Source organism: Fundulus heteroclitus, chromosome 6, assembly GCF_011125445.2.
Source record: "Fundulus heteroclitus isolate FHET01 chromosome 6, MU-UCD_Fhet_4.1, whole genome shotgun sequence".
Lineage (NCBI taxonomy): Eukaryota > Metazoa > Chordata > Actinopteri > Cyprinodontiformes > Fundulidae > Fundulus > Fundulus heteroclitus.
Window position 1 is genome coordinate 21,053,822 of NC_046366.1, and position 144,179 is coordinate 21,198,000.

At 37.8% G+C, this 144,179-nt stretch overlaps 3 protein-coding genes across 4 annotated transcripts in view; 1 reads left to right on the top strand and 2 right to left on the bottom strand.

Annotated features, from left to right (window-relative positions):
- Positions 1-13,017, bottom strand: part of pth1r (parathyroid hormone 1 receptor) — a 76,479-nt gene extending 63,462 nt beyond the window's left edge. For both annotated transcript variants that reach the window (XM_036138319.1, XM_036138318.1), the window contains exon 1: positions 11,775-13,017. In XM_036138319.1, coding sequence (XP_035994212.1) covers positions 11,775-11,843 — 69 coding nt within the window. In that variant the 5' untranslated portion in view covers positions 11,844-13,017. The remainder of the gene's footprint in view (positions 1-11,774) is intronic.
- A 17,063-nt stretch (positions 13,018-30,080) lies between these two features.
- Positions 30,081-34,076, top strand: myl13 (myosin, light chain 13). The gene is made up of 5 exons (XM_012855298.3): positions 30,081-30,252; positions 32,078-32,105; positions 32,493-32,642; positions 33,468-33,641; positions 33,729-34,076. Exons 1-5 carry the CDS (start codon positions 30,145-30,147, stop codon positions 33,833-33,835), a joined length of 567 nt encoding a protein of 188 aa, XP_012710752.2. The 5' UTR covers positions 30,081-30,144; the 3' UTR covers positions 33,836-34,076.
- Positions 34,077-39,716: 5,640 nt separating this feature from the next.
- LOC105919869 (corticotropin-releasing factor receptor 2) lies at positions 39,717-106,239 on the bottom strand. Its single transcript, XM_012855310.3, has 12 exons — positions 106,026-106,239; positions 105,798-105,917; positions 64,419-64,504; positions 62,235-62,341; positions 60,222-60,339; positions 59,923-60,076; positions 55,927-55,987; positions 55,752-55,824; positions 52,579-52,664; positions 50,081-50,216; positions 49,578-49,619; positions 39,717-43,172 (listed from the first exon to the last, which is right to left on the bottom strand). Exons 1-12 carry the CDS (start codon positions 106,237-106,239, stop codon positions 43,032-43,034), a joined length of 1,338 nt encoding a protein of 445 aa, XP_012710764.1. The 3' UTR covers positions 39,717-43,031.
- Between the last annotated feature and the right edge of the window lie 37,940 nt (positions 106,240-144,179).

Consider the following 144,179-nt stretch of genomic DNA (forward strand, 5'->3'; position numbering starts at 1 on the left):
TTTTTGCTGCTAGTGGTATTACACAATCAGCTAAGAACAGACTTCACTTATGTAACTTCAAACTTACTTAAAAAAAAATAAGTAAATGAGGAAATTAAAGTGTCTTATGGTAAAAAGGTTTCGTCTTTACAACATTTTGACAATATATTTTCCAAAACATATATTAAACATTGCATGCTATTCTCTTCATGGAAGCCCAAAGAGTACATTGGCAAAATAAAAATTGCCAAATATTATATCTCAATTTTGTTTAAATTTGAATTACTTGAATTAATTGATTTATCACCCACCCTTATTAAGGGGTTGACATATGTTCCACTGGTCTTCATCCCACTCCTTTCTAAGTTTTTTTTTTTTTTTTTTTTTTTTTTTTTTTGTTATTCTGTAATACATCAGAAGTAGATAATATTGTACCGTATTTGATTGTACTGGCTCGGAATAATCCAATAAACTAAACTAATCTGACCAATATTTAAAAAAAATGCCCTTATCATGACATCAGAAGGTGCTAAAATAATTCATTGCCCCACAGATTATGTAACATGCAATGTTTATTACCCTGGATTTATATGATGCAGAAACTATTTATTGAGATGCATGCCAGATATCAGATCCATAACTAATAAATGATCAGTTAGAAGCAATGATTAGTGTTACTCCTCAGAAGATAATATTTTATCAGAAGACACTCTCATCAGTGAGGAAAGTTGTTTATAATTCCTGTCGCTCTCTGTTGGGTAAAAAAAGGATTAGAAAAATTACAGATTGTACTTTTCTTTTTGGCTGCATAATGAGACGTGACACAAGTCTCCTAAAATCCTATTCTGACTTGTAATAAGGCCTGGTGACACGTGCTTCTCTTTCAGAAGCTGCCAGCTCCCAGTAGGGCTGACTAATGCTGACTGAGTTCAAAGAGACAGGCATGAGGGACACACCGATAAGAAGCTACAGGCCAAATCGACTCGTCCAACCTTGATTACCTTGTGCACGGTTGAGCTGCGAATAATACTTGTGAATAATACACTATAGCTTTTTTTGTTTTTATTTTTAATATATACTTTTAAAGTTCCAACAAAGCATGTTTTCCTTCACTTGTAATGGAAATGAAATCCAGGTTATTCAGTATATTTGCACATTTTGCATCATGGCATCTCCATCTAGCATCACAAATGCTGCCGAACTCTTAATTTTTTAAATGCATCCTTGCACAAATGCCCTTTGCACAATCAAATTCTGTACATACAAATGGTTTTTAAAAATACTCACCTGTACACTGTGACTATCTCCTGCATTGCTTACATTTCAATTGTTTTACTTTTAAATCACTGCTGCACCTTATACTGTAATTTAATTTTACTGCAATTTACAAGCTGTATGCAACGAAATGTTGTTCTTTATGCACTCTGTGCATACAAAATGACAAATAAAGTTGTCTAAGTCTAAGTCAGTAAGTTTATGTTTAGTCTTTTTTTGGTTCTTAATTGAATGAGAGGAATTACCAAGACGTTGTGCCACAGAACCAACATCATTCCTGCCTTAGAGGGACCTGCCAAGGCAGGAAAAATCTGTTAAAGCCAAAGCATTGTGTTCTTTCTTTTTCTCTCCTAAACATTTTTTCTTAGATTTGAGTCAGGAAAAAACAAATCTAAGCTATGAACCCAAATTTTCATTGAATGGTTGGGGAGAGACATTGGAAGATTTTTTTTGATAGAATTAGACTTTTTTTATGTCTTAATGAGTATTTTTAACCAGCTGGCCAGATTAAAAATCAGCCAAACTGACGTAACAGTTCACCTAACATATAGTTCACCTCTCTAAAACAAAATGTCAGCCTGTATTGCTGTTTGCTTAACTCCAGCAGTCATTGGGCGAGACGTGGGGTACACCCTGAACAGGTCAGCAGTCCATCACAGTGAACAGAAATGAATCAATAAAACATATATAACAAAAGAATAAAAACAGACTTATAGCAGGTAAGGTTGTGAGTCATTATCCTCTTCAGAGCCTATGCTCCCATGATACCATCCATCATGGCTCAAGGATTATCAGAGTCAGATTCTGGGTTTATCATAAAACAGCCAAACTCTTCACAGCTGCAACAATGTCTTTGTCGGAGATGAATTTTTCAAGTAAAAAGTCTGTCTGAGTGTATAGAAATACAACAGAAACCCTGTTGGACCTGTTAAAAGTCGCTCCTCCAGCATTGTGTTTGCTACAGTTTTTGGAGTTTAGAAACACATCACAATGTGCACAGAAAGAACCCATGCAAAGCAAAATGTGGTCAACTATTTTAGAAAATTGTGATTATTGGGTGATTTACATTTCTGAGCAAGCTTGATTAACTGGACAACCTGGGGCGAATGCTGCAGTAAATGTCAGTTTTGCAGATGATCCATTTCAGTTTGGACAGTTTGTCAGCTCTAGAGTTTTAAGGTATTAATCATCTGGCCTTTCCAGGATAATAAAACTAATTTAAGTTCACCTTGATAGTACAAAACGCCACATCACTGCCAATATTCATTGAAAAAGATGAAGGGAAGATGAAAAAGTTGGTTAATTAAGTTCAACCCAAAACACTACATACATACCAAATATGTAAAACCCTAAAGTTAAAGGGGTTTCTCTTTCTATTTAATATCTGTGGCCGTACACAGTTCTTGTGTAAGTATAGCAAGCTTATGCGTGGTGTGCATTTTAAGGTTTTAATCAAATTAACAATCAAGTGCTTATTATTTATATATAAAACTTTTTATCATAACAACAGACAGTGTCAGAAATAACTAAGATCTTGTAAGATTTTTGTTAACATATGGAGAGAGAGAGAGATAGATGTAAGTGGCTGATTGCAGTACTTTAGGTTTCATTTGTTGAAGTGTAAGACTACTTTTCACACCGAGCTGAGTAGTTGTGGATTTTATAGCAACCAGGGTCAGTAAATGACTGCTAGTACCTATTTTAGGGATCAAACACATCATTATCTTGGCTTTAATATTTGGCCAGCTTCAACATTTAAGGTTTAATAGGTTTTGGCCATCTTCTGCCTTTTTTAAATGGTCCTGATTCATACAATAATGGACCCTAAGAGACCTCTGAAGGTGACCTTTGATATCAGGCAGACATAAAGAGCACACTCTTCGAGTTATATAAGTGCCAGACTGGTCCTTCCTGAAGCTTGACTGTACTGAGATCTGGTAAATTATAAAATCAACAAATATTGATCTATTTCTGGTTAGTGAAAAAAAAAATTTCAAATCATTCCAGTTTAATGCACAAAGATGGTTAGTCTGAGGCCATATGCCTAATCCTAATTCTAATACTTGCTTATTTTTATTGGTTGGATAGATAAAGCTATATGGTTTTGTCTTAATTTTCTCTCTGCAATTTTCTAAAGATTTATAATAATTAGCAGTCTGTGCCACAGACCCTCAGCTCAAGAAGACTAATGAAAAGCATGAAGCAGGATATAAAATGTGCCTGCCTGAGTGTTTTTCTGTCAAAAGAACTTTGAACGGTAGATTGAAGAGCAATGAGTAAAAGATGTTCCTGAAGTAGCAAAATGTTACACACTTCAGATCATTCTGATGTGCTGTGAATGCAGGTACAGTAATTAATCCTGGTAAGCCTCGAACTTAAAACATAGTACAGCCCTTTGTGAGGGTTTTATCTGAGAGGTGCTTAAAAAATAAACATACTTACATTGTACTTCGCCTGACACACCTCCCACACTTTTAATTGGCTCATCTCCTGCTTGCATTAAAGTAAAGCTCGTTATATAAAGTTTTACCTCGTGTCAACGTGTTTGCATTGCGCTCTTTGTGAGCAGATCAATCTGCACGATGACCTTGCAGTCATCTAAAGGTTTGCTTGGCTGTGTGGGCTAAATGCACTGTAACTTTAATAAACAAACGTGCAGATTTAGAGAAGGAAAATAAAGCTGACAGGACACTTAGATGACACCAAAGGAAATGTTTTCAGTGCTTGAAGAATAGAGCATTAATAGGGCATTCTATTTGATATCAGTGTTTCCCTTATCACTCCACAAGGGTGCCCCAACCCTGCCAACAAAATCACCCACCCAACCCAAGAGGGTCAGAGCATGTAGTTAATTATTAAACGTCTGTAGGTGTTCATGGTTTAATTTTCTTAAAATGAATCGCATAATTCCAATAGTTAACTTAAGATTAATCGCATATTTTATCTTTTTTATTTCTGAAAGTGTAAAAGCCTATTTGGGCATCTTAATATGCAATTTTGCAATAAATGACAATGGTAAAAAACATTCTTGTACAAAAAATATTTTTATTTTTCAAGCACTTTTCAGAATTGGAATAACATCTTAGTGCCATAAAATGTTAAACTCTTGCCAATAATGGCTAAATCACTAATCATAACCGCCTGTTCACACAATGTGTAAACAAATGTGTAAATAAATAAATGTTTAATGCCAAAATATTTTTTTTGCTTCTTAAACAAGGATAGACATGGTATTAGGCATTTACATATAAAGTAATACTATTTTACATTTTAATAAAGTAACAAGTTCCCTCTCCCTCATGCACATCTAATCCTAAGCTTTCACACCAACAATATTTCTTTTGTATATTTTTGCATGCTGTTAATATTCTTGTCCATACAGTTTTTTTTTTTTTATTTCAGAGTCTTACAAAAAAAGTTGCGTTATTGTCTAACAAAGTTAACGCGTTAATAACGCGATAAAACTGACAGCCCTAATAATTAGATTTAAAGTTTACGAGTGCGTATGAGGCATCACACTATAAACTGCTGGTCAGGAAGAAGTCTTCACATCAAACTGTTTTTTTGTGACACCGAGCTGATACACTGAGATGCTGCCAAGGCAGTCGCGACTTGCAAGCACCTGCGCTGTCACACCCTGGACACTTACGTAGCTAATGCATCCAAATCAACATACCAATGGATAAATCTTCTAATAATAATATTTATTTTAAGAAAATAGCAGCAGAAAGATTAGCGTGGCCTTTCAGTTTTAAATAATAGTATTCGTTTTATTCAGTTACCATACCGTGAAAAACCAGCCTGTCTACATTTAGGCATTTCACGATAACAAATTTTTATGGATGATAAATTTTACTAAATTCAATAACTTTATCACAATAAACCATAATATTGTCCTTTGGAGACATTTTTCAACTAATATAATAACGGCATAATAACGCAGGTACACCCTCTTGACATACCGACTCAGATAGATTAAGCTGTCAAAAAACTCCCACAGTGCAGCAGTTTTGTTTGGCTTTGACTCCAATTAAATTTTCTTTACAAGCGTTTCTCTGGCTCTCCCTCACGAGGCTCTCATGCTAAACTTTGACCACTTGCCTACCTGACACAAGATTTTACTCCTCCTACACTGAGGAAACGAGAAAGGATTGGTCAGTAGACACGGATGTAAGCAACTGAAACCTTTTGTTAACAATCTCAGAGAGAGGAGATGGGAAACACAAGGGGAGCCTGCATACGCAAATTATCAAGCTTATTGTAATTAATCGTGAATGAAATTTATTTGTGCGATTAATTGATTTATTGCTTATCGTGACAGGCCTATCTATGCTTATAATGATGTTGCTTGTAAAACTGTGGATCACGAACTACTGTCAGGGAGCCTAAATTGCATAAAACATCCAGAAAAAACCAAGCTTGTTGGAACTTTTTAATAAGAATATGTTGAAAAAAAGAGTTTCGCCACTAGTTGTTTGGACTAGTTATTACTAAGACAATCTATTGTGCATTCAATTATTTTTTTTTCAAAGAGTTTACATTTTCAGAGAAAAGTCAGCTTTGAAACAACCCAGAAAATAATATCATTGTCTGGAGCTGTTAATTAAGGTCTACTAAGTTTCTTAACTGGCAGAGAAGGATCATTACATGAAAGTGCATTAGTTTGACACGTCCTGACATGAATCTTAATTCCCTTATGGGCAGAATTATATCTTGTCAACTTGAATTTATGTTGACTTTATCGCTTTAGGGTTATCAGAAAATGGGCGATGTACAAAAGCTTCTATCTCTGACAAATGGATCTTTCAGTTTTTGGAAATTTTTCAATGACTGCTGTGAGATTTGGTGTTAAATGGAATGGACAGCAAATAAATATTGCATCTTCACAATTGCTGCAGCGCAGTCTGTGAAATAAAACACAATTTTTGCTCAATGTAATATCACGATGGGGGCCTGTTGCATGGTCTTGATCAGTTTGTTTTCTGCCTGGATGTCTGTGCAGGTGTGTTCCATTTATTTATTATTTTGTTTATTTCGGATAGAATACAAAACATTGAAAGACTCGCTTTACGCGCTGTATTGTTAAAATAACTAAAGCATACCTGAGGCTTTTTTTTAAGTGAATTGAGTCTGGATCATGTAGTTTCACATAATATAAATGCAGTCAGTTTAATATGTACCATAAATAAATAATAAATAAAACATAAAAGGTTTTAGTTTAGACCTGCAGGAGAATTACCCCAAATTCATCAATTCTTTATAGGAAGTTAATTTCCAACAATTCAATTCCCTGTTAAGTTCAGTTCATAACACATAATTCACTACATGTCACATTTAGATGCAAAAGAAATACAACTAAAACAGAATAAACAATAAAATGACATCAACAATGAATCCAGTCATATATGGATACATTCCAAATTGAATTACCTGCATTATCACTGATTCCCATCTACACCCTACACACTAACAGCTACTGTAACTACCCTTAGCTGGCATAGTGTTGGTGAAACACTTCTTATGGCCATCAGCTAGTTTCTGACATCAGTCTGAGGAAAGTTGGCCCCACACTTTCAGCTGTGAGATTGTTCAGCAGTTTCTTACATGCACAGACCAATTTAAGTCATTCCAAGTCACCCCAGCCTCTCATTGAGATGAAGCTCCTGGCTTTGACTTGGCTCAGGACTTTCCTTTTTTTAAACCCTGTCAGTCTTTGGAGTATTTAGTCTTATGTTTTTGTCTAATCATCATGTTGCAGTGTCAAGTTCTGCTGCAGCTTTAGTTGTTTTTTGTTTGGTTTTTTACAGATTGTCTCGTGTTTTCCAGAAGCACCCTTTGATATGCGGTAGAAATCTTGAAGGACTATTTCATAGGGAGCTGGCCAGGTCCTGCTGCAGCAAAACATTCCCCTAAACAATAACTCTTCCAGCTCATTGCTTCTTATAGTTCGTTTTTCCTTGCCCACATTAAACTTGTTCAGTCTCTTTTTGATTTTAAAACCATCCACTTTCATATCAACAGTAGCAAGTTCTGCTGGTGGTTCAAAGAAAACATTTAAGGGTTTTTGAGACAATATTCAGCCCCTTGCAGTCTACTCTCAAGGTAAACTTGCTTAGACATTAGGACCTGGACACGTTCACTTTTGTTTTAATTGTCCTCCACTTGTAGACAGTTTTCCAAAAAGTTGACCGGCTGATTTAAAAAAACCTCTCTTACCAACCTCAAGCACTACGACAACTTTCTTTCTGAAGGACTCAGGCAGCTTTTTCAAGCTCAACAGTTTTTGAACCATACCTCATTTTGTTAGCACATGTTGTGATATGTCGCTGGTTGATTTTAGTCATTTAAATGGGAATAAGTTCAAAATGGCTTGTCCTAATTTATTCCTCATCAGAAAAAGCTTTTATTTTACATTTTAAGGAAATTGTTTTGTTCAATGTATAAACATTTCAGTGTTGTTAAAGTTTATAACAAATATCCATATGGCCAAACATGTTACAAAAACAGTTCACATGACTGTATGCGCTATTTAATTCTAATTGTAAAGCTATATCCTCTCTCACACATTTTATACTGGTTAACGAATAATGGGGGGAAAAGATGTGTCTGGAAATTTAATAACTGCATGTTAATCAATGAATTATGATTAGTGTCTGTTGAATTAAGAATAAATGACATGGAACATAATAAGAACCCAGACTCATTGACGCACTGCTTTATTTTCTTCCTGTTGAGTAATTGTACTGGAAGCTAACAACGAGGACCAATCAAAAGAGGCAATCAAACAGACTGTAGTCTCAGCTGTTTCATCTACATCACTGAGTGAAAAGCAGACTTGGGGAATACATTAATGAGGATATTTCATGTCGTACCCCTTAAGACACACTCGCACACTGCACACAAACACACACAAGTGGGGGGGGGGGGGGAAATTTGCATAAGTCATATTGGATATCAGTCAAAAAGGCATGCAAAAAGGAATTTTAATATGAAAGCCTGTTTTTACAAACGCACCAGCAGTTCATTTTAAATTAGTAATAAAATATCTGCTGGCCCTAATTACCAGAGACAGATTGAGAATAGATTATCCTGACGTAATCCGCATTATGAATTTCTATCGGGGAAAAATTGACAGAGAAGAAAAAAAGCTATATCGAAAGGTTAATATGAGGAGCAGAGATGTATACATTTAAAAGGCTTTCTGTGTGTACCGTTTTGCAGGTTCCAGACATGACCCCGTGATATCAAAATGACTGTCTATCGGCACAAACTGTGCTCCTATCTGGGAATGTTTTTTTTTACTAATGCTTTTATCTGTTTTTCTGCATTAATTATTTAACCGCAGAATTAATATGATAAGCAAAGGGAGCGTTTTTTATTATTAGCAAAACAATTCCAATTTAACTCATTTTTGAAACTCTAATCCTTCTGGGGGGAAAAAATTGCAAATAAGATAAAAATATACAATTTTCCCCAATGCAGAGCAAACTTGGCTTTTTTTTTTTTTTTTGCTACTATATTTTGCCCATGCAGCCGTGACACAACACTTGCCGGCAGAGAGCAGACCCAAATCCACTCTGAGTATCCAGACACATGCAAGTCATCACGGAGGAAAACACAGTCATGAGGTAGAAATTAAATCCCCGCTAAGGCTTCCTGAAAGCTCTGCTTCCTCCTAATAAATGTAATAATAGAGCGAGGCAGCCTGTCACAGTGAACAAAGGTGCTGTGAGCAAATGCTTGGTCTGTTGGCTGTCACGGCCGCTTGCCTGCTGAGGTGTAAAACACAATAATGGTTACTCCACGCCTTGTGTCGGTCAATTTAGATAAACATGCTGGATGTGGAGACCCCAGCAATATTAGAATGTTTCCCCATCAGGTTTAGATTTCTGCTTGTAATCTGTGGATTTTTCTCACTTCAACACAGAGCCTCTGGAAGGCATAATCCTGCAATTTGACAAGTAGATGTTTCAACTCAAAAAAAAAAAGCCTTATTTCAGCTTTCAAAAGCCAGACTTTCCACTCTAAGTTTAGATGGCCACAACTTTTTTTTTTTTTTTTTTTTAGGGTGGAGGGAAAGACTGAGCAAACACCTAACATAAAAATGGGTAAACATCATTCACAGACAGAGCCTTTTAGTGACTAAATGTTGAATCAGCTATAAATACAGTTTCATTTTAATTGTTTTCTTCTGCCATCTACGCCACTGAGCCCAGAGGTCCACTGCGGCACAGTGATGGACCACATCACTGGGAAAATGCACTGTACCTCAGAGCCTGGGCGAGCTGCCTGTTGAATGCACAACAGCTTCAGCCAAAACACACAAAACCAACACAGTGCGCTGCTCTGCCTGCACGGTGTGTGCGTGTGCAGCGGGCTTTATGGATACAGCTATGACAATATTTGAAAAGGCATTTATAAGTCACAGTATCCTGTGTTAAAGTAAACTACACAACTGTGAATCTAGACTGCTGGAGAAATAAAGCATTTTGACAATCCCAGGTCAGTCAAGTGACAGCCTCAAAACAATCGGGCGCAAACAGAGCCTCCTTCGCTTATTGTTTGACTAAGAAGACATACTCAGCGAAACAAGAGTGGGATCATAAGGCATAGGCAGGCATAAGACTCTCAAAGTATAATAATCTTGAGTAAATATACCGCTCCGTCACTGTATTCAGACGAGGATTTTTGACCAGAATTGATAGCACGATGTAAAAAAAAAAAAAAAAAGCTAGGTATTCCATCCATTCTCTACACCCGCTTATTCAAGGATAGACAATGGATGGCAATGGCAATTTGAAGGGACCAATTATCCTCACAGTCATGTTTTTGGACCGTGGGAGGAAGCCAGAGTACCGTGAGAGAACCCACGCAGGCACTGGGAGAACATGCAAATTCTTTGCAGAAAGACCACAGCCTGGCATCCAAACCCTTGCCGCAAGGCAACAGTGTTACAAATTGTGCTGCTACTGTATGTGGCACCTAGTTATACCAACAGCTGTTGAAATAAAGCAACATACTGATTATCCACACCAAAGCAAGAAAATATTACCCATAACACTTTTTAATGTTGTTTTGATTCTAATGCAGCAACAACAACAAAAAAAACACCCGATACACATATATGTTGATGTAGTGCCAATTGCACAAAATACAACTATCTTAATGGGTCTAGTTAGTCAGGCTGTTCACTCAGATAGCTAGCCTGCAGCCAGCTGCTTAACAGACATGTCGCCCATCGTAGTTTTAAAGACGCGTTACCTTTATGACCCCTGACAGGTTGGCTGTCTGACACGGATTATCTCTCCATCGGTGTTTCTGGGAAATATCAGCCAGCAAGTGAACAATTTGTCTTCAAAGTTGATGAGCAACAAAAACGTAGCAACATCAGATTTGAGTGTGAAACAAACACTTGTTGCCATAGTTTATGACAGTACAAGGGAAGGTAAAATCATGCCCCATGGTCTGTGCTGGACTTATAGCGAGTCCTTACAGGGGTAGGAGCCCAAGCTCTCAGATATTTATTTGCTTTTTATTATAATTTTTTCACATTGTATTCTGTTTGAAAAGATAACATATAACTGTATATGAGATTAAGTGTTTGATTGTGTGAAAATGATGAGGTCATTGCCTCCGACTGGACGAAACGACAGAATTTCACCACGATAACACGCGGTGAAAATAAAAGATTCTTGATTGAGATTCTCCACACCCCCTTTGTTTATGGTATATTTCAGTGTTACATTGCCACATTTGGGTGTTTTTTTTGTATGGATGATGTTTTTTTTTTTTTTGTAAGTTTTTTTTTTTAAATAATCGCATGCTTAAAAGGGACCTTTATGAAAATGCAAATACAAAGGTTTTCTGGGAAATACAAATTTTTTCAGATGCAGAAGGCCTATAAACCCTTATCGTGATGTGCACTGAACTATTAGTCTATTGTAATTTGCATCTATAAAATAAAGGTGCGTGGTTAAAGTAACCAAAACTGGCTCTGGTCCAGGGGCACGTAGTCTCTGGATGCATTTACAAAATTGCAGTAGGAAAAAAACAAAAAGGCGTAACAGTGAAACGAACGTCCGTTGTCTGGAGGGATTATTTTGTAATTCCTATGTTACAGAATTAACAGCGTTGATTCAACTGTGACATGCAGCACAGACTCAGGTAATGAAGTTGAGGTCAAATGAGCAATTCCTCATTTTAAATTTGTTTTGGAGAAAATGGACTTTAACTAAACACCCAATCATACTGGTGACATTTAATAGAAATCAAGACCAATGACAACATTCACAAGTGTTTATGGCTGCCTAATTAACCCTTCCCTAAAAATAGAAAAAATGTTCCCTTAACATCCCCAATGAAAAACACATGTGGAGAATTGCAAAGCTGATAGTTTGCCTTCTCTATTTGACAAGCTGTCATTGCGCACAGGAAGCACATCTGGACCCCCGTGCTTCACATGTGCAACATCCCGGCAAAACGACGCTAATTAGGCTTAAGGCAATTAATGATAGACTCACCAGGCACAGGGTGCTGAGGAGTGAGATGAGAAGAAAGTCCAGATTATGGAACTGCAGAGAAGATCCCATCCCTGACCTCGATGCAACTCTTCCTCCAGCAGTGAGAGTCCTTCGAACAAGCAGTTGACGAAGCTCGAAAAAAAGGCAGTTATTTAATCTACTTAACTCTCTTCAAAGTGGAGAGTGATGCGTCTTTTCACTCCATCTGGCCCGTCGACGCTCCTGGCGGCTGGTGAAATCATAACTCTGTAATCGCCCGCTCTGCCCTCGATTTAATTTCCTATAATCTACTATTTGGTCCGGTTCAGCCCGCTCGCTTTATTTCTGCGCATCTGTCTTTTTTCTTTCTTTTTTTTCTGAAATTACATCCACATGTCAGAACTATTTATGTCTCTCTCTCTCTCTTGCTCTCTCCCTCTCTCTCTCTCTCTCTCTCTTTGCGGTGGGAAGTTCAAATGATTCTTTGTAGGGAAGAAACCAACGCTGTATTTTAGGTCTTTTTAAATTTCCCCGCAGACTAACTTAAACACTTCAGCATGGAGCTCTGTGCCTTCTGGTTTCTCCCAGTTTTTTTTTTTTCCCCTCCAGGATCAGACACAAATATAAATAAATAAATCGGATACTTTTAAAGAAAATGATAAAATTGTGTCACTCCATCACCAGCGGGCTGCTGAATTTCACAACTTCCCTACATTTGACTCGTGTCACCATCAACGCATTCATTCAGCGCAGTGATCGCAGACAGATTTCAATTTTCGCATTTCAAAGTAAATATTAGCAATGTTATGACAGGAGCGGGGAGTGAAATGTACAACTATTTGCTATAAAGGTTTTAATCTGCGTGTTTAGACTCAATAGATGGAGGTCTGCGCCTCGCTTTCCCCTCGTTTCTCCCCCTCAAAAAGGCTCTAGATCATGGATTATTTGCTAAAAATCCAGCAGAGCTCTAAATAAGTGTGGCAGTCGTAACAGAAAACTGAATGTATGAAACTCCCAAACGGGGCTCTGTTTACCTAAGAGGAGACAGAAACGCAAAGCTTTAGGCTCAAGAATCTCTACTTACTATCGAGTGAGAAAAGAAACCACCCTGAACGGACAAGACAATTCGCAAGAAAAAAAAACAACAACGCCCGAGTGACTGTTGTGTTTTTGCGCAAAGTCAACGCAAAAAAAAAGTTGAAGTTTCTCGTGGTTGGGAAGCGTCTCCAGTCCAGATGTGGCAAAGCGGCAGGTCGTGCTCAGTAGTGAGTATGTGGATGGAAAAGAGGGAGCAGGGTGGGGGCTGGAAGGAGGCAGGTAGGGTGGAGCGTGAAAGCCGCTGATTGGTGCGCTCGCTCTTACGTTGGAATAAACCACGACTCCCCAAATGACATATTTTCTCACTCCTAAAACAAACTCCACATTCAACAGATCGCGGGGCCGTTGCCAAACCGCGTTTTCCCCCTGCAGTCTCTCAAAAGTTGCATCCAGTTGGATTGGGTTACAGTAACATAATGCAGCGGACGGGGCACCATGCGAAGGTGAATTCTAGTGGATGCAAGGACTCTTTGCTTCCTCTGCAGTGTTTTAATTTTTTTAGAAATAAAGAGAATGTGCAAGGCAATGCTTTAAAATCACTCTCTTACAATGTGAACGCTACCATTTAAAGTGATTGGAACTTGTAGTTGGCCAAACCAAGACAAACTTTCAAATCTGAAAGTATGTCATGATGGGTCATATTTAATCGTTTTGATCAGCAAGCTTTTTGTAAATAACAGTCTGAAAAGAATGTATTAAGTGACGTTATACTCATCTACCCTTAAATACATCTAACTATCTTCAGGATAGAAAACAATACTGAATAGAGTCCTTATATGTGATTTGAACTCTTTGTAGTTATAGGTGGAATGAGGATGCTTCACAGCTTTGTTGAAGAGCATTTATGAATCTCATCGGGTGACTTTACTCAATCGAACTTCATCAGTAGGGACGGCATGCCTATTAGATTATCTCTCCTGTACCAAATAGGACCCAAACTACTGGGTCACCGACTAGTACTGGCTTACAGGTTGTTTGACACCAGACTGGAGAATAAAAAAGAACAAGTTTTGTGTTTTTCCATGTCATGGTATTACAATCTCTATCGTTTTGAAAATACGGACTGCACCTCCAAGAAGAAGGATAAAGTAGGTGTTGTGGTCAGACGAGACGAACACTGAACGCTGTGTGCTTGGTAACCAACCAGCACAATACCCTGGTCACACCATCAACACGCTGAAACGTGGTGGTGGTGGACGGATGATGCTGTGGGGATGCTTTCCTGGAAACTGGTCACAGTTAATGGAACGATGACTGGAGGTAAATACAAATAATAATCCAAGATGAAAACCTGCTACAAGGTGCAAAAGATTTGTGGCTGAGGCAGAGGTTCACCTTCCAGGAAAACATTTTGATATTATTTTAGAAAGTAAAATAAATAGTAAAAACAGTAATAACGACATAGCATATTTTACTATACGGTAGATGGTATAAAATATAAAATAGCACTTTCAATTGGATGTGAAAAAATGTGTCATTGCTGATGCTGTTTGTGTTGTCATTGTACCCCAGGTTAAATCCCTAAGCAACATTGTATATATTCACACAACAGTCTGGATCTAACTGTATCTCTTTCACTGTTATCTTGTGGTTCCAAAGCAGTAAAATGTGGAAAGATCAAAGCACATTCATGTGTGAAGATAATTCAAAAAGTCTAAACCTAAATTCAATTGAGAATTTGGGGCAAGCCTCAAATATTGCCTGAAATTCCCTACTATAGGGCAAACACCCTTTATCCTTCTCTAACAGCCTTTTATTCTTTTCCAAACTAACCTCAGAAGTTATCTTTATCTTTATTTTATATTTATTGTGTTGGCCCTATATAGCTGCCCTCTCTCTCTTATCTTCTCCTACCCTGAATATAATAGATCTCGCTCAAAAGAAAAGATAAAACAAGAACTGCAATCTGCAAGTAACAATGCAATGCTTTGCAATCTCAGTTACCATTTTAACTTACTGAAATGGTGTTTTCCTGTGATGGATAAGAAATCACACTGCTTTAGTGCCAGATAGATTTTGGTGTTCCTTATTACAGATCTTTTTTTTTCTGGCTGTGGTTTTCAAAAGAGACGAAAGAACTAAAAATTCCAAAACATCCATTGTGGGGAATAAGCATTTGATAAAGTGTGTGGTGGGCGTAATGTGGCCCATGGCAAGTTATCCAAAGCGCTTTATTAAAGCAAACAGGACAAACTGTGCTGCTACTAAAGCCTGCTGGTGAGAGATGGTAAAGATATTTGTAGCTTTTGCTTGCTCAGCAGCAGAAGATTTCAATGTATGACCAGAAATATTATTAGATCCTGGATCTGTGTATGGGTTTAGTCTATTCAGTGTCCCCATATCATATGTGCACAGCCTCATCCCCTGTTCTCCATTAGGGTTGTAGTTTGGGTCTCTGGAGTGCTATTTAGACCTTGAGTAATTAAGCACTTCATACAATATTGTGCAAATACTTCAAAGTTGTAATGGATTGCTCATTTGCCATGCAAAATGGGACAACACAAAATAGCCTCTTTGGGAAAGTTCAAATAATATCCAGATGATTAACAGAGATAAACTGTGGTCATGACATCTCCACGTAATTTTTAATTTGTGTACCGGGGTCTGTCTTCCTCTTTTTACAGCTTTCTTTTGAAACATTTGTCTAAAAGGTTAAATGCACCTTTAAGCTAATTACTGCAGCTCCTGTCTCCACCATCATGTTCGTCAGAGACACGCGGTGCTTCTGATCCTTGACATCCATCTGGCATGATTAATATCCACCTTCCCAAACTCTCTGTGTTGTAAGGAACCATGCGCTGCACTGACAGCAGTCTATATATCTCTATCTGTCTCATCCCCCATACATTATCATTTATCAGCTTTATCACCTCATCCATCACCGTTCTATTTCAGATGCTTGGCAATTTATTGCTGTTACAGGTGCTCGGTTATCAGAGCTTGTTATCAAAAGACACATTTTAAACAAATTTAGCAGTGTACGAGATGATTATTACCTGACCCATTTGTGTCAGGTGAGGATGATTTTGCTGGAAAGAGTCTGTAAAGCTGTCATCATAACATTAAATTCCATGCAGATTGTTTGTTTCTTGCATTGTTGTTACCTAAATAATAAGAATGAGATGTCTATGTGTTACAGACCATTTCCCCAGATGTGCATAATTGGCAATCTTCCTGTAGGCTTGACCCAGGTTCATGTCAAGACAGCAAAATCACTCGGGAGATGATTTTTTTTTTTTCTGTCTCTGCTTCATCTGCTGCCATTTGTGTTAATATGAGATGACTTTCACTGTCCTGTATTTTGGCAGTATTAACTCATCCCTGCTGGTCTATGTATACTAATATCTGCTTCTCATTGTCCCTTTTCATGGTAAAAACTTTTTTATAATTTTTATGTGCAAACTAGTCTTACTTTGAAACTATTGTAATCAAAAGGATGCTGTTGTTCATTTAAACATTTGATTGTTTATTTTGCATATTTGTATTTTATTTATCAGAACAAGTTTATATTTTCTTTTTAACATGAACCTTCAAGTGGAAATCCCAGAAAAAAGATTTAAGATTAATTTTCCTCCTCCCCTCCTTTTTTTTCTTTTCCATTTACTATTGTCATGATGTATAGTCTGGAAATGTCATGAACAATACTTGTCCTTTGTCTCAAAACAAGTCCCGAAACACCTCATGGGGAGCTATTTTCAGCTGGATTCGGGTCAACTAATCTTTTTCTGAAGAACCTTGTGTTGTTTAGACAGATCACCCACTCAGGTCCCGCCAAGGGACCTAAGAAATAGAATAAAGGAGCAAATATCATACAAAGACTGCAACCTTGACTTTTTAGAACTTATATGCCATGTTGCTATTAATGTCAACAAATTCTTCACAATAGCTTGACAACTAATACATCTTTATTTGTAAAATGCTCTCCTCAAAGTTAATATTTTCTGACTTCTTTTTTTATAACTAACAGGGATGGTCTTATGTATAAGAAAACGTTTTGACTGCCTCGGGCATCTGCTAACCTGTTGGGCCCCAATATAAGCTGAGGTCTCGTCTGGACAGAGATGAATATGGTACATTTTTATAAACAACAGAAAAACAAAATGTGGGTCCACACGAGAGGACACAGTACAACTAAAAAGGCTGTAGTAGGTATGCCAGGCCATTTGGTGGTGCTGTGACACTGCCAAATGAAACATAAAAAAACAGCAGGCATTCACTCGTGAAGTAAGCACTTTTCAGAAAATCCTGAAGGAAAAATATTCGACCATCAGTTTGTGATCTTAAGCTCAAATCCACTTGGGGTATGCAGCCATACACTGAGCCAAAGCTCATCCTTAACTGCCCTAAAGAACAAAATGAAGGTTTTAAAGAGTTATTGTCAAAATATTGCTTAAAATCCAATTGAGATGCTGCGGCCTGACCTTAAACAGGCCATTCATCCTGAATCCGAGAGACACGCGAGTGTCCTACATGGGTAAGCAGATGTCGGCAAGTAAATCCAAACGTCAGGCAAAGCTTGTAGGTCGGGGAACAGAAATAAGAAACAGAATCTTATTTGCCAGGTTATTGTACACATACGAGGAATTTGACTCTGTATTGTACAATGCTCACAATGTGCTTATATATGCAATAATACAACAATGCAATAATGCAGTAATAAAATCCAACAGGCTACAGTATAGAGAACACATGTATACACGCTATAAACAAAACGGACAGATTGAGACAGTTTTGCAATAGTGCAATGAGAAGAGTGCAAAGAATGCAGTTTGTACATCCTGATCTGGCGCAGGAAGTACGTCCTCTGCTGGACCTTGTCGATGATGATCACAGTGTTGGGCTCCCACTTTAGGCTCTGGGCTATAGTGGATCCCAGAAACCCGAAGGTTGAAGGTGATGGTAAAGAGAACCCAAGCTTACTAAAAGTCAGACAAGAGCGAGTCTAGGCAGGGAAATCCAGGAGACAGAATTGAGGTCGTAACCTGATGATCAATCAAGGACATGGAAAAACCCATGGACACCTTCAGGCTAAAGCTTTCGATAATCTGGCAATGAAATACTGACTGTGAAGCGCTTAAGTAGTGCAGAAAAGAGATGCAAGGCAAGTAGCTGATTACAGGAGAGTAGATGGCTGTGGCAGAATGAAAACAGGCACAAATCATGACATATAAAATAATTCTGCAAAGAGGAGTGGACCATCATTTATCCACAGTGATTTAAAAAGTAATTGCCAATTAACGAAAATGCTTGATGACATTTGTTGCAGCCAAGGACTGGCAAACCAGTCGTTAAGGTTCTGGTCTGAATACTTGTTCAGATCGAGCCAAGTTAAAATTTTAAACTGCTTTTTATATCCACACAGGTTATCTTTGTGTGATTATTAAAATTTGTTAGGTGATTTAAGCTAGACAAAAAAAAAAAGAAAAGAAAAAGAAAAACAAGATATTTGTAAGGGTGCACATACTTTTTCAAAACACTTCAAGAGCAAAGAGAAAGTCCTTTAACGTATCATTGTTTATCTTAGATCACACATTAGAATACATATCGCAGCATTCTCCGTTTCACAGTTCCTTCTTTTCACTAAGAAGATCATGTGTGATGCAGAACAAAATCATAAATTATGAACATGTGATAATAAAACATAATGGTTTGTACAGTTATTCTTTTGACATTTAACAAACTCAAATGTATGTAGACATATGGTTATGGTAAAACAGTGCTAGGGTTTGTAAGGAGTGTAAAAAAAAATCACCACACACTAGAAGCTAAAGTGCTACAGGCTGACCTCAAGCAATCTGCAAAGTTGTCTTAGTTATTCACTGTGTGCTGCACACTGAAACAAGAGAGATGTGACTTGAACACAACAGGGAGTACAGTTCACAGAAATGGTTCGTTGGTTTTTGGTGTGAAGCATCTTCCTAGATAGTAACCATCCATTTTGAGATATTGCTCAACAGAGAAAAAATAAGTTAAAAAAGATCAACAGTGCATCAGTTTTTCAAGTCATCGAAAACTTTGTTACTTCCATGCTTCTTGGGCACAGTGTAGGCTTTAGCGTTGAACAAAATGTGAAATATGTGAGGACGTGTCACTGTGAGGTGTTGTGTTTGCACATCCGCCTTGCAGTGAGGGCATTGTAGTCGCTGAAGTGAGGCATCCTGCTGCTTTGTTGAGATAAAGAAAATTCCCCCAGAGAATCAAACATGAAATACATTTCTTTCTTCATTTCTTCACTTATGATACCTAGAGAACTGTAGTGGAAGTTCAAAGGCACAGGGATTTAAGAGAACAAAGTAATTGATATTGATTTAAAATTATTTTACTGATAGTTTTATACACTGCAAAAACGGAACTTGAAATAAGTAAAATGTTCTTAAAATGAGTGTATTTGTCCTTGTTTTGAGCAGGTAAATAAGATGTTTTGCCAATGGAATAAGATTTTTGCACTTAAAATAGGAACAACTCATCTCCATCATCTTATTTCATGTGCAGGATGTCTAATTTTCTTATTTTAGGGGTCAAAATACTCATTCCATTGGCAAATAATCTTATTTACCTGCTCAAATCAAGGACAAATACACTAACTTTAAGAACATTTTACATATTTTTAGATCCGTTTTTGCAGTGTACAAGGCTGTCTTGAAGGCATTGAAAATCAGGGGTGATTTGACAGGGCTCCAATGTTTCCACAGTTAAATACATATTAAAATTTTGACAAACACAACATTCTGAACTTAAATAACATATTTGGCTTGAGAGATATGTTTTGGCCAAAGGAGGGCAGCAAAATCCAGCTGTTCTCTTGGCTGTCTGACAGCCAAGATGCTTCCAGGGTTTAACAGGGATTAGAAGACTGAGATCCTGAGTAAGTATTGATGAAACCCTTTTCTTTCAAATTGTCAGAATGCTATATTTGACTGAGGAGTACTGTTTCGTTTTTAATAACATTGCTGATACTTTTGATGATTTTTATTGTAAATAGCTTGGAACAACTTTGCCCAGAAATATGTAAATTGTGATGCTGGTAACGTGCTCACTTTCAGGGGCAGCTCTTGCATGAATAGCGCCTTGGGCGAAGACTTCCTTATGCCACCCCAAACACAATCAAATGCACACCCAATCCCTGGTTGATGTCGGTACTGCAAGAATACCAAAAAAAAATAATAAAATAAAATAAAAAAATAAATAAAAATTGTATAACTTACCAGAAAAATTAAGAGCTAAAAATATTGATCAGACTACCTGAGACAAACTGACAGCTGGACTGACAGATACTAGGGTCTGAACTTGAAACTCAAACTCCAGTCCTGAACGGGCCAGTGCCCAGGGTTGCCAGATTGGGTGGGCTCCTGTCCATCTGGGCTTCTTTTGAACATGTTGTGGTGGGAATAAAATAGCATTAGGCAGGTTGTTGAAATTTGGGCTGCTTTTCACAACATTTGGCAGGTTTTAGGAGGTATTTCTAGGGAAATGATATCAAAATAGTTGTCATTATTTGGCAGAAAAGTTAAAGAAACTTGTACAATTGAATACACTATTGTACATTTTGTGGGAAGCCTGTATGTGTGACATTTTCTCTTTGCTTTAGTGTAGTTGAGTGACATGCCTCTATACTTTTAACAAGAGTTCAAGAAAGGCAGAGATCTGTGCTGTTTTTTTTTCTTCAGTTGGGTGGGTTTTACGTTGTTTGGGTCTGTCAGATCTGAAAACCCTGCTAGTATTCTGCAACTCTTGGATGTTTTATCTCCACAAACCTGACTTACAGGGTTGCATTTTCTCCCTGCCATGCAATACGGAGTCCTGCTAATCTTCTGTTTGTTTTTTTTTTTGGATCAGCTGTGTTGAAGCAGACTCATTAAAAGGTTGCAAGACACCAGCCCTTGAGGAGTGGACCTTAAGACTCTTTCTCCAAAGACAATCAGAAGCAGTGCTTTGATTTAGGGCAGATTCATAAGCAAAAATTAAATCTAATCATCCACCCGTAATTTGACCAAGAGTAATGTATTCTAATTCTCATATTAACCCATCTCCAACTCCTCACCAACAGAAATCTGTTTAAGGATATTATTTCTATAAAACCATATCCTGCCAGGAAAGACTGCAACAAAGTCTCTGCTGAAGTTAAGCCGTTCAAACTGGCATGGTTTATGCATAAGCTTTGCAGACAGGGTGCTACAATAAGTCTTAGTTGGATAGGTGACAGTATAATTACACGCTCTCTCACTATGGTGCACTCACTAACTTGTGCAGCTGACAACACGCTAACCACATCAAACAGAAATTCATCTGGCATTTCAACTACTGTACAAATGTTATTACTGGCATGGACACCCTGTGTCCCGTGTTCTTGTGAATAATTTCTGTGGACCTGTGTCATCATGTATCCGCAGGGTCTGTTCAAAGAGGAAACCTTGTCTATGAATGCAGTTACGAAGCCTTATATAGAGTTCAATCAAATTTTATTTGCAAAATGCAAAACAGTGGTCCAATTAACAATATCTATTTAATAAAATTTCATTAATTTGCATAAAAATAATGAAACTCTTATTTTGAACTAATAATAATAATAATAATAATAATAATAATAATAATAATAATAATAATAATAATAATAATAATAATAATAATAATAATAATGTTTAAATCAATAAACATGCCCAGCACAAAACATTTCCAACACTGGGCTCAAGTTTTTTTTTATTGTCTCTGCCCATTATTTTTCTTTCACGACTGCCTCATGGCACATTCAGACCTTTATAGACACATTTCCTCAGAACCCATGCAAATACAGACTGAGACTGTCTCTTAAAAACAATATTATTGGATTTTCAAAGACACATCAGAAGAAACCTCTTGCTATTTTGGGGTAGTTATTTCACAGCAATGTATTTATCCAGGCTTTATACAGCTGCACTCAAGGTCATCTAATGTGTCAGAGTAACAATTGGCTTTGTGCGCAGGTTGGAGGCCCTCCAAGCCACATACCAGCTGGACAACAGACCCACTCTAAAATAGCAAACTGCACAGGTCTTAGATGTTTTAGGATCTTGATGTTATGCGGCTGGTCGTGTTGTAAATTGTTGTTGCAGCCTGTCAGTGATGGACAAAGGAGGTGGGGCGACAGTGACCTATGCAAGCTAAACTCTTTTTATACTCAGATTCACATACACTGTTTCCATCTGTGTCTCAGTTTCAGTTATCACAAACCTGTTTAGTCATCTGTTTCTTTCCAAAAAAAAAAAAAATGAGGAACCACATTTGGCAGTGAGTCAATATTTCTTTAAAATGTGTCAATGTAGGACTAATTTTAAGATTTCCTCTTTAGCTTAAGACAGTCTAGATCACCAAAACGAAGAGGAGGTAAAACAGGGGCACTTGTTATTTGGTCAGTGAGTTCATGTGTGAATTTGATTTAAAGAGTAATTTTCTGTATTGACTGGCGATAATGGTTTAGAGTCTACTTTGTCAATATCATCAGGCAGTAATGGATCACAAACTGCCTAACATAATCAAGAAACTATCCGAGGACCTCCTTCAACAAACTGACACATCTTCTCTCAGTAAAGTACTCCTTCAGTTAGTTTGGTCATTACCTCAAATAAAGTTGATTTACACTGTCTGGTTAGTTTAATGTTTTTGTCTGTTTGGTCTTGTGCATTATTTATGCATGACAGTTTGAGTTTTCCTCAAAACTGTCTAATTTACATATTCAAAAAGGGCTCAAACTTTCTACTAGCTGTCTCGTATGTTTACACAGCAACCATCAAAGATAATCCTTGGTGCAGCTTTTTTAGGCTCATAATTTACATTTAAACAATGCTTCTTTGTTGGATTCAATTTTGCTATACTGATCACTGAATCGGTCGGTCGATCCATCCATCCATCCATCCATCTGAACTTGCCAGACACTTATTCAAATGCTTGTTAAAATGGCAAATAAGGCAATCACATGCCAGCAACTAAATTAATTTAGTCATACAAGATGAAGACAACTTGCTAATGTACAACCTGAGCATCACAATGGGGACTTAAGTCAGACCAACAAGCTGTGTATCAGAGTGAGTAAGGACTCTTACGCCAAAGCAGAAGTGCAAAAATTGTCGTCATCACAAGTGCTGTCTGAATAGTGCAATCAGTAAGGAAGGAGGTAGGAAAAGGAGCCTGTATGCTTCTTCTCACTCTCTACTTTAACATAGGAACCTCGCAATGCGAATTACTGGCGCTGAGGAACTATAAGGAATCCCACAATGCTTTGCATTATGGCGTAAAAGCACAGCCTACCTCACAGACATTAACGATGATGTCCAGAGAGACGAGTGTGCACTTTGTAGTTCATATTTGGAAGGCTGTCAGCCCAGATTTAAACTGAATCATCCATGTCTGTCATGTAATGACATATGAGTTAAAGGCTGTCCAAAATCGGCCTTTCCTAGCTCTATAGAGTTCTTACTGTTGATCTCATGAAAAGGCAGGGAACAGGAGCTAGGAGTGTAATGAATTTGGAGGAATCCTATATGAGCCAGACATGGAGCGGATGCAAAAGATCTATTTAAGGAGAAGGTGGGTAATCCAGGCAAAAAACAAAAAGGTACGGAGCTGGCATCCAAGTAGACACAAAAAGCTTGGGCAGACTCAAAAACAGAAACAGATCAGGACGGGTAACGGACAGGTAAACAGACGGATAAACAGGCGCTGGAGGGCTTACCACAGGCGGAGTAAGTAGAGGCAAGCAAGGCATCCTGGCAACAAACAGAAAACTAAGGCGGGCTTAAATAGGCGAACGGAACAGGAGAGCAGGGCGGGACTAATTAACCAAAACAGGTTGAGGTGATAAAAGGAGAATACAGACTAATAGACAATAAACCTAAGGTAGAAAACAAGACAAAGACTGAACAGACAAGAGCTGAAATAAAAACTAATAATAAAGACCAGATAACTAAAACAGGCTAAGCATAAATCCAATACAAAACAAGAAACAGAAGTAAACCCTAAGACAGAAAAGTGGCTAAACTGAAAAAAATAACCTGAACCACAACAGAACGTTACAAGGAGCTATAATTAGACGTATTTGGATGGAGCCTCAGTCTGTCCAGACGAAAACTTACTGGACCAATCACACCGCTGGAGGCGGGAGTTTACGACGCATCACTCATTTACCCATAATGCAGCAGTGCTTTTCTGTACCCACAACAGCCAGAGCATTTCTGTTGATGATGGATGTAATGGAACGATGTTTTAATGATGCCCTTTATTATATCCTGAGCTGGATATATCTTTAAAAATTCAGCAACTGGCTGCTCAAAGAGCTAAAACGGAGCGTGTGGACTGGACTTTGTGCCACATCCGTAGTCGTTTGATTGATTCTAACCTGTTTCTGCTGACAGAAAACAATTATGAGCTATTGTGTGAATAGAAATATCTTGTTGATGTCAGAAGAGACGGAATAAACTGGCTCAATATGATAGAACGACAAAAGTAGATCAAATAAACATTTGTTACAACCAAGCTAAACAGAACACTATCTCTGAGCTCACAGTATGTCTAACCTAGAAGCAGAAGGGCTACAGAAGCAGTAGACCACACTCAGTGTCCTTCCTGTAAGCAACAAAGGGGAACCACAGGTTACCTTTGACACAGACTTCCCAAATTTGGCAATAACAGGTTGGGAAAAACGTTGACTGGTCTGTGTTTAATGTTCAGCGGCAGCATTTGAAGAACGCGTCAGAACTTGACATAAATAAAATGAATGCATTGGTCCACCCTGGCATATATCAACAATTAAGGATGCTGATGGTGGCATAATGTGGCGAATTTTGTGCTCGTTAGTACCAATGGAGTATCATTTAAATGCTCCTCCCTACTGGAATATTGCCGTTGACCATCCCTTCATGTCCCTGTTAATGTCCTCTGTCACAGCCTGTTTGTCATAATGCGAAGACACTTTCTGACCAACGTGAAGACTCATACACAGAACTCAGATCTTCTCAAGAAAGAGCTTATTTACAGAAAGGAGAATACTGGCGCTACTGGGAGGCTTGGGTTTTAATGGCTTCTGTGGCGTCTGGAGGAAGAGAGGGGCAGTTAGATGACGCTGACAGCGGGACAAATTTGGTGTCACAAATTCAGAGGGTGAATGGCTTACTGTATTGTCGAAGAATGCTTTTCGGAGGTGAGTGGGGTCCTTGTGGAGGTCTGGGAATGAGGTTGGCTTTGTGTGAGTTTAATGTTCTTGAGCAGGTACCAGTGTGAAGCGAGCAGCCGGATCTCTGAGATCTGAATAGTGTCGGCGTGATGTTGTTGGAGTGCGGGTAAGCATGTGACATCTGAGATTGCTGGAGCTGCTGCAGACAACCGTGGAAGGTTTCCAGAGTGGTATGTGATGGTGAGGCGTGGAGGACTGGAACCGACATGGAAGGTTCAACCTGAAAGTGCAGCAGGCATAAGGAATCAGCTCGAAGAAGGTAAGCAGTAACACACAAGTTCCTTTCTGGGAATCTCTCAAGAAGTGCTACATCGGCTTGACTCTACCAAGAAGGCCCAGTATCAGTGGTCGTCCCGAAGCACCTTAAATCACCGGCAGTCAGGTGATGTCTGCACAAAATATTTGTTTTGCATTTTATAATGCCACCGATGGCCTGCAGCTGGTGGCCATGGCCTCCAACAGAGATCCTCTGTAGGAAAGATCTCCCACACTCGCACTCATACTCACATCCACACACCAGGATCATGGCACTGTAATCTTTCTGTTGATGGTAACTATGCAAACATATTTTAGCAATAAACTTTTCACATTCTGATTCTAAAATTGCCTGCTTAAAAGGATGAATATTATCTCGGACTTTGGTCTTACCTGATGTTACAGTTTTTATAGATTGCTTTGACCTGTTTGAAGAAACTGGCAACCTCTCAGTTTTCAGCATCACCATCTCTGCAGAGCAAAAGACACCTCTTGCAAATGAGTTAACCCATTTTCATTGGTTTAACACATTTTCCCCGCCCTTTTGCAAAACAGTTAACGCAGATCTCATTCATGCAGTCCAAACTCCATTGCTTTAGCTGTGGTAGCAAAACAGAAACCATATGTTCCAAGCTCTTAGAAACTTCTTGCTCAGAATGAAATCACTGAGGCACCTGATTGACACCTCTTTACACAATTTTTCAATTAGCAGTCAGTTTGCAGGCTTTACGTAAAAGGTGCCATGTTGTGTGTTGTTCTTTGCAAGCATGGATGGTCAACGTAAGGCAGATGAGAGTCAGAGTAAAAGGTAGATGGGTCAGGGGAAGAAGATTATGAGGAAGAGGAGTCCGTGTACGAGGTGGCAGTGTAGCTGGAAGGACTCAAGTTACAGATGAAATTTGGGCAACTATGATTGATCATGTTGTAAATCATGGCCTTTCACTTAGAGGGGCGGGACAAAGAGTCCAAACTTCTTTCAATAGAAACAAGGTTGCATCCATGGTAAGAGTTTTTCGACGGGAGAACAGGTATTGCTGCTATACAGTATATACATCTCTATCTATTCCTATAGAGGAATTCTTCAGTGCATGGAGATGGAAGGTATATGATCACCGCCCCTATAAGCAGATGCCCTTGCTCAATGCAATGTCTGCTGCTGCACAAGATGTAGATGCAGAGGCATGTCAAGGAAGGATCAGGCATGCAAGAAGATTTTTCCCTAGGTGCACTGCAAGGGAAAATATTGAATGGGACGTAGATGAGGCCATGTGGCCTATTCGTCAGGACAGAATGGACTAGAAGGAACAAACAGCCCTAGTATTTTCTGTTGGAATCTGTCATTTTTTGGAATATTTCATTTGTTTATCTGGAAATAAAGAATGAAGAATCAATAAAATTTGCATCACAACATATTTGCTTCTGGATAAATTTTTTTTGCAAAAAGGAAAATTTGATTACAAATGACACTGCCATGTAAGCTGCGTACAGTCTTTGGATACAATGAACCAGCAATGCTGCACTGATTCACATTGAGTGTGGTGTTTTGTATTTTGTTGCCCCTTGTGTTACGAATGATTGGAAGGGCTCAAACATTTGTGTGCAAGTTGTGTTGTTTGAGGGCAAAGTGTGCTTTTGGATCATATGTTAAATGTTTTGGCAGAGTTGGAGCCTTTTGCAAACAAAATGTTTAATTTTGACCATTGGTGCGACTGTTTAGACCTCTGCGTTAACTGTTTTGAAAAATTTGGGTTTTTAGTTGACTGCTGTGTCAAAGCAACCAATAAAAACTGTAAGAGTATCAGTTGAGATGTCTGGCTGTGAATCAAATCGATTAACCCCAATGGATGATGTGTTTGATATAACTTATTAAAACCTCTGCAAAGGCAGGATATAATTTATTGCTAAAACATGTACTTGAGTTACTAATTTCAAAATGAAACTTTGAATAATGCTTGAAGATGAGTAGTTGTAAATACTTCAGTAAGTATGTAAGTCAGTAAGTGAGGCAATAATTAAAGGTTATTTATAAAGAGCCCTTCAAAGACACAAAATCAAAAGGTGCTGTACAGAATAAGTCACATGTAAGTTATACATAATAGAAAGACAAATGATGACTGTTGTAAGGTTTTATTAGCAGAAAACCATGCTTTGGAAAACTATTGACCCTGCTTAGATTTGAGATTTTGTCACTCTACTACCAAAACTCCACAGTGTTTTATTGGGACTTTATGAGAGAAATAATAGGGAGAAGGGCACAGCTGTCCGGTTTGAGGAAAATTATACATTGATTTCAAATGTTTTTAAATGCAGAACTGTAAAGTGTGTCATGCATTTGTATTTAGTCCACTGAGACAAACTTTTGCAGAACCTCCATTGTTGAAATTGTATCCCTCCTTTTGGGATGTCTCTACCAGCTTTGTACATTGGGACAAAAAAGTCTAGTCTGCTGTTCCGTGCAAAACAGATCAATCTAAACCAGCTTCAATGAAGAGCGTCTGTGATTAGCAGGTTGTTGCTGAACCACAGTTGTTATTACTGGTGGAGTCTAACAGTTGCAATGCAAGACCACATGAATATGGTCTAAAGCATTCAATTGTGTCCTTGTATTGTGGGTTGATTTCCTGATGGTAGGTGAAATCTGCCCAAATCTCAAGCCTTTTGAAGCCTCTGGCAAGTTTTCTCCCAAGACTGTCCTGATTTCAGCTCTATCCATCCTCCTACAAAAGCTCACCTGATTTAGTCTCCTTGCTGAAGAGAATAAATGATGTTTATTTATATACTACCAGTTTACAAAATATGTCATCACAAGGCACTTTACAGAGTCAGCTGAATCAGATTATCCAAACCTGTTGGTTTGGAAAGCATCCTCCAGCATGATATTGCCACCATCATGTTTTCTGGTCTGATGTGCATCTGACCAGATCACTTTCTGAATGTTTGCTGAATCCTCTACATGGATTGTGGTCAATTTCAAGCTGGATTTCTTCTGGCTTTCATTCAACAGTGGCGTTCTTCCCCTGACTCTTGCAGGGAAGACTTTTGGAGTGCATGGCTAATAGATGATACATCTGAGCGATGCATCGCTGCAACTTCTGGGTATCTTTGCTGCACTTTGACTGAAGCTCTCTGTTACTGGTCCATCTATTTAGGTGGAAATCCATCCCATACTCTCTTTTTTGGATGCTTAATCGAACAATGTTTTGTGAAATGTTCAAAACTTGGGAAATTGATTTATGACTTAACTCTGCTTTAAACCGCTCTAAACTTTTATCTCTGACCCGTCTGCTGTGTTCCTCTGCCTTCATGATGTTGTTTGATCTCCACCAGTATTGAGGCCTTCTCAGAACAGCTGTATTATATCTGAAAAAAATATAAACTGAAAAGAAAAACTCACACATGTTTACTATATTTACTATGTGGGTGACTTCTGCTGGCGATTACTTTAGCTGAATTTTACGTAGGTGTCTCAGAGTAACGTAGACATGGGCATGTTTGTGTAAAGCACACAAATGTGCTTTAGTTTTTAGAAAAAAAATGTTTAATTTAGCCTTTTAATTCCTTCTTACAATTCTCTGCTACTTAGTGCTGATCTATTACACCAAATCTCAATAAAGTATGTTGGAGTTTAAGGATTATTATGTGAAGAACTTTGGAAAAACTCACAAGGCATGACTACATTTGTGAGGCCCTGTAACATGAAATGGGAGTGCAAAGACTATGTTAATAAAATAAAGTTTAGGTGCCGACATAACTGGACATATGTTCTGCAAATTATAGGCAAAATTACAAAAGACAGATGGAAAGGAGATGTGTCAGATTTAGATTTTTCTTTTCCCAAAACATGCTGACATATAGCTGGATCTCCATGTGACTATAAGAACACATTGTGTCAAACACTGTTGGAAGCACTCTAAAGTTAAATCTTAACTATAATTTAATATGAAAATTTGTAAAGGCTATGAAGTCAAAATGGAGGGGAAGCTTGACCCCTGTAATTCAACTCTCCTGTAAATTAGCATTTTAATTAAATCTTTGCTTGAATCATTATTATTTATATCATCCTTAATCTGTTACAGTGTGAACAACAAAACATTCAGAGACTTTCTCTTCAATGGGGTGATAATAATGACACCACAAAGATAACATTATAAACATTTATTATATCGATATGAAGCCTTTGAGTGGCTGGTGTGACAGTCTAAAGGCCAAGATCATTCTCTGGCCCCTATTTTGAGGTGGATTTAAAGCTGACCCCAGTAAATCCGATGAGATAAACGGCCACCGTCGTAAAGACTTGTGAATAACCTTCTCTCACTTGAAAGTTTTAATGGTAATCAAGAATAATTGCCGTTCATCATGCTTCATTGTGGGCGAAAGAACTTAAGAAACCTTCCTCTTGTGTTTGACAATCATCGTTTTCCTCATCCCCTCCTTGCTAATAACTGCCACACTTCATCGAACAAGGTCAGCGGTTGAAGATTGGTGAATATGCATGAGGTCTCACTGCTGCTGATTAAAATAGCCTGTTTAATAGAAGGTTGTTGTCCTGGGATTTCAGCTAATGTGGTTTTCCATTCACACACGACTATACACACACACACACACACACCACACACACACAATGAGACAGACGCGTTCAGAGAACAACAAACGTTTGTCTTAAATAGAAGCACAAAGCCATATCCTTTTATAGTCCTCTCCCTGTTGTTCCCTGCTGGCTGGGGGGGGTGGAGGTGGCACCTGTGGCAAGAGGATAAAGAGGGGGGCCCTAATCGGCCACCTCTGTCTGCAGTGTCCAGCATTTTGCTGCAAAGTCAGTCCTGCCTGCTTCTGGAAATGGCTCCTAAGAAGAAGGAAGAGCCGAAGCCTGCTGCACCAGCGGCCCCAAAGCCCCCAGAACCGGAGCGCCCTAAGACTCCCGAGTTTGACCCAACATCAGTGACGGTAAAATATCTTAATTTAGAACTGCAAAGATGATTTGTTTGGTTTAGCTTCTAATTACATTGTCAAAAAAAAAAATAAACTTGATTGGAAACATTAGTTTGCCTTAATAGAACAAACATCAGAGACCCCAAGTGATCTAAACTTGGCAGTGCAAGCCTAACACTTTACTACAGCTAATTATCCTCAGCTCTCCTATTTCTCAGCTTTGCAGAATATCTCGTAAATTACAAGCACACATAACCGAAAATGATATATTATTAAAGGAAGCTGTGAGCCTGTGTCAGTATTAGGTACAGAGGCAAACTAAGTGGTGCATTAAACATCATGGAAAGTTTACTTTCTGCTGACTAGGCCCCTTTCTGATAGGATGAATATTGTTTTTTTTTTTTTTTTTCAGGTTGACCAAGCCGTTGTGTTACAATAGACTGTGGTTAAAGCCACAAAATATGACCTTTTTTATTATTATTTCTTCAAATAGCAGACCACCCACACTATTCGTTAGAGGGGAAACAAGGGTGGAAAGCTGGGAAGAAGGAAAAATATAGATAATTATAGCCATCTCCGTCTATCTTAAAACATGCTTAGATAAGGTTTGGATAAGGGAGTTTCTCAAAGATTCCTGCAGAGTTTGTGGTTTGCGTTTTTGCAAAAATCCAGACAATAAAGAGAGACTTGATGAACCTAACAGAGGGTCATATTGTACATGACATTTAGAAAGTGAGAAGCGATTGAGAAACAAGAATTTATCTTGGAGATAAGTGTCTGATTCCAAAACTGCCCAGCGGGAATTATTATTTTGATATATGGCTTTACAACCTTACCTTTGGATAATTCTGACTTGTTAATATTAGTCCTTTTACAAGTTGAAAAAATACTTTTAAATAAACAAACATAAAATAAACAAAAGAAAAATGTATATGTGTTTAAATCTAAGTATGTATTCAATAGACACCATTTATTCGCAGAGCATTCAAAAATTAAGTGTTATTTTCATTAGGGCATTTTAAACATTTATTTGAAAAAACTGCACCTAAGTAAACTTGAATGGAGTCCACAGTGGCATACAGAGACCATGTGGTAAGGATGGGCTGAAAAATCCAAGGTCACCTATAAACTGTGCACTGCAGGCAGAATAGATGCCTCCTGCTTTTCAGGCTATTAGAATAACATTAACAGGGGTCAGGATCGTGATGTTCAAGTTTGTCTTTTTCTGTATTTTTATTTGTATGTCTATTTATTTTTTGCCTCTGAGAAATAAGATGTGTGTTCATACTTTAAGAGTTTAATGACAAAGCAGATTAAAATAATATGAAACACTACAGCCTTTTACTACAGAAATAATGTATATTATTTCTATTCAGTTTATTTGATTGTTTTATATCAGTAATGCATTTTTTGTAAATTATATTCACTTGCAAACCTTATGATTGATAAATTGGCAAAATACACCTTTTCAAAAGTCAGAAATAAAAAAAAAATCATGTTACAAAAAAATTGTAAAGCATCTTTTGATTTAATTATTTTGGACTAAAGGTGTTACTACATTTCGCAAGAGATTATGCTCTTTATTATCATATAATTTTTATTTCTTTACATTTTGGAGATTAAAATAAACATTCTCAGTTACCAAATGTATCTAAAAGTTAGATGAAATGAAGCAGCAGTAGTTTTCGGAGCTGAATTAGAGAATTTCATCCAAAGTCACTTGAAACATGGAAACTATGTGTTGATAAGTTTATTATGGTTAAGTTTCTTTTTCTTTTTTTTTTTTCATTGCGTTTTTTGGTGTCTTCTGATTTCTCTTCTTGGTTTTGTCTGTTGCCAGCTGGAGTTTACCCCGGAACAACTCGAGGGTGAGGCTTTAGACGGCTGCTGCATTTATCCATTGTGCTGCATGGGCTGCAAGTTATTTATAGAGAATAAAAGGTTGCACACACACCACACTCCTTAGTGTGTGAAAAACATTTTGCGACAGCTGGCGTTTCACCACATCAAACTCGTGCTATCGCTATTTTAAAAAAACTAATAACTTTCAATTCAAGTCAGTGTCCTCCAAAACATGTGAAGTGCACGTCAGTCGAAGCAGAGCGGAGCCCTTCAGGGAAGCTGCAGTGCTTCCTTTTATCGGAGACGCCCATTATAGATAATTGCTTCATAAGATCTGAACATGTTCTCAGATGACACAGAAATGAGTGGGGAAAAAATGAGAGGGAATGTTAAACTATTCTTTTTGTTCACAGACTTCAAAGATGCGTTCCAGCTGTTTGACCGAACGCCAACCAGTGAGATGAAAATAACGTACGCTCAATGCGGTGACCTGATCAGGGCTTTGGGCCAGAATCCCACCAATGTAGAGATCATGTATGTCCTTGGGAAGCCCAAACCTGAAGGTTAGTTGTTTGACAGTATAAGCCATTCCTCTCTTGTCCACATCACATTCAAGAGATAGACATCTGTTTTTTTTTTTTTCCTCAACTACCAGCTACATTAAAAGTCTCTAATGTCAAGAAATTAACATCAGTCTCAGGGATCTTTCAAGTCAACTAGTCAGTGACTTATTGGTATGAAAATTTTCCCCTGAAGCATGCATTGCACTTTCCTATTAAATAGAAAATTGCATTCATAAAGCAGCAGAGTGAATTTCTTATTTAATGCAGGGAGGATGGCTATTTTGAGGCCTAATTTTGAGCTTGGCTATATGACAGCAAGTTTTAAGGGAAACGAGTCTGGGGAATCGGGGGGACTCCAAGCTTTGGGACCTCCAATAAACTAGGTCAGAAATTCAGGAATAAACATTATAAGCTATTGCCTACTCTAGTTCAGATGATTTTTTTTTACTGCCTGAGAACGCCTCGGTCACCCCCACTGCAGAGTTGTTACCTCTATCAGCGTCTCCCCGGGCTGCAAAGAGTGTCACTCCTGCTCCAGCAGTTGTTCTGTCTGCCTGGAGGTCACTCCTAAAAAAAGGAAGAGGGCCTGACCTATCTTGGTTCTAGCTTTTGGGACATTCGCCAACTTTCACTTTGGATTCAGAACCGGGTGACCTGTTGAAAAAGATACCGGGGGTTCTCGCAACCATGACTCCTTCACAGTTCACACAGTCAGCGAAAGGGAGCAGGGAATATCTCTTTAAATGAAAGATCCAAATTCAAGGTTAGTTCACGGTACAACAGTCTCCAAATTCAACATAAATGGACATTTAACACTTTCCACAGATATGCAGACCAAGATGCTTGACTTTGACCAGTTCCTCCCAATTTACCAACACATCTGCAAGGCCAAGGACCGTGGAACATTTGAGGATTTTGTTGAGGGTTTGAGGGTGTTTGACAAGGAGGGGAACGGCACGGTGATGGGTGCTGAGCTCAGACACGTGCTGGCAACCCTGGGTGAGTCGAACTGTCATAGCGTGAGCTCATTTCAAAAGACAGAGGTAATGATGATGCACACTGAGCTGACAGTGTCACTGCTTTCAGGTGAGAAGATGAGGGAGGATGAAGTGGAGCAGCTGATGCAAAACCAAGAAGACGCCAATGGCTGTATAAATTATGAAGCTTTTGTAAAGTACATCATGGCTTCATAAAATAACCGTTTGAGCCTTACTGTGATTTTTGTGCCACACGTCACAGGACACACGAAAAGCCAATGAGTGTTTTTCAATGAGACCTTTTAAGCAGAACATATCTACATTTGTGTGAGTCTCATCTTGTACAATTTTCATTTACACATGTCATTAAATGTACTCACAAATGCATTGTCTAATTTTTTAAGGCTCACCTCTGTACAATCTTTAGATCTTGGTACATAAATACACTTGGTTCGTATTGTGTCATGTTTTTCTGAGAAATGCACTGCTGCTTTTATGACTGATTCACTGCTTTGACAGAGGAGAACCTGCTGTTTTTAAAAACATGTTCAGCTACAAAAACCAATGATGCTAAATAGTAAGAAATAATAAAAAAATATGCAGAAATAACTTTTAGTTTAGTATTAATATATAAGTGTCAAAGGGAAATCAATCAACTGTCCTAAAATGAATGAATGAATGGATAAAAAATACATACTATATTGCATAAAGTCAGGAATACAAATTTTCTCAGCAAGTCTGTTTCTAAACTGTTTTGGATTAAATACAAAAATCACAAACACAAACTATTAACTACTATAACCAGCATATAATATAACAAATCCCACAGTTTCAAATGAAAATACATTTTTATTTCAGGATTAAATTCCAATATAATTTTCTTTAAAGCATATGGTTTTGTGTCAAAAGCAGCTTCTGAAAATAATAATAACAATAAAAGTAATAATAATGATGATGATGATGATAACAATAATAATTATTATTATTATTGTTATTATTATTATTATTATTATTATTATTATTATTATTATTATTATTATTATTATTATTATTATTATTATTGTTATTATTATTACTAATAATTTACGTTTCCTTATCCAAAGAGGATTAAGTGAAGGGTAGTGATCCACCTTTTGAGCCAGCAGAGGGGGATATTGGTCAACATTTAATTTTTTCCTTACAAGGTATTTGTCAACGTTGAAGGATTTAAAATAAGAATTATGATTTAAAAATGACACATCCATACATTGTGAGATTCTAGAATTACTTACATCTTATTTGCTATGGATAATTTACTCTGGAATTATTTACAAACTGCTGACATAACATTTTTCTCCCTTTTCACAAAAAGTATGTGTTTCAGCTGACATGTAGGCTGCAACCTACAAAATGCCTCCTATGCACTAGTTCAAATGATTAAATCACAGCCTAAACTCAGCAGGATCAACTTATAATGAGGCTGTCATTCCTCAACGCTTCTGGCTTAGGTCTGATTCTTGGCCTGCATTATTTATTGCTTTTCTGCACCTTCCCGCTCTCTCTCTCTGTCCTCCTTTTTGTCAAGAAGATGTTAAATAAGGGGCACCAATGCCATTCAATCACTAAAAGATAAAAAGAGGCATAAACAAGATTTGCTGTATTTATCATCAAACTCCACCTTAACCAGTGTGACTTTATCACATGCCACCTCCTTTGATCTGCTGTGTCTAATCCCGTCATATGCATTTCCTTACGGATCTGCCGTCTTCTCAGTGAAACAAGGCAATCTTTCTGTAACAAAATGCAGAACAGAAATCAGGTAGATGACGTTAGCAAGCAGGTCAGAGGGCAGACCAAGTAAAGCTGATGAGTATTGCATATGATCTGCGCGGCTCTGTGGGGTCAGTCTGCCAAGAATCCAGAGCTCCACCCAGAGACCCCCACAAAGAAAGGAAGCAGAAACCAACAGACACTGACGTAGGCAAAAAGGAAAAAATGAATCAAGACAGGAAAGGCAACTTGCTGCCAGAGGCAAAAAATACACATTTCTTCAGCTATGACAATGAAAACAAAAAACAGTTTATTTTTTTCCATTTCAAGAGTTTTTAGACTCCTTTGAGACTAGATTTATATAATGACAACATGATTATATGATTCCTATCAGAGAATACACACTGAGGCCAGTGGGTTGGTGTGCATCTGCGGCCCATCTGCATAAATGAGCGTGCAGAAGATGCTCAGTTTCAACTTTCTGAATGTACATAGGGACGCATACTTCCAATGGAGGTCCCAGGCCTCACAGTCATGAAGAGGACCCAAAAGCAGCTTCACTCCCCGAGGATCCTCGTGAGGATCAACGTGGCGAGGGAGCTGCTGAACGTATTCTACTGCTGCTTAATTGAAACTGTGCTGATGTCCTGCGTCTGTGTGTGGTTTTCTACTTCTATTTGCATTTAACGGAACCATAGCCCCATTAAACGCAAACTATTTTGTGTCATTTAAGTTTTGCACCAGGTGCAATAAACACACTTTATGTGCTAAACCTTTTTCACATTATGCTCACTTTCCCAATATGCCATATATGGCTCTGTTTGCATTCCTGTTTGTCATTCCTTAATTTGGATATAGTGTGTTTTATTTTTTGTCTATTTTATTACATTTTTTTTTTTATTTATTCAACATGTTTGTGCCAAGGGGAGAACTGTGCTCCAATTTTGTTGTGCTTGTGTGCACTGTGCAATGACAACACAATTCTTAATCTTAATCCTTATCTTAAAATCCTGAGGGCTGGGTTTCTGCAACTTTTAGACATGTCTGTGTTTCAACACACCTGACTTGAATATTTAGTTCAGTAGTGGAGTTTTGTACGCCTTAACTGCATGCTAAAGAAATATGTAGGCATCTGATTCAGTTGTGTCGGACTAGAGACGTAAGTAAAATTTCCGGGACCCTGGCCTTGAAGGACTTGAGTTTGAGAACTCTGATCTAGTTTCATGTGAGAAAAAGTCACACCAGAGCACATTCTTGTTATCACCATATTACTCTCCTTTTGGTGATACTCAGTGTTGCTTTGGTGTTAGACCTACATATTGCAGGTTTGGTTCTGTCAGCCCATGAACACATTCATCTAAGAGGTTTTGGGAGATTGCAACCAGGCTTAGATTTTTTTTTTCTTCAGAAAAAAAGGCTTCTGTCTTTCTGCTATTCATGCCCTGCACTTGACATTTTACATTGCTTGCACCTAACAAATTAATCCGAAATTTTTAATATTTTACTTGCTTATCAAATTTTGGGGCTGTTTTCCGATGGGCCAAGGACATACTGTTTAGAAATCTCAAATAGCAAATAAAGGAAGTTATGTTAGGCCATAAAAGACATGAAAGTTGTGATCTCACGTTTTCTGCAGCAGTATCTGATCTCAGTGTTTTTAGATACCTCCAGGCAAACAACCTCATTCTCCTTAATCCAAATACTGTGCAATTGGTTTCTGGGGCAAGTCTCTTGTTTATCATTTCAGAATCTGCATATGGAACAGCTGCGCATGGAGCCTTTTCTGCAGTTTGTTGGAAGTTAAATGAGCCCTGCGCCTAGAGTCTGACAATTTATGTCATATTCCCTGTATTTACTTCAATTATATTCTATAACTGAGATACTACAAAGCGACAGTTTAGGAAAAATCATTAAACAAATGGTTGTGGGAAGGGGGTTCAGTTCGAGAGAGCAACACAAAATTGAAAGGGTTTTTTGACAGGAGTCAATTGCTCAATGGCTATATTAATGCCGTTAACATCATATGTACAATTACACTCTCCACTTATGAGCCATTTTAAATCCCACATAAAGTAAAATTTTATATCAACCTTTGAAGCAAAACTAAATGTAGACATGTTTTTAAAAAAACATTCAGCATACTACTAAATGAAGTTTGTTCCCTGATCCGTGTGAATCTTGAAGGGCTCTTGGGCTCCCCCTGCTGGCCAAATGTTCTAAGCAGCACCTTAGTTTCCTCTTCCTTGGGCCAGCTTGGATCATATAGAGGTATAACTTTTAATTCAAGGGTGAGATGTTAATTTAAAAGCATTTAATATGTTAAAAAAAACATTCCATCTTGAAATGATAGTCATTGTGTTAAATATGCTGTTGAAGGTGTTTGTGTTTCATGGTATTCTTGCCTGTTTGCCTCATCACCAATGCTTGTTTACTTATTTATAGTGCTGTGTTAACGTTCTTTGGTTTCTAATTGTCTGTCTTTTGTTTTATGTGCTGTGCAGCACTTTGGCCAACAATGTGTTATTTTAAGTGATATACTAATAGAGATGGTATGGTATAATTGGCAGTCAGTCACATTTATTTTGTCAAAAGCTGTAAAGGTTGGAAACTACTAATCAAACACAAGAAGGCACTTTTGTGGCTCCAGTAGAAGTTCCCTTTCAATGTTGAGATAAGGTCATAACTGTTAAAATGCAATTTAACATTGAAACCGGGGAATCTAGGTTAGTTAACGGTAAAGGAAGGCATGACATCTACTGTTCACCTTTCATAATGCTGATAACTATCAAGAGAATTAGTTGACTCAACGAGCCTTCATTATATTCATTATTTTAGAATCCCAGTTCTTTGTCTGAGGGTGTATAGCTAGATGTGACCTGAGGGTTGCTGGCAAAGGCTGTAGTTTCTGCTCCATTTAACTCAAGCCCCTGCCTGAAATTTATAAAACTCCATCTAGCTAGCGCTTTCTCTCATGACCTCTCTCTTTTCATCACTAACTTACAATGACTGCATTTCTATGTATCGTTACTTACTGATCTTGCATACCAAAAAACATGTAAAAGAAGGAACCTTCCTCTGTTAGAAAAGAGGAATAATTTGTAAGAGAGCAACAAAATTAACAGCTGAATTAACTCCTGGGGAAAAGCAAAATGAGAAATACCAGTGCAATCTGTGGAAAAGGTCATATTACTTAGCAATATTAGGACATGGGCCTGTACAAGATTCTCTGGTATGATACCCCCAACCCTGTAAAAATACCACTATTTGACAGTAGTAGCACAGAAATCTGAAACAAATGTGTATCATGAGCTAATTGCTTTTACATACAAGAGAAAAAGCAACAATAACTCCTACTGCTGATAAAATTTCAAAATCCTGTTGTCAAAAATATAAATTTGCTGGCATTTTAATGTTGACCAATTTTAAAGGTGCATAGTTCAAGTTTTAAAGTTAAATATTACATATGTTTGTTCCCATACATTACACTTGCCTGATGTGTAAAATGAATAAGCTTCTATTTACCACAGTTGCCTCTATAGGACTGGATTAGTCAGTTTATGGGGGAGTGATTCGGACTGAATTATCTGGCCATGGGCGTGAGTGTGGCACGCTGCACGCTCTCAATCTCCGCCATAATTGATGCATTACCGAGATAACACGGGCTAACTTAAATATTTATAGCTTTCTTACCTCAGAAGACATCACAAAAGACCCTTGCAGTCACATCGGCTTTTCCTCATCTCCCAAGCATGGGCACAACACTGGTGTCATTTCAACTTGTCACCAGAGGGGGCAGACATCTGCAAAACTCCTGGGACTTACACTATGCTCCTTTAATACTCCCAACAGAAATTGAATAAGCAACATACATTGAATAAGATACAGTTACGTCCAAATTAGCTCAGACAGAGTCATTCTGTCTGGGAATAAAACAATCTAAAGACAAAAAAGTTTTCACATCTAAAGACAGAAGAAACACCTATTTTATTTATTTGTTTATTTTTTGCAAGTCAACCATTTGACTTGTATTGTGCAGCAACTGGTGAGGCAAGGGCAGCAGTACACTCCTTGCCTCATATAGCTGGATAGAAGTCTGCTCACTCTGGGACTTTTTCTCTGGCATTTGATTAACAGTATTTTAAACAGGGAGAACAATATGATGGAAAATTTGAATAGCTTTGAACCTTTTAAAACCTTGTTATACCCTGGTAACATTAACTGCCTTATGCCTAATCTTTGCTAGGAGTTACATGTCTCTCTTAAACTGGCCTTTCAATAAATAAGCAAAAGAAGAAGTAAAAAACAATTTCAATTTTAGCAAAGATTCTCAGGAACAAGTAAAACTCAATGACAAAAAAACACAGAATATTTTATTTTTACAGACCCATACAGACAACAGCTTAATTTTCACAAAAATGCATTTCTTGTTGTTGTATTAAGGCAATATGGGTGGCTTCCGTAAAATCTGCAGATCTGACATCAGACTTTGTTAATTACACATCATGTACAGAAATATATGTAAAAAAATAACATTAAAAACTGATTTTATTGACTTAGTCCACTGACGATGATAGAAATGTGTAGACAATAAAAGCGGTTAGTAAACATGGGTTGTCACTTTGGTGAGTTTGAATGAATTATTTTAAAAAATACACATTTTTACAACATCAGCATCATGTAGTCATTTTAAGTTTACATAACATGTTGAGATTCTGGAAAGAGGTGCTATGGTACAGCTTAACATGTTGTAACTCTGCAGTGAAGCAGACGTAATATTTACAACAAAATCAGTCTGTGGGGGATCGTTTATACACCAGCTGACATCAGTGCAGCAGAGCAGAACACCGATAGCACATTTGCTGTAATTTAACACAAGTTTACAAAAGACAGCTATGAAAAGTACATCTCACAATGTTTAAACAGATGGTTAAATATTCTGTGTTTTATACAAGTAATTTAAACACAGTTTTTAAAAAGGAGTTTGGTCAACTTCTTAACCAACCTTTACAATATATACTTCAGAATTTACCTACAGGTGCCTCTCAATAAAGTAGATTAAATTCAAAAAGTGATTTATTTCAAAAGTTTAAGTTTACTTTGACGATCTTGGCTTACGGGTACTGAAAACCCAGTTTCTCAGAAAATCTGATTATTAGATAACACTAATTAACTAAAATGCTTTTTCATAAACATGAAATATTGTCAAAAACTGTGATACACAATCATGGTGAAGATTGTTGAACTGATAATTGTCCAGCAGAAGGTCCCTGACGTCCTCTACAAGGAGGGTGGCCACAAAAGGTCATTACTAAACAAGCTGGCTCTTCAGAAAGTGCTATATCCAGGTATATTAAGGGAGAGTTCATTAAAAGAAAAAGGTGTGGTGGCTATTCCTGCTGCAAGTAAACTCTGCATTTAATTTGGAAATCAAGGTGTCAGAGTCTTCAGGACAAGCAGAGAGACAGAATAAAAGTTGTTTGAGGTCCAGTGTAAAGTTTCCCTCAGGCGTCAATGATTTAATGAGCCCTGTCATTTGTAGCTGGTGGCCCGTTGTCTTTTTGTCTACGTCTAAAGTCAGCAGAGCTTCCTATGTACTGTAGAAATTTCAGAGCACTCCATGTTTTCTTCTGTTTAAAAGCTTTATGCAGATGTTGAGTTGATTTCCCAGTAGGAAGCCTTGACACCTATGTTCATCACTAAAAGTATCACAACTTGTTTAATGACCATTATATGTGATATATGCTTGATAGGGCAGCAAGGTGGCCTGACCCAAATTCCATAAAGAACCTGCAGAGTTTAGTGTAGAATAAGATGAGATGAACACTGCTATGAAGGCAAGCTGGGCTTCTTTAAAGCCTCATTGATTGCCTCCGCGTGACGTTGCACTGGTGCACTAATTTGTGTAAAAAGGAGTCTCAAGTAAGTATTGAGTTCATGTACTGGCAGAACCATTTTCGTTAGCAGGCATCTCTGTATTAAAAACCTTTTTTTTTGTTTTTGGACTTCCAGTATTCCAGTTTTCTGGGAAACTGAATTTTGGATATTTTGCTCTCTTCATAAGCCATCATAGTTAAAATAGACAGAAATCAATGCTTGGAATTGATTAGTCTCTAGATAATATATAAATTAACTTAATTAAAATTCACTTCAGCAAATATTCTAACTCAATGAGACACACCTGCATAAATTTGGTCATTTATAGACACATTGTACGGCATTAAATAACACACTCATAAAAACAGATAACTGGGAAGAGTTCACTTGGCATGTCAACAGAAATGCAAAGATTAGTACACATATTTTCTAGAATAAAATAAAAGTATCTACATATTTTCTAAAATAAAATACAATCTGGTATCTACAATACTAGAAATTATGAAGATGATCAGATGAATCACATTTAAACATCAGCAGCATTTCAGGTCATCAACAAAATACATCCTTCTATCTTTTTGTAATCCATTCCAAAAAAACAAACAAAGACAACAAGAAAAAAGATTTTCATCCTCTTAATAGTTCAGGAAGAAACCAAGTTTTCTAGCAGATACCAAAGCAGACACATGGCGGTTTCCATTACTTTGTGGGATAAGCCTTATGAGACGTGAATGCTGGCATTACATTGAGAGAATATGCTGACCTGACCGGAGCGAGTCTTTAGGGAAGTGACTGGTCCCCACTCCATCAGGCTTCCCTTCTTCAGCAGCAGAAGCTTAGTTGTGACACTGATTATGAGAAAGCCACAAGGATTTTGTAAAGCCAAAAAGAATTTAATCTGCTTTTACTGTGCATGCATGATAAATCCGAGCACATCACTTTGTGCACTATATATGCAAATATTGCATAAATGGCTAAGAATCACTTTCACCTCTCAAAATAATAAATCTAATCTTAGATTTGCTTGTCTGGACTAAAGGTTTAACTTGGGACTCGGGTCCCAGTGTCATCAAACATGTCCTGAATTAGACTTCTCTTTCTGCCGGCACTCTCTCATTTGTTCATGTGCAGAGGAGAAAGTAAAACCTAGTAAAAAAAAATACCTTTACAATATGTAAAACAGCACAAAACAAGACAAAAAGTCTTCCTGTTGTATAAAATCCCCTCTCTATCCCAAAACAACTGTTTTCCCTCTCTTTTAAAAAAAGTGTCTTTTCCTTGCTTTTGATCATACTTTCCATTAATGACTGTTTTGGCAGACAAATAGATGCATTGTGGTCAATTAAAATTCAAGTATTATCGATTGCCCTCTTTCCCCCAGCCAGAGGGAGTGGCCTGTCTAGGCGGATATTAGCTGCAGGTCTTGTTGCGTTCTTGTCTTCCCCTAAATAACCACTAAGCAGCAAGTTGACAGCAATAACAACTTGAGAAAGACCTCCTGTATTGGGAATTGGCGACTTGTTTCTGTTGCAAAATACTCTTGAAAGGATTTCAAAACCCATTCCGTGAACACTGTACATTTCCATACAACAATGCATCTCCTAACAACCTGATTTATGTGCATTTTGAAACCTCAACAGCGGTAAATAATAGTGTCCTGTTGACTTAGACACACTACACTGACTCGTTTACAGTGAAGTACTCTGTCTAATTTGTAATACTGGACTAAAAGGGATGAAGGCTGTTCTGTGGATGAGCACGTCAGAAGGGATAAAGTTTGTTCCCACGCTCACACAGCTGTGGTCTGTTTGATGCTGTGGAAGCTAATCCTGGTCGGCGATGTGGGGATGGACATGGCGCGTGCCACTCGCACCCGAAGAGCATGGTTATCCTGCCAGCGGTGCCACCGTTTCCTCACAGCAGAACGGACCTGGAATGTTAAGCAAACACGGTCGATCACTTGAGCAGGTCTGCATCCGATGCATGGTAAAGAAAAGTTTTAGTGTAACAAACCTCCTTATTTTTTTTTGAAAGGATATTCAATTTTGAGAGGGGAATTTTTTTTTTTGATTTAAAAAGAAATGATGTACTTCTCTAGCTTTTTATTAGAGATAGATAAAGCTCCAGCCAAGAGACCTGAAGTACATATAAGGCTAAAATGAACTTGACTGAACAGTATAATAAACAGGATCTAATTGAAATATACGGACACCAAGTTGAATCTGCAAATGAATTTGAATTTGTTTGTAGAATTGGATTGACTGAATTATATATATTTTATATAAATTGCATTTGTTTGTCTTGTAAGTATTGCCTTTGGTTTCAAAGTGGAGTAAACAACCCAGAAAAATTGAAGACGGTGAGATTGAGGGTTTTAAAAAAGCAGATAGTCGAAACCAAGATATTAGATGGTACTCTGTTTTGTGACATTCTTACTGACGTTGAAAGATACAGAGAGAAAAACACCTCTAAATAAATTATTATTATCAATAAAACATTGACGTATATGAAACCTGAACTCAAGATACTTTTTGCACTTTTCGTATTTACCTAATTATCTGCAGCACAGTATTTGTTTATGACACTCAAGAGTCTCTGACAAAACTCAAGTACTGAAACCTTCTCTTGGCCTACTGTCTTGGATTATTTTTGCCTCATCCTGAGTCAGATGTGGCTGAATTCTGCATGACTAATCGCAGCCAATTTTCATGTGTGCAGCTTGCAAAACCGTGCTATACTTAGAAACAATATGCTGTTGATCAAATCTGTGCTTTCCGCTTATAGTTTAAGCCTTTTCTCCTATTTACAATTCGGTTGAAAGTTGGAGATTGACTGCACTGGCTGCTGAAATTTGATATCCACAGACAGCTCTCGATGTGTACAAAATGCACCTGAAACATTTTTCCTTAAGTTTTCTAACTTTTTAAAAATGACTTTCTGAAGTTTTGTAAGTGATACCCTTAATAAGTTTCATATTTAAGGAACTTTAATGAAGTATCAGACTAAACTTCTGAGGCTTAATTTCAAATGACTTGGATTGTTTTTAGGACAAAATAAAAACATTTCGGGTCATTTTTCACTTTAAGCAACTGCTGATGTCACAAACTTTAGCTTTGGGACAAGTAAGGATAATAGATCCAGGTAATCCTTTTTTCAGGATGGAGTTGTTTTAATTGTATGTCCCTTCCTCATCCAAAAAATATTTCTCCAAAAAAGCAATTTTCATTCTCGAGATAAAACAAAACTAACCAATGAAGTTTGATATAAAATGGTAAATGGCTTGTATAGTGCTTTATCAAGTCCAACGACCCCAAAGCGCTTTACACTACAGTCAGTCAGTCACAGCCACAGCTGCCCTGGGGAAGACTGACAGACGCGGGGCTGCCACATACCGGCACCACCGGACCATCTGACCACCACCAGCAGGCAGTGCGGATGAAGTGTCTTGCCCAAGGACGCAGTGAGTGACACGGTCAGAGCAGCGGACGGCCTCCCCAACTCTTGCGCCACTGTCACTCCGATATGAAAGAGAAGCTACAATAAGGTATATGCAGTGGGCAAAATATGTATTTAATTCCTGAGCTGAAGCAGGTTAATTTTAATGTGTAAAAACCAGCATATCACTAAAGAAAAGAATAATCAATTAATCCGCTTTTCCTCCCATTGTCTATATCTGGTTATCTTTGTAGAGTTGTGGGGTAAATGGTACATATCTTGAGTACTCATTGGGTGAGAGGAGGGGTAAAGTTAGAGTACAACGGGAAAGGAACCAAAGCACGCACAGGAGCAAACCCAAACTCCATAGAGAAAGATGAACCCCGGACATTCTTGTTGCGTGGCATCAGTGCTAACAGATGTTTTTGAGGTGGTCTAGGCCTGCTTCCAAAAGGACTCCGGCGCGGTTTGCTTTGTGTTTGAATACTAAACGGCCCTCATCCAAAACAACTGCAAAAACATACGTCTTTTAGTAGTACACAGTAACATAGTACTCAAATCATACCTGTCAGCACAAAAGGTTGATCCTAAGAGATTGATTTTGGTCTTATGACAACAGCAGTATCTGCCGTGGTTGTTTTAAATTGTTTTGATGTAAACAGGGGAACCAAAGTCCGTTGTGTACATTTTCCTTCTATAGCAAAAGGATGCAAGATTTTGACGCAATAAATAGCATATTTTCCCATCTGCATTCTTGGTGACTGTTGTCCCATCTGCCTTCCGATCATTGAAAATCTCCCCCCGTGTATCAGTAGAGACCCTTCAATTTTCTCATGAGCCAACCCCAGGAACCAAGTTTTTGCATGAAACTCCAGACTGAGCGAGGATGATGGTTATTTTATAGTTCTCCTATTTCCAGATATTTTCAGCAAAAGTTATTTACTCCTCACCAGGTTTAAAGTTTCTTCATCTTATTGGAGTTCATTTCTGACTTTTGCAGATTTACCAGCCTCTCTCTGACATTCTTTGACAGCACTGTGGTCTGTCCATACTGGTGGAGATGTTGGAAATTTAGAAACAAATTCCATGGATAGGTGCGGAGGTCAGGAACTTCTCATTTTGCTTGGCACATACCCGTTCTTTGGGGGCCAGCATTCAACTTATGTTGTAGGAATTAAATATTACACAATAAAATATAAACCTTTTTTAACTTCATACAATGCACTCTAGTTGATATTTTATCTCTTCAAATTGAAATGAAACCACCATATTATTTAGAATCAGTGTTTTTGTTAGTAAGCAAAGGATCAGCAGGAAATCAAATACTTTATTCACAAAGTGCTATTGATAATATGACAAAGAAATGACCAATTTGTCTTAAAAGCAAGGAAGTAAATTATTTCAGTCTTCACAATTTGATGGATATGTATAAAAGAAGATGCTGACTTTGAACATTTGTGTCACACATAATTTGATTGTAATACTTCTTAAAAGTATCTTTTCATTGTGCATATATGTAAATATAATCAGCTTCTAGTTCCATCTTAGATTAATAAAAGCTTAAGAACCACATGAGGCTGCAGACCCTCAGTGTAGCTCATGAAAAAGACAAAATTGCACCACAAACACAATCAACCAATTACAAAAGCTCCGTTCAAGACTTTTGAGGATAGCATTTGTTTTTGTTTTTAAGGGGAACTTAATACCAGCAAATGCAAGACAAGAAACTTTCTGCCTGCCTAATTTAAATAAAAAAACTGACTGCTGGTTGTAAATCCTATTAATTACCATGATCTGTACAAGATTGGATCAGGAACTTAGCGAAACAAGACACGCTCTGCTTTGACTGGCAGTTTGGGTCTCAAGGCGGCCCAGTAATATAGAGAGACTGTCACAAAACTGATAAAATCTAGCAACAATCAATACACAAGCCTGCATTACCGCTATTAAAATGAGACAGCAGAGATAACAGCACAGAGTGAGCTTCTTAGCCGTTTTCCTGTTTCTAATCATTCAGTTCTCGATGTCCTTGAGGAACTTGTTTTTAATAAACAAAAGTGATGTCGATCGTGCTATGTAATGTTTGTCCAGAGGGAAATCATACTTTGTAGAAACAACCAAAATGATGGTTGAACCAAATTCATATAAATATAAATATGAACCAGTCCTCAGTGGCTATAGACCTGATATTACACATCATCCTAGAGTAGGGTTGCCATCTTTTGATTTTCCAAAGAGGGCACTTTAATGAAACTGTTAACTTAAAGAAGACTTTACCATATTTAAAGTGTGCCTCCTCTATGTGGTGTCATTGGAGAATACTTTTATTAAGGCCTTTAGGTCCTAAAAAGGCCTATCAACGCTGACCCAGCAACTCGTAAACAGCTCTCTGAGCAGTTTCAGAAGGGGGAAGGGGTCAAATAAGGTGCTCTGCTGCCTCTTACACTCCTCCCTTATCTTTCAAGGTCAATGCTTGAGTATTCTGTGGGTGAGAATCAATGTCTGGGTTTTCTGACGTTAAGCTGGAGCATGATTTAGGGATGTATAAGATTGTGCGGGGAGCAGATGAGAGCAGAACAGAGCATGTAGCCTCACGCTTCTGGGTGTGTATTTACTTTTACTTTGCTTCTTAATAAAGTGCTGTGCTGGAACTTTGATCAACACACCGTTTCCTTTTATTTATTAAGTAACTCAGGAATCAGTTTTCATTATTTCCCACAACAGTGGTTATAAAGAGTATGTGAATAAACTTCCCAAGTCAACTAACACAAAAATAACTTCATAATCTTTAGAATTCAAATAATGATAAAACCTAATGTCTCTTCTGCATTAGAAGAGAAGAACAAAATAATAGCTCTCCTTTCAAGTTTTACTGGACAAATAAATGAACAAAAATCTGAAATAAAAACAAATCAGTAGGTCCTCTTTTATTTTTTATTTTATTTTGGTACCTGGATTATTGAGATGTATCAGGACACAAAATGGAAATGTTTTTAGGTAAATAGGTAAATAATGCTTTTAGGTAAATAGGTATTGTCTTTATCCTCCTTGTCTGGGCTTTCACGTATAGAGCTAATCTTTCTCATTAGTTTTAAGTCGCTCAACAACTAAGTTTAAAAGTCTGTTCAAGAAGTGTCTTGGAAATTATGTTGCACAAGGAGAATCCCCTGCAGTGACTCAACAGACATCTGGTTCCTATTCTTGCCCCTCTGACTCTGCATAAGTGAGAAAAAGCCTCCAGGATTTGCAATGTGTGAGGGAAGTGCAATGAGAAACGGTGCAATCTTTAGTAATTCTAATTAACATGATGTTTTTGGCCTTCTGAAAATATTTGGTCCCTTCTGGTGCACCAGTACTCCCCACTGAATTTTCCATCAGTGTTGCACCTCTCTGTGAATTTCTTTAGACGGGTGACCTGGTTTTAACACTTGACATTGTCATCTGCTACCCGTCCTCTTTTAGATTCTTGATGCAGGCTTAAACAGCGTTCCCATCCACTCAGATGCAACCACATAATGTTTAAAACCCCTTCATGGGAGCCATCCATTTCTCATGATGCTCCAGACATGAGCTTGCACATCAGCACAGAAATGGTCTCAGTCCTTATTAAGTCCATTTCTACACTTTTTGTGCTGGTAGAAACTCAGCTGTAAGAGATGTAAAGTTATCACTCTTGCATTCAAGAACAAAAGGTGTGGACACTGTTCAAAATGTTCTTCACCTCCATAACGGATATGTTTTCCTTTTCAATTCCTTAAATGTCGGTGTGGAACACAGACACAAGTGAGTGCGTGTGCCAGAGGTTGTAGCCATTGAGGTAATTTAAAAAAAAAAAAACCTTCCTAATCACTATTGGTAGCGTTTGCTGCGACAGAGAGAACGCCTTTCAAGCTGGAGATATCTGTATCATCCTCTCAATGCCTGGAACAATGACATCATCCATCTTCTTCTGTATTCAATATGAACTAATTCACAGAACTCCTTTAAGTTCTCAGTGCACACAGTGTGAATGTGGAAATACCAGAAATTTCTTAAACACGATGGTCAACATCTATTGTGTCATCCCCATGGTGAGCATAATTATTCAGAAAGTATGCTGAACGAGTTAAGCCAGTTCTTTCAGCCACTCTGGACGGCAACCTGTGTGTAGTCAGCCACAGCAGGAGCCAAAGAACCGGAGGTAGCACTCCGCCAGAGGACTTATTTCTTGCCGCGGAGCACTCACGGCCAATCAGGAGAAGGATTATTTGAACATGTATTGCGGGTCATATGATGGTGATTATTGACATAAGTTACACAAACAACACCAATTAAAGCCTTGTTCTGTTGCGTTTTGAGTGGTCAGTATGACTAGAAAACTCTATATAAGTTCAGTCCATGTACCATTCCTACCCCAGAAGGCATAAGCATCTAAAAGATCTCTTTGAAAAAAACTGCAAACTGTGAGTTACAACAACATTTATTTCCCCTTTGGTTTAACAAAGTATTTTTCAAACTAATTTAAAACAATTTCTTCAACTTTTTCCTGATGAAGCAGAGCAGCCAAATTATCTATAATTTTTGGGGTGCAATTGACCTCAGATTAGCTATTTTAAAACGGGCTTCGAGGACTTCCAGACAGCTGCTGGCATTTTGCGGATTTGCTTTTATTTTAATCAGGATTTTAATTGGAGCACTTATTGAAGGTTTTCGGTCCTGCTGAAAGAGCAATATTAAAGTATGGCAATTTCACTGAGTGACTAGGGCAGTTTCTTAGCATTCATTTTGGTTAAAGTTGCTTTTGTCAGATTGGATTTGAAAAACGATTGAGGTATATGCATACAGGACTTATTAAGGCTATAAATCAAAATCCATGATGATTAAAGTTTTTTTTTTTTTTTGTCAAACATCAGGTACTCACCTCTCCGTTTAGAAAGCAGTAAAACACTGACACAAAGAATCCCTGCAGAATAAGACACATTATCAGTCAAAGCAAAAATGTAAAACCACATTTTTTTAACACTACTAAAATGAGATAAAATGTAATTTACATATAAAAGGCATTAACATTATATTCCAGAAGCCCATTTTTTCCAATTTTGAAAGGTCCACAATTTATGTTTCTCAGACCCTCCTTCCATTTGTGCATAGATAATAAAAAGATAAACCAAAAAATGAAGCTACAGAGCAGTAATCCAGCCCACATGGGCCTGCTAATCCTGACAGCCGAGAGCAAAGAACATAAGGCAGGAGGGATGTAGACTTTGTAAGCACAGCCTGGATGCTAGCTCAAATTATCCTCCCACTGGAAAGCTCAAAAGCAGCTCGAAGATATGATACAGCTCTGCGATGAAAACCGATTCACATAAGTGGGTTTTTAACTGTTGCCCACTGATATACACAGTGAAACAAAATCATTCTCACCTGAAAAGACTGTAAAAAGGAGTTAAAATAGATAAAAACTATTTGCGAGATGTCGTCCTCCCCCGGATTTACGAAGAACAGCATGTAGGTGATACCCAGCAGAGGTAACAAGACGAGTGTGGCTTTCACAGCTTTTCTGTAAAGACAAGGATACAACATGAACAGCATTTTTTTTTTTTTATCCTTGCAAAAGTAGAGGGTTGAATGTATCTTATTCTGGAAATCATATGATATTGTGGAGAAAAAAAAGCAACACTTCCAAGTCACTGCAACTCACGAGATTGTCAGATTTGTTTGCAAGATTTGAACCTTTTTATAATAAGTGACTTTTGAACAGTGCCTTTTAAAACTATTCAGGATTCTTGACACATTACACATTTTTATATGTTTTGGACAAACTTTATTGCATTCGATTGAGATTTTTTGAGATAGACAAACATAAAGTTTTTGCATATTTATACAGAAGGAAATGGATTTTATTTTATTTTCATCTAAAAATCTGATAGGTAGGATTGTCATTTGGTTTCAGTTCCCCTGAGTTAATACTGAAATACTGAAATAGTGAAAATTACCTTTCACTAGAAATACAGCAGCAAGTCTTCTGGTGGATGTCTATAATATCAGTGTCATTTTAGGGATGAAGGTTTTTACACATTCTTTATTGAAAATAGCTCAGACTCAGACAGGCTGGACAGAGAATTATCTTTAAGCACTTAATCGTAAGTCTTACACCATATTCTCAATTTCAGTCCCTGTGTATAAACCCTGGTTATACTCAAAATAAATTACGCAAAGGTGGACTCTATTTACTTATTCAGTGACCTATTTTATTTTTACATGTCCTATCTGGCTGTGTAAGACTTGAAATTGCTTTATTAGTGCCAAAGAGAGCCTAATAGATTTACTTTCATAAGGTGAGCATTACTGTATCTGCTATAGTGTATAAACTCTGGTTATACTGAAAATAAATTCAGTTCAGGATAACCAGTACTTATTCAGTGACTTCTGAAAGCAATTGATCAGCGTGTGAATGACTGAACATAGTGTGCAGCGCTTTGGAGTACTCTGGACTAAATAAAGCGCCATACAAGTACACGCTATTCATTTTATGACTTTATTCACACAATTAACCAAAAAAAAAAAAAAAGAAAAAAGACATCCCACTCACCAAAAGGGGGTCACCAGTCTGTGGCACTGTTATTTTTGGGGTCGCAGGCTGAAATGTTTGGGAACCCCTGATGTAGATGCATATATGCTTTACATGTTGCTGTACCACCTGCTTATCTCTTCCAGTATCGCAATAATGAACTTCTGTCTCAACCTGCCGGTAAACCTTGCATTTAAATATAAATAGTCTGAGCTCTGACACCAAAACCACTTTGTTTTCTTCAACCTATTCCCAAGTTGAAAGAAAAAAAAAAGAACGTACACTGATAGCAGGTGTTGAAAACAAGCTTTCCTGTTTCAATCAGGCACATACGAGGTTTTCCACTTCTTTCCAGTGGTTAATGGTGGGACTAAATAAAAGAGGCTTTTTGCAAAAAGCACTGTAATTACCCCGACCTCACTCTGATACGGGACTTAAGCATGACAGACACATCTAATCCAAAACCTTTCTGCTGTGTTCACAGCATTAACTCCAGACCTGATGTCTGCCATTGGTTCTTTGTAAGATGACTGAACCATGAAAACACAGCTGCAAACGCAGAAGGCAAGACGATGAAGTGGGAGCAATTATTATGGCAGATTAATTTGATCTTGGCTGTAAAATGACAGCATTTCTTTTATTATTGCAGCGCCCTCTAAATGATTAGGTGACAATATCTTTTTTCAAAGGCGAGTATATAGTAGGGCTGCACAGATGTGCAGTTGGTAGCGCTGTTGCCTTACAGCAGGAAGGTGGTGTAGGTTTGAATCCTGGCCTGAGGTCTTTCTGCATGAAGATTGTGTGTTACTCTCTGTGCATGCATGGGTTCTCTCCAGGTACAATGGTGCCTCCCACAGTTCAAAAGCTTGACTGTTAGGTTAATTGGTCTCTCCAAATTCCCCTCATGTGTGAGTGTCTGTGTGTAAGGTTGTGTCTCACTGTGTCACCCTGTGTCCAAAGTGTTCCCCACCTCTTGCCCGTTAACCACTAGGGATAGGCACTAAGCTTTGACTGTATTATTAATTTACAGAAACATCATCAGAGCTGAATTCAGGTTTCCTGCACAGCTGCCACTGTGTGATGTAGTTTTGTGGTAATTTGCAAATGGAGGTGGTAACTGTGGTCTGATTATTTGGAATAAGGCATTTAATGCCAGGTGTGAACACCTGCACTCAAAACTATGTACTTCTAACTAAATAATCCAAAATGCATTCTACTGCAAGGTCTGAACGTAGCCACATTTTACATGTAAGTGCCAAAATGCATTTCTCCCAACCAATGTTTTCCTCCGATAAATCATAACAAGTAGAAAGTGTGACTGTCGACACAAGCATTCCCAAAATCTTCTTACCTGTACTGAATTGTTTCTGAAGTGGTCGAGGCTCTCAGTTTGGTCATGAGAATCCGTACTATGTTGAAGAGGAAAACAAAGTTTATCTAGAAAGAGGGAACAAAACACACTGTAGCTGAGCTCTGTGGTAATGATTCGCAGTGAAGAACATAGAGGACAATTATCTGGTGAGAACAGACAGCTCAGTGAGCTGTTGGTAAGCTTACTGAGCTGTCTGTAAGCTGTGGGAGCACAACTCAAAGCACAACGGGGAGGAACACAATGCATCACAGGATCCAAGGTAGTTACAAAAATAATACATGATCATAAGGAGTTGTACAGAACTGCAGGTTCCATAAATAATACGTCTATATTTCCTGGAGACAGGAATATTCATTGCATAAATCCAAAATCTGGATTTCACACAGGAACAGCATTCTTTAACCATTTAGTTAATGGGTCATTCCTTAAAACGCCTCACCCTTGCATTTAAGGCACCCAAAAATCTCTATACTATAAACTATAAAACAGAAGTCAAAAGTGGTAGTTCAGTTGTTTTTCAATGCAGACAAGTTATTATGAAATTAGCTAATCAGATAAACAAAGACCCCTTTGAGTTATGTCTTCTAATACAGAAAAGCACTGCCATCCATAGATCATCATTTAGTCTTGAACTGCATGGTCTTGAAGCCTGTCACACTATAATGACTGTAGACGGCAAAGGCTTTGTTTTCTGACCAAAATATCGCTTTCTGACAGGATAACTAGGATGACTGTACGCCTGCTTATCGAAAAATTTAATGGTGAGCATTGCTGTTATAAAGCAAGTCTGTCGGTCTGTCGGTGGGGGAAAAAAGTTTCATAGGATTTCAACTGGATTCTCCAGGAAGTAACAGCCTGGAGCTGAGGGAGCACAACATGCAGTTTATATCTTGGCTAGGATAGATACAGTATATGAAGGAGGGAGTCGACAGCCAGACCATTTTTCATTAGCATAACGGTTCTCTGGTAACAAACTTTCTTTTACCATGTTTTTACTTTTAATGTGTCGTCTGTCAGTATTGTGTTTATAAAATAAATCTAAAAGACATTTTGGTGTAGCACAATGTCTTTTCTCCATGTGTGAGCCAAATAAGCCCAATGATGAAGAAAGATTTTACTGCAGATACTGTCTGAGGATTTTAACCTCCCTTCCAATGTCAGCATGAGTATTGCAATCTCCATGGCACTTTTTAGGGTCAAATAACACATCATGAAACCTCATTGTACATGGACTTGTAAAGTTTAATTGCCGAGACAGAGCTTCCTCAACACGTCATTTTGTCAGCTAGTATAATTGGTGCAGTTAAACTGACATGAGTAAAACATTGACTGATTTGGGAAGAAAGGGATACCTAAAAAAATCCCTGCATGGCTTCTTAATATAAAGTACTGTATTTTTCTGACTATAAGGTGCACTTAAAATACTTACATTTTCTAAAAAAAAATTGATGGTGCGGCTTATAATCCAGTGCACCTCATACAGTATATGATTACCGTTGTGCTTACTGGGCAATTTTATGTGGTACAATGCGCTCAAAAATCTGTTAAAATGTGTATGTATGACTTTGGTTAGCAATGAAGTCACTCCGCTCAACGAATATTTGGAACATTACGGCACACTCTGTCACTACCTGATAGGACCCCTAAGCTGTCTATAAGACTGCCTGACTGTAATGTCTAAACTAGAAGTGCATTCATGTAAGGCAGTCCACGCCCAAAGTACATGCTAGCAACAATAAACCTAGTAATCTAATTCAATATAAATGTTGTTTATTTTGGCTTTATGTTAGAAACAGGACAGTGTAGTTCAACTACTCTGTCCTCCCAACAGAGACAATAGTTCTGTCTCTAAGGAGAGAGCTGTGTACGTGAACGGGTGGAGTGATATTACGCACTTGGGAAGAATATTTAATGCAATTTATAATCCGGTAAGCCTTATGTGTGGACATAGACACAAATAGAGACAATTATTCACAATGTGCCTTATAATCTGGTGCGTAGGGCTGGACAATATAGAAAAAAAGCATATTGATAAAACAGAAATCATATTGATTGATATTGATAATTATCAACAAATTCAAATCATATATTTTAAGTGCAGCCCTGACCATTTTATGCTGTTGCTTAGCAACCTATTTTTTTTAGATAGAGAACACACAAACACTTAATTGAAACTTAACCCTTTGTTCAACCAACTTTTAAGAAAGAAAAAAGAAGGTATGCTCTGTGAAATCTTTGAAGGGGGCAGAGCTTGGTAAAGGAGCATTCCTCGGTCTGCATTTGTGATTTGTTGGTAGGATGTATGACTGTAATATTAACCTACATGGCTAGAATGCATAAGGAAGGAAAACTGTTCTTTTATTGAACTTTTTATTGACCCTTTTGTTCCTATCATTGATATACGTCTATCGATCGATATATATTGATATTGAATTATCGTCCAGCCCTATCGGTGTGCTTTATGGTCCGAAAAAACACGGTATTATTGTGACAGTGTTGATAAAAATGGGATGACAGATGAATGCCTGTGCACTTCAGAGTAACAACACTGGTCAGAACTATTGCAGAAATTGCATCTATCTGAACATTTCCAAACTTTTTGTTTTGCCAGATACAATTATTTTGTTACAAATAATCATCTGTCACTGTGGTGACATACAGGCAGACCTTGTTCCCTACAGAACACTTTAAAATTCAGTCTTAGGCCACCTGTTTATTAGGTCTATATGTTTTCAGACAACATTTCCTCTGATTTCCTTCTCCCTTTTGATAAATCCCCGAATAAAACTTAAAGCAGCTCTAGCTTGAACTCAGGTTAGAGCTGCAGACTTTGCTTTCATTACTCTCTTCTTTGGTGGACATTGTGTTATATAATGATGCCTGAATTTGGGGTTGCAAGCATAAGGTCATCACTCTTTGACAAAACTGTCTGCTTTGTTCTCAGCTAACTTGTTTTTTTTCTCTCTCACAGCTCTGTATATCATTCTCTATTTTGAACATGAACATAAATAAAACGGTTGTGAGCCAAAAAGTCCAAACACAATTGAAAACAAAAATTTGTTAAACTAATCTTATATCCCTTCCAAGTGTTGATGGTCATGAATTTGGAATAGTGTGAAATAAAATCTATCGCATTCTTAGAAGCTACTGACCAGAAGCACAAGAATAACTGGTCCCTGGTAAATGTAGTCCATATATTTTCCAGGTTCTTTACCAAACCAGCATCTGTTGAAAGGAAAGATAAGTAAAAAAAGAAAGACAAATATATTTAAATACAATATTAACATAAAAAGATAACTTTCTTCTAACTTTCATCGAAACACTTACTTTTCATTTTCATAATACAATTTTCCGACAGCCCAAGCCACGATTATAGGACATGGAATGCCTGGAACACAAGCAGGAAAGGGGATCAAGGTAACATATATTGTTTTAACAGTATGTTTGTATTTACTTTTAAAAGCCCTAATGAAAATATAAACCCTTTAGACTTTTCTATTAATAATTTCAAGTAACTCCACACAGTGGCAGTGAAAAAAGTAAGTCAGACTAATTTAACAATCATGAAGACAGAGACATTGTCCTATTATCCTTCTCTGAAAGAACTTAAACCAAGGCCCCACAGTCATGAACAACATCATGGCAGCCAAAACTAATGTTCTCATACAGTAGATCATGTATATGGTAGACTCAAAAGTGTAAGGAGAAATTATTAAGTGGGAGTGCTTTAACAAAGTAAATATCGAGAAAAAAACTTTTTTCCCAATATCAATTTTGACTCCCGATCATTTCAGAAATGGCAAATGTAAACAAATCTGTCAAGTGCCACATTTGTGGCCCTCTGAATGTCCATCAACAATTCTGTGCCAGACACATCAATGACTCACCAACCAAGCTTGAACACAAACTGTTTCTTATATTTGGTTCTTGAAAGAGAAAAGTTTTTTTTTTAATAACAAATACATAGTAATTTAGCAAGCAGAAGACTGTACAGAGTTGGAAATCGCACACCAGGTGTGAATCATCAATTTGTTGCGTTGTAAAATTATATGCGCTCCTTAAACTTTTGAAATTTGTTACATTAAAACCACAATTCCAAAATATCAAAAATAACTGAAATTTTAAGCGATAGCCCAAACAAAAAGTAGTGCATAAATGGGACATGGAAGGACCAGCTTTGCAGATGTGGAGACTGACATAATTGGCCAATCTCCTTTATAAAACAGCTCAAGTTCAGTCAGAGAGGTTTAGTGAACATCAGTTGAGTCTTGCCACAGATACTGCACTGGATTAGGATCTAGACTTTGACTGGGACCTGCTCATATACCTATATGCAGTAATGTAAACCAGTTCGGCTACATTAGCAGTGTTATCCGCCTGGAAGGTGAACCTCCGCCCTAGTCTCAAGTCTCTTCAGCATGGCCTAACAGGTTTTCTGCCCTGTTTTCAACTCAATTCATCGTCCCAACAGCTCTGACTAGCTGTGCTGTCCCGAAGAAGCATCTGTTGTCAGGTGCACAGATCTCTGTGGTGGTTTCGTAGGATGGAGTAAGCAGGAAGGCGTCGTAGCATTTGCTCACCTGAGCAGTACCCAAACTAAAGCTTGCCTCTATTCTCGTCTTGCCTACTCCAGCCTGTGTCCCGTCTCCTTATAGAAAACTTCCCTGGATTCATCGAACCTTCATCCACTTCCTGCTCTTTTTCTGCCTTCTCAGAGCAGTCAATGCCAATCTCGCCGACCCTGTCTTCACGAGCCTCCCTGACACTCCTGCTGACCTTCGCTCCAACACGGAGCGATCTCCATCCAGCTCCCCAGTCGAGCCATCGTCTGCCCGTCCACCCTCCTATGCTTTCCACCGCAAGATCACCATTCAAAGAATCTACGTGAGCCACCACTGAGTGTCAGCCACAGCTCACTGTGCCCCGTCTCACTCCTCTCACGGACTCAGCTCACGTTCAGCCTACCGGCTTGCTATCACTCTCTAACCTCTTCTTTCTTCTGTTTACAGTCAGTAAAAGCATAGTTGCTTGCCTCATGTTTCTGATTGTTTTTCTCCTTCTAGATAAATGTTGCACAAACCATGCATCCGCTTCACAACTACAGTATGAATGATTCTGTGTTGGTCTGCGACAACTATTGACATGAAACACATGAACAGCTTGTGGTTGTAATGCTTTTGCAAGACACTCTGGGAAATCCTACTTGTTGCACCACATGAACTGTTACAGCAGTATAAATATGTTAAACAGTAAAGAAAAATATCTGGATCCCCTCCTACCCCCCTATAAAAAGGGGGAAAAAGTATGGCTGAGACATAATTTCTGTCTTGGTTCCTTTCTTTTGCATCAGATATGCAAGGTGTAAGGTAGACTGGGCAGATTAAGTCTGTTGAAGTGTGAAACACCCTACTCGCCTGAGTGTTGAGGCAGAAGTATTAGTCAGCTGTCTAGCCTCAAGTAGTCACACCGGGAGATGAGCTTCAGCTGCATTAACTCCAAATACATTAATTTTGTACACTTCTGCCATGTTGTGGAGGATAAGCAAGACCAACCTTCTGTCCTAGATTCATTAACCTGGTCTAGACTCTGTAACTCCAGATAAAATTTGATGACGTGTCTAAAACATGATGCAACCCAACCTGACTCACATATATGCTTGTCTACATGTTTCTAGCCCTTTAAGCTGGCTGGCTATTATTTTGACAACTGTGTCACTAAGCAATTGTGACTGCTTTTGTAAAACGTACACATCTGTCTGTAGATTTCTGAACTGAAGTGTTACCAGTGGAAAGCAAAGCTAATTTAATGAAGGCATTGCTCAAAATTAAATTAATTTTAAAAAGGAACAAGTTAGAACTTATTGTCTCGAGCAAGGCCATTACATGCAGATATACAGAAAAAAAATTTAGTTATTTCCAGCTAGGACATGTCATACTTCATATGAAACTCGAATGCGGAACTCCTGGAAAGTCCTCCTAGGGGCCTTTCACTGCAGCATACATCAGTGCTTTAATCAGGCCCACTTAAAATCTGTGACCATCAAAAAATATACATTGCTCTTGGACGCCAAAAAGAAAGTTTTGCCCAGATCATGTGTCAAGAAAAAGCTACAAGAACACTCGAAGCAAGGCAGTACAAATAAAATGACTTTTCTTTCATTGCAGCCTTGGCAGAGAACACGCTTTTCCAAGTTCTTGTGGAGTATGAGCAGAGGTATGGCAGATGTTAGGGCAAGTCAAGTGTACATATTGTCACCAAGTGTTCACTCAAAACAAAATAATGTGCAAGACGGATTTTTACAGAAAAAAATATTGCTTCCAAAAACACAATTTATTTTCTGTTATGGTAGTTTTGATAATAATGATAATACCAATTATTATTGTTATTGTTATTATTATTGTTGTAACCAGGTTGTAAGTGCTACAACAGAAAGTTAGTGTGGGAAAAATAGATCATATTAAGAGCAGAAAACAGTAAAACAAAGCTGCCCAAGAATGGCTGGTTAATGACAAGAAGACCCACCTTCGTGTTTGTGATCAGTTGATGAAGGAATTTTTCCACGTAAAAGGGAAAAGAAGCGTAGCGTTGGCATTTGTTTCTTGTCCCTATGTTTACAAATCCATATTCAATCGCCCCCCAAAAGAAGATACTCACAGAACTGGTATTTATGTGTACTGTTACTGTTATATTGCTTATATCTTATTTTGTTTTGTTTTGGATAACTGTAGATCATGTAGTTGAAATTTTTAAAGTGAACTGGAAAACCTTTTTGCCAAATTCTAGCCAATTGAAACTGATGATCCAAAGCAAAAGCATGGGGAAAGTGGGAATTCAACTAAAAGGTAACACTACTAAAAGACTAAAGACTGTCAATTACAACAAATATGTAATTCTCGTTTTCTCTAATTCCAACTCCACTTCCTAATAAATTATTACTTATATAGAAATAAAGCTTACATTTCAGAAAGAAAGTTTTCCACTGTTTGCAATAGAAAATTAAATATATTTCAGGTTTGGTCTCTTGTATCCAATATTGGTTACTGTGTTAATGTTTAAGCACTCATCATTAAGCAATCATATCAGAGATGTTTCCACATATGAACAACAACACTGATCCAATTTGTGTCTGGAACACTCGTCCGCAGTGCTTTACAATATTTAAGGTATAGAAAAGTGAATAGAGCTCATAATTTAGCCGTATAGATATCTAAACCTGTATATTTACTGAACTGAGTTATGAAATCTGTCACGTTCTAATAAAATTAAAAAACAAATGTGTTCTGCTTTGCCTCATGTATAATGTAAAATCAGGAGCATACTTACACCAACCAATGAAAAGAAAGACCCACTTTCTCAGCTTATCAGTAGAATAAGTCATTACAATAGCAGTGTGAAGATAACATCCTTCAACAAACATCCAGAAGAAGTTGGTCACAACAAAGTAGTTGTATATCGTAGTAATTAATCGACACCAAGGCTGAAAAAGAGAAAGAGACGGGGTTACCTGAAATAAATTAAATAATAAACATGGAATCATTTGATCTTGTTGAGACTGCTGCCATCAGTAAAGGTTTTTAAAGTGTTTCTCACTGCGATTCCTGCTGATACAACAGTGCAGTTACCTCATTGCTCTCATGGATGTTGTGGTCAATCAGCTGAAGCAAAAACCACATGACATTCCTCAGTATAAAGGTGGTGATCAAATTCCAGTGGATGATGTTTCGAAGACACCGTATGCTCCTACATCGTAAGCAACATGGAGATGTTTCATTGTTATTTCTTAACAAGTTAATTTGTAAAAACAAAATGCATGTGGTTTGAAAGCTGTAAAAAAAACAAGGGTGTAGTGTCCTTTATAGATTTTATTCAGCTTTTAGGTGTCCATGTCAATGTACCCAGGAGCCCCCGCAGATTGTATGTTTCCCCTCTTAACATTAAGCCCTTGCTACAGAAGTAGAATATGACACAATAACGATCTCTTTCTTGTGCTTGTTATCCAACATATGAGCAGCTGGAGTTAATCCAAAATCAAAATTTTAACAAAAAGGATCCTTTCCATTTGGGGCCCCTGTACTGATTTTGGATGGCCAGGTGGCTGATGCAGATGGAAGATTTTAGTTTTTGATTAGGGCAGAATTATTACAGAAATGTTTAAATCCTATAATTGAAAATGATAAATAAAATTCAAAGTATTAATCTTTTAATAAACACACTTTTGACATTCTCTTTAATTTCATAGCAACATATTATCCAATGATATTTAATTACTCAAATGCAGACTTTGAATTCAATCATTACAATTGTCTAATTACAGCAAGAGTTTTCAATGAACAATTGTCCCAAATACTGTTCTTATATTGCCAGACCATAAAGAGTAGCTTATTATTTGTAAAGGGTCAAATTAAATTATTCAAAATAATTTGCAAACTGGATGACTATCTTAATACAACAAATGTGCAAAACCCTTTTTTTTATTTTGGACCTATAATGATTTAAACATTCATCTACAAAAAATCTGACTAAGTCATTTATTTAATCATATTTTGTATAGCAGGTAAAAAAAAACTCCAAAAAAAAACAATTCCTTTGGATTAAAAAAATTGTGTTCCTTTTTTGGCCCTCGGGTTCCTTGGACTTGACAATTTTGGCCCATGTACTGAAAAGTTTGGACACCTCTGCACTAAATGAAACTCAATGGTGGGAGACAGCAGAGAGCATTCTAGTGGCTGATATGCACTGCCACCATATAAACTACTGTATTTAGGAGAAAATAAATGTGAATGAGCTATCCACTGTAATGATGCATGGAGCCAATATGTGATGGAAGGATTATAGTGTGAATGGGACTAGTGGATCAATGGTGAGGCATAACTCCCTTTCTTCTTGAAAGTCTCCAAAATACCCTGGAGGGGTGAAGTCAGAAAACATAAGGGCCCGAGGGCCATATTATTGCTTAACTTTGCAAAAGCCTGTTACAGGGAGTTAATCATTAACTCCTAACAGGTGTACTTTTTCAAATTTTCAGACTTTTTACAAAACTCCATATTGCAGCTTTTAGATGTATCCATCATCATGCAATTTTACTTTAATACTTAGCAGCAAAAGTAGTTCTCATATGATCTACTGTAAAAATGTAGCCATTGCCCATCTATTTGATTGCACTCATTCATGTCTCAGAGAAAAAAAGCGTTTTCTTTGAAATCTTAAAAGTTTCTTAAGATTTAACACACCACCTGTTTGTGTGTTGTATAGCATAGCGTTCAAGAAACAGGTGTTAGTCAAAGAGCAGTACTACCCATAGAGAAAGCTATAATCAATATCACAATAATCACAACACATTGACTCAGTAATGGATAATAATTTTCTCTTAGTTACACATTATTTACACTGTAATACTCAGGAAAGGCTGCTGAGGCTGTTGATATTTATTTAAACCAGGACTCACAGCTGCCTTTAGGACAGACGTGTTAGAAAATATACCAGAGTTGTCCACTAAGGTGAGTTGCAAAGATTTGTTCCTCTGACATGAGCAAGTTAATGACAAGCAGCATTAGGATGCTACATCAGTTTCACTGATTATCCTCTATCTGGTCTGATGCATGCAGGGCCCCATTTCAGATTATTTCTGTACTTGCCTTAAGCACAAGAAGAGAACAAAGGCCACAATTAGAGCCCCCACAGAGATACAATGGCCCAGGTAGTTGATGATCAGAGCAATCTTGTAATGCATGGGATATTTTCTCTGGAAAAGAAAGATATACATTAGTTATTATGTATTATAGATAGAACTGAAAGAATAATCAAAGCTTGAGAAATGCAGACCATGATATGTTATGCATGTGTGAGACGCAAATAACATTTGTATTAGTTGAATCTGTCAATTTTTTCTGTTTTTACCTTGCTAAAAGCTTGAGGAGTGATTGTCCAGATTGTTTTTTTTTTTTTTTTTGTTTTGCTTTTTGTTTTTTGCTGTACGAATTCTGTGAAACAGCAATATATCCATAACATATATTTTTTCTAGATAACCTGAATGCAATTTGACTTGGCACCTAAATACAGTTAAAACCACATATTTGATAAAACTGTGTAAAATCACAAAAAAATGTGTATTTGTGTTATCTTTTCTTAGGTCATGATCTTCATATTCAGAAGTTCACAGCAAAATACTATGTTTTTAAAATATCAGGAAAATTGTAATAATGATGTCATGGCTTTAATAATTCATAATGCTTTTACATGTATTTTAAGGCAACAACACAAACACATTGTTGTCTTTTTTGACAGTATGGGAAACTTCACACAAATGGGCCCATATAGCGGGGGAATTGTGGACCTCCACAAGTCTGGTTCACCCTTGGGTCCAATTTTGCTGAGGGCACAACGTTTATCTGTTCAAACAATTACAATAAAAATACAAACACAATGGGAATGTCTTCAAACTACCAAACCATTCACAAAAAAACATTCTCTGCATGGAGAGGAGCGTGTTTTGGTGTGAAACGTGCAAACAAACGTCATAATAAAAAAAAAGAAAAATGGTCAAGATGACAAGAGAGGGTCATCCATAGTGTATGAACGAATTCTGTACCAACATCAGCCAAAAGGCCACTCAGCAAGGAAGAAGCCACAACTCTAAGAGCTACAGTGACAGACAGCAGTTTGCAAATGCACACGGGGACTACGCCTTCATTTTTGGAGAAATTTCCTTGAGTCTGGCGCACTTAACACAAATAGAAGGCACCATAAGGAAACAACATTATGTATAAATACTATAGCACATTTTTAGACACCAAACACAAATGTAAAGCTTTGGTACAAATAGGTTTCATAAATGGACAATGCCCCCTAGCGTACCACCAAATAATTTGCAAACTCTCTTAAAAACAATAAAGTCAATGTTTTAGAGTGACCATCACAAATACCTGTTCTCAATACCATGTGAAGTTTGTGTGCAGGGCTAAAAGGGCATGTGTGAGCCAGCAGGCCACAAACTTGACTTAGTTACACCATTTCTGTCAGGAAGAACCGGAAAAGGTTCCAGCAGACTATTGAGAGAAGCTTGCTCGAGGTTACATCTTGGTTTAAAGGGCGATTTTACCAAATATCAAAGAAATGCATCTAAAGTTCAGAATTTCAGTTAAAAAAGTTAAAATCTTCTGCAAATTATTCTGTCTTTTAGTATACATATGATCCTAGCCAACCTAAACAGGACAAGTTTTAGTCTGATCTAATCTCATAAGGTTAGAAGGAAAGGTTATACTGTGTATCTAAACATCTGGTTTCAACTGTACATGCCTTATGATTTTAGTTGGTCAAATAGATTTTTTATTTAAACAATCTAATTTAATTTAGACATTATTTAGAAGATTTGAATTGCTTGTAAATAATAAATACTATGATTCTGTTTTTGTTTGACTGAGCATCTGATCAATCTTTTCAGTCCAATTCTGTCTTTCTAGGCTTCGGAAGTTTCCTAAAAAAGAACAGAAAGCAAATTTCACTGACACACATCAGATGTATCAGCTTAAAATGATTGAAGAAAATAGAGCAAGACCCAGAAATACACAGCCTGGGGAGAAAATTAGAGGTAACCAGGTTAAAGCTCAATACATTCCCAAACCACTTTCACAATTTATCCTCAAGCTTTCCTTACTTTTAGTCATGCATGTGCATTTTTTCATTAGGGTTAGCATCATTAAAATATTGCATTTCATTGAGCATTACAGTATTCCTTTCCTCTGATAAATATTCATCTGTGATGTAATCAGTATGTTTTAGAATAAGAAAGGCAGGGATTGTTTTGATGTCACCACACTAACCTTTTCCTCCAAAATAGGCTCACAGTAGGAGTAATTGATCTTCAATGCCCATGTCCCATTATCCATGCATTCTCTGTACGCGCTTCCTGCAAAACATGAGTAACAGGAGTCAATAAAAATGCATTACATACAAGCACAGTTTGTGTTTCATTTTTAAATGAGTACTTTACCTCTAAAAGACATAACATTAAAGGTGAAATGGAGTTTAGCTTAACGGAAGGATATTTAAAAAAATAAAACTGACATTCCCTCTCAAGCACTTTTTCTGTGCTTGAAAGCACACAACCACCATCACAGCAAAAAAAAAAAAAGAAAGAAAGAAAAAAACCTGCTAATATAAGGTTGAACCCTTCCCATCTACACCTGTATGTCTGTTTTATCATACATCACCTAGATTTCACTTCATGCTTCATTTACTTTACCTTGGAAGGAAGAAGCTGAACTCCTTCACATTTACTCTTTTTGCAGTGCATTTTCATTCATTAAAACGGGAACACCTTACTTCTAAGAAGCATTTTTTGGCTTCATCTAATATTCTGTCAGAAATCTCCAACTAACATTAAATGTAGTAATAAAAAACAGAAACTTCAGAATATCACTTTAATCCTGTAAAAATAAGCAGCCACCTTTATTTGCTTTTAAAAATACATAAAGAAAATAACATTTAAACACAATGAAATAGAGCAAGAGGGGATGTTAGTTGAGTCTTTTTGAGATGTAGGACCTTTAATGTAATTTCAACTGACCTGGGGCTTGCTGGCTAGCCAATATTTTTTTCTGTGGTTTACTTTTTCAAGAGCTGAGCAAGCTCAACACATGCCTCCCAATGAGACCAGCCTAGCTGAGCTGCAAACAAGGGAAATATAAGCAACTGAGAATTAAATTGCTACCTTAGGACTCTCATTGTGTGGTGTGAGAGCTCAGTTAGCAGTCCCACCATTGTTTTAACGACAGGGGTCCTGATCAAGGCCCTTATTTAAAGGAGCTATAAGTAATATCGACACCTTGTGGCTTAAGTGGTACAACAGCTTGCCAATCACAACAATCTAAGATGCCATTTTTAAACGCTGTGTTGCTGTTCTGAATTTTTACTTACACAACATAGATATATGATGTTGTATTCTGTTCAATTTCTGGACTGCTTCTCTTTCTGGCTTCCATGTTTGCAGGCTTCTGCTCTTTTGCCAAATTATGTGCTCTGTTTTGGGAACCCTAGGAAATCTCATAAGTTTGGCTGAAGGACCAGGAAGTAAACATGGGCTACACTCTGAACCGAAGTAGTTCCAGACCGTTCCTCTAGGGTTGAAAGGAGAAAAACGTGACTAAGACAGTGTTGGTGGAGAGGACCGATAGTTTATAGGGAATGTTACTTCCATCCCAGGTGACAAATGAAAATGATTTAGGTTGATTTTACAGTAAATATCTTACTTATAGCTTCTTTATATATTGCTATCTGTGTCTCTGATAAAACCTGATGCATGTCGTTGGATGTAAGGTTTGTTTTGACAATCCACAGCAACCAGGTTTGTGAGCAAGTCAGTATTTGATTCCGTGCACACAGCTTGCAGAGTATCAATCTTTTCAGCCAATGGTGTTGGAAGACATGTATTAGGATAAAAATCGTCCCCCATTACCTTTCTAAACATTGAACAATATAGAATACACAGTTTAATTATTAGATAAACCATTCTACCCCAGATTGTTTTGGACACATTAAAAACTTTCATTGCACGAGTGTTGGAGCTCGCACACGTCATGTATAGTGTGCATCCTAGCCACTGCTACCAAATTGCAGATATAGCCCAAGCCATCTCTTAATGTTACACTTTATTGTGCACTTATTTTACTCACCTGGGTATGCAGGATACTTGATACTAAGAAAAACATATGCCATCACTTACTGTCTGATTAATTCTGATAATAATTAAACATTAAATATTAATACATTAAATCAATGTTTAACGCCAGGTGAACAGTTGATCCTTTTATATAGCATGTCCCCTGAAGAAAAGAGGACATCACAGAACAATAACATCCCCGGTTATCATAAAGAACAACACTAACTTCCATCCCATCCTACCCATTTTGAATGTTATCAATCCACTGAATGGCCCACAGCGCAGAACATCTGGAGCAGCACATATAGTTCCCCCAAATGCCCTTTAGTTTCCCTACCAACAGACCCATTTGGCTTGTTTTTAAAAGCTCTAGCATACAGAAGATAAAAAACAGATAGAAGCTTTGATAATACGGGTTTTCCCCAACATTCAAATTGTTTTTCAGCCCTTTACAATGATGCTCACAGAGAATGAGAGACACTGTATTACAGCGGCTCTCCTTCCTGTTTTGCCCTTTACACAGATATCAAGAGCTGTCCTGGTAGAGCTGCAAAGACACTGGTCATAAGAATTGTCTTTAAAATTGATGACAGTCAAAGCAATGTATTACGGTCATGAAGCAGACTAACATTTCTGTAAAAAAAAAAAAAAAAAAAAAAAAAAAAGTGGCCCATGAGTAACTGAAAAGCACTTTGCTACGAGCCGAAGTATCACCAAGTCATATCAAAACAAAGAGTAGACATTCCAACATTAGCTTAGCGGGGACTGTTGCGGCGGAGATGACCCATTATAATGATATAATATCATCTACCACTTTGTGGTTATGAAGATTGCTTTTTTTTGGTTAATACTGAAGTCTTGTTACGTTTCTACATTTTGTGTACACCACAAGTTAACCCTTTCCTGGGAAAAGGGATCTGAAAGCAGCTTCCAGAGTAAAAGCATTTGAAAACATCCTGGTCTTCATTGAGGTGTACACAGGACAGGAAAACAGAATCTGCCTGTAAGGAGAAGCAGCGGCACATGCACAGCATGACTGTAATCACTAGAAATAAAGTAGGCAGTGTTTACGCGCATGTTGTTGAGTATCAAAGAATGCATCCCGTTTTTATCTGTTCCAATTGCGTGGAGTGCACACATTACAATTAAAATGTCATGTAAATCTTTTAATAGAAACTTAAATACCACCCCCGTTTTCAATGGATCGCTGTCATGTACACAGGGCCTGAATGCCCGTTACAACTGACATGCATGGTCACTCTTTTCAGTCCATAGGTAAAATGTCTTGCTTCCATGAGTGAATTGACGCTTGATCCTCCTTATGGGGGCATGAGGAGGATCAAATGACAGATATTTGGAAATAAACATGAGATCTGGCCAAACTGACTCTGGTGTATACGCTTATTCCATGTGGAAGGTTTATGGTAAGGTGCTTCACTAGTCCGCTAAAACATCTTTGTAATTTCTTCAAAGCTCAGTTCAAAGTTGAGTACTTCTATCTGTGCGATGCTTGCACTGAATACCAATTGAGCAACACAATTTTTATTCATGGCAAGGATATGCAAAGCCTCTTACCGTCAGTTCCTTGCATATCTTTTAAAACCTGCTTTTTCGTAATCAACTTTGAACCGAATATTTCATTTCGAAATTCCTCAGAGCACATTCTGTAAGCCCCTTATCTCCTTTACACTAAACAACATTAGAGCTGCTCTGAAACACAGCAGCAATAAACGTGTAACGGTGATTTTCTCCTGTTTTATTATGATTAGACACTTAAAGTGAACATTTCAATCATTACACTATGAAGGTACACCGTTTTTGATATGTGATTTTAACATTAATGCTATCAGTATTAACAGGAATTATTAGTTTATTAGCAAATCCCAAATTTATAATTTATCTGAGTAAATTAATCTTTGAATTATTGTTATGTGTGTCTAAATACATAAAAGGGTTATTTGACAAATAATTGAATCTCTTTTGCACATCTTCCTCCCACTTGGGATGAGCATTTTAGACAAATCTGACCTAAGTGTAGACAGTCTTGTCTTAATTTACAGAGAATTGCTAACAACAAAGTAATTTGCTGGAACACGAGCAAGCCATCCATCTAAAAGATGACTTTAGGACCTTTTGAAGCAACGGCATCAAAAAAGCAATATCCTTTGCATTGAAATTAGTGTTACATAATTTGACATTTTGTCATTTGAGTGCAGACAGCTAAACAGTTGTAGCCAACTAAAAAAGGTGAAGAGTTATTTTTAAACCAGGTCACTTAGATCACATATTGTTTTGTGTCTTGTTTGTTTTTTGGGGCAGAGTTTTTTCTCTGAAAGAAATCTCTACTTCTGTGTCTCTGATGCTGTTGGCATTACTGCGGGGGAAATCGAAGTCATGAGCCTGACAAGAGCACTTGAATGAATAACATAATCCAGGAAACAGCTTAAAGTACAAAATAATATGTATGAAGACATGTTTTCGATTGGGTGCCACGTGAGATGAAATCAATTTAAAGTCTAGACAGTTATAATTGGGCAAATAATGTTTCAATCAGTATTTAAGTAAAGCTTGCAGCTGTTTTTTAATGTAGTACATCAATCCTTTTTAAGATGGGTATGATTTCTTTCCCCTGCACTGAAGTGAAACATTTTTGCCTTCTGGAGCTGTTATGAAACTGATTGTGGTGTCAAGTCTTTGATTTTGCTCGCCCAAAAAAACAATTTTCATATGTGTTTTAAACTTTTCAAACAAAAACATTTGACCAAAGAATGCCATATATGGTCTAGATCCTTCATTCATTCATGCCTAAATTGTGGCCAGAGGCTCTTTTCAGCCACGCACTTCAACAGAAAGGCCTTGAACTGGCATGTCAAATTAAACTCTCACTCCATGTTTAACATACATGTAGAGCCCCAGTTTCCAGCCAAAAGCACTTATAGCACGCCCACACATGCCTCACTGGCTCTCACTGGCTCTCACTGGTAATAATAATTTAGAGAGGAAAACCGTTTTTAATTCACATTTCAGATTAGACCGGCAGAAGTTTGGAAAGGTTACATTTATGAACAAATCTGAACTGAATATGTTCAACTAGAGCCTGCTGCAGTATGTTTGCACCAAACAAACACCCTAACATCACTGTTAGGGCCAATGATGTTTAAGATATGATCATAGATGAGCAATTAAGACTGAATTTAATAGTCTCCAGTTCAAAACTGGTAATATTTTGACTTGTGATGCCTCAACTGGAATATTCTACGTGTCATTCATTAAGTACCTTTATTCAACAGGGTGAGTCCCATTAAGACTCGAGGTCTTGTTTTCAAAAGGAGCCTATTTCAGCCATCGTACAGTGAAACAGAATTTTATTTTTTCTGTTTCAGAGATTCTGAAACATCTATTCTGCTAAGGAAAGCACAGAAAACAAGTCAGAGATGGATTGAACTATTTCACATTTGATAGCAGATGCTTTAAAACTAAGACATACATCAGAAAAATTGTTAACTTTTTTGGTTGGTTGGTTGGTGGGTGAGTGGCTGTAGCTTCACCTTTGAATGCACTTTTTCACAGATGATTAAAATCTGTGAAAAAGTGCATTCAAAGTCTTTGACTAGTCATTTCCTCTAAAATATGTTTATATAAGTTTCATGTTTAAGTAACGAGATTCATTTTGTACTGTAAATTGATTGGACTTTGCCTGCACTGTAGAACCCTGTTTTGTTTTCTGTTTCAGCGGTTTCTCCTGTTTCTTTAAAAGTCAAGGAGACAGCTCCTCTCTCTCCCATCTCCTATTTACCTCTCCTACTTGGCAAGCTCAGAGTAGCTGTGGATGCCACTCAGTAGTGGCTGACAGGCGGAGAAACAGAAAGAACCTTTGGAGGTTTTGTACTGTTGCAGAAAAATAAAAAAAACGCAGCAAAGCACCATTTCACATGCAGTTACTAATTGTACCCCCTGCATCAGAAGAGCAAAAAGCGGATCCAGTCAACTCCGTCTCATTTTTAAGCAACTTGACGTCAAAGTACAGATGTCTTGTTTTAAAAAGTAAGAGTTTTATAGATTGCACCTTCTCAACAAGTGAATGCTATGTGCTTGTTTCCAGATTTCTGACGAAAATACAATTTGCCCTAATTGTCGCTCATCTCCAGAAAGTCTGTCCTCTGCAACAAAAATTTCACCTTCATGAGTCCATCCTTCAGACAGGTAAATAACAATGTGAGGTCAAATGTTTGTTTACGTTGGTGTTACAATCTTGTTAGACTTGTGCTGCTATGTTGATTTAATTCAATGTAATGCTACAACTGTGGCATGTAAGTTGATTGTTATTCTCATCAGCAATGGGCCAGGCATCAGTGTTATGTGAGGTGATTAGCCGGTAGCCCAGCTAACACAGTTAGTGTTGTTTAATGCAGCCGGACAGGCTAGTGAGCTGCTCACCGTGCCCACTGTACATCCAGAACATTATTTCTTAGACTAAAAAGGTAAGATTTAAATGGATAACTGGTGGTGCTTAGATTGTGCAGGTAGAGTGAGGTGTTTCTTGTCACACATCTTGTTTTGGGCTACAGACAGTGCTCAACAGCGCACCTAGTGGTGAAATTTTGCTTATTGCTCCTTTAAAGGTGATTAGCCATGTTATTTGACTTTCTTAAAAATGTATTTGTCAGTAGCTAATGCTGGTTGCATACAAAGTTTTTTTATGAAAGATTATCACATTCTGCTACCGTATTACTTGTTATTTTGGTGTTTTATGCTTTGTTTTTGCTCAGTTTGTTAGTAAATAAAGCCTTTTGTGTTTATTTACGATTTTAAACGGAAGTACCTACTCTGCATGCGCAGCAGGGGTTGAAAAAGGGAAGTGGCTAATGGCTATTAGCATCTCCTACCGAAACAATGCAGAAGGGTCTAAGATCCAGTGGAAAAAAAGACGCAAACAAAAAAAAAATGATTCTAAGAGGGAAAAGATTTGAACATTGTTGGGAATACAGTATGCACGTTGGTGTTCACTGAATTGGACACTAGTTCTGCCGATCCCTCAGATCGGTTGATTGACATGAGTAAATGTTAAAGTTTTTGTAGATCGGTGTACATAATTAATAACGAGTGGCCTTCGATCACGCCGAGCTGCCTTTTTATTACAAAGCATTGCAGAGGGTCAGGCTTGGTTCGGCATTATTTACAATTGATTTATAAATTAAGCAAACCGACATCTGCAATGCTGCCCCTAGATGTCGCCACATCTGTTTATATTTCTTAATCACACCCGAGTGTGAATTAACTTTAGGCTCAAAAAGGACGATCAAAACATTATCAAGATAGAGGCTTGGGGTATATAACCTTATTTTATCATGATCAAACGTTTGTTTTTTTAATAAGCATATTGCATGTCTACATACCTTTAAAATCCATGTTGGCCCAATTTGGCTAGTACTTTAAGATTGGTCAGAAAATCCCACTAAAGAGATGACATTAGGGTTGATATATATAAGACTTCTAACTTCAGGATTCCAGTTTGAGACTCCAACACCTGGAAAAACATTGACATATGAAATATGTCAATGTTTATTTTATGTGGTACCTGTAATAATTTCTTCAAAACAAAGATGACATAAAGAAGTGCTTGAACCATTTTTTTCTTAGATGGGAATACAATTTTGTTTTGGTGTTTCACTCTTGGTCCATCGTCAACATTTCTTACAGAGATTGCTCTTTTTTTTGTGCCATCGGTATCACATTTTAGTATAACCCAGTTCTCTATCCTCCGGTGATTATTGCAGTCCTAAGAACATTGTATCTTTGTTTGGGGAAATAAACAGAAGACACAGCATAATGGCATCAGCAGGGTTCTTGCGTGGCTTAAAATTATCAACGTTTGCAACGTCGAAGGGAAAAACCCAGCAAGTCAGACAGCAGGTGTTTTCTGCCAATGTTAGGATTTAATCTCCTTTAACAAACACAAATGTTCTTTCCAAAACCTCACATATTTTGTAGCTCGTAGGAATCTGCAAACAGAGTTTTACAGTGAATTGCACCTCCATGTTGTCTGAGCTTCAAGTTTTCAGGCACTTCAAGCAAATATCCCGTTGTGCTTGTGAAAAAGCAGCAATGCTGCACAACCTGAGTGTAGGAAGCAGGTTATGAGGTTCACTGTGCGTATTCCACTGAGGCAAGACTAATTCAAAGCACGGGAGCAGGAACAGCACATTTCTGACAAACCATCTGTGCATTGCGCATTAAGACAATTATCAGTTTTTTTTTTATTAGCGTTAAATTTTTCACATCTAAAATGAATCACCCAGTGACTCAATCTTTGTTAAATTTAGGTATGAGATGAGGATGATTTTTCTAAGCATTAACAGTGCTGTAAAGAATCCAGAAAGAACAACATGTTAATTGTGCAAAAGTGCATAAGAGGAAGAAATGTCCAATTACCAACTGATGCAGAATCTGCCAAGAAAGCCAAGCTGCCTCGCTTTTTACAAATGAACACATATACCATCGCTAACAAGCAGCATATGAATGCTCAAACATGAGGAAATCTGAAGCATGTCAGTTGACAACATTGAGAAAAGTAGCTTTCAATTAAGAGGGTTTGGGGTTGATTGCTCATTTTTAAATTGGGAGAAATAATTAGAGGATCTTGGACTTTACAGAATAACTTACACACGGTTAACTAACTGTGTAAACTATTACAGAACATCAGGAACAACCCAGTAAATCCAACCTGTGGACTTTACTCATTCAAGTAAGTGTTGCAGAGCCGGGATGTTTTAGTGCATTATTTCTTTTACCTACGTAGATTGCACAAACCTCCCCAGTTAATAGCTCACTTTCCCCATTTGTAGTTGTTATTGCAAGAGCTTTCATTTTAAGACACAGAAATTTAAGAAAACCAGAAGCAAATGTGGCGCATCTCCTCAAATGGCAATCTGCTACTCTCTATTCACAACAAACTGCCCACTTGTTCTCTGCATTTTGCGGGACACTAAAATTGGAGCTTGAAATTGGAAGAGGGTAAAGTGGCAGTACAGATTATCATCTCAAAACTGAGTGCTAAAAGGGATTTGTAGATGCAACACACCTGAGCCAGTTACTGGCATGATATTCTCCAGCCATATGAAATTGAATTTCATATGGCTGGGTACTGAATAAACTGGGGAATAGCAAAAGGATCCGAATCACACAGCTCACTGCAGCTTGACATTTTATTAAGACAGCAAGAACTGGAGAAAATCTGCTATATGGTACACACTTACCTCACAGGATATACGAGCACAATCAATACAAAAGATTGTATTAAAAACGTAAAGCATTTATAGAGCGCATGTTAACATTTAATCACTCATTTTATTAAACTAAATCTTATTTATAACGAACCAAAAGTGGTAATATTTTAACCTGGGAGGATTTTAAAGGTGAAACTCAAAAACTGGTTGCCATTATAAAACTGAGGGCATCATTAGAAAGGGGTGTAGCAGTATCTGTATTTGTTCTGAGCTCATTGTGCAGATGTCACACTACTGTTCATCCCGTTATATTAAGAACAACTAAACCCAAGTCACATCCAGAAGTGGCCACACACATGATTTTTTTTTTTTTTTTTTGAAACTCGTGTTTAGAAAGGAACTATAAAAGACTGCAAACTGTAGGACAAAATACTGTATAATAACCTTTTGTGACAGCTGACCACTGCATATTTGCATCAATGACGCTAACAAGGTGGGCCTGAGGGATACAACAGTAATGTCCATAAATTTCCCAATCCCACCATTTCTTCCCTAGCCTGGCCAGACAAATTTGGGGCTTGATTTTGATTTATTAAAAGTGATAATTTATTCAAGTATTTAAAGTAACCACGCTTGTTTCCTGGCCGTGTCAGCCGACAGAAGTCAGCCTGTATGAATAGCTAAACCCCCGCCACCCCTCCACTTTAGTGAAGAAAATCTGTGTGACTTTCCTATAAAAAGAAGGAAATAAAGAGAGGAATGTCTTTTCCCAGAGATAAACATATTTAGTTACAAAACCCCAAAACAAAAGTGAAAGACCCTGTGAAAGATGCCAGGCGAAGCTGACAGAAAGTAGAATTTTCTACGGCAAAATGTGTTATATCCATCCAGAGCTGGCTGTAAACATTTTGGTGCTCTATCACAGCCTAAGGAAATCAAGCCCTCATCATAAAACAAAACCTGAGCGGCATCAGGTACTACACCCAATAAACACAAATAACCTGGCAAAAAGGAAGATGTTCCAACTAACATTTAAAACAGCTCTGTTCTTCACCAGCAATAAAGCTATTGTCCAGTAATATAAACAGATACTACCTGAGGGCAAAAAAACTTTCTCTAACATTTAACAAAAAATGGTAGAGAAACTCTCCATGTCCGGGGTTGCTAATCGGGAGGACCGGGACAATTCCTAGTAGGCAGGTCTGATATTGGGCCATTGTTGTATTTTTTTTCAATTTTTTGGGCCGCTATTTAGTCGTGACACTGTAGAATGGATCACGTACGCTTCACTGTTTGTGAATACTGAATGTTTGTGAATACTGACTGTATTTATATTCATTGACGCTCTCAATAAACCAACAGTGGAGAAAATAGCAAATATAACAGTCCTGATAATAATGGCTGTTTTGGGCATTTTCAGGCACCAATAGCTTGATTTTATTGTTGTCAAAATAAATCCAAATTCTTCTCACGATAAAGAATTTTTCAAAATAACGATAAAATTAGACGATAAAGGCCCAGCCCTATTTCAAAATGCGATGTAGTGTCAGAAGAAGAGCCTTCTGTTAGTATGCAAGAAACAGGTGAGCTGTTAAAACAGAATGTCAGTGACCCATTATATATATGTTTTATATCATTGAAAGTAAGATAGTAAATACACAAGGCCAACAAGTGAAAGGGAATAGGATAAAATATAAAATAAATCTCCATATTTTTTTAATAATAATAGATCGTTATCTTAAGTAGGCCAGTCTGAGGCATGAAACTCCAGGGCTGAAAATGACTTCCACTCCGGTCCTGAAACATTCAGATTACTTTGTGAAATGTATTTAAACTAACAACGGGTGGTGAAAGGCTTCATCTTGAGTGTCTTATCTTTCACACTCATTTAAAACAGGGATTCAGTGTTTCCAATTTTTTTTTCCCGTGGCAGACTTATTTCTATATAAAAGGAGCAAAAACAAATATTAAACGAAAGGAAAAATCAAGCAAACACTAACGTTCTGTTCACACTTAAAGAGGGTAAAATGATAAAACATTTGGATTTTATTTTATGAGCAATAAGATTACACAAAACTCGAAACAATGATAAGCCTGATATGGGATAAAAAAATATTTCTAACTTTAAAAATAATCTTTATTTATTTTTTTACCTTGTATGGCCTCTCTGTGTGGACTTTAATTCAACAATTATTCAATTAAACAAGTATTTTTGAATTAAATTGAATTTACAAGAACCAAATAGTGTCAATGAATCAGCAGGTCAGCCCATACCTGGTGATTCTGGTGGAAAACACAATGAAACAGATTAGTCAAAAGCTACAGACCATAAGCTCACTTCACCTTGTAACAACAACAGATCCAGCCTGCTAACATCATTTAGCTCAATTGTAACTTAACAAATACGTTAGAGAGGTTGGCATTTACTCTCTGAGACTCACTGAGGCCTAATTGCCTCAAACATTTCTTTACTTACTTTTGTTGCATCAGCTGATTGTGGCACATTCGGTAGGTAGGTTCAATTTTCCTTTTCAGTGCATTTGATTGATATGAGTGTTAGTTCCCTCAGAGTGAGCTACAACAGCCGTAGGAACGGCGGTGGCTTTGATATTTGCCAAATTTTAGTTCCATGACAAAAGAGGAAAGACCATGATGTGGAAATATTAAGGGAGAATCTCAAGATGTCAGCCAGGAAGTTAAAGATTAGGCATTGAACAAAGACCCCAAACATCCTGCCAAATTACCTATGGAATGGTCAGTGTTTTAGGGTGGCCATCACAAAACCCTGATCTCAATCCTATAGAAAACTGTGTAGAGGTGAAAATGTAAGGCAAGCAAGGCAAGCAAGGCAACCAGCATACTTGAATTAGTTGCACTAGTTCTGTCAGGAGGAATGGGCCAAAATTACAGCAAACTATCGTGGGATGTACGTGGAAGGAAGAACAAAATAGTAAAGATATTCTTGATTTGGAAAATGGTTGAAAGTTTTTTTTTCTTTTGTTTGCTTTTTTGTACAATGCACACAAATATCTGGTTTCAACCATGCATTCACCCCCTAACCCCACTGATTAATGTGGAATTTAGCGGCCTAAGTCGTCTTCATTATATCTGCCTAATTCCTGTTTATAGCCTTGGTTCTCGCTGTAGTTTCTGCAGTGTATTTTCATCTTGCATGGATTTCTTTGTAACTATAATTGTGGCTTTTTATGCAAAAAAAGGTTGATTTCCCCATTACAATTTTTAATTGTTGTGTAAAACAATGGTTCTAGTAATTTTCTTGTTTGTCAAAAATGGACAAAATTAAATAAAATCTGGACTGGGAGCTTGAAAAAGTTAATCTCAAATAGTAACACTGATTTCTACTTTGCTTTTCTAGTACTAGTGTCAGAATGATCTGACTTCCAGTATTATCACTTCCAGTATGTGGGGTAAAAAGAAAAAAAAAATAGATATCAGTTTTCTATGATGCAATGGCCTGAACAGAATGATGTTGAGGGATTTATATCTTTAAACTTATACTCTATGTAAGCTGAAATGAAAGTCATACTTTGCAGATGTTCATGATTACTGACAAAGAGCAGCATTTGAATTCAGAACTTTTTTCGGCAGGTTGCTGTTAAAAAGGTAGTTGTTGATTTTATTTAGATGATTTAAATATTAACAAAGCATATTGTAAAGAAAGAAGGGGAAATCTGCCATATTACCGTTAAAACAGTCAAAGACTTTTAATGAGTCCCGCGGCAAAAATAAACGGTTTTGTTTTAGAGAATCACAAAATAGGTCGCCTATTTTTTCCATTACTTGAAAATGCAGAAGAGTGCAAAGGAAAGATGGCTCTGCTTGAATTTAAAGCGTTTTTTAAACTGCATTTCATATGACCAATACTGTTAAACAGCAGGGGTGTTGGGATGAATCGGTGCAGTGGCTTGAGGTGTGGTAGAGGAGGAAACGAATGCAGGCTGACAGAGAGAGAGAAATAAATGTATTAACTTAAACAAAACAAAAGGCGCTGCTAGGCAAGAAGTCACAAACAAAAAAATCCAGATAGAAAGGAAACACATACAAATCTTGACGCAAATATCTAGGAGAACAGACTCAGGGTATAAAATGAGGTGAAGATCAAAGTGAAGCAGCACAAAGCTCCAAGAGGAATTATATCACCCAAAATCATAGAAAGCAGAACAAGAAACTATGCATGCTAAAAATAGAGGCGCAAAAACTTATAAATTACCTCGTACAAGTCTATAGACCATATAACACTTTGAACCTTTCGCTTATTTCCTTTTTGCTACACCTACACTGTCAGTAATGTATTTACAATAGAGTCTAGCTGCATACATTTAAAATGCATTCAATATCTCCCTAAGTGCATGAACCGGGGGACGCCTCCCATGGCATGTAGAGGCATTCAGTTGAGATGAGCGTTTTATAGGGAAGTAAAGTAAGGCACTGAGGTGGACTGAAAACAGATGCTATAAAACAATGATGCACTAATAAAGTATTGGTACATAACGATATAGCAATAAAACCAACATAGTTTACACAAACACATTTTGCCTTTCACCCACAAGAACATTTGTTTTCTCCAGATCCCTTGAAAATTACCATGGCCAGACTGCAAGATGGTGTTATAAGTAACATATTAACCACAGGTGTTGTCCAGAACGCAATATTGAAATATGTTTGCATGAATGTCTGTTAATCCATGTCAGAGATTCTCTTATAAAATAATAATCTTATATTCCCCTTTTAAAAGTTCAGTCTTAAAATGGTCTCTGATTGGTCATAACTTTGAACCATAATCAATCTGTTAGACACCGAAGCTGTCTTTTTCACAGTAGAAGAATTACTTTAGACCTTTCTAAAGTGTTTTGGAACGATAATAACAACACAGTTTATTGCTGTTTATTATTATTAATTACTGTTTATTACACAATTGTTCTTTCATTACCAGAACTCCACTTCCGGTTGGTTGACCAGCCTCCCTCAGAAGCGTACACCACAAAGAGCCGAGTTACCAACTCAGGCAGAGAATAACAGAACCAAAGAAAATTTTATAGAAAAAAGCCTCACCTGGTTGTGTCAAAGCGTGGACTGATAATGTCAGTCAGAATGGGTTATGATAAATGTTTTTTGTTTTTTTGTTTTACATTTGCCTGTTTTGAGTGTTTTTCCAGCCCAATTATACATGTAGAGTGATGAACAAGTACCCTAGACCAGAGCCAACTATTTCAGAGTGGGAGACAAAACCTCTAGCTCTATCCCACCATATGAGAAAGAAATGGAAGTGTAGAAGACCCCACATCACAAATGCAAGCAGGGCCCCAGAACATAAACTGAGTAAGGCTCTTTTTCAGTGATTTCCTGAATGATTCAGTGCCTTTGGAAATAAAAGAAAGCTTGAATTAAACATCAGATTAAAGTCAAATTAGTCAACCAGCCCCTTCCATTTAACACCTCAGAGATTAAAAAAAAAGAAAAAAAAGACTCTTGATGAAGTTTACTCTTAAATCAGTTCAATTAATATTTTAATGTCCCTTTATTCAGCTTGTAGTAAAAGATCATACACTAGAATTAGTGTGCTCATCCTCTTTTTCTTTGATTGATTTAGTTTCATTTGAATTGTAATCAGTAAAGTAGGCCAGGCTTTTTCCTTCAATATCTCTTGTTCCTTAGAACATCCAACAAAGGATATCGTCTCATTCAATCAAAGATTGAGGTGTTGATATCTTTGTCCATTCTGTGAACTAGCAAATAGTAATTGAACATCAAAGACAAAATGAGTTTTTGAGAATTCACTAAATACTCTCATTGTTAACTATCAATGAGAGCTGACATTAGTTTGGCTGAATAATAAATGTAACTCTTGGTGCTATTACTAACTCTTAATAGTTATGTTTCACAATTGGATTAAAATGTATTCAGATTAAATAATCGGATTGTTCAATTTATATGATCACACAACCAATCAATCTGATCATAATGAGCGTGTATATTCTCCTGGCTTTATTCAGAAATTCCAGGTTGCCAGGATAGACTTGCACAATGTTCTAATTACGGTTGAAACGTTGCTGAATAAGCAACAATTTGGAGCTCTTTTATTTTTTTTAACAGAAAGGGTGTGTGCAAAACTGGTGGGAGCCCCTCCAGTTTTGCTTCCTGATGTATTTCCGCCACTCACCAAGGTGGAAATACGTCACGTTTACGTCGGGCAGACATGCACACTCGGGTCAGTTTGCCAAATTTGGAATAACTTGAACCTGACCAGCATTTACATCATGTTGGTCGGATTATCAATCGGCATAAACCACCCCTCTTATTCAGATTACAATTTCGTTCCGATTGAGCTTAATCCGATCATCCTATTCTGATTGGTTTGTTTACATGATGCTGTTTTATTCCAATTACTTTTGTCCATGTAAACGTAGCTATTGACACACTTCTTAAATGAAGTGTGTTTATCTTTGATTTAACCTAAATAAATTGTAATCATGAAGAACTGACAAAAGTTTCCTGATTCTTCAGACTAAGAGGTGTACAAGCTCTGTATAATCTAAAGTAGTTTAGTGCACATTTTATACCTCAATGCCACTGAATACTGTTGAAAAATCAATCACTTTAATGGAAAGATATACACTGTCTTATAAGTTAGGTTTTTCTTAAACATCTTACTGTTTTGTCTGAGACTTTAGGTGCTGTAAATCTACCAAGAAGTTATGATTAAAAGCTATCCAACAGATCCAACTCATTTTTGAGCTGAGACTGGAATAGGCTGTACAGCAGCATGAAGCTGTTTTATAATACCACGCCATTGTGTTACGTTGTCTTAACACTGTCATGATGGTTCCATTTTTGGGCCAGCATAACATCTTGTCTGTTGCTTTTAGGTTCATATAATTTCCTCTGCTCTCCTCAAAGGCCAAACAACACTTTCATAATGCATAGACAGAAGAGCAATCCTCGTTAAGACAATTGAACATAAAAACTTGAAATGATCTCATTGTTTGTATTTTCACGGTTTTCGTTTTTTAATAAAATTAGCCCGAACATGTCAACATGACTGCGCTGACATGAAACTCCTCCAAAGTCCTCGGGTGACCCAAGCTTGACGGGATAAAACTTGGCAGCTACACAACTTAACAAAAAAGAAAATGCAACCCTGCCCTTGTCACTTTCCCTTTGCTGTACAAGACCCTGTGTCAGAGGGGCTGATCTTTGAGTCTCTGGCATCATCAACACACACTTTGACTAGATTCCCCACTAGAAATTAAGATGCTTAAATATGGTATTAAAAGCTGTTCCTGTAGCTTACTCATAATACAAGCTTGGTAAATGATTTATTATCATTGAATAAAAACCGTCTTCGCTGTTGCAAAGCTTATATCAATATTTGTACAGCTTCATGTATATTAACTTGGCCTAAAATCTCTTAGAGTCATTACCATCTGAGTCTGAAAAAAAACTTTTAAAACCTATAATATCTGGTGTAATGATACATCTTACCTTGAATTGCTCTGGGAAAATGTGTTTCTTATCTCTGTGACATGCTTTTTTTTTTAAAGTTCAAAAGTGTGAAAATCAGACGGATATTTACCAAACCAAATCAAATGTTCTGTAATCAGACTCCTCTGTGAAATCGATGCACACTCATTGCTTCTATAAAGAGCGCAGCCCCAGGGAAGGTACGACTCTGAAGAAAGACACGTTCTTTTCTGTGTCATGCACACACTGGCTGGCAGGCTTGTGCAGGAATGTTGCTGGCATAATTCTGCTGCCAGAAAATATGTATCCACCTTTTACAGTAGATGCATGTGATAATCTTAAATATGGTTACATTAACTGGTACTGGTGCGTCAACATAATGGATATTCCCACAATATTAACAAAGAAGCCTGAAGAAGAAGCCTTTTGTTTTAAAGAGCATTTGTGTGCCTCAGTGCCAAGCCCCTCCTCCTACATCTGACAATTATTTCAGCTGGATATGCGGCTACCCAGAGCAGAAAGAGCAGACGGGGGGGTCTGCTAACAAAAGCACCGGCTAACCTCTACTGGGCATGTGAAGTCGAGTCCTATGGGGTTATTGTAAAGGCCTTGACAGCCAGAGTTGCTCACCCAAGCAGCAGCTGGATCAATATGATCGTTCCATCTTACACCCAGGCTCCCTGCAGCTGGGAAACATGTTTTCACTATAAGTATTCTTTTAATGCACATGGATGCCATTCTGCACATTATTACTTTCTTGGAAACAGAACGCCGGTGAATGTGCAACAAACTGAAACACTGTTGACTGTTGTTCTCGTCATAAATACTCACGGCTTCAATAAAATTGCAATAGCAATAGAGTATTATCAGTTGACAGTAAAAGGCAGACAAAATACTCTTATAGCAGATGTTTGACTATGCTCCCCATTTTATATTTGTCTTGTAAAGGTAAGCTTTCTCTGCCGTTCAAAGAGAAGGACATTAAATTAATGATCAAATAAGTTGTAAAGATTTTAGGTAACCTTTAAAAAAAATCTTTCTGCATGGAGATTTTACGCTTGCATGGGTTGTCTCCTGGGACTCTGACTTCTTCCCACAATCCAAAAACATGACTGGTTGGTTAATTGGTTTCTATAAATTGCCGTTAGGAGTAAGGGTGTCTATTAGCTTTGCACATCAAGTGACTCATACATATGCCCCTTCCAGTCTGGAAATAGATCTTTGACACAGTGAGATTGTATGGAAAGCATCTGTGAAAATCAATTTTTACACCTCCTCACAGCTTACTAATTGGATTTCGATCTAGACTTTGACTAGGCCATTCTAACATAACACTACATTTTGACCTAAACCGTTCCACTGTAGCTCTGGCTGCTTGTATAGAACAGAATAAGATAAAATGCAAAAATGTGATGGGTATAGCCATCCCCCTTTTTGCTTTTTGCCAAACCATCCACGTTGAAATATTAATAAGATCACAATGAGGATCAAATTCGTCAGATCAAATTTGTTGCGGCTTGGGCCAGAGCTGCAGACGTTACTGATGAGGTGGCTAAGCTTCATCGCCTCCATGACGGATATGTGTGATTGTAGCACCATGCATCTATTACTGATGATCAAAGCTGAAGCTGCAAAACACCCATGACTACTGCAGAATCATTTGAGGAGTGCATGAATGCCTTTCTCATTAAAGATAAAAGCAAGAGGGTGTATGGTTAGCAGTTTTTCTTCCTTTTTGTCTATAGTGCAAAATGTTTTTGTTAACTTAGATGTGCTGCCATCAACCACTTCCACTTTATGTGTTGAATAGCAATTTAAAGGCAACGGTGTAGAAAGATTTACATTTCTTTTGGTTTGCTTACTTTAAACTTATTACGCTGTCTGGAAAAGCATTTACATCCACAAGCCTTCCCTTATTTTAGTATGTTATAACAACAATTACTGGGACTTTATGTTATTGACCAGAGATGAGCAACTTTTAAACTCCTGATTATGCTAAATGAGATTTGTCTGAAGCTGAAAAAACTACATGGCCTTTTGAAAAAAATGCGTTAGTTGTTTTCATTTTTTAAACATGGTGTGAAATATTTTTGCTTTACAGTTAAATCAAAAAATGGCTGACTAATTTTGGTTTAAATACATTTAACAAACAGTAAATAAACAGAGATTGAACGTATTGAGTTTTTTTTCTGAATTTGATGGTTATGGAAAATAGAGGAAGAATGCCCCCAGTGTCACCTAACAGAAAAAAAAGGTTGTATCACTAGTATCATTCTGTTGTTGACATGCAATGCAGATATCACACAAAAACACAGAAAACCTAGTAAAACTATCAGTGTTGTTTTTTTGTTTTTTTTATTAGCACCACATTTAACAACATTGCTCTTCTTTTGACCAAGGGTATGAGGAACCACTATTAAACTACACAGGTTGCAGATCCCTGTTATACTACAGCAATAAACTCATCATATTTCTGAAATTGAAAAAAATTATTAAAGGGATTTGAAAGTTTGTTTCACAAATATTCTGAAAAGTGCAATTTGCATTATTTTTGGAGCCGTCTTTAACCTGAAATCCCCTAAATGAAAGCCAGTGCAGCTGACTGCTTCCAAGATTCACCTTACTGCTAGTTAGCCTGTGTGTAGTTTCTTCTCAGTATAAATCAAGTTGTGCATTGAAGGCGCTGGAGTTTGTCACATGATATTTACTCTCTATATATTTGAACATTAGTGAACACACTCCATTGTTTCCTAATATCAGGTCAGGAGTATTAGTTACTTAAACAAGAGTACCCTACTACAACGGCAGGCGCTGCCATTCTTACAATCGGTGCCAGAAGTCTAGCGAAATTGCCAAAAGTTGTTCCTGAAATGTTTGTTGTTTTGACATGCATGTGCATATGCATGATCACCTGGTTGTAATTCAATTTCGCTCCCGAAATCACAGGAAGTCGGCCCCCAACAGGTACTTAACGAACTTGTATTAAATCCACTGACCATAGGTTTGGGTTTCTCATCCACCAATGTTAGGGTTAGCTCTCAGGGGAGGGGATAAACTGCTAGTATTAGATTGGGTTTAGGAATTAGGTCCACTGTCCTCCACATATTTTAATATCTAAAGACTCTGGTGTGAACTTCCCGCATTGATTGTAAAAATGGCCGCGTCCTGCGCCTGCAGTAGGGTGCCTCTTCACTTAGTAAAGGGCAAAGAGAGAGAACTGATGACTTCTAAGCCTCTGAAGGAGAGGGAGGAAAGATCTATGATTGGCATTTTTTCTCCATTTCAAAAGCTTCATGTTGTGTGTGGAAAAAATACCCATGAGCACAACTTATAAGCTAGAAATTCCCTTGCATTTTCATACCCCAAAGACCTTTAAGAGGTTTGTATATCTAAATAACCCTTTAGTAAAACATCAGTGAACCTGCAGTTGGTCTGTTCTCCCAGATTAGCTCAGTAAATGTCTGGCAGGAAGATTTATAAAGATGAAAATCCAGAGTAAAAGGTAGAAGGTAGATATTTCAAATAAACTCAGAGGAAGGGAACAGTCTTTGTACGTTTCAGAGGCAGTCGGCTGGAAACAGTGGAGACACCATGGGTGGGATGCCAATGCATTCGAACTAGACATTTTTTTTTGTACTAGGAGTGAAGTACTTTCTGATAAAATGGTTTTAAAACCAGAATTATTTTTTTCTTGTGCAGAACTCGATAATCTTCATAATACATATCTGGATTTGTTCTAATGTTGAAACAAAAGTAAATTTCTGGGAAATATGAAGCAGTAAAAACTTTTATATATCAGTGTTGGAATGTATGCAGAATAGCTTCTTGAATTCATATTAAAAGTCAAACCACAGGAGTGGAATGCTCAGAGAGCTGCAAGTTTTACTGTGCACATAGTACTGTGTCACTCTAACCTGGTGCCTTCTTACTGAAACTAAATAAATAAGATTTAATAGATAACAGATAGATAAGAAAACTGAATCCCAAAGATATCCTACTGCGACCAATGTTATGACTATTTATTCTTGTTTCATTGTAAAGAATTAAATATTTAGTTATCTCAGCTCTTAAACCGAGCTAATACAGGCAAATTGTTTTATAATTAGGATTGAAAACCACACCTGTCTTTGTTTTAGAAGAATGAATTATGTGTCAGTCCATTTAGGGATATTTTGGATGGCTAATAAAGAGAATAACAAAAACGTAGAAATATGTATCGGTCTTGTAAATATATATATAAAACTCATAGAACTATTTCTCATACATCAACATATAATATATCCAGACAATTTGAAGAATTGCTGACATACTGTGACCACATGTTTTTGTTGAATCACTGCGACACCAATTCCTCAAGGATTTAATTGAAACAATGTTGCTTCGAAGCACATTTTATTAAACATCTTCCATAAAAAAACATTTTAAAAGATGCTCCCTTTGGGAGGGAAATTAATCCAGAGAAGTAAAATACATTTCTGTTCAATTGTAATCAATTATTTTTATATGAAATTATTTTAACCAAGTAACCCTGTGGGACTTATTTTAAAGGTGGACTTTTCATCTAACTGTGATTTCATTGCTTGTTTTTCATCTGCTGAATTCCTTTTACTTGTATCGATTTTTGATAAAAAATTATTTTGAATGACTAATTAAACAACACAATCTCCATTGTGGATCAAGTGGCCAAAATAGCAAGTTATCGAATAACTGACTGTATCTTTCCCTAAACATGTCACATCTTGAAATTGTGTTAAAATATAATTTGATAGTGTTTAGTCTGCTTCGTCTATTTAGCAGAGAATACTAATTTGCTCTTAAGAAGGTCTGAGTAATATCCACCGAAGCACTAAAAGAGCCTAAGGCAGGGATCTTTTAGTCACAGCTGTGTCTCTTAAGGCTTCCTGTTTCTCACCATGTCCCCATGACATGTTAGGTAGAACTGCAAGGGCAAACACTTCCTTCCTGTTTGCTGTCAAAAACATGCCCCTTCAAGCTGTATGAAGACGGCTGGCGAGAGAATAGGAGCAAAGGGCATTGTGCTAAGTATGGCCTTCAGTGAAACGAGCGAGCTAAACATGGAGCATAGCGTGTCTGGATAATGAGAATACATTATCCCACTCAATGTAATAAAACAGCATGCTGTCACGTTTCATATACTCTTTACCCGACCCAAATGTACCCCAGGTCACGCAACAAAAAAACATTTTTCAATCAGACCATTATCTAAACTAAAAATAAAGAAATAAATATGTGTCAATTAAAAATAAATGAACAATAATCATCTTTATTGTCATTGCAACTTTGTACATTCCAGTGAAACTTGTCCTCTGTATTTAACCCATCCCTAAGGGAGCAGCGGGCTGCCACCCCAGAATGCACCTAGGGAGCATTCTGGGCTTAAAAGTCTTGATCAGTTACCAAGAGTGGCAGCCTGTGGGATTCGATGCTGATCTATCCAACAACACCATTTTTCACTCCCTTTTTATTATATTCTCCTTTTTTTCCTGACCAGAAACTGTAACATGTTTATACCAAGGAGGCAACATTTTTGGGGGATGAGGGGGTTGGGATGAGATACAAATTGGGATTCATTGCCAACTGCTGAAATATATCATTAAGTAGAGTCACAGTGTTTAGATTAAAGGACAGAACTCTGTCAAATAACCTTTAAAGTTGGGCCCCTTACTATTTAGTTTTCTATTACGTTTATCTGTGTTGGGTGCAGTAAACTTCCCCGGCTTGCTGTTGAGAACGAGGAGACCATGCTCAAGGTCTGCACTACACTTTGAACAGTTCTGATTCAGATCTGTGTTAGTACCCTGTTTAGGTCACTTTTTTAATGTGACCACTGGTTTTAAACATTCAATTGTATTTCACCAAAAACCAGATGCAAAAGCCATTTTTTGTTCCCACACTTTCATTGCAGGTACTTGTGCTTTCTGCTAATAAGTCACCATCGCTCCTCTGTGGGTAGTAAACAAAAGAAATTTAAAAAATGACGATTGGGAAATTAAGTTATTTTTAAGTGGAAAACCAAGACGTGTGGAGATTTTCACAGGTTCCCGTAAACCTCAGTCTATTACCTTATTGTGTAGAGACACTTGTGTATTTTGGGCTGTTATTTTCTAAAAATCAGTTATCAGCTCCTTGGTTTTGTTGACTGTGAGGATTGGTCCTAGTGTGACTTCTTACCGCGACATCTGATTTGATAGATTTTTATGTAGTTTTCTTCATGTCATCTATTAGGCTTTAAACAGAAGGTGACTGAAAAAAATTATGCAAAGCGCCTTTATTGTCTGAACGAGTGTGAAATTAGTTTTGCATCAGCGCACTATTTACAGACATACGTACATAAACAAAGGAAATCAAAAAGCACAGAGTGTAACATGAGCAGATGATGGCAATCCACACTTGGTTAATTCTTCATGTTCAATTTCAGGATTGACTGATGTACAAAAGCATTTTTCAGTTTCACTTTAATAAACTGCAGAGCCCTGTTTCGTCAAACTGAAGGTAAGAGTCTGTTTTCATGAATAGAAGTGTGGTCAGGATGAGAGCCCAAGTTATTAGCTAATCTTATCAAATTATCATGGTTGGAGGACTCGTAAAGTTTCTTGACTGGATAGTGCACAAACTTAAAGCAAATTTTCATTCAATCAAACAGTTCGGATTTTTTTCAGCAATGGACAAACTTTATACTACATATGGTATCACTGTACGGCAAAAGAAGAATAGTTGTACTTACTTCAAAGGAACTTAAGCACTAAAGGAAATATATCCTTTATTTTGTCTTTGTACAGATCAGTTCAATGTTGTTTTTTCCCAAGACAACACTTGGTCAATCATGACTCCTAAGTATTTATAGAACAGTACAAAATTGATTTCGTCGTCTTGGATGGTAATGGGAATTTCTGACAAAAGGGAGCAATCTAAAGACTTTTTATTCAGTGTTTGTTGTATTGCACTGTTGTATGTGCAGACCCAGGTTGTCTGAGGCATCAAATAGCGTAAGCAAAACGGTATCATCAGAGTATTTCAATAGGTATCTCTCTAGTGTATTTATACAGCAAACATTTGTGTAAAGCGGGAACAAAGCAGCCAAACTCACAGGTTCCCTGGGAGCTTTGGTTGTGACAGCAGATAATGGGGTTTTGTTAACTTTCACCATCTGGACTCTGTTTGTCATGGTAGAGGCAAACCAGTGAATTAAAAAATTAAATGAATCCCTTTTGGAGCATTTTGGTTGATAGCATGTCCGCTGGTATTAAGTCAAATGCAACCCAGGGGGATATATGTGTCTAGCACCATAGAGGGAGTGTGTCTGATCATCAAGCCTAAAGTATGTGGGTGAGGAAGACCAACATCCAGTACAGATTGTGCCACTACTTTCCTGAGGCAGATATTAAAAACTGATGTAGAAATCATTACTTCTGAGGTCTGTGAAGATGGAATATAGGGCAGGCGATATGAAATTCCTTGTAGATATGTTGGCTCCGAATACAAACTGGTCTGGATGGAGGCCGGCTTTAGTGTTTGCTTTGATATGCCTGGGGAAAGGGTTCTTAAAGGACCTCATCAGAATGTGCTGATCCATTTTTCATCAGCTGGAAATAAACCGATAGTATAAGCAGAGAGCAATGTGGCCTCAGTCCTTAAAATTAATGTGGGAGGCCTTTGTAAACATCGCCTTTGGTATTTCTTCCTCCTGGTGGGAAGTGAGATTGTGAGTGGAATTTTTGTGAAATATATTTTTTTTTATGTTTGTTTGATAAGATTCCCAAACCAGAGTGAGAATGCTACATACTTTTTCTGTTATGTGATTGCGGATAACCATCATTAATGTATCCAGAGTTGAGCAACGTGGCAAAAAAAAAAAAAATGTAACTAAAAGTAGCATTACTTAATTTTTTTCTCTCAAGTTGAAATAGAAAGTAGTCGTGCAAAAACGTGTTTCAAGTTAGAGGAAAAAAGTATTTAGTAAAAAGCTTTTTGAGTACCGAGTAAATGTTTGACCATAATATCTGATTTGATTTATTAGAAAAATGCAATCAGAGAGATAAAATAAAAAGTTTAGTCCAAATTCGGGTATTTTCAAAAGCAAAATCAAAACAATTGAAAAAAATAAATATCTTTGAATTTTAAATGCAGGCACCTGTTTTCTGAAGGCCTCAGAGGTTTGTTAGAGAACATTAATGAACAAATAGCATCATGAATACCAAGGAACACATCTGACAGGAAGAAACTTTTTGAGAAAGCAGGGTTAGGTTGTCAAACAACATTGCAGCCTTTGAAGATTTTATGGTGCACTGTTCAATACATCATCTCAAAATGGAAAAAAAATATGGCACAACTGCAAACCTACCAAGACATAGCCGTGCTCCTAAAATGACAGGCCAGGCAGAGAGGGGATTAATCAGAATAGCAGGAGCTTTTCTGATTAATCCCCTCTTTGCTGTGCCTCTCAGTTTAGGCCCACGTCAATTCTGGTGGAGCTGCAGAGGTCCACAGCTCAGGTGGGAGAATCTAGAGATGGGGCAATTATTAGCCTTGTAATCCGCAACTGTACAGATCTGGCATTTATGAAAGCGGGACAAGCAGAAAGCCACAATTATTCTTTTTTAAATGTTGCCATAAACCATGCAGTGAATACAGCGAACATGTGGAAGAAGATGAAACCAAAATTAAACCTTTTGGCCTGCAGACAAAACACTGCGTGGTGGAAACTGACATTGCACATCACTATGAAAACATGATCCTATATAAATACATGACACTGTACTGTCCTGCTGTGATCATGCTTTTCTTCAGCTGGGACAGGTAAACTGGTTGGAGCTAACTTTATACTGGGTCGAAGGTTCATCTTCTGGAAGGAGAACAACACTAAATGTCCAGAGCTAGACCAAACCATATTCATTAGAATGATCCAGTGAAAGTCTAGACCAAAATCCAATTGAGAGTTTATGTAAAGACTATGTCTGTATGTTTACAGGTGTTTTACGTCGATGCAAAAGAGCTTGACCCATTTTGGAAAGGATCAATAGGAAGATTCTGTCACAAGAGATAAAACTGGTAGAGACATGCTCCAAAAGGGCGTGGATGCAGCCAAAGGTTGACCTTTGCATTGACTCAGGGAAGCAGCAAATGCTTGACACGTTTTCAGATAACTTGTGAAAAATTTAGAAACAAGTTTCATTTTCATTCCACTTTACAAATATGTGTTACTTTGGGTTGTGCCAGCGTTTAAAACACAAGAACTGAATTCAAAATTTGAAAGAGTCATTGGATTACCGATACTTTTGCAAGGCATTGTAAAATGAAGTGTTTCAGGATGGGAGACCTAGACTCTTTTCTTTCAACAGTCATCATTTTTAGAAAAAAACACAAAAAACAAAAGCTACAGTAAGAGTACCCGTTTTTTTTTTTCAATAAAACTGTCTACCTAAATGTCTGTATGATTTAGACATTTCTGTCACGCTCTATAGAGCACCGTGTCATGTCTGCCTGCTGTGCCAGTTGTAAGCACCGCCAGAGGAGACTGGTGCAGATTGGGCCCCACAGGGAAGTTTGTGTGCAGCGACTGGTGAAATGTTTGTTACATGTTTGACCTGAATCTGCTGAAGGACCAACCTCTTGCCATGCCCAGCCGTCAAAGGGAGTATCAAAGGTTTCAAGGGGCCACATTCACAGCTGGAACAGTATTTTATACACAGCTGTGGTACAGCTACTTTACTTAAAAAAAAAAAAAAAAAAAAACTTGGAAAGATAAGTTCATAATTCTCTGCTTCAAGAAACCCCAGAATAAAGCCAGCTACATCGCTTGTGTATGTTGCAAATATATACATTGTTTGTAACAATCATGCCTATGATGTAATTCACTCATTTTGTACCCTGAATGGCCTTTATATTTTAGAACATTTAAATATATTTCAACAAACAAACCACATGTTGTTCAACACAACAAAACAAACATATTTAGAGTATAAGGCTGAAATTTTCAGCCAAGGTTACGGTGGCAGCAGTGTGAGAAAACTTTATGCATCTGTGATAATCAAATCAAAGAACTTGGTTTATGAAACAAGATGGTTTTCCCCACACATGATTAATTATAAGCGCAAAGGTAATGTGTTAAGAGTTAACAATGAGTTATAGAAAGTACACAAGAACAAAGCTAATGTTAGTCTAGCTCAAGTCCAGTCCTCTAGAGCTACTATCTTGCAACTTTTGGATGCACCAGTGTATGGGAATCAAATGGTTAAATTCCCCATTCACTCAGCTCTGCAGATGTCTGGTGATTCATTTGTGTTAAGCCGGGCATACACTGTACTAGTCGTGCGAGTAATTTTTGGATCGGGCCGAATTTCAGCTTGATCATGCGTCCTGCGTACACGACGCAGGACGCATGTACAGGGGGTAACGAGGGGCGATTGGCCTCTCCCGACCACCTCCCGATCACGAATCGGACGGTCGGTTGAAAATCAAACATGTTTGAAATTCAGTCGGCCCTCGTGAGCGATGGTGAGCGCGTCCTGCTGTTGAAGCAGAGCTATGAGCTGATTTCCCCCAACCTCGCGCACGCGCAAACAGGTAGATTCTTCTTCGTCTTCTCAAACGAGTGCATAGGAGCGGAGAGACATGGATTCAAACTACGGAGGAGCAACTCTTAGAATTTCCAAAGCAGCGCATTTTGTTCTAGTAAGTCTCATATTTAACAGTGAGCATCGACACTTCCGCCTTTTTCTTCTTCTTCTGTTTACGTTTGGCTTTCGGGTAGATGAGTGCGATTAGCGCCTTCTCTCTACGGGGCTGAGTCCGACGTGTGGTTTTCATACGTACTGTGTGAGCACTGCGGTCGCATCAGAGCATCGGGCCGTACAGTGTGAGAACATATATCGTGAGCGGTGAATTTTTAAACCCCGCGGTTCCGTCGTACGGTTTGAGATGTATATAAGTACCACGACTGAAAAACTCACACAGTGTATGCCCGCCTTTAAGTGTGTCGGGGAAGAGATGCATCCAAGAGATGCAGGATAGTAGCTCTCAACAACTGGACTTGGGCACCCCTGGTCTAGCATCTCAAACATCTCCCTTTGTAAAGATCCTTAGCAGAGTGAGATGTGCTTTTACGTAAGATTTATTTGCAGTGTATGTGCTGAGTCAGACAGTTCTTTACAAATATGTTTTTAAATAGGTCATTGACCTTTAATGTAAAAAAAAAAAATGATTTGCTTATCAGTAATTATGGACATTTGATGGGTTTTTTTTTTACCCTAAAAGCAACATAGGATGTAAGCTTACAGTTTGCAAGTGCACACAGCATAGCTTCAAACCTGCATAGCAGCTAAACATGAGTCTGTCAGCCATTTTCTCAGGCCTCCAAGTTTTACCCTTTTCCTCCAAATGTGACAATTCTCCCTTGTCCAGAATTGAAGGTCTTTGGCCCAGATCTATAAACTCGCTCTTACTAAATTGCAGGGTTCCCCTTGTCACAGATGAGAAGATTTACTACATATGAACGACACATGATTGGAAGTAAATAGCAGTTTGCTCAGCCATTTAGACAAATCAAGGGCTTTGCAGTATAAAAGGGACAGATTAAAAGAGATCCACATGGATTAAAACATGATTTGTAAATGCTGTGTGGAGAAGCTCAGGGAAACTGATAAACTAGAAAGTTGTTTGTACATGTTCCGAATTAAAAAAGGAGGAAGAGTAAAAACATTTTATGTATGCATTGCATTGTAACATGAAAGATGCCGGAGATCTTTGATCCAGCGCCGCAGGAGTCTTTTCTTCCTGCCTTTAGAGCTCTTTGGAGGTAATTTTAGAGAATGTAATGACAGGCTCAGATTCTCTCCCTCTCATTTTTCTTTGGGCTCTGTGTTTACACATTTTCACTGAATTAACCATGAACCAAGTTGTTTCAATAAGACAGAACATCCAGTGTTACAGATCACACCAACAAACAGAGCTCTACCTGACATCCAGATTCATTCTTAAAATACTCCCTGCTTTTCAGCTATAGATTAGTGATGATCCATCTTTAGGCACAGTCTTTTTTGTGTCTTACATCTTGAATGGGCCCACAGCATCAAAACCCCTCACAACAGAATTAACCAAGCCTTGGCAGCCGGACGGGACTGGATAACTCAGCAGTTGCAATCATAGGGAAACAGCCATGTCGCAAACCCTTGGCATAACTCTTAATCCGTAGAAATAGCATCCAAATTTGCTGTTTAACACACAAAATGTTCACAAAAGTTTTGGCCCAAATCTTTCACCAGAACTTGTGAGGGATTTTACACCCCAAATAAAAAATAAAAATTCTCTATACCCCTTAACTTTTCTACATCTCGGTCAACCGGAAACTTCAAGGCATTTTAATGTGATTTTGTATGGACGATCAAGATAGCGTAGTACATATTTGTAAGGGAAATGATACAAGATTTTATATTTTTATTTTATAAGATTAAAATTATATTGCAAAAAAAAAAAGATTAGAAGCTGTGCACTAAACTCAACCAGTCATTGCAGCTTTGCACATCCAGAGAGTGAAAGTTTTGCACATTCTTTAGCAAAATAGCTCAAAGTCAGGCTGATTGGATGGAGAGTGCCTGTGAACGTCAATTTACACACATTATCAACTGAATTTAGGTCTGCACTTTGACTGGGGCCTTTCTAACACATTAATTATCTTGCTTTGGTCTAAATAATTTCATTGTGTCTAACAGTGAGGACAGAGTTTTCAAGATGATCCGCAGTATAATGTTTTCATTACATAGTATTTTCATGTAGGATGATGAGTTCGGTCTGGCTGTTGTTTGCTCAGAGCACCTTTTTCCAAAATTGTTACCGTGTCCACAAATTCCAAGCTTGACTTTCTTGGGTTTGGCGGAATACATTTGTCTACATATTTTATGTAGATATTTTTGATTTTAGAAACGATGTATAATTTTCCTTTCACTTTATGTTGGTCTACCTCATAAAATGTCCAACAAAAATGCACAGAAGTTTGTAGATATGTGATAAAACTGGAACTAGTTCAAGCAGTGTAGATGTTCTCAAGCTGCTGCATTTTTTTTATTTGCCCCCCTTAGGTTTGAAGATCACGCCTATCTTGGTTTAATCATCTCTCATTTCCGTGTTATGTTTGCTCCTGACATGAGGCAGGGTTGCAGGCGCTCATCTCTTCTGTATAAAAATAAAGGTTCACTGTCCTTATGGAGTCTGGGATGCACAGTGGCACTGATAAGTCCCAGACTTTATTAATCCTGATAAGAGAATCAACACATTTCTATTGCAGAAAAAGCAATCTGAGATCACAGTCATGTTGAGAAGAAAGAACCACAAGCTGTGGACAGAGAGCGACACAGGTTCCTTCACTAAATTGTACCTTTTCACGGGGTTTGAGTAAACACAGAAAAGCCACAGAGACCACAAAGAAATTGCTTGAATTCGCTCGACTAAAACTTCGAAATAGATATTATCGTTTCAAGCATTTGGAACATTTAGTTTTGCCTGTGGCTTGAGAGAAGGGAAATTGCATTACTGTAACAAAGCAGAGACAACGGATGTCCTTAAATCCCATGTGAAACTCCTCCCTAATGCTTGTTTCATGTAGAGCAGCGAATTACACAAATGCCTGGCAAAAAAAAAAAGAAAACACTGTGAGGTTTAAAAATGCATAAAGCTCTTAGGACACTCTGCATTGACATTAATATTAATTTGGACTTGCAGAAGAAATGGTAAAGAATTTATAACCACGTACCTGAATGAGCATGTTAAATATGTGAGCTCACTAATTTTTGTGAAGGAACTGACACGATTTGCTGACTTTGAACTTATATTCTGAACCAACAAGCTTTTGCACTGAAAGATTTGAAAGTTCAGCAACTGGGAGTTCAAAGCACAAGGGATCGTACTGAAATTATGAGAGTAGGTCAACCTTTGCTTGCACGCAAATCTGTTGCAATAAATGTTCACCTCCTGAGACTTGGGAGGGAATTGAAGGAGAATGTGTTCTTCCTTGCCTTTTGTAGTGTAGTCACTATACCTGTGATGCGTTTGACACAACAAATTTCATCCAGCCTTGGACTGTGAAACAATGTGCTCAACTGTCGACTTTGGTTGCACGCGGTCTGTTTTAAAGCATTGTGTTAATTAACACCTGCTCTTGGGATGTTAGGTCCCTATTCTATTCTTAGTCTGACCTATTTTGTCATTTTAAATTCTCTCTGGCTGCAAATGAGATCCACTGTGACCCAGCAGGCTCTAAATGTTGTTTCTGGAGTCCTGTCACTTTGTTGTAAAACCAAGAAGCACCCTGCGGTTAGGTATCAGCTGTGCAATTAGGGGTTTTATAACGGTTTTTGCTACCAGGAAAATACAAATTCCTGCCAAACAAAGGCTGTACAGTACAAACAGTAACACTGACACTGAATTTCATTTTAGATGTCCTTAAAATCTAAAAAAAATCCACCCTATTTTCTCTTACTTATGAAATCTTCATAATATTTCACTGAATATTTCAAATTCAGTGCAGCAAAAATGGCACAACCACATCTCTGCCTTCACCTGTACCTGATTCCCATAGTACCTGATATCAACGTCCCTTCCTACAGGTGGTGTCCCCACATAGAGGGGGTTTCTTGTAGCTTTCTGAGCTGGTCCTAATCAAGCCCCAGAAGCCAAGGCTCAACCATCTCAGATGCAAGCAGCTGAAATGACCTATCCTCCATAGGGTGACCGAGCTCACCCTTAGAGATAGAGTGAGGATCTCCATCTACCAGAGGAGCTCCTGCTCTTCCGCATCGAGAGCAGCTAGTTAAGGTGGTTTGGTCTGATCAGAATATCTCTTGGCCAGCTCCCTTTGGATGTTTTCCAGGTACGTTCACCTGGGAGCAGACCTAGGGTTAGACTCACTGGAGGGACTGTATGTCCCTTCAGGCCTGGGAATGCTTGAGATCTCCTAGAATGAACTAAAGAGTGCCACTTGGAAAGGGGAAACCTGGGCTTTCCTTCTGGACCTGGATGCACGCCTGAAGACTAAATAAAATCTAATGTAGTTTCTGCTTTTTTAAGCCTAAAAAAGTTACAAAATGGAAAATAAATACTGGACATGTCATTGTTTTTTTTTTCTTCATAAATATTTTGAATGGAGCTCTTAACAAGCACTTCTTAGCAATAATGTCATTACAACCCAAGTTAACCACACATACATAAACATACATTAGCGCCTGAATTATGTGTAATTGAATGACTCATGCAATCCGTGCTGAACCCATGAAGACAAATTGTAAAGGGCACAGAAAGCCTGTCAGTATTTAAGAAAGCGGTCCTGCTCTCTGTCTGTGCCATGTTATGTTGTCTTTTTTGAGAAGATTGAACTGAACAATGCTGTTTTTCTAATTGACGGACATTAAGAGAACTACGGCGCGGGGATGTGTAACGGCAAGCTGCCAATACCTCCCCAAAAATGTAACTGACATTTTCGCTTGTTATAATTTGAACCCTCGTGTTCATGCTTATAGAGCATTGGACAAATCCGCCTGGTGATTGAGGGTCTGTTAAAACTTTTATTCATTTGGGCTGATTTACACAAGAAGCTGTTCGTTTGTGAGCATGCACTTGTGGGTATGCTTGTCTTACTTAGCGTAAGCCTCATCATTACAGCGTTAGCCGATAATATTCAAGCATAGAAAGAGTCCCATGTTAACATACCACAAACTCTGCTGGTTTAAAAGCATGTATTTTAGGAAGAACGAGATAATTATCTGCTTCAGCATCACAGAAAGAAATAGTTTGTCACTCTTCTACGCACCTCTGCTTTTTCCTCTTCCAGATATCATGAGTGGGGAAAATTCCACAGGGACCCGCAAATAATTTACTGGTTCCGGGATGAGATTAAGACATGATAACAGGGTAAGGGAATATGATAATTCATAACAGAGTTCTTGCTGGTGTCTGCTGAGACACAATTAAGCTTTGTGAAAACGTATGTTTGTAATTTAGGCCCATGTGTCTGCCCTCGCTTTAACCTTGCATCTGCCACCTTCAAATGCGCTTCATACGAAAAGACATTAACTGAAGTCTCAAACTCCAACCCTTAAAGCTATCGCGTTACAAACAGTGGTTTTTATTGGTCCCATTTCTGCTGTTGTTGTTGTATAAGGATGGGAAAAAGAGAGAAGAGAAGCTACAGCTTTTAACTCTCCTTTCTGACCAACTTTCATAGCTTTCTCTGCATTATAGTGCATTTTCGACTGTGCAGTTATAGTTTAAAGGAAACAGAAAATTTTCTGGCGAACACCATTCATGTTGACTTGATGCTTATGATGGAGTCTAAATTTGCCACAGCGACAAAAAAGTCCGGATGGATGCTTTTAAGTAAAATGTTCTTTTCTGTTGATAAATCTAGTAAAATATGCAAATGAGAGCAGCTATTTTGGAAATCATATAATGCAGTGTAATGCAGGGCAAAAACAACCGGAGAGAGTTAAACTGATGCTAGACGAGGACATTATCCATATATTGATTTGCGAATGAAAGACATTAAAGCTGCTGTGATGGCTCAGTCAATCAACTGACTTGAATCCAGTCGAAAACCTAAAGAAAGAACTGAAGAAACTTAAATATTTTAGCAACTTATCATAATTACACCAGAACAATGGAAGTGCGACTAGATTCTACAGGAGACATCTTGAAGGTGCCGTCACCACCAAACGCTTTTTCTACTAAGTAGCGTTTTTCAGTGAGAAGGTTTAATGTCTTCTTCAAGTGCCATTCCGCCTTATTACAAATTATTACCAGACTAATTTGTTTTGATTTGTATGTGCAGGTACCCTGGGTTATTATCATCCTCGGGTGTGAATTTTGCATTAATACTCTTATTGGAAATATACTTACTGAGAAAAAAAATTGACGTGTTTCCAAACTCATTTTCTCTACGGTGTCTGACAAACCCACGTTAAAGTGAAGGTACACTGACAGATGATTTGTAAAATGCGAAGACTGTTTTCAGATAAAGCTTTATGTAGGACAGCTGTACAGTACATTGCAGTGGGTCTAAGAGGGCTGGAGTGTATCTAAATTGACATTCAGCTCATGGGTGATGCAAACGGCACACAAAAAGGCCAACTCCAACCAGCAGGGTCAATACGAGGACTGTCTGGCATTAAAGATGCTTCTCACTTGAACCCCTGTTAAACATTAAAAAAACAGCCTAACTTACACCAATATATATATATATATATATATATATATATATATATATATATATATATATATATATATATATATATATATATATATATATATATATATATATATATATATATATATATCATCTTTAATCAATGGAAGCTGTTCCTAGCTGATCCACCAACCCACTTTAAGCAGGGAAACACAGCAGGGACACCCTGTTTGTGAATTTATAATTCCAGTGCAGTGCCTGCCTGGCATCTGCCTGCTTGGAGCAGACTGTGTGTATGTGTGCGCCTAATGCAGCACAGACCCACATCCAAGTGTGACAGTTCTGAAACTAAGTCAGCCATGATGAGGTGAACTGGGTTGTGTGAAGAAAGGGTACCCATGTTTAGTGAGGTCAGGGGTCACAGGCAGCATGAATACTGCAGACAGTTGAGAAAGAGGTGTTTCCATGGGAAAGCAGCGCCCCTGAAAACAGTTCCCATTGTACTCTTCAGATGAAGATTGGCCAGAGTGATAATGGCTATGTGTGCACACACAGGTGTCTTTACATTTACCAAATGTCCTGTTTTATTCCTTGCATTCAATTAATGAATTACAGCCCTGACATGCAAGCAGAACAAACATATCCCTGCGCACACTCATCTACTTAATATAAACCATAATTAAAAAGTCGGTATAATAAATTATGTCTTCGTCATTATGCTCTTGCCTTCTTTTTCATAAACTTTAATTAGATATATTGATGCTTGAGGTAAAACCATCACAAAAAAACAAACAGAAGTGAAATGTCTGCAATAATCAACTAAGAATGTAATACTACACTAGAGAAATTCAGCAGAGAATCACCAGAGGAAACTATATCCGGATGTGAAAACAAATGAAACAGCTAGAGTATAATTTGGGTTAATTGGGCAAAATATGATCGCAGAGGCGCATTAAAAGATGTGGCAAATGAAGTTATGTGAGACTACAACTGCTTGCTCAAGGCAAGCACGGAACCATAACATTTGTTGAGCTCAATAGAGACCTCAAAGCTACAATACTTATTAGCACTGAGTTGCACTGCAACACAGTGTGATCTTTTATTCTGGATGAGGAGATGGGTTTCTGTTAAATGCATCTCCGTGCTATTTAGGTGACAAACGTGAGCCGTACTGAGTACTACGTAAAAACACCTAACTAGCAAAAGTATGTATACCTCTTCAACTTTTTTTACTTCCTTTTTACATTACAGCCACAAACTTTTGATTTGTGTTTAATACAGCAACAAACCCAAGTGCAATTACAATGTACCAGGAAGCTTATTTTTAAACATGATAAATTATAATAATTAGAAATATTGTGGTTAATATTTTATTATAATATTTGCAGCTTAGGCTGCGGGAGGATATCAAGATCTATGTCTCTCACTCTGCTGAGTTCTCCTACTGTTCTCCAATTTGCATTATTTGTTATTATTTAAACTTTCAGCCTCATGTTCTCTCTGTCTTTTTTCTCTTCATAGTAGGTACACCTGCTCTGACGTAGCTGTGACACCATCCAGGGGGGTAGATCATCTGCCATTACCCCTGATGACCGTTCACACTGAGCCTGGTTCTGCTGGAGGTTGTTGTGACAGAGGAGTTCTCCATTCCACTGTTGCTTCATGCATGCTCAGTATGATAATGAGGGATAGCTGCAAAGCCGTCAACAATGCAGACGACTGTCCACTGTGGCTTTACGCTCTTTCAAAAGAAGTGAATGCCGCTTGTCAAGACTCGATGCAATCTGCTGGGTTTCCTTAGATAGGAAACTTTTCACCAATCTGTCTGTATGATTAGATTGAATTTGACGCGTGTTGTGAATTGGCGATATATAAATAAATCTGAATTGAATTATCAATACATACATACATCCATCCATCCATTTTCAGACATGCTTATCCCTTGTGGGGTCGCGATAGCCTCGTGAGACCATCCTGATCTCGCGAGCTTTCAAGGTTTCACTCGCAGATCAGTCTGGCTACTCTCCGTTAAAGAAAATTTGGAGCCGTTCACCAAACAAACGTCCAATCAGCGTTGGCTTTGAGGTGGGTTGAGGTGTGACGCAACGGGAAGCGCGACAGTTCAGTCTAAAGAACATGGCGGCTTCAGCCGATGAAACTAGTGTTAGCGTGGCTATCGAGCAAGTTTTATCGGAATTACAGAGTATTTCTTTGCTGAGCTAATGAGCCTTTACCTGCAGCAGCAAGAGTAGCTTGGCTTGTGGTTGTGTTTTTGTCGTCACTCGTAACAGAGCGACGACGAAAACACATGAATGTTGACGAGTACGTCATATGCTTCGTTGATCTGATTGGTTTATTTGGCCCGTCTATCACCAACATAGGCCAATCAGCTAACCAGTATTTTCACCCCTTCCCAAAATTACTTCAACTGAAGGTTTCCAGATGGATATGCGAAGCAAATCTATCTGGCGGCGTCAGGTTAGGGTCGCGAGGGGTGCTGGTGCCTATCTCCAGCTGTCAATGGGCGAGAGGCGGGGTACACCCTGGACAGGTCGCCAGTATGTTGCAGTTATCAATATATTTAAAAATGTTGCATGTATTCAGTCCTCCTGAGTCAATACTTTTGAGAACATCATTTTGCTGGTGTTACAGCGACACGTCTGTAGGGAGATGTTTCTACCTGCTTCAAAAATCTACAGAGGGAGGACTTTTCCAATTCTTTCTTGCAAAATAACTCAAGCTCAGTCAGGGGGTTAGAAATACATCTGTGAACATCTGTTTTTATGTCTTTGACCATGACATTCCAACTCTAACTTCTTCAAACAAAACCATTTTACTATAGCTCTGGCTGGTGGGTAAATACTACCTGTATTCTTTGGCTGCAGGTCTACATGCTTTTATTGTCTACTAATGTGAACAAGACGTCAGAGCCCTGGTTGATAAAAGCCACAGAAATACCCCAAAACATCTGATTTGCAAACCAACCAACCAAACAGCCGAGCATCCTGCCTTGTTTATGCTGTCTATATTTGGGGTTCTAAAAACCTGATACAACTTTAAATCTCAGACTGCACATTTTCTGCCCACAATACACATGTGAAGCTTAATGCTTCCCACAAAAGAACATATCGAGAGCATTAAACTCCAGAGTAACTCACAGTAGAAAACACCTTATTTTTTGGAGCAATACAAGAGCATGGTTATTTTTAAAGTTGTGTCAACATCTTCGTTGATCTCATAACTGGTTATATGGAAGATACATAATATGACAGCGTTGGTGCTCAGAGATGCTGTTCTCAACAGCTACTGATTAAGTTTACTAGGCTGCAAATAAATACCATTCACTTGGCATTTATGTTGAACTCAACAAGCACATGTTACAGTTTGGACCCACACATAAATCTGCAGCTTTGGCAGGAACTTTTAGCTGAGATTTGATATTGTGCAGAAAGTGTGGGATTTACTCCCATGGTGACCTTTCCATTTGCTCATCAGAGCAGTGGCCCATGAAGAAGTTATCATCTCTGATTGTTAATTTGGTCTGTAAAATGTGTAACATCAATGCATTGCTATGATTATTTGTGCTGACAACAGTGCGCTTTACATAATCAGCTTAAAAGGTCCTCATCCATTTGCAAATGGATAAAGAGATGTGCTCTATTTTGTACAATTATTATTACCTTGCTTTTTATAGTTTAAGATTTGACTTGCCTCTTTTCAGTCAAGTCATCTGATTATATATTCATCTGCTGATATAAATGGTAAATGGACTGAACTTATATAGCGCTTTTCTAGTCATGCTCACCACCCAAAGCGCTGTAGCCACATTCACCCAGTCGCTCTCACTAACGCGCACACATTTATACACCGAGATGCAGCTCAGTAGGCAACTTGGGGTTAAGTGCCTTGCCCAGGGGCACATCAGCATGTGGCAAGGGGAAGCTGGAATCAAACCCACAACCTTCTGATTGTAAGACAAATACTCATCCCATCAAGCCACAGTCACCCATAAGATTGTAGCACCTGATTAAAGCATTAATGCTGGGAATTTTTAAATGCAAAATCCCTTACATTTATTTTTCAGGGCTTGCATTACATTGATCTGCGTAATTCAGTTGCAAATCAACAAACTACAACACCACACTGGGCACATTGTGGTGAAACAAACAATTCATAGAATAACTGCCTTGTTAATCCCTTGGTCAAAAACTTGGAAATCTGCTATTTCAGATTCTAGTTTTCTGATTTTACTTTCAATTGATAGCCACTTTTTCTTGTAGATGTAGGCTTTATTAATATCTTATTACATGTGTTTGGGCCAGTGAGTATCCAGTCCAATGAACTTTTCTCATTTCACAACAGCCAATATAGAAAAATTATAGTAGTGATCGGGGGGAGAAAAACACTCGTGAGAACTAAACTACTCAGGATCTTCCCCAATTTTGTTTTTTAACAAGCCACCAATACCTGAAATATTTATTGCAATAGTCTACTCTTTGTGTCTAAAGTCACTTCAGCTAAAGAAAGAACATTCACTGCATTTTGGCTTTTACTCCTGTTTTGTTGAATATTTTCCATCCTAATGAGGAGTGGCGATTTACAATCCAAGGTTTATATTTTTTACATGCATTGTCAGACTAAATTTTTCTCCTATACCGTCTAAAAACTCTTAAAATGGCTAAAATGTTTTTAAAAATCTATTCGGGTGGAGCTTGAAATAAAAAGGTAAGTAAAGACAGAGGTCTTAAATCATGGTAACTCTTGTTACCATGAAATCATGTTATGACAATAACCCAGGGCCGGACCTGGAGAATCGGGGGCCCTAAGCGGAACATGTTTCGGTGAGGGCCTACTTTACCATATAGACAGTTCAAATACCACAAAAGCCTTACAAAAATCGATATAAAATAATACATGTATTGAAATACAGTTTGAAACTTTAAATAAACAAAGTTTTTGGACTTCTTCCTCAGTCCAAAAACATGACTGTTAGGTTAATTGGCCTCTCTAAATTCTCCTTAGGTGTAAGTGTGTACGTGAATGGTTGTTTGTCTCTGTGTTGCCCTGCGATAGACTGGTGACGTGTCCAGGGTGTACCCCGCCTCTCGCACCGTGACAGCTGGAGATAGGCACCAGCATCCCTCGTGACCCCAATAGGGATAAGCGTGTTGGAAAATGGATGGATGGATGCAAATAATAAAAAACTTTACAGTAGCAAAATCACTTCCCCTTTGAAATGTCTGTTCCCTTTAGTAGAAATTCTCATAAAATTGTGGGTCTCTTTGCTTTCTTGGAAGCAAATTCAGCTATAATGTTGTCATAAGAAATTTGGCTTTGGACCTTATGGTTGATGCTGACAATTGTCAGTCATCTCATCCTTCATTGGCAAATAGAGGACCAGGTAGGTTTTAATCAGTTTCCCTTTTAAAAACTTTTATGTTTGAGTAGCCGCTGATTGATCCAACTTACAAACGATTAATGAAGGCTCTATGTTTTTTGTCTCAGGCAGTGGATCAAAGAGAGTCTGTTCAGTGTGTCAGTTGTAGGGCCCCCTGGTGGCCGCGGTGCTCCACGCAGCCGCTTAATCCGCTTAATAGGAGGTCTGCCTCTGCAATAACCTAACATAAAGATCCTAATGAGGCACAAACTACTTCTAAGACTATCTTGATGAAGGTTAGAGCAGACAGTTTCTCTTCTGATGTTGCTATGAAATCTTGCCATTGTCCATGAATGCTTGAGTAATTGTTTTAATAACCAGACATAGCCCATGAGGAAATAATTTCATCACACCATACAGTAACTTGCAAGTATTAATACATCCTAAACCTTCAGCTTTTATAATTTTAGAACCACAAACATTTCATGTTGGCAACACAAAATAGTACAAAAGTTTGAGGAGAAACAAGATTTTTTTGTGGTTTGCAAATTTTACAAAGAAAGTTATTTAACTGTGATACTGCTAAATGAAGCCAAGAGCAACCAATAACCTTTTGTAAAGAAAAACTAGTGTCCACCTGTGTGTAATTCAATCTCAGTATCTGTGCTGGGAATATCACAGAGGTTTGCTAGAGAACATTAGTGAAATAACTGCATCATGAAGACCAAAGAGAAAAGCAGACAGGTCAGGGAGGTGGAGGTTGAGAACTTTACAGTAGTTAGGTTAAAAAAAACCTCAAGCACTGAACATTTTACAAAGCATTGATCAATCCATCATCGAAAAAGCAGAACCTATCAAGGCAAGTCTGAACAATTCACAAAGAAAATTATAAGAGTGAGACAAATCTTCCAAAATTTCCAAAGCAATTAGCCATCCATGTGAATTAAGAGGCCAGCCAGTGAAAGTATTCATTAGAGAAGCTACCAAGAGGTAGCTCTATCATGCTGTGGGGATGTATTTCTTCAGTAGGGACAGAAAAGCCAGTGAAAGTTGATAAGACGAGTGATAAGACGAGTGATAAAACTATATATATATATATATATATATATATATATATATATATATATATATATATATATATATATATATATATATATATATATATATATATATGTTGCAAAAGACTTGGGACTGTTCACCTACCAGCAAGGGATTTTCATGTGAAAGAATTAACCAATCAAAAACTGAGGATCTGTGACAAGATCTCAAAATCTATGTTCATAAACTTTCTTATTCTGATCTAGCTGATCTTACAACATTTTGCAAAGATGAATGATCAACAACGTCAGTGTCTAAATGTGCACAGCTGGCAAAGCCCAAAAGACAGAAAGTATTAATTCAAGGTGACTGAACTAAATGCAGCACACCTTTTTGTTTCTGTTTATTTGTGAAGCTTCTTGAAAGCCAATCTTTTCAGAATTATACCCTACTTTGCATTGGTCAATCAGGTAAAATCTAAAAGAAACACACTTTGAGGTTTGTTGCGATTTTATGACTAAATGTGACAAAAGGGCTGGTCAGGAGGTGGGAATACTTTTGCAAGGCATTATATTGTAGGTAAATTGTTTTTTATGGATAAATTTACAAATTCGTTTTGGTCATTTTTAAGATCACCCTATTCAGCTGCACATGTCTTTATTGTCTTGAGTATGCCATTTTTTATAACTGCACAGTGTATTTTTTTCCTTATGCTGTAATTTTTCTCTTTGCTGCTTGTGCACCAGAACCATCCCAATGTGGGGAAAATAAAGAGTCTTTCTTCTTTCTTTCTTTCTATTATATTCTATAGGAGTTTGAAATTCACAATAGAGGGAAAAAAATTGTCTAGAATTGCCCTTTGAAGTTCCGTGGAAAAACCACATCTCTCTCAAGCAGCTGTTCCAGGAACAGCAGGTGTAATGGGTCACTGTCACTGATGCATTACATCAGAACAGAAGGAGGGTCACCGGAGCAAGAAAAAGTATTTGTCAAATCTATGCCGCAAATGAAAAATCACTAAAAGCAAACCACGGAAAAATAAGCAAACCCCTGGGCCCCCCCTGACATGAAATCAGGGACGTTTGACAATATTATCAGCATTTACTGCAATTGAACTGTTTTTTTTTTTTTTTCATAGGGCTATATGAATTGCTTTTTATAGAATCCGACTTTTATCTTACAAAAGAAATAAAAAATAATCCAACTTTTGCTATTGTTAAATCATCTTACTCGTTGTGTTGTACTTCACTCCGTTGATATAAGCAGGGCACGGTCTCTCCACAATCCTGCCAGTGCTACTCCGCGGCCAGCAGGTTCCAATCTCATCCGTAGTGGCATTGCAATATAAACCTTGAGGGCAGGGCAACATATAGAAAACAAATAAATACGACTGTTAGACATGTTTAAGGATCCAACAAAAGACAAATCTGAACAAACAAAACACAATTCCATCTTTACCATCAGCGCTCAGCAGAGCCAGTGAAGCGTTTTCATAAAAAGTGTCTTGAAAATGCTCTATCAAACTACAATTGAGCTCCGCAAGCTCTCCCAGTATGATGTCATAAATAGTAGCGTCCATCCTGAGAGGCGTCTGCTTTTCGGCAACCCGACGGGTCCGGTTTGAAGTTGGAGCAGAGATGCGCGCACTGAGCACGGCCGCGCTCACGGGCATGTGAGTTGGAGGAGCAGAGACGACGACGAGAGGAGCGCGTCCCTGCTCGGCCAATCAGAGCCGCGCTCGTCCGCTCCACATATCCATCCAGTGTGAAAAGGAGAGCCAGACAGAGCCTGCTCACTGGTCTGACCACAATTCAGGGGCGTTTGACATTTCACACCTGCAGCGCTAGTGTCAAGTTTATTCAGCTCATGGCGACAAACGCAACATTAAAATGACAAAAGAAGTGCAGGCAACGTTTAATTCAGTTCAATTCAAATTCAGTTCAGTTTTCCCAATCCAGTTCATTCATAAAGCGCCAATTTACACGTACAAAAATAAATAAATAAATAAATAAAACGGATCCCGTTTTTGGCTCAGTGTGAGTCCTACTCTGCAACGCGGAGGGGGTTGAGAAGACAGCAGATGCATGAAAATACAGAAGCATTGTTTCAGGAGTACTTTTTATGTAGAAAAAAAAAATACTACAGTTATTGGCAACAGGAGCTCCTTTAAAGGGTTCATTTAGGAGAAGAAAAAAAACAGCTAAACAGAGAAGCTCTCACCCGATAGTAAGATCTTTCAAAAATAGAGTATAACAGAGTTAGTCACAGAGTGGGGGCGGGTAAATGTAGATTTTTCTCCTCCAATAAAACATTGAAAGAACCATTATTTAAAAAAAAAAAACATAGAGAAGAAAAGAAACCCACCTGTAAACAGACACAACAGTGCTATCTGAGGTGCAGAGGAGCTGCGTCCAAAGCACAAATAACTGACCTTCAGTAAGCAGCTACAACAAACAAGCTAAAGCAAAAGAAATGTTATTGTCTTTATAAATAAATAAAGACTTGAGTCATAGAAATTACTTAGCAAACACTGTAATAAAATATTTCAAGCAAGTGTCTGGCAGCCTTCATAATGATCTGATTTAAATCCTGTTAGGCATATATCAGCTTTAATTCCAGTAATGTCTGCTGTTTTTTAGTAACCTGCAGTGTGTGTGTTGTTGTTGTACTTGTGAGAACATGTTTTGCTCATTTTACTAGTAAATTAAGGACTTTGATGTACAGTGAGGACTGACAAAAAGGGTCCTCACTTTTTTCTGGGCTAGGGGTTAGGATTAGTACTAAGGTGTCAATTAGATTTAAGCTCCGGTTAGGTATAAACCGGTAAAGGTTAGCGTTAGGGTCAGGTTTAGGCTTGAAGATGAATGGAAGTCTATGGAAGTAAAGGCACAGTCCTCACTACGTACATTAAACAAGGACGTGTGTGTGTGTGTGCCCTTTATTAGCCAACTACATCAGTAGAAATGGCAGAAAAAAAGATAAATTGACATCCGATCATTTTTCGGTGCAGTAAAACGCCAAGAGAGACCTTGTATCATGCGTGGCAATTTGGTACAATCTTCCAAAGAAAGGGTTTGAAGTGCTTCTAGGACCGTTTCATCATGGTGTTATTTGGCAATGCAACAGAGAACAGAGAGGGAGGGACAGTCAGACAGGATCACACAGTGACAGGTAAGTGGAAGTTTGATGAATATGAGTATATTAATGTTAAGAAATAAATAACGTCTTTCACTTAGACATGTAATTAACTATGATGGTTGTGTTGAAGTGTGTTTGGTATTATTTTTCATAACTTGAATTATTAGACACCACAATAAATCAATATTGCTGAGGAATTTTATCGTTTGATTTGGTGGTATGATTTATGAAATAATTTCTTCTGTTTGTAAAATTTTATTTATTTAGGGTTTTTATATGTTTTTGCAAAGGTGCTGTGCCAAAGATTAGATCAGTGACATTTTTTAATGACCCTAGAAATTCGTGAACAAAATCTAAACCCAAATGTAAACTATCTTCCTCGTGGTTCTACAGTCATTTTAATGAGAAAACTATGCCCATATTTTAGACACATTGTCCCTTACTAGTCCTCGTTGGTCTTGCAGACTGAACACATTAAAAACATGCATGTGGGACTGATAAGTGACATTACTGAGTTTGTGATGTTTTGATTGTATTGTAATAATATAACTATTATTCTATTTTTAATACATTTGAACATCCCATTTCAACCAAATTAATCACCAGTTGTTCAATATACTGTGTACATTACTGATAAGGGAAAAAATTCCTCTTGAGAAATCCCTCCAACAATAAAAGGAAAGGTCTGCTCTTGGTGGAAATGAAGCATTGGCTCCCTCAGCTGCTCTATCTAGGAGAGTGACAGAGTTAAGCACAGAAAGACAAGGCACATTGTATCCTCCAAGGAGAGAACACAAGAACTTATTGGCACTAACAGCTTAGCTGATGGTCCCCACCTGGAAGGTGTCACAGTTGAACAGAAATGCTGGGTCAAAGTGGAGCTTGTATGAAAAGAAAAGACAAAGAGTGAACATAAGGTTAATGGCAGCAAGTACTGCAGATGATGCCTAACTGGAGAGTAGAAAGACAAAACAGCAGAATGAGAAAAAGCATCCTAAGCCTGTAGCGGTAGAACTACAAGGACACCTCAGGATAACCTCTCTAACTATAAGCTATAACAAAAAAGATTAAGCAAAAAAAAAAATGCATGCAGATCAATAGTTTAAACGTTTTTCCTGAAAAAGTTTGTCAGGCGGAACAGTGCCTCTTTAAAACGAATGATTGTGGTGCACATTTTGGTGCCAATGTCAGCCAGCTGGTAAAACACAGTGGACAAGTTAGTGAATCAAATAAATGAATGTCAAAAAGTAAAAAAAGCTTTCTATTTGAACATGACCAGTATTTAGTGGTATTAACAAAGCAAGCCAGAGCCTCTCTAAATATAAATAGGAAGCCGTAAATAAATAAAGGAAAATGCACATATACATATATATATATATATATATATATATATATATATATATATATATATATATATATATATATATATATATATATATATATATATATATATAATAGGACATGTCTCATGGTATCTAAAAGCTTCAAGCCTGGGAATGTTTCTCATAACAGAGTCCAATAGCTTGGCTGTTTGCCTTTTAAATTTGAGACATGACCTTTTTATAAGAAAGAGGCTCTCTATATGAGTAGCAGGGTGTACCATCTCATAATGCTGCTCCATATTTTTAGATCGCACAAAGCAGCGATCTGTCAAGAATCTGAATGTTGACTTGAGCATGTGATTTGTAATTGCAAAGCTAAGAATAGAACGCCTAAATGTTAATTAATTCTCTCACTGCGCCTACTGAAAATCACAGGGCTTTCACTGATGATGAAAAAAAACCCTTGTGTTTTATTCTATTAGCTATTGTTATATGTTAAAACAAACAACAAAAAAAGTGTGAGTGGCAGTGAGATATCCTCACCTGAAGATATGTGGCACAAAACACTAATAAGCTACTCCTCTCCATAATGACGGTAATTACCATTGCATCCATCTGGGATTCCAGTTCTCCCTTTTAGTTCCCATTTCAAAACAGACATTTTGAAGCCCTTAAAAACAAATCAATCCACAAGAAAAGATGATTCATAAGCAGTGAAGGGACACAAGTGCTGAAGAAAAAAACCTAAATCGATCAGGACAGAAATTCTACTGAGAAAGTAGAAAGCGTTCTCTCAGGGGGTAGCTGCCAGTGAAATATATAAAAGCATGAGTGAGGCTTATTTACCTCCAGAACCTGATGATTACAGGGATCTAAACAAGCGTATGGGTTCAAAGATGCAGAAAGGACCTCCAGTAGAAATCCATGTTACAGCAGATCTGAAGAAGCCTCTGATGCAAGATGTTGTCCAGTTATTGTGTTATGAGAAGGACGTTCAGGGTTATCCATCCTGTTTTTAATTTTTTTTGTCATCCCTCAGTTCTTAGAGGCCCCCATGCAAAAGAAAAATATTTTTTTTTTGATTAGTTTGGTTTTATTTTTAAGTCACTGACTCTTTTGCTGCCAATCCAACAGATGACTGTAGATGAGACTGAGCGCTACAAAATAGGATAACAGATTGCCAAATCTTGCTACAATCACTGTTATATCTCTACTCCAGTCTGTTGTCCAGGTAAACACAGATAAATTTATACTGACGCACCGCTTCCATGTCGTCTCACATGATGGAAACAATTGATAGTTAACTGTTGCTGCTGTTCCTGCTACCGATCTTCTCGTAGTATAATGCTGAGGAGGAGAATAGGGAGGTAAGTTGGAGTAAGAAGAAGACACACATAGGACTAGTGCAGGACTCTTGTGCAGATGGTAGGGATTTCCAGTTCAATACTGAAGCAGTGGTTGTGTATGTTTCAGCTTCACCATATCTAAAAGTATTAAAATCCTATGAATGAAAGTCCCTCTTCCAGAAATCCCATGCATGTCTTTAAAATGATACAGGCTGGAGGTCAAATTCAATCTGTGAGTCCAATTTTTTCCTCCATTTTTTTCGTCCCTCATAATTGAAGGGAAGGTGCTATTTTCTGCTCAGTCATTTGAAGAAAAGTGGTAGAAGGCAAAGAGTAGAGAGTGAATTGAGTAGCAAGTGGTCAGGCCAAACTTTCAGCACAAAATAAAAGCTAGCCCTGGTCAGGCCAGTGTGCTTTTAATGTGAAGAAACAACTGTATTTTATTGTTAAACATGTGGATAAGAGAGGTCGTTAAAATTGTATGGATTTCTTTGGAAGCAGTTCGGAGAACCTATTTTTCAGTTTATTTCACACTTTCAGTGCTTTCTTTTTGGACTTAATGTTAAGAACTAGAATCAGGCAAACCCAGTATTCAAACCAAACAAGTGAGGTTAAGGCAAAAAACAGGATTTTAATAATGAAAACAGGGACAGGCGGGCTCAATAGTCAAAAGGGCAGTCCAAAATCCGGTACACAAAAAGCAGTCCAAAATAGGCAGAGGTACAGACAGGGCAAAGCAAGCTCGGATAACCATGGGACAGAATTAAGTCGGTAAACCGGTAAATCAGTCAGACAGGGCAGGAAAAACAGATCAGGGAACAGGCTGGCTCAGAATCAAAGGCAATCGGGTTAGCATCAACAGGTCAATCAATAAAGGAACGCTGGAACAAAACTCACCGTGGCTCGTTAATGATCTGGCAGAGAACTGAAGACCGAGGCAGAACTATATAGTGGAGTGAGCAGGTGAACGGGAGTGAAGACTAATTACAAGTGACAGGTGGAAACTGAACTGAACTGATTGGCTAGTGACTGGAGGTTGACAGGTGAGCAGATCTGATAGGCTGGTAACTGGTGTTTGGGGAGTGACAGATAAACAGATTGAGTGAGCTGGCAGATTGCTGGGAAGAGACAGAACTGAACTGGAAACATAAATAAAATCAAACTACAATAAAATCTAACCTATTCCATAAACCAAAACTAATACAGAACCTAAACCTAAGACTAAACACAACACACACAAGCTATAATAGAAACCAAACAAGAAAGAGCCCAAAACCAAAACTGATTTTAAAGACCGGAGAGTTAACTAATACATCAAAATTAACAAACAGCTGAAACAAAACCCAAATCCTGACACTTAAATATATTATTTAAGATCAAATGATGGGCAGCTCATAATTGTTGAGGAAACCCATTAAATATCATAGAAAAATGAATATCTTATGACAAAAAATATGTTTAATTAGGGCTGGAAGATCCCAATATAGAGTAGAGTAGACAGAGTAGAGCCGCTGCTCCTCCACGTCGAGAGGAGCCAGTTGAGGTGGCTTGGGCATCTGGTCAGGATGCCTCCTGGACTCCTCCCTGGTGAGGTGTTCCGGGCACGTCCCACCAGGAGGAGGCCCATGGGAAGACCCAGGACACGCTGGAGGGACTATGTCTCTCTGCTGGCCTGGGATCGCCTTGGGATTCCCCCGGAGGAGCTGGCCCAAGGAACTGGGGAGAGGGACGTCTGGGCCTCCCTACTGAAGCTGCTACCCCCGCGACCCGACCCCAGATAAGTGGAAGAAGATGGATGAATGGATGGATGGATGGATGGATGGATGGATGGATGGATGGATGGATGGATGGATGGATGGATGGATGGATGGATGGGCGCCACCTATCTGGGAAAAAAAATCACAAATACTGTTAAAAATTTTAATAATACTTGTAATGATTTCTTTAAATCAACATTAAAAACCTATTTGTTTAGAATTGCCTTTAAATGTTAATGTTGAAGTTTGTATTCTAACTTGTCTTATTTCTTAATCTGCTGTTATTATTCTACTGCAATGTGCATTCCTCTGTAATGTTTTCTTTTCTTATGTTCTGTTCATGTACCGCACATTGTATAGTCTTGTTACTCAAACGTGCTTTACAAATAAACTAGACTTGCCTTGCCAGATATCATACAAGGTTCTGAAGAGATTTGTATTCCTCAAAGTTGAGAAAAGGGCTATATTTACCCTGAGAAAACAACAGAGTGTTGCATTTTATAATCACACAAACAATGCAGGACCTAGAGATATCTTTGTTTGTCAAGCTTATTTGTCTCTATTGGTTTTTTTTTAAGAAAAATGGGACAGGGAATTTACCCTGTGATTTTCAACAATTTCGGTTTGAAACCAGGAACAAGGAGCACAACTACAGAAAGATCTTAATGTGAGGAACACATTAGGTAGACTTTGTTTAGACCACCTGGGGAAAGAAAATACAACCACGGATCACTGCGATAAAATTATCTGAAGTAATACAAGTTAACAACTGTAAATTATACAGTAAACGAGAAGCATATGGTTTTGCACAACATGGTACTCCACAGAAAAAAAAAAGGACAAAATGATCCTGTGAGTCAGGCTGAGATGCTTTACTTCACTGCAGGGTTTTGCATGAGCTACTTACAGCACTCCGGGAAATGACAGCGGCTGAATACATATTCTCATGCACTGTCGCGCAAGCCCGAAGGTGAGTTAATCAAAGCTTGGCGGCATTTGACAGCTTGGCTCAGAAATCACATGCCAAGTTGTGCTCAGGTGGCGTAAGTGATAAGCCCTGTTCTTTTTAGTCAATTGATTCCTAGGTTCATTTGGCTGAGGATGTGGGCAGTTCAGTTTGGTTTGTTTGTGCAGCTGATGCCAACTGTGACACGCTCTTGTAAGTCGCTGCGCCATGAAGCACCAAAACCTAGTGAGCGTTCCTCAGGGGAAAGTAATCCACACATCATATGAAAGGAAGACAGATTATTTGAATAAGGAATTCTATATGTTTACTGTTAGGTTATCAGAGGTAGCAATGTTTGACTCGCACTTAAATAATTTTGTGCGGAACTTCTAGTCAACTTAAAAAAGACACTTTTGCTAAAAATCAAACTGCCAAATAGCGCAATGATTTGGAGGTGAGGCAGACAAGTGTGAACAATCCTGGAAAACAGGACAAATATTTGCATTTTGACACGTGTTGATGCTGAAGTCAGGCATTGCTATTTTTCTATGTTTTCAACACTATTAGATCATCATTCATTAGTTGATTTGTTTATCAGTTTTCTTATTGCCCTTTTCCTTTGATTGGTAGTTTAGCTTAACGTTGCTTGCTTAGTCCCAGAGATTATTGCTTCTCATGTTTTGATTGTAAATTGAACTGTTGTGTTAATAAATCCTTGTGTATTGGAGCGATATTGTTTGTGTTTATTCTGTGTACTGTGTACAGTGCTCGCTATTTGAGAGCACCACGGTGCACAAATTCATTCAACCTATTGTTGTATGACACCACCTCATTATTATTCATAGAACAACATCTGACAGAGTCTAAAAGTTGTTTGGCTAATTATTCCTGATAATTAGGCGGTGCACCGACTCTTTTGGTTTAACTAAAAGAAATTATTAAACCGTTGTTAATAATTAATCAGTTATTAATTATAATTATTATTAGTTGCTGAAAGCAAAACACTGTTGCCAATCACTGCAGAGGGACACTAATGGTCCCTAACAGGCTTCTGAGGCCTTCACAGAACAGCTGGAATTATACTGAAATTAAATTAAACCCATGTGGACTTTAATTACTGATTACACTACTTCTGACTGCAGTTGGTTGCACTGGGTTTTACTTTAGATCATCACAGGAACAGGTGAAGGATACAAATGCATGCTATACTTTTTTAAAACGTTTACTTGCAAAGCATTTTAAAACATTTAATTGGTTTATATTTAAGGTACTGTAGAGTTAACAGTACAATTGCTGCATTTGCAGCAATATGAGTTAAAACGGGGGTTCCCAAACATTTCAGCCTGCAACCCCCAGAATAACATGTCAGAGACTGGTGACCCAATTTTGTTAAGCAGGATTTGTTTTCCTTTCTTTTTTTGGAAATTATGAGAATAAGGTCATAAAATTATGAGAGTAAAGTAAGATTTTTGTAAGAACTGAAGCCATCCTCGCGTGTTCAAATGGGGAATGTGGAGCATCTTGTAAAGTGATACTGTGATTTTAGTTTTACCAAAAAGGAAATGCTAAATCTTTCTAACACATCAGCATCAGATCTTCTCGCAACCCCCAAGAGGCTACTCGACCCCCAGTTTGGGATCCCCTGAGGGAAAATATGAAATTCCCAGAAAATATGTTAGAGCAGGGTCTTCAACCCTGGTCCTCAGGACCCACTAGCCAGCATGTTGTAGGTGTTTCCCTGCCCCCACACACCTGGTCTAAAGAAAAAGATGATTAACAGGCCTCTGCAGCCCTTAATGGCTGCAGAGAAGGTACATTTCATTCAGGTGTGGTGGAGCAGGGACCCATCTAAAACATGCAGGACACTGAGTCCTGGGAATAAGGGCTGAAGATCCCTGTGTTTGAGGTTCAACTAAAAAAGAAAAGCCTTTTTAAAAACTTTTTAGAATAAAAAAAGCAAAGATCTGATTGACAGGATCCTAACTAAATGTGAACACATACAGCCTGGAAAGGGATCAAGGAGAATACTGCAAACTTAGTTATTGATAAAGAGGAGTGTGTTACTGTTATTAGCTCCAAAAAATATTTGGTTTGGTGCTGAACTAAACTTTGAGCCCTAAAAGTGGAAAGACGTTCACCCAGAGATTAAGTTGGACCCAAGTTTATACTGCCAACATAACCCCCTCATTAAGCCAGACAATTTGTGTCCCTGTTTAAAGAGACTTTCATGTCTAAGTAGCATTAATAACCTCTCTGTAGGTTTTAGGCAGCAACTGTTATACAATTATATGCTAAACTAAATGAGCTGTTGTCACTATATCTGTGTTAATGACTGCCTGCACTTCAAAGTGAACCCTACCTTGAAGCAGAGCCATGACGAATACAAGGCGTTATCAGTGCCAGCAAACCGTGTGTATTATCAGAAGTGAGTTAAAAACTCCTCATCTTCTCAGCAGTATTTCAAAAAGCAGGTCATTAAAATGGGTTGAGTGCAATGTGAGATGCTGCTAATTCTGTTACTCCATTAAAAATCAATGCATAGTCTGCACTATTGATGTGGGCTCAATGTGTGACTTTGATGCACGGTAACTACCTGTTATACTGTGATGAAATATGCAACCTTAAAGGCACAGTATGTAACTAATGTGGCTTTTCATTAGCAAAAATCAAGTATTGCTTTTATAAATACATATTCTGGCAAAGTCAAACAACATCACATCAAAAATAAAAGTGTTCTCAAAACTTAGAATTAGTTGTTTATAAATACATATGAGTCGTTGCACCCACTGGAAGGTGCCATGTTGCCTTGATATTTCTGGTTACAGTAGCCGAAATGGGCCAAACTTGTCAGCCATACACGTTTTCCCCTCTCTGTCTCCTATAAGAGGACGTGCTCTCGGTGGAGGAGGAGTAGAAAACAAGCAAAGACAACCGCAGCTAATTCTATTTGCCGTTTTCTGTTGAAAGGGGGGACCATCCATACTTTTTGCCCAGCAAGTGGAAAGAGAAGGTAAGCAAGAAAGATAAAAGAAGTAGTAACCGGAGAAAACTAGAATCTTTGGGCACATTTTAGGAAAGGTTGATGGAAATGGCAAAATTTGAATTAACTAAATGAAGTTTATAAGCTAACTTGAGGTGTTTTTTGACTTTTTCAAATAAAATATAAATGTGCTAAAGAGGAGATGTAAACACATTTGTCGAAGCGAACATTTACCTCACATTTAGGTCGTCTTCCCTGGTTTTCTAATAACACATGAAAACAGGTCTGGAAGCAACAACCGGTACGTTTGGACCTTTTTGGTTTTTGTAGCATATAAAGTAGCACACAACTGTGGTAAGGGATTGTTTTTTCTTTTTCTTTTTTTACAAATTAAAACCGTAAAGTTGTGAAATACATTTGCATCATGCTCCCTTTACTCTGATAACCCTAAACAAAACCCAGTGCAACAAACTGCCTGCAGAAGTCATCTTTTCGGTGAATAGCATCATGAATAGCACAGGAAGCATTAAACCTTTTGGGTTAAGTGCACCATGTGTGTCAGAAACATTATCCCGGACATCCCGCTGAACACGCCATCAGCATGATGCAACACGGTGTTGGCAACATCATCTTGTAGGGATACATTTGTTTAGTATGGACAGAGAAACACGTCAGCGCTAATGGGAAGAAAGATGTAATGAAATACATGGCAATCTTGAAGGAAAACATGTTGGAGGCCATAAAAGACTTGAGACTTAGGAAAGGGTTATTTTCCAGCAGGACAGTGGCTGTAAATATACAACCAGAGCTGCATACTCATGTGTTAGCATAGTCCAGTCAGTGACAAGATCTTAATCAAATTGGGAATCTGTGGAAAGATTTGAAAATAGAAGTTCATGGAACCTCTCGTTTTTTTTTTTTTTTTTTTTTTTTTAAACAGTTTTATTGTGATTTCTGCAGGGAGAATTTCAAATTATATTATACAGTGGGAAAGTAGGAGAGTAAAGGAAGAACAAGAAGAGGAAAAAAAGAAAGAGAAGAGGTGAAAGAAAGAAGAGACAAAAGGGAAATAATGATAAAACGTCTTCCGTCTGCTTCATCACCTGGAAAGAGAGATGTAAAAAGAACAGCACAACCAACAGACATAGTTTAACTGATACAATAGAGCAACACCTTAATGCCATTGCTAAATCATACCTCTCGTTTTAATGTGACTGAGCATGAGTTGGTTGGCAAAGAAGAATGGGGGAAAATACCTGTATATATGCAAAGCTGGTGGAGACACAGACCAAAATACTTGGGGTAATTGCAGCAAAAACTATATCTGCCTGGTATTATACAAATGCACCATAATCCTTAGACTTCACTTTGGTGATGGTCTATCACATCAAATCCAGAAGAAATACAGTTATATTTGTGGCTGTGATGTCACAAAAAGGGAAAACTTTCAAAGGTTAAAGATACTGTTGCACCACAATGTAAACCTAAAAAAAAAAAAAACAATAGATCTGAATTTAGTATGAAAAGCCGACATATTCTTGCACAACCTGATTTTCGTTCGGTAGTGAAATAAATATTGTCACTTAAAGGCAACAAAATATGATTATAACACAAGATATGTATGAATGGTAATCTGTCAACAAATTTGGGAAATGAAGAAACTGAAAAAGACCTTCAATTCAAGCACTTAAAGTTAAGCATCTCCTCAGTAAAGTAGAGCCTTCTGTCACAGTGTGCCCCTGGGGCCTCCTTCTGTTTGTTTTCTCATGAAAAGGTTCAGTGTAGTTAGAGAGGAGTCAGTGGTTCTTGTAAAGGTCCCTTTGACAGCTTTTCCTTTAAAGACAGTTCAGGAGATTTTTTGGGAGACATTATAGGTTGTTAGAATCTGACCTGCAGAAAAAATTCTATCTGGATAAAGAGAAATAAATTTTGACCGTCATAGTGAGCAAACGGGCTGTAATAAAAGAAGACTTTTATCATCCAAACTATATATATATATATATATATATATATATATATATATATATATATATATATATATATATATATATATATATATAACAAGGTCAGTGTCAAATAAATACCACATTTGTCAGATAGCTCAACATGGAAAGGTTAGGTGCATCAAAGTAATGCAGGATACATTAAAATAAAGTTTTGTAGCAGTTTGAATGAACGACATTTTGTTGAATTTTATGTTACCATAGTTTTAAGACTCGTAACTTTTATAAAAAAAATATATATATATTAAAAAAATCTGGTTTGGTCTTGGTCCAGTTCTGATTGGCTAGTTTTTCTTTTCAAAGCTTGGATTAATTAAAGATCTCCATTTCATGCACAAAGATCTCCATTTCATGCACAAAGAATACTAACATTATAAGATAGAAACTATCCCTCTGAAAGGTTTACCAGACCAACATCTGAGCAGAAGTTTAGGGTAAAATCAGGACAGGCCTGAGGGATTATCCACTGGTCAGCCTAGGGCATGAAAACCAGTGTTAAAAGTAACGACGTCAGATAATAACGGCATTTGTAACGGTTTTATTTTTTCAGTAATTGAGCAATATAACTAATAACTTCTCTGATTTCAGTAACAATGTTATTTTATACACAATATAATGCAGTAAGTTACAACAACTCAATCCAATAAAGTTTTGTTTCCTAAAAGCACGCTCTCCGCTGCAGGAGAGATTTTTCTTTTCTGGTGCAGGGGGAAGACTGACCCAGCGGAGGGTGGGGAGTGAGGCAAACGATTGCCTGAGGAAGCTTAACGTGTTCAGTGCTCACCATGCATTGTTCTCAGTAGACCAACAGCAAGAGACACACGGCATGACGGAGGAGAGCCTTGCTAATTCAAGTTAACGGCAAAAATTTACATATGCAGGTTGTATAGACACACAGGTGAATGGAGAAGTAGGCCAAAACTTATACTTTTTTGTTGTTCTTTTTCTAAGTTATGTTTACAACTGGGTGCCTTAATTTTGCCATTTACCTCTTCAGTGGCATGTGATTATTTCTTACTGTTATGATTAATAGAAATAGAAGTGCATTTTACCTGTTGTCTGGAATGGTGTAACCCCCGTTTAATTTAACTACAGAGTGTATTTTATTTTGTTATATTGCTTGAACAGAATAATTTGTTGTTATACTCATGTTATAGCCAGTTCTCACCTTTTAATGTAAAATATTTATAATAACACACTAAAATGGTATAGATTAATGTGCAAAGTTTTAAGCTATCAAATATGATGCATTATATGTTATACATATGATAGCTGAACTCAGGAGTATTTAACGTTCCAATAAAAGGAAAATCATCCAAACTGATTGAAATTTTTGACCGTAACTGTAACGAACGATAACGTAGGACCCAAGATTCGACACAGCACAGGTCAGTGGTTGGTAACAGGCTTTATTTTGACTGTGCATGCGCTGCGCATGGAGCGCGCGGGTAGCTCTCGAGCCGGTAACCCCCTGAGACGGAGACAACAGGTTAGTGATCAGTCAGGGAGGAAAAAGGGAAAAGAGGTAATCTGAAACACTAACCTGTTAGAGGGTTTGTGAGCTCGGGGACCGGCTCGGCAGGAAGGGGTTTGCGGGGGTTTGAGCCGTTGAGCGGCTGACTGTCCACTGGGGTCTTTGACGGGTGATGGTCTGTGGGGCAAAGTCCAGTGAGCCAAATCCAGGCAGAGGTACAAGAGGGGAAATCCAGAAGGCAGGTCCAGGTCCAATCCAAGGTCCAAAAAACTAGCAGATACACAGACGTCAGGGGTTAGGCAGATTCGAAAAACTCACGGTCAGACAGGTCAGGTTCACAGGCAAGAAATCCAAGGCGAAGGCAGATGCAGAAATCCAGGGACGGGCCAGGTCAGGTTTCCAGACGTGGGCAGACAGAATCAGATAAGGGGTTAGGCACTCTCGGTGGTCAAGGCAGAACAGGTCAGGTACGGGTTAGCAGACAGAACAGGGAAAAACGCTGGAAGGTACTCGCTAGCAAGCTATGAGACGATCTGGCACTGGAAGCTGATTTGGACGGGGCTTATATGGAGAGGAAAACAGCTGAAGCCAGTAAAGGATAATTGTGAGCAGGGCAGAGAGGAACAGGTGTGCAGAGTGTAGAAAAATCAGTGCCAGTGCCAAGAACATCACAGTAACAAGTAACTGCCTGGTTACTTTGCCTAGTAACTAATTACTTGGATAGTGCAGTAACTGAGTTAAAAACTCAGTTAATTTTTGGGAGAAGTAACCAGTAACTATAACTTTTTTAAGAAACTTGTCCTATATCGATGACGTCACTCCTAATATCTAATATATCCTTCAGTGGCACAAATGCCCAGATTTAATAAATGAGGATCCATCAGCCTTCCATTTAGCATTGCAACAGCGTAAAACTAATATCCAGCTGAAAGAGACAAACGGTACAGCAACACAAAACAACACATTTAGCAAAGCGATACACTTAGATACAAGTTCTCTAACAAGGTATTTTCCACATGTATGGCATGTGGAAAATTGCCTTAAGTATAAATCACTTACTAAGATACGGCCTCATTTGTCATTGGTGCGTCAGGAGCTTCAGCTGTTACGATACTGTGACCCATCCTTCTAGCCCCAATATTTTGGCTGTTGTCAAAGTCACTCAAATATATTTCTCTTCTTATGACAAATTGACCTAAAGGGCAAAATATTCACTTGCTGTGTAATGCGTAGAAGGAACTCATCTTGTTAGTTTTCATGATGTTTAAACTAATGTGTGTGTCTGCATCTTTAAAGAGGTAGCATGATAAGGAGAAATCTAGCTTCGAGCTCCTAGATTTTCTTACATGCAAAGTCAATAAAAGTGCATTTTCCTTACAATACCTTCTATTTGTCATTTGTCTTATCTGGAACCTCTTTGATTTTCTGTTAGTTCAGTGCAAAGGTAAACTACCACATGTTGATCTAATTTTCTCTTTGTCTCTTTTGCTCTGGACTGGGCTTGTGTTTGGGTCCCACATATTTACACCCTTCACTTGTGACAAAGAAAATATACTTTTTTATTAAACTTTTCAATAAAAAACAGACTACACAGATGAAAAAAAAAAAAAACACACAGCCCAAAAACATAATCGTACTCAGGAGTCCCAGTGAAGTGTTAGCTGTATATACATAAATAGAAAATGATATAGCATTTAGTTCCAGTTTTGACTACTACAAAACCATATTCACTGAAAATACTACAATACAAAAACTCGTGTAAAGATTGTGGGAATATTCAATCCAATGTATGTCAGAAAAGGTTCCCATGTTTTAACAAACACATTTTCTTTGTCAGATAATCAAGCAAACCGTAATTCAGGATAACCTTCTGCCATTGTATCTTGGAAGAGATTTTTTTCAGTTATCCAATTAAGGAGGAGACATTTTGCTGCGCAAAAAGTCAACATTCTGTAAATCTTTCTTTTATATTTATCCAGAATGGTTGGGTCTGTTGTTCCTAATAAAAAAAATTAATATAGGGATAATTGTTTAATTTATAATAGATTATTTTGTTAATTCCCCCACCAGTGATGTGCCAGAATTGCTTAACCTTAAGAAAAGATACTTAACTATTACAATCTCCTACCACACAGTTCTCCACACAGTTAATTACTCAATATTATATATATATATTAAGATATCTACTTTGATGAGGATTGATTTTTCTCGAAAAGTAACTTGCAGAATGATCAATCCTTATCTTCCTGCAGAAACACAGCACCCTTCCCAACTGCACTGGGAAGGGTGCTGCATCATGACTTAGGGGTTTATTTGCTTTGTTCTGGACTAATTCGTTTCCAGTCCCCCCAGACAACAATCATCTGTCACCACCCAATCAGCTCTGTCCACACCTCAGTCAGCTCAGATCGGCTCAACCTGCTGCCAGTAATTACTGTCAACTTTGTTCACCTGCCTTTATATACCTGCCTGATTCACCCACTCACGGCTAGATCGTCGCATCACCTCACATGTGCTCTGCCGCCGTGGTGTTTCCTGTTCAAGTCTGGTTCCACCTGCATCTGGTCAAGTCTGGTTCTGTCAGCAACTCCTGTTCCATCTACTTTGAACATTTCCAATAAACCTTTTTTAACGTCACTGTGTGTTTGGCTGAATTTTGGGTTCACACCTACAAACGTTACAGCAAGGACAGGAGAACAAGAAAGCAATCCCTCTACATTCTCAAAGGCATGTTGGCTTTCATAAGACCAAAAAAAAAGGATTTTGAGAGACTGGTGAAGACAGTTAAAGGAGTGGCTCCAGTTAAAACCGTTTTGCAGAACCCACGGTACAATCTTGCCATTCGAAGGAAACGGTGTAGCTCTGTTCTTTTAGAAGCAGAAGTCATAAATGGTTTTGGTCTTTGCATCTAAAAGAAACACCTTTCCTCCACCAACTTGTTGGCCAAAAGAAAGAATAGTACCTTTATCAAACGCTTTCAAAGTTCTTTCAAATAATATTTGGATCCCTTTGCAACATCTTCACTTTGAAACAGTAGTCAACTAAACTGTGTTAGACAATGTCAGATTAGACTGAAAAACTACGCCTCGCAGCATTTATTGCAGCTCTTACATCACAACCAAGGTTATATATCTTTCCCAGAGAATTCGGCCTCTCCTGCAACCTCTTCAGCGCCAAAAGCACAACAGAGCTGACATTACAAAGGACAAAAAAAGTTTTTATGCAGTGTATATGCAAAAAAAGTGGTGTACAACATAAACAAATAATCACAGTTTAATTTTCAAGGTTAACATACATACATACATACATACATACATACATACATACATACATACATACATACATATATTTGATCACAGCTGGTGGTTTCATTGCTTCCTTTAATTTCAAACTTTGCAGTTACACTGTTACACTATCTATCGGATCTTTTCTCTCCGGACATTTTCGTTTACATCTGTGAGGTGGGGTGTGCTTATACATCATGCCACGCAAAGGATTGTGGGATTCCTTACGGCTCCTTATTGCCAGTATGGGACATCACAAGCTCCCTATGCTACAGGAACCAATTAGCTTAACCTGCTAGCTGCCACTCAACTTAGACGCACATACAGACAAATACACATTTCTGTGTCACTGTTGCTTTGATGTGTCTCATTTTGCCTTATGTTATCATTTGATCCTCAAGCTGTGATTATTCCACATTGTCCAGTTTTTAATAATTCATCAGTGATTTATCCTGAAATCACGGTTAGCATTATCTTTGCTTAAGTCTCCATAACTGTTTCAGTTTAGTTTCACAATTCATAATTTATTTGTCTACTCATTAGCACGTTTGAGTATCAATTGATCAACTTTGCATTTTATTCTTAGTTATTTTCTCCTTTCAGTAGTTTAGTGACTACATAGATTAGTTTATGTGGTGAGTTTATGGACTCATTTATAGTAATTGTAAAGTTTAACGGTTTAGTCAATAAATTCACACATATGTAAACACATATAAAGAACAGTTATTTGTGCTGATTTTATGTAAGGTGATTGCTGTCTGAAGATTTGTCCTTGTATCATTGTTTTTCTGATTGTCTGATAATACAGTTACATCTATGGGTGATTTTTAGTTGATCATTATACATTATTTTTAGGATTATGATTCATAATCAACCACTCCTAATTGCACAACAATTGATTGTTAGGTAAATGTCCCCAAAGTTTAGACACTTCTTGGTGAAAATCTGTGAAGATGGAAACTCACAAAGAATTCCTAATGAGGAGCTGGAAAGACTCGATAAGCAGCTCCTTTGTTTGGAGATAAACACCTTCAGGTTTGTGTTTCCTTCCTCCTACTTGGACAATCGATAACTCCAGCAAATAATTTTTGTACAGTATATACTGATATAATATTTTTCCTATTTGTCTCTCTGAGCTTCTCTAATGTGATGTTTAGGCATGTCAGATTGGTCATGTTACCTGATTCAAATTGTTCTGATAAATACTTTTAGAATCATTTTTAAAAAAAGCATTACAATATGCATGTGTATGCAGATATTTTAAGGAAAAAGAAAGGTGTATGTTGCTTTGCTTTCTTAGATGTTTTAAATTTCCTATATGCTTTGTAAACAAAGGTAAGTTTAAAAGGGTGCCTGAGGGCAACATTTTGCATTTCATTCCTTATGTACTCAGAGTCTTTCTGACTTCAGTTGTTCATAAATACTGGCTACTCTGTGTGACTAATTTGCTCAAGCGAAGACTCTTAGTATCAGGGCTTATTTAACATTCCTGCCATGGGATTGTTAATGTTTTCTGCAAACTCAAGGAAGTACTGAACATAATAGAGCACGGAAGGGAAAAACAGTTTCACTGCGTTTCCCTTAAGTAAAAAGCAAAGTTAATTTTGAGCATGAAATATTCATTTAAATACAGTTTAAAAGCATTGCTAACAGCACAAATGAAGTCTTGTTTCAATTACGGTGTATTCAATGCTTCATCATTTCACAGCAATCAGCGTCTTTGCAGTTTTTCATTTACTCCTGTTTGTCTTTTGCAATTGAAAAGCAGGCTACGCCGTCTTTACTCTTTTGCTTATCTAAAGTAAATTCAATCAAGCAAGTTCTCCTATAGGCTTGATACCGCTCAGTTAAATAATTGTTACTCTTTGAGGATACAGATGTAAAGCCGGCATGTCAAGCACTATGAGTTCTGACATGTAGCATCAAGAGGTATTCTCTTTGTTTCTTAGAAGCTCATTCCATCAGTGAGCCTCATCCTGGCATTATAAAGAAGAAAGGAAGACTCTTGGCAAAGAAAACATCTTTTCTGGAAATACCTCCACCACCACAAATTACCTAATGAGTTTGTAATACTTTTCCTTCTAGTATAAATCTAGTTCAATCAACTCTATTTCAGACACGTTGCCTTGCTTGAGATAGAGAACTCAATTTCAGCACAATGTAATAGAAATATCAAAAAACACATGAGTTTCCGATTCAGTTCAGCTGATGGTGCTTTTAAGTCAATGAAACCAGAAGATGATACCATGATGCTCAAAGAACCCCCATTTAATAATTTATAGACTTTAGAGAAGATGTGTGGCCTTAACTAAGTGGTGTTCCCCAGGTGCTACGGAAAGTGCTTCAACCATAAACTGGATAGCTATGAGTTAATCACAAGTATCTTTGCAAATTTCACCCGAGAGACAGAGCAAATTTTTTGGCTTTTAAAATATTTATAGCGGTTGCATGAAATACAAGATTTTTTTTTTTTTTAAATAAAGCATGTTTCTCTGGTTTGGATTGAGATTTGTGGATAAAACACTCTATGGGTGGGAGGTTCTGATGATCTTTTTAAATATCTCAGTGGTGCATAAACTTAGGCAGGGTTCTTTGAGCATTTAGACAACCATTTTATTTAGTGTTCGCATTAAACTTGTGGCACTGTGGGTTTTAGTAGCCTATGAACAGTTTACAACTTCTGTTAAGGACATTAGTCATAGGTCTGGCAAATTTGCTAATATCTTTTTCATGCAAAAAAGGCACAATTGTCAGGTTTTATGTGTCATGATTATGCATTGTTACTGAATGTCCAGTGATTTAATTTTCCTTCATTATGTTCTGTCACTTTGATTCTGATCGAGTTCATGCTGCTACTTTTTAAGAAGTATTCAGTGTCTTTGAAAGTTATAAACACAGTCTAAAGCTGCTTTAGTTCCTATAGGAAAGCACTGTAAAATTATATTTTTGAGCAGATACTGAAATCTTTTGAAACATTTTCCAAAGTTTTACACAATAAATAGACTATGTGGGTCTTTGTAACCATTGTAAGCCTCATCAACATGTATTGAGGTACCAAAAAAATCATACTGTTAAGTTGATCAGATTTAGTACATGTGGTACAAATATTTTAAAGTTTTGCTACAAATAATCCAATCTTTGATCCTTGATCTTTCACTTAAACATTTGTTTTTGTTTGCTTAATGGTTTAGACTAAACAAACTCCAAGTTAAATTGTTTGAGTAACTTCCTCTGTGCTTTTCTGTTTTGCTTTTTTCCCTCTAGACCACAGGTGTCAAACTCAAGGCCCGCGGGCCGAATCCGGCCCGTCAAGAAAAATTATCCGGCCCTCAAGAGCCAAAAAAAAAAGGCATATCATGTCATAAAGTAGAGGTATATATCCTTTTAAAGTGTACAAAGTGGCTAAAACTGTGCCTCCTGTAAGTCTAACTCGCTCAATATCAACTTTTGTTTGCAGATAAACTATATAAATGGTGCATAAGGGTGCTACTTTTATGTTACTGTGCATTTTTTATACTACTATGTGAACTAGAATGAAATTATGAAAAGTATCGTCTCTACACGTGCAACCGGCCCTTTTAATGACTTTGTGACGCCAAAGTGGCCCCATATAGAAATGAGTTTGACACCCTTGCTCTAGACCATTGCTGTGACTCAAGAGAATTGTTAATACTTTGTTTATCAGATGCGAGGGGAAAAAAAGTATTCCAAATTTTGTGATGTATTTTTGTACTCCTTCAAGTTTTTACTGTGGTTGCATCAAAATACAAAATCTCCTGTGACACTAATTAGGTGCTAAACAGCTGTGCTGTGTTCACAGTTAAGAGTCAAAATCTTAATAATGCCTTTATCTAATAAATTAACTTTTTTTGCCCTGCAGACTCACAGTCTACTGGTCCACAAAACCAGCTGATGAAATGTATGAATACAGCCTATGTCTTACTAGCATGTTAGCCTTTACAAAGATGTATTTACTTTTTTAACAAGTCATTAATTTCTCTCAACTGATATTTTTATATCTATACAACTGTCAAAGAATGTTCCCCAAACAAACAAACAAAACAAAAATTATATAAAAAAATCCCAGAGTCCCAGAGTGAAAAAACTACTGGTTCCTTTTTTTGTGTGTGTATGTGCTTGTGTGTACGTATCTTTTCTGAAGCGATGATGTTAAAGCTTCACCTCTCTGTAACCCGCATGCACCTCACTCTCACGGATAACGACAAACATGGCACCGTTCAGTGTTAAGTTCATGCTTAGTCAGATCCGGGCCGGAGTCATATTCGGGCCTACAGCCTTTCAAAAAAAGAACTACAAAGTCCGCTTCTCACCAGACAATTTCTTTTCCTTTTTTTTTGTTTATTTATTTATCTATTATAGTGTCCTGTCTGGCAATGTGGCAATAAAAATTGTTGTCTTAATGCCAAAAAGAGCCCAACTGATTTTATTTTCACAAGTGGAGCCTTACTGCTATCGCCATAGTGCTCCGCTTGATTTATATATGCAAGTAGCTTTATCATAATTTATGCAGGGAATATGTCAGGTTATATGGACACTAAAACAAGAAGGTAGAAGAGAAAAAAATGAGAAAAGGTGAAAGGACAAAAAGGGACAGAATGATACAACATCATCAGTCTGCTTATTCACCTGCAAAGAGAGATGTAAAAAGAACAGCACAACCAGCCGATAAAGTATTAAAGATACAACTAACCAATCCTTGATACCATCATTGAAGACTACACAGTATCAATCAATACGACATCCACAACGTGACCGGACATTTTCGTAGATTTCCGTGAGGTGGACTGTGCTTATACGTCATGTCACACAAGGGAATGTGGGATACCATAAGGCGTCTTAGCACCGGTAAGCTTCTCCTACCTCCTTTCTTACTGACTGCACTATTCGGACAGCACTTATCGTTGGGACCGCTGACACACTTTGACTAAAGAGCCCTTTAATCGTATTGAGCCAAAGGCTGCATCCGAAAGGGTCTCGTTAAACAAAGCGGTAGTGCGTCAGCATTTGTCATGAAAAGTGCTCTCCAAATAGTGCAGTCAGTAAAGAAGGAGGAAGGAAAAGGAGCCTGTATGATGAACTCACAATGTACCTTACTGGTGCCAAGGAGCTATAAGGAATCTTACAATCCTCACAGAAATTAACAACAATGTCCAGAGTGAGGAGAGTGTGCACTTGTAAGTACCCTTTACCCTTTCACATATTACATGCAGTCAAGGTTTACCATCGAGTGGACAATAAAGAAAAAAGTAAATTTAAGGTTATCACTAAAGGTAACAGTAACAAAACATAAGGTAATCAGACCTCAAAAATACACTAAACTCAGAACTGGCTGACAAAAATTCAAGTGAATCAAGTAATCATGACAGGACCAGGACCAGTATGTGACCAGGAAAAGGACCAGTTCTACAAATATATTCAAAAGGGAATAGAAAAGTGTATTGAAGTTAACAATCACTTAAAATTGAAAACATGAAACATACTTGAAATAGATGTGAATTAAACAAACAATTGTACTAACTTAATTTTAATTAGAACATATAAAAATAAACCTATGGTATATGTTCACCATTTTCCGTGACCAGTCAGACGTGTGGTATAAGTGCTACCACTACTGAGGATAAACAGCATTCAGCAGTGATTCAATAGCAAGTGGATGAGTACGGGTTCAACATGTTTCAGTGCATTGAAATTCATTGGTCAAACTGGCCAGAAAATACCACTGGAGATAATTTTTTCAGTTTCCAGAAAGAAAAAACAAAAAGATATTTAAGCTCCAAAGTAAGAATTACTGTCCAAACTCAAGTGACCACCTGTGCAAGTCGATTGGCTTCATGCTGAAGAAGCAGACGCTTTTGCTCAGAGCTGTCCTGACTGTTTTTATTTCTAATAGAAAAGCAGAGGGAATGAGAGGGAAAACCGAGTAGCATATATCACACGAGAACAGGCTCGTGTCATACAGGTATGAGTATACTTGAAAAGAAATATGAAGCTCCTGTTAATTTTCCCCCAACACCACACCGGCCATTTATCATACAAGCTTGCTACCTATGAACGTACACTCTCTGAACAACATCATGTGTTTAGTGTGCTATGAACGCAATTTATAAATACCAAAACAAAGAACCAATCTGAACATATTTTTAAACATATCAGCTGCTCCATGCTAATGGGCAGATGGCTAATCTATGAAAAATACTAGTGTTGCTCTTGAAAGCCATACAAATTTCGATTGATGCACTAAATCCACACATTGTACAATGGCATGGATGTAATCGGTGCTCACTATTCCACAGTTCCACCTCAGTCATTAGGTGTGTCGTCTTGTCAGCAATGATGGTGCTTGTAGTCAGAACTCCAGGCCAAAGAGTTTTGACTTGATTCTGGAGACCCAGCTGTCGGTTCAGGTTCGCATTGATATGGTTAATAACCCATTCCTCCCACAAAATCTTCTTACTTTTCTTTGTGTACAAAAAAGGCTTCTTCTTGCATTTCTACAAACAACTGGAACATAATGGCATTTGTGGTTCTTTAACACTCTGTTGTACCTGACCCGGCCCAATAGACCTCATGCAGCTCCACCCACCCAAATCAGCCCATATCAATAGTTATTGACAAAAACTCTAAAAGCAACTTATTAAAGTTTGAGGTTAGAGGAATGTTTCCCTAGTATGGTTTGTGCAAGTGTTTCACTAAGTGATATAGTCAGCTATACTAATATTTGCATATTTTATTAGATTGTTCCTTTAACATCACTAAATTTAATCATACATTGTCTTCAAAATGTCAAGGAAATCCAGACTGAGGACCTAAACTTCATGCCACACACTAAGTTGAGTTTGAAAGGTTTATTTAAACCAGAATCGTGGATGCAGTGAGAGAACATCTACAGGAGCAAGCTGGTTGCTACATAGCAGTGACGAGAGCAGGCTTTAGTTACTGCAGAGGCATCAGACAGAACGGCAGGGATCAGTCCGTAATCCACGAGGCCGGCGAGGGATATACGCAGATGATCAGAGGTAGCCAGACAAATCCAAAACATCAGACAAAGTTGTAGATCAGGGAAGAGAAAACAGGTCTATGTCCAGATATCAGAAGCTTGGTACAAATCCAACCAGGAAACAGAATTCTGGTTGAAACATGGGGGTCAGACATGGAGAAATACTGGACATCTACTAGCAAGCTTTTGATAGTTTGGCACTGACTGAGTGGCTGTGGAGCGCTTAAGTAGTGCAGGAACCAGGTACAATTCATAAAGCTGATTGGAACAGAGCAGTGGAAGAGGTCAGAGGTGTGAGGCTGATTACAGCAGAGCAGGTGGGTGGGGCAGAATGCACACGACAGACAGGCACGAACTATGACAGAATAATCTTTTAGGCTTGAAGGGAACTGCAACATGGAGTAATTTCAGGGAGGGCAATTTTTAAAAAGGAATTTAGATCAGCAGCTATCAGCAAATGACCAGAAGTGTTATAGATAAATATTTCGCCAAGAAAAAGAGAAGAAAATAACAAATGTTCCCTGATTGCCACCAGCAGTACTCACATTCTGTATCACCAGCTCAGTTTACTGCAGCTCATTAATTCAAGCCAATTGACAGAAGCCGGGGTCTCTTATTTCTGAAACCCGGATAATAGAGGTGACAGTTTTGGCACAGGCTGTCATATAGTTGGAGATGAAATTCTGCATTGCCTTTACCTTTGACCAGATGTTATTATCCAAAAGGTTTCTCCTTGCACTTGACTCAGAAATGAAAGCAGGTAGGCTAGAGTGCTGAGGCACTTTTAAGAGGATTTTTCATACAAGTCATGATGGCTCTTTGAGAACACGGAGAGGTAAAAATAAAACTGAGCAGAGTTTTAGAGGCTGCATCTCCTCACTGTGGCATTATACCAGAACAGGGATAAAACTAACATGAACATGTAAATCTCTTTCTTGCAGTTGCATGTTTTGATTAACAGAAATCTTTTTTTTTTTCCTTCTAATATAGATCAGCAGAGGTCATACCGTACTGAAGTGATTCCCTCGGATAGTCTTCATTTACTTTTTTTTAACCAAATCAAATTTAAATTTCCCACTCGTGATTTCCAGTAAAAGCAATCTTCAAAATGTGAAGGCTGCATAACTCTCAAATCATGGCCTTCTCAAAGCTATTACCATCATGCATCCTGACTGATTCAAATAAAAGCAGGCCTAATTAAAGATCAATGATTCACACTTAGTTAAAATCCGACATTAAAATCCATCTTGAGTGATCAGAATACAGTTATCAATTTTATATGCAAATAAACACACCGCCCCATCCATTAGTTTCCGCTCAATAGTCTACCAATGTTTTATTAAAACACAAATACAATAAGTCAACAATGTTACATTGTGTAGATATTAGATATCAATAAACTGCATCTAATTTTTGTAAAGCTGTTAAAGCTACAAAATTCTTGATGAGCTCAATCGTGGGGCTTAAAAGCTCCAACAGCAACGGGAATGTTTTTAAAAACAGTTGATTGCACACAGCTCAGAGTCGACGAAAAGACACTGAAGCTTTCCAGCTAAATATGCTCTAAAGCAGCTAAACACCGTAGCCATCAGCTGCCCGGTACACCTTGACTGCATGCTCACACCGCTGGGTGAAAGTGAGTGAGAATGCAGTACACCACTGTGGGGCAAAAATACACTGTATATGTAACAGGCAGGGAACCATTTAAAGTAGAATGTCTCAGAGTCTATTGCATTCAGACTGCCAAGCTCATACAGATAGGAGACAGAAGAGCTGCGAAGGTGGTCTGAGAAAAAAAGTTCTCACATTATTTTAAGTGTTTTCACAGTTTTATTTAGCACTTGCTGGAAATAATCCGGTTGTCCAGGTCCGACGTCAGTAACAAGCCTGGACGCAATATGCTACCTACTGCTCTATTTGTTCTTAAAGCTTTGATTAGGTCCGTTCTGCTGTTGTCTCTGTCGGACACTTCCTGGAAATTCTGCATTTTATTTAAATGTTTTGACTTGTATGTTGTTTCTTTTTTATCTTTAGTCTTTCCTAATTTACTTTCAGCCAGATTCACTCTATTACCACTCTCTTTGGGGAATAATGGGTGGTGGACAATGTGTGCATCTATCTCGTGTAATTATTGATATTCCTTGTTTCCTTTCCAGGCAAAGCCAGTCGCTCACAATCATCCACCCCCAGACTTCACCTATACCTCACTCCCACGGTTTTCACAGTCTCAAGGTGCTTTTGATGGCATTCTTTGTGGATTGTTATGTGGTGCTGTGGCCAACTTTCTGTTCCGATGAAATGCCTAAGGACCATGTACATGTTTATGCTTTAGATCTCGTTCCCATCCCTAAGCTGCCTCCTCAGTACCCATTCACCCCCTGGGGCTACGTGCCACGTAGCAACAACAGGATGTACAGGAAACAAGCCCACACAGGGCACACAGGGATCATGTCATAACATCTTCGCTAATGCTTCAAGATGCGTTTTTTAAGTGCAGCAAAGTACGGCAAGAAAAAAAGGTAAAGAAAAGGTTATCAAGTATGTACCTCCTAAGGTCTCTTAGCGACAGCTTTTACATATGCTAACCTTCAAATAGCCATATCTGCCAGGTGACACTTGAGAAAGAGGTCTTGATCCCATTGGGTCTTTCATCTGGTTAAATAAAGGTTTAATGATAAAGCACTGGATAATTCTGCATTGGATAATTTAGCCATTTGACCTCCACAAGAACCAGTTTCAATCCCCCGGACATCATGAACTTTGTTAAAACTGCACCAAGCCTGGAGATAAATGCTGTATGAAGGATAGCATTTATCACTTATCCTGTTGCAACCACAAATTTCTGTTTCATTAGGATTTTATATGACAAAGCAACAAAACATTGTGCGTAATGGTGAAGTAGTATAAATTTATACCTGGATTTGAAACCTGCTGCGAGCAATTATAGTCACCCTCTTTTACTCTGATACCCATCAAAAATATCTCGAAATTAGTCACATAATGATGGTGTTTGATTTGTCTTGGAAGTTGGAGCTCAGAGCTGGGAGTGACGACCAAAATTAAAAGTTTATGGAATGTTTTTTCTTAGCATGGGCTGTTCTAGACAGGGGCCAACAGGGGCCAGAGCCTCTGTTGTAATGGTCCTGATTCTGGTCCAGTTTCTTGAGATGATATGCACTGGCACAGAAACCATCACTGATTGGTCCTTGGAACAATTACATTTTTTACTTTTGGTTTTACTTTAACAATGATTTAAAAATTAAAGTGTTGCACTGTTCAGCAGTTCCAGAGCTGCAAGTGGCTCTTTGGCTCTATGGCTCGCTTAATATGTTAAATTATGAAATATTACCCAATTTTTGTTTGTTTCCTTTCTCTCTTATGTGCCCTTATGAAAAAAACATAGAGGACCACCCTGCCATACCCCCCACCCCCAGTAAATTTGGTCTAGAACCACCAATGTTTTCACAGTTTGTTTTTAATATCAAAATTCAGTTTATAAGTCAGCGATATTTTAACTTTGAAGCTATACATGCACAAGTTCCTAGACCACAGATATGGGTATAACAGTGAAATAAATCAAACATCTATGAATTGTAGTCATGTAGAAACAATTGTATTTTAATTTATGTCTAAATGTGCAGAAATCAGTAGATTAAAGATAAGCTAGGACTGAATTCACATATTGTTAAATTCCAAAAGTTTTTTTTTTTAAAAATCAAGATTTTCAGAAAGGATGTTCATATGAAGGATTTTTTTCTGATGCTATTGGTTTTGGGATGAGCATAGTCAGACAGCAAGGCATGAGATAACTGTAAGAACAAAATGTGAAAGGGGGGCGGGGGAGTTCCAAGGAAAACTACACTTCAATGAAAGCAAAGTTTTATTTTAAGCCAGGAGATAGTCTGCTCAGCATAAAGCTGGAAGCAGGGTAACAGCTTCACCTCTCTTTTTTGTGTGGCTTAAATAAATAAGCTTCGACATGGTAATTAGTGAGCTTTGAAGAAGCTAGTAGGCACCTGCCAGCCTAATTGTGTCTCCAGGCCTAATGGAACAGCGCTTCAGCATTAGCACTTTGCTGCTTTAGGTGCGAGAAGTACGTGAACAAAGGTTGGTTTTAGACTGAAAAACTTAATTTCTGCTGCCCAGCCACAACCCTGCATCCATCTGTCATGAAATATGCATCAAAAATAAAATCAGTGACCAATGCAGTAGCTTAATATCAGCTTGATTGGGATTTGAGCAGTTCTGTGAAAAAGTGTTTACCACCCTGAATATTTCAGATTATAAAATAGATTTTAATATCAGACAATCTTGGTTTAAAGAGTTGTATTTAAAGAGTAGCTTTGTCATGATCCCCTGTTTTTTATCATTTTAGGCTCCTGGGGTTCATGTAGTCTGTGTTTTCACCTCTGTAAAAATTAACAGTACCCTGCTGCTGTTCTCCCAGGTTATTTCCATGTAAAATTGGTCCTCTCTGTTCCAGACTTATTTAATAATATAATGACTCTGGGGAAAAAAAAAAAAAAAAAAAAAAAAAAAAAAAAATAATAATAATAATAATATAATGACTCTTGAAACAGAAGCTGTACTTTAACATATTTAATCTAACAAGTCAGAGGAACGGTAAAGCTTCAGTACTGGACTCTCATACATAAAACAATGCGGGCAGGATAAGATCTGAAAGCAAGAGTGCCAAACCTTTCACTTCCGTCGTCTTTGGGATACGTGTCACTGTTAAACTGTGAAATTAGCCTGGCTCCAGGGATACCCACATGTCCATTCTGCCCCGAGATAGCTGTCCATTTGTTTATGCATGCCACATCTGTGAAGTCCTTGACATCCATGAGTTATCTGCCGTTTCCCAGTCTAAAGGCTTTCTGCAGCTCCAGCCTTTGCGATCCCATAATCTTTAACACTTCTTTAGTATTGTTTATTAGTCTGTAAATTATGTCATTTCCTCCTTGTTTCCTGTCATTAGGTAGTATCTTGTTCATTATGGATTTAGTTACTTTATCCCTGTTTCACAACTTTATGGTGCCCTTGAGGCACCAGTCTCCAGGCCCTACATGTGTGTGACATGGAAACGTTATAAATGAAAGTGTCTAAGTTGTACAATAAAATTGTGGCCCAGGGCTCCACAAGATAACAGTGATGGAAAACCAGCCCCTCACCCCAGTGACGCTCCCACTCCCAGAGGTCGCACATGAGTGGCATTGTGATGGAGCAGGAAAGGGGGAGACGTCCAGGAATGGGGAGGGAAGGATTGGGGAGCAAAATGCTCTCTTATGACACGGGTTTAAAGGACTTGTATAACTCCCTGAACCACTGTAGCAGCACGTGGCTAATTAGCATAAGAATACATGTCCTTTATCAATGGTATTTCTCATTACTTTGCTCTCATCATGATACTGTTCCATGCAATTTCATTAGACCCTCTCCATTTTTACAATATTTGATGTAAGAGACATTTTCACATTCTAGTGAACTCAGCAATGACTTTTATTGTTAAATTATGCAGATAAGATTTTCTCAAATAATACAGAATTGGTGATGTTCGTATTTGGCTGAATATAACCGCTGCTCCCTAATTAAGTCAAAGATTATTGGTTTCTAACAGTATTGAAGGGAAAGTGGGAATAATTGACAGTCAGCACTTACCAGCTTTATTGTGTCAACCATTTAAATGTCTCTGTAAGTCAAGCTTTATACTGTTGGAACCTTAAAATGTGTCTGAAAGTATGTAGCCATATATATATTTTCATTATTTCAAAACTGATCACCTCTCAATCCTCATCCTGAAATTAGATTTTTTGTCATCTTGATTCTATTTGACTAACAGTTAGGTCTACACAATAGTAACTAATATTTGTATGTATAAATCCAATTATTTTTCTCTTGAGGCACACCTGTGCATTTTTTCAGTTGTCCCTTTGATTAACATGAATCAAAGGGATAAATTACCTCAACAGCTTGTCATCTGGGTTTGCAGAAGCCTGTTAAATATTTACCAATGCAACCCCTTTGTGCTAAGAGGAAACATCTAAAACATGCAAAGCAGTGTTTTCAGAGGACATGATTTAACAGACTTAAAGGAGCTATAAGTAAGATATTTATTGTAAAGTCAACCAAAATCATTCTCTTTTCTCACCCAGGATCGAAGTAACATTCCTTCTAAACAATCAGTCTTCTCCATCAACAATGTCTTGGTCCAGTTTTTCTCCTTTCTAACCTAGAGGTACGGTCTGGAACTACTTAGTTTCAGAGTGTAGCCTGTCTTTACTTCCTGGTTTCTGAGCCAATCATATGAGAGTTCCCAGGGTTCTGAACACAGAGCGCAGCATTTGTTATTTTATCTTGGCAAAAGCGCAGCAGCCTACAAACATGGAGGTCAGTAAGAGAAACAGACCAGAAACAGAACAAAATACAACATCATATACCTATCCCGTCTAAGTAAAAATTCAATACAACGATAGAATGTTGAGTAAAGGGCAGGTCTCCGCAAAACACATTGTTTATGTGTTGTTCCGATTTTAACCACTAGGTGTCATTATTACTTATTGTTCCTTTAAGCCAATACATCTACAAAAAAAAAAAAAAAAAACTGCTACAAAAAAACGTGCACCCCATAGCAATCAACACAGACTAATCAAAATATCTTGTTAAAATGAAATTTCATTAAAAATAATAATCTTACATTCAAAACAATTGATTTTGATTATAAAAGATGAATGGGTCAATAGCAGCAATGGTTAGGATCAAAAGATATTTTTTCTTTCATTTCAGAAACTTAGTTGTTTTAGTAAGAATAAAACCCAATATCATGCCACCAAATGACAAAACACCCCACATTTCTCCCACATCTCATTATTTGAAGGAAAGAATGAGAAGGAGGAGTGGCAGCTGTCAAACTATTGAGTTTAGTAATCAATCAAACTAACATTCAGACTGAACTACAGTACATCCCACAACATATTTTAAAAATCCCAAGGTGCTCTTTTCAAAACATAATCATCTCTCAAATGAATTATGCAACAATCCCAACAGTGTTTTTATGGAGCTGTTAGACTTCCTTGTTCAATCCAACAATGATTTGATCATCTTTTATTTTAAAAGGAATCTTCTTGATCATAGGTACATTAAACTGCTTGTCTCCTTTTTGTGCTCCAGGTTTGACACCTGTGACTTATTTCGCATCATTCAAGGAAAGAATGTGATTGACATTTTATGTCTTCAAGGCACAAAGCCCTATTAGCAAGTCACTTGTGACTCCCCCAAACCACAATTATAGATCAGGCATTAAAGTGTACATTCTTAATTGTTTTTCAGATTCGAGGTGCATCTTTGCATACAAAATAAGGTCTGGAGATTTCAAGGACACGGCTTGTGTATTCACCATCTGAAAACACTTGGATATTTCCTCTGAGATATTTGGCACCAAACAGAATGTGATGGATCAATGCTTTTAAAGCTCACCCATGGATTTTTAATTGATTTCTATCACACATGGGTGAGTTTAGTTAAAGTCATACAAAGGACCTCGTATATCAACAAGAAACCAAAACGCATTAAAGTTAAAGAGAAAAAGGATAAAAATCAATTTATTTTTCAGCCAATCAAATAATAGTTATTACTAACTTGCATACAGGAAATATTTTTGGTATTTTCAACTTTTATGTCAATATTTTAATAGTCGCATCTAACATTACAACCAGTCGAAACTGGTTTGGAAGGAGCAGTGGCGTTTTTAAAGTGATGTTACTCTCCACCCAGATTACCACGGTTACCGGTGGAATCACATGCATACTGTCAAAGTGTCCAATCACAAGCACAAGGGGATGCGTGACAGTCTGTGACAAATAACCATTGTTAAAGACTTGACCATGCAGTGGAGTAAAAACAAAGGCTATTAGAGAGGTATTGATTTTTACGTTGGTGTTGTGATTGACTGTTTACAATATGTATCTAATCAATGTTAAACTGAACAAATTACTAATCCAAATCTACGGCATCTCCGGTCGTTTATTTCCAATTGACGTTACCCCACCAACCACACAGCATTTCCCTTCTTCACCTCGGTATCGACAAAAGCACACATGAAACGTTATAAGCAGTTGGTTCAGACGCTTTTTGCTTGTTTGTTTTTACAAGCCTAGCTGCTCCAACACATTGAGGTGGAAAGGAGAAAGAGCACTTGGAGTTCAGCTGTTTTACAACAACTCTCCCTTCCAATACGGAGACACAATGCCATTCAACATCTCCACTATTTCGAAGGATTCTGTCTGACAGACAGGTTTTAGCTTTACACTACTCCCCCCCCCCCCCCACCTCCCATGCATCTGGCACGTTCAAAACAACGCTAAGTGACATTGTGTGGATTTGTGTGGTTGAAAACTAAAAATTATCCCACATGTACAATATAATTTTTGAAAACGATGTGGGGGGAGATACTCATTTTTATAAAGACCCTAGCTATGTGTAGGCCTAAAGGCTCCCACATACTTTGACATACAATGCGCATACTGTGAGCCGTGTGGACTCTGTGCTGACTCTCCGCAAACGTTTTAGCCTTCATAGTCGAGTGTACCTATTGCCTACATTTCTTGTGGCAAATTCCTACATTTCCCACATTTTCTGCCAGCGGAGCAAACCAGTTGAACGGGTGGTAAAATGTGTACTCGATCATGCGTGTACCTGTCTGTGCAAAGTCCCTGCAGAGTCTGCCTAACGCAAGCGCAGACTCCGCGCAGACTACTGCAGCGTCTTTATATTGAGACTGGTGTGGAACACCAATATTACACATTGGATTTAGCCTAAACTCAATAATCCTACACTGATCTTAAATGCTTAAATCAGGGATTTGTGAAACCAGCTATATATTTATGAAAACAAAAGATGCTTAAATCCATGGACAGCATGGTGGAACAGATGTTGCACATGTTGCTTCACTCCAGGGTTTGAGCCCTGACTGGGCCCTTCGTGTGCATATGTGAATTTTCACACTGGGAACCCAAGCATCCTGCAGCTGTTTAAAATCATACAGGGTGGGTTTCAAAGCATGCACTAGGGGTTAATTACCCTCTCCGAATTGATTTTGTGTAGCTACCCACCCTGTGGTTCTCTTTGTTGCCATTTGATGATCTGATGCCCTGTCCAGGACAAACTGCACCTCTTTCCCGTTGACTGCTATAAATAGATCACAACTCCCTGGATACTATGCAAGGATGAAACAGATATGGAAAATGGATTGATTGTCCTAAAAACATATTGAATGAATTCCTATTTTCAGCATCCATGATAGAACCAACTCTGGGCAGGAGATTTCCTTTAGGGTAAAAAAAAATAAATCATAGACATTAAGTAAGTAATAGAGAAATTATGACAGCATGGTTTCTGGTTTAGTGGGGTGACTGCTCAGTCAAATGTTCAAATCAATGCTGTTGAATTGTTAACAACACACTTACAATGCAGGGCAAGTCATCCAAGCAAAGATTCAGCAAACATGTTTATCATGACATTATTTGCAGTCTAAACAGGTATGGGTGTCCTGTTATGGACAAAAACGAAGTTGCATAAAAGGAGGCCACAAAGTATTTTGGGCAAATGTTTGTCAAGCTGAGCTGAAAAATCTAGAAAGCGTAATAGAGTGGAAAATGAAGGGAAGATGGAAAAAGCAGTCAAGCAAAGATAAAAGTCCATGGTTTAAGAAAATAAGAAGAATGAGTTGCACAGAAAGAGCAATTATTTACAAGAAAATGTGATTGCTGTGGACAGAATAAAACCATAAAACGCCTTTCAGTTAGACTGCCAGAAAAGATAGCAGCAGGTATTCATGACCCCAGTAAAAAAAAATATCACGATGGAGGTCACTGATTTATTAAACAAAAGCTTGGTCAAAGCAGAATTCTGTAATCTAAGAGATTTTTTAAATAAATTTCAAGTCCAAAGTTCAAAAAACCTTTGAAGATTTATTAATTTCTAAAATCCAAACGCGCCAAGATATTGATGCATTATGAATTCCACCTTTTTCAGCTTTTTGTCACAATGACATGTCTCAGATAATTATATATATATTGATTTTATTTTGTCAACTTATTGCCCGAGCCTTGATCTGTGTTACCATTGATATGAATTCCATCCCGGAAAAAGAGGACTGAAATGTGTATGTAAATCAATCCTCCTGTTTAGTGATATAAAGCAAACAGGCAGGGCGTGGTCCGATGGCACTTACGGAAACAGTCTGGAACGGAGCGGATGATGTGAAATTTGGGCGCTAGTCTTTGCAAAGCTTATCCGGTTTTGATTCTGGCCTGAGGTCCTTTGCAATATGTCATACCCCCTCTCCCAAACCCTCTTTCCTGTCAGCCTACTTTGTAAAAATCAGCCAGTAGTGCCTCAAAAACCCGGAAAAAGAATATTAAAAAATAAAAAATTAAAATAAAAGGCTAATAAGAAAACCCTGGAATAGGTATTTTCTAGCCAGTATTAGACATTGTCCTTTCTCCAGATAATGTGTAACAAAACTAATTAAAGCAAAACAAATTGAAAGTCTGATAATTCAGATATCAGACACAATTAGATTCTAATTGGACTGATTCACAGAATAGTTTTTTTGGGGTTTTTTTTTTTGTTGTTGTTTTCACTCAAGACCCAGCAAGTTGAGTTTACATAAGCATGCAATTTTAATAATCACCAAGGGGACGGATTTGTGAGATAAATAGAATAAAAAACATCCCTATTGTGAAGTTTACTTTTATTTCTGTTTTGCTTGTCCCTGTAAGTTAAACCTCACTTGTAGTTTGTGTGTGTCTCTGACTTCCTTGATGTTTGCTTCCTTTGTTCTTCAGCCGTCACTAGTCTCCTACAAGGAAATCACTGCTAAGAAAAGTGAGTGATTGAAGAAGACATGAGTAAACAGAAGTAGGGGACCTGTTTGCCCACATTTCCATATAAGAGTATATAAACAGTGAAGTCTGCACTACAAACTTTGTTCACATAACAAAAGGTCTTACAAATGGGCTTTTCAGTATATCAAAACAAAAACAAAAAAAATCTAAAACATAGATACCGTACAGAAATAACAGTGACGGAGCCTAGATTGTCAAAGCTTGCAATTTTTCAGTGTTATCCATTTTATTTGGATTATATACTGGTCAAAAGTTGTGGACCCATGTTTCCCTTCGTAATCTTAGTTCACAATCATTTTGAAAGTTTGTTAAGTTGCTCTACTGTATAGTGCTATACAAGGACTATGTACGACCTCTTGTTGTGAAAGGAAGTGGAAAAATAATCACTAAATATATATCTACGATATGGTGTTTTGCATTATATTGGGGAATGTTTGTATGTGTTGAAGTTTGGTGTATTGTCTGAAATTAATACATTTTGATTAATTCATTCAAAAAATATTTAAAAAAATGAATGGAAACTCAAGTGTAATGTGTATTTGTATTCAGCCCCCTTTCATCTAATATCCCTAAATTAAAAAAAACAATTTGATCAATTGTCTTCAACAGTCAATGTGTTCATCAGAGACAGCCTGGGGCTCTGTGATGGCTCATTTTAGCCATCAACGCTTTGTAGCGCTGACATAAATGTAAAAGTCAGAAACCAGAATGTGTTGTTGAGTCAACAGCTATGTTAGCTGTTCTTTTACCGGCCCTGGAGCTGTACAGGTCATAAATGGATGGAAGGTTAGTCCTGTTGATCCACTCTGCAGATATAATTGTTTATTGCTGTTTGGACCTGTGTAGTTTTCTGGAAGATTCACAAGACTGAATGATCGCAGTTTAAAAGATGATCAGTAGCTGCTGAGGAAGGTTGTACTTGCTGCAGGAAATACAGTTTCTGCTGGACGTTATTATGAATGATGTCCATGTGTAAGGACCATCTCAGATCCTGAGAAAGGGTGGTTTTTAGGAACCAGAAATAATCTACAGTTATGAGCGCCCACCAGAATAAAAAAGGGGAACTCCCTCAGTGAATCAAAGGGTTTACAGGTAATAAAGAGTGACTCTAGGTGAGGACTACATAATTTCTGTAGCAGTGTAACATTTAGGCAACAGTCACACCTCCTTTGTTTTTCCCGAAGAGCTCTGCATTGCGATCTGCCTGAAAGAGCTGGAACCCCGGCAGCGTTGGAGGACTATCTGGGAAGTGCTCGCCAAGCCACGTTTCAGTGCAGCAGAGTGTGGCTGATCGGCGAAAGTCTGAGTTCTTTGTGCAGAGAAGGAATCTGTTTGTTTTGTTCACCAGCTTGACAGGTTTCCTTGCTTGTTTAGCTTGCCTGTGTTTTTGGTAGATTCCACAGAAACTGTCGTGCATCTGACCTGATCTTAATTAAATAAAAAAAAGAGTTGCAAAAAAAGAAAAGAACCATTATTATAAATAAAAAAACATAAATAAAATATTCTGTTTAAAGTTTGCCACAAGCCATATAGGGAATATAGCAAATATGTGAAAGAGGGGACTCCAATCAAATGAGATCAAAAGTAAGCTTGTTCCTACAAGTGATATGTTTTGTGTTGGGGGGAAACGAACTCTTCTGAACAGACCATCGTCACAATGACAAATGGTCATTGCAGCATTACGCTATAGTCATGTTTTTCTTCAGGAGCGGAGGGAAAGATGGTCACAGTTGATTGAAAGATGGCTGGATCTAAAAGGCAGTCCCTGAAGAAAACCTGTCTGAAGCTGAAAAAAGACTTGAGCCTGAAGTGAAGGTTCAATTGCAAGACAACAACCTTTAAAGGTATATAGCCACAGTATATGCTTAATAAAAAAAACAACCCAAAAAACGTTTGATCATGATAAAATAAAGTTATGTACACCAAGCCTCTATCCTGATAATGTTTTGGTGGCCCTTTTTGTGGAGGAAAATATCTCCAGAACCGGTCACGATGACCAGATATAAACAGTGTTAATATTTTATATTTTCTTTCACAACTGCACATTTTATTTATAATGGTCAGTTTAGAATAGTTGTTTCCTAATACAGGTGCATACATTTGGTGAACAGCTCTTATGTATGTTTAGATGTTTAACTGTCTTTATTTCTTCTTCTTTTTTAATCTAAAGAACTGGCTGGGAGAGATGAATTCTTATGGTTCAAGGTCAGGTAGTGGAGGAATCAATCTGGCTGCTGAAAGTAGGGTCTTGACTCTGTAGGGGCTACTAAAGATTTCTGAATTAATTTGAAACACTTTGGTGTTATGTTTTCTTTCAGTTTTAACATTTGTGTTGTAATTATGTGTCGCCTTGAATTAGTTTCCTAGGTTTATTTCAGGTGGTTGGTCTTGGTGTCCTCCCCTCCTCCTTGTTTCTTCACAACTAGCCTTCATTTATTTATTTATTGTTAGGTCAGTTTTGTTTGTTGTACTTAGTGTTGTTTATATTAGTTGACCTCATTTGTGCTATTTTTCTAAACTTTTTAATATTTGCTTTTTCGTACATTTTGTTAATTAATTATGGGGAAGATAAAACAGTATTTGTTTTATACCTTTGTGTTTGTGCTTTACTGGTTGGTCCCTGATACAAAGCTACAATTAAATGTTTTAGATGTAATCATATTTGTGTAGATAGAATGGTCTAGTCCAGGGGTGTCAAACATACGGCCCGTGGGCCGGATCCGGCCCGCCAAACAATTTAGTCCGGCCCGGCGTCTAAATGCATTATCATTATTAAAAAAAAGTGTCCTGTCTGGCAATGTGGCAATAAGAATTGTTGTCTTAATGCCAAAAAGAGCTCATAAGATTTGACTTTCACAAGTGGAGCAGTAATGCTTTTGCCATAGTGCTCTGCTTGATTTATGAATGTGAATAGTTTTATTATGATTCATGCGGGGAATATCTCAAATGATATGGACACTACAGTGGGAAAGTAGGAGAGGGAAGGAAGAACAAGAAAAAAACGAAAAGGTGAAAGAAAGAGGAGACAAAAGGAAGAGAATGATAAAACAATTATTGAAAAAAACATGTACTTCGTTTAATTAAAAATATGCAGTTTCTATATTGTCCACGAGGGGCGCTGTGTTTTAATTAGCAGATTAAGCTTCAGGTGTGGAAAAATTTTAATAATTTCTTAATTTTTATCTGTTTGATGTATTTTGTCATGTAGGACAGTGTTTTTAAGTTCCAAAAAATGTGAATAAATGTTTTTCAACATTGTACAATCACTGTGATCAGTTCCTATGCATAATGCACAAGTAAATGTTTAACTGAGTAAAAGTATTGTTGAAATTGCACATACTTTTCTTAAAAACGCTGAGGTTATTCATAATATATTGTGTAAAAGTGAAATTAATTTAATATAAAAATCAACAACAAGTCCACATTTATTAGTTCTATTT

Excerpts from the sequence above, each read along its gene's own strand:
- myl13 (XM_012855298.3), top strand. The coding sequence starts at position 30,145 with ATGGCTCCTAAGAAGAAGGAAGAGCCGAAGCCTGCTGCACCAGCGGCC. Across the intron at positions 32,106-32,492 it reads TACCCCGGAACAACTCGAGG|ACTTCAAAGATGCGTTCCAG; the intron begins GTGAGGCTTTAG and ends TTTTGTTCACAG. Across the intron at positions 33,642-33,728 it reads ACACGTGCTGGCAACCCTGG|GTGAGAAGATGAGGGAGGAT; the intron begins GTGAGTCGAACT and ends CACTGCTTTCAG.
- LOC105919869 (XM_012855310.3), bottom strand. The coding sequence starts at position 106,239 with ATGCCCGTGAGCGCGGCCGTGCTCAGTGCGCGCATCTCTGCTCCAACT. Across the intron at positions 60,077-60,221 it reads ACATCCATGAGAGCAATGAG|CCTTGGTGTCGATTAATTAC; the intron begins GTAACTGCACTG and ends TCTCTTTTTCAG. Across the intron at positions 55,825-55,926 it reads TTGTATTATGAAAATGAAAA|ATGCTGGTTTGGTAAAGAAC; the intron begins GTAAGTGTTTCG and ends TCCTTTCAACAG.